The following is a 144,179-nucleotide window of genomic DNA, read 5'->3' as shown; positions in this document are numbered from 1 at the left end:
GAATAGGAGTGTGGTTCAGCTGCTGCATCAATGTGCACATTGGGATTTTTTTTAAAGATATATTGTTATCTATGAAAATAAGTAAAATAATACCCTTAACATGGAATTAAATGTTGTGTTGCTGTATTTGTTTGTGTTGCAGACTGGGCTGGCAGTACATCCTTACATAGTTAATGCACATCATTGATTAAGTCAAATCAATAGATTGGATTGTGGAAAGATTTTTCTTTTCAGTTGATATCGAACAATTTTTTTATACAGTCTGGACTGCTTACATTGGCCAGACAGTGACTCTCACTCACTCAATCAAAGCACCAACACATATACATGGATGTTTTGAACACTGGCAACAATTCACTCTCAAAGCATAAAGGTTGTCACAAATAATCAGCCTATTTCCAAAGTGGTGTCTTTTGAACCAAGCCCTAATCCTTTCCTAAACCTAACCAAGATGTGTTGGTTCTTAAATCGGACCAAACAGTATGAAAGCCTTTACATAATGAGGAGATTGAGTTTCCTAAAAATGTTAACCAGAACCAGTTAACTAGAAGAAAAGGGAACAGAAAAGGAAATGATTTATGTAATTGTTTCAACCATGTCTACCTCAGGTCTTATGATTCTAACTTCTGTGACTTTCCCACACACACCGTCCAATTCCTTTACTCTTTTAGTTGTTTATAAGTAAGGCTGAGTTTCCGTTAGTGTGGACCCCGCCAAGGCTCTGTGATATTGCAACAGTCCCTAAATAATTGGTTTCTGTCTGATGGAATGGGAGCGCCTATTTTGCTGCATCATTTTGATGTCATTTAAGTACCTGGGCTGCTTATTAAAATGTTTTGCCCTTTGCTGCCAAAAACTGGACAGACAAATAACAACATTGCACTGACACAGGCAACAGGAAGCTGTTAGCTTCTATTTCCCTGAAACAGAGTAAAAAAAAATCCCAAAAGCATAACAGTCAAAAGTGTGGCTGCATTTCTCTGTGAAAAATGTTAATGTTGAAATGCGGAGCACTTTTTTGAGACCACTGATAACGATGACAGCTGCCTTTCCACAGAAATTACAAGTCATGTCATCTGAACTTTCAAGCATATAACTGCAAGTGTAGCAGCTATCGAACAAGAGAGATGGTTTTCTCTTGTGCAGGACAGGAGAGTTGTTACGTTTTACAGAATTTACAAAAAAACTGCTGAAAATTAAAAGTGTAGTTTATACACAACTGGTCTTCATACTGTTAAGAGTGATTTATAGTCAAATTGACCTATTATGGTTGTGTCACATTGATCATTTCAGTCAAATTGTTTTCATTTATTGACATTTATATTTACCTTTTAGTTGAAAACCGAAACTTGTTTGGACTTGATATTTTGTGCAAGCATTTGAACCTCAGACTTTCCTCATCAATAATAAGAGGCTTCCATAAGGTTGTCATTTTAAATGTCTGTTACTCTCTTCACAGGCACTGCCACCATTTTGATAGTACTGTATAGAGGCTGTATTTGGAAAAACAAAAGCAATACTTGACCTTATTTCCAGATAAACACTGCAGAGTGATGTCAAAGCATTCATAACTGGCTACTAATTTGCTCACAAGGCACCTACACCACAGGACTCTTTGTTTATCCCTTTGAGATGTGCATGGGGTCCTAACAAAACACTTGAGACCCTAGGACAGGTTTTTATAACATATGGAACTAAAAATGTAAACAGAGAGAGTCAAATGAATGACAAATGAAAAATACAGAAAAACAGAAAAACAGAACACTTGAAATCGCCATTACTGTGTTTGGAGCATTTTAAAAAAATATATTTTCTTAGTTATAAATATGCTTCATGTATTTTTATAACATTTGATATAACATTTGATATATTTAGTATCTATAGAGTTTAGCAACACTAATATAGTGTATTGCAGGGAGTAGAACATGCACGCAATAAATTGTCATAGATTTTGGAAGATGTGGTTCCTGATTGCATTGCGTCTGACAGCCTTGAAATAATTCACGGTTCGGTCCACACAGACTTCTGTTCCCCTGCCTGTGTGGAGAGTTTTGTAGACGCTCTTTTTTTAACAATGACATCTTTTTAAATTTCTCAAAGGTTAAGCATTTAGTGCTTTGCAGAGACAGCGATTTACACAGAACACGTGCACACTGTCCATTCAGTAAGTCTGTGCTCACCTGAGAAAAAGGGGCGTTATCAATGATATGTCAACATGGAGCTGAATACAGAAAAGAACCACGAAAGATACTGTTTGTCAAAGAAAAGGTCAGTCAGTAAATATTTAGTTTCTAGTTTGATAAACCTCAAACTGAAATCCACGCATTAAAGTCACACACTGTCGATCTCCAGCACTGAAAACTGGAAAGAGTTTTGCACTGTGTGCTTAGTCAGATAATATTTTTTGCAAGAGAAGCATAAAGGTAACCAGAGATAAACTGAATAAACGCCCAAAGTCAAGCAATGTGGCGTTTGTTAAAATAGTGATATGATTCACAGAATTGATCTTTGTTCGGAAAGCAGCACTGTAGCCAGGTGCCGGTTTGTGTTAACTAAAACTCCTACGCCGTGTATAATGGAACTTAAAGAAGCGCAGGAAAATGAGTTTATTGCAAAGCAAAACATAATTTAACAGAAATAGAAAAAATGAATATGGTGCTACTGTCAACAATCCCATTTTCTGGTAAGTCAAACATTTTACAAAAGAATCAGTGTACATACCAAAGAACACGAGTGGTGCTTTTTTTTTTTTTACTTATTGCAACTATTAGGTGAACCCCCCCCACACACAAAAATATAAGACAAATATACCCTTTTTCCCTTAGTGTTACAAAAACATTACTATGGCACACTGAATGAGAAAATTAAACTGTACCGGGGGAGAGGATTATTTTGCAGGGAGGACCCAGAACATAAATCAGTCTATCAGCTGTATTACAGTTGACATTGTGTATACTGGAGGAAATGGGATACACTGTCTTGGGCTCCCCACAAAGAGTGTGCAGCTACACAATGTGTGTAGCTCTCTCCTAGCGGGTCATCTTTAGTTTATAAATGTATTCATTTGTTGATTTTTGGGTCATTGTTTTAGAGCACACACTTATGACAAAAAAACACCTGTAGTGCACATAAACAGTTGTCTGTGATGTTGGACTTTGATGTGTGCGTATTCTACCTACACTGCAGAGTTGGATCTGGTTTGCAGGTTACAAGTTATCAGATGCTCACAGAGACAAAACACACGTGCACACGCACCACTCACATTCACATAGATACATCATGCACGCCGCTTTGTGTCTGTAAACCTGACATGACAGTTCTATCTCTGTGAGCAGATTTATTTACTTACTTTGTTATCTTTCATGTTCCTTCTCAATGTTTGCGTGTGCATTTGTTTTCGCCCCAGGTATCATTATTCTATCTCACTCCAAGCTGAAGGCTGACAAATTTAATTCATGTTTATTTTTTTTTCTATGGTGATAAACGTTCAAAGTTTTCCTTTCTTTTTATGAGTTCTGGTTGGGACAAGAAAAACTGGCATTGTTTGCAATAACTTTTTAATAACAATTTATATCCATTCCTTGCGCTCCTGTGGATGAATGGCCCTTAAGTCTTTACACTTTTAACCACTTCTTTGTCCAGTTTCACTCTAATATATAACATATGAGCGAGAGGGCTGAGTAATCGGCTGACTGTAAAGACCTGTATATCATCCTGACACTGTGTTTTTTTCACGACTCAAACACCGATATCCTTCCTTTTTGTGCTGATATGAAACAATAAATTAGGACAGAACCACATGTAAAGGATAACTTGCATTTCCTTCCTTCCATGTAGATTTTGCATATTTATCAAATAAATAAATAAACCTAAGATGGTGTTCATTTTGTTGAAACTGTTGTTGTGGAAGGGTTCACTGTTGTTTTCATTAAGGCAGTCAGATATCCCGAAGCCACCACAATGAGTTTGAATATTTACTTAAAGAGTTCCCACATCAACGTAAAAGACGATGCTAGACGCTACTAAAGCAAATAAATTATCTAACAACTCACTGGCAGGGGGATTCGCTGGCTAAGTTACACAGTCTTGTTATGTGTCAGGGACCCGACCTCGAGTCCTCCACATCACGAGTAAATCTTTGATATTGAATTCTCTTTTTGGTTCTGTTAATGAAGTTTATTCATTTTGGAATGGTTTAGCACAAGCACCTTCAATAGCTGTGTGAAAACTCTCAAACTTCCAGTTGCTTTTCTAACAGACACTGAAAGGCCTCTTTAAAAAAAGAAAAAAAGTTAAGGCCTGTTGAGCAGAAGATATTAACATGTTTTTTTATTAAAGAAATCCATGGTCTTGGCAGCGATGCAGTAACCGGCGGTTTGCTGTACCTGGCACCCTCCGACTGTTCCAGGCTGGGATAAAACCCCAAACTTTCACAGCTCCTGGCTTGCTTGCTCTTGAGCTCTTAGCCATCAGAAGTGCTGACCCACAGGTATCATGCAATCACACACAACTTCACATGTATACTTAAAAATGACTTTACTAACTACTTACTTCAAACATCTAACTAAACTAACCTTTCTCGTAAAACTGAAACCCTAACCCGTGATTATTAAGAGGGCCAAATGCTGCGGTGAGGACAGCTGAGTACAGAAAAATAAGCACAGACACACACACACACACATGCGCACTTCCTTTGTCCATTCTTTCTCTCACCAACTCTCTCCTCTCCGCGAAGGTGTACTTTCAATACTTTGCAATGTTTAAGTCTGCTTCCCAAAAGTCTACCAATTGCTACGATTAGAATATTCTCAAGAGGGCACTTGGATGAAAGAACTAAGAAGTTCTCCTCTGTTGCTGATACATGAGTTAATTTCATGACTTTTCACATAAAAAAGACATATATGTTCTTTTCATTAATCTATTTGATTGCACTGCCCCATTTCTGACTTACCTTTAATAGCTTTTATTCCACTTCTGAAGAATCTTTCATCTGCCTTAATTCTAGCTTCTGTGCAAAGGATTTGTCATTGCTTGCCATTATTTCACCGTACCCATTCATGAAAACCTTTATGACATATGTTAATCATCTCTCTGCATTACATATTTCAGTAAAATGTCATTGGGAAATGATCTATTGTTTTTATTTATTTATATTCTTATTTTGACAATACTATATCATTATTGTTAGAAAAATGTTTTCTGCATGGCTTGTGCTGTTTCTACGGGCTGGCACAAACACCACACTCACGCATGTATTTAAAGTCCTACGTACAGTAGATGTACATTTGAATACACTGTAAGTGAGTGTGTGTCAGTGAATGAGACAGTCCAGAGGTGCAATGGTAGAATGCAGTACTCAGGGCAGATTAAATGAGGGTTTTGTTCAGGTTGCTCCAGATGTTGAGTCTGTGTGTTTTATTTTTACATTCTTGGCCTGCGGCCCATATGTATTTTGGATTGGGCAGGGAGTATATAATATCAGTGGAAAATGCTGCGGTCTGGTACCTTTTAAATAACATTTCCTTCTTTTTCTGCTGCTGTCCTGTTTTTCTTTCCATGTTGTCTTTTATTCGGGAATGAGCTTTGAGAGGTGATGTTTAGAAAAGCGATGAAATGAGACTGGCTGCAGGGTTCAAGGAATCACTGGAGATCTCTCCACACACACACACACACACACACACACACAACACATAGAAAGTACACCCACAAGTTGCTGCTGCGGCCAGATTTGAGGAGTGGGTAAAGAGGAAGAGGTTCAGGTCTTAAATGAAGAAGGTCAGAAGGGCAGACTTGCGTCTCAAGGTGGTTCTCTTAAGGGTGTGAGGAGTGGGTGGAGTGGGAGATGTAGTTGTACTAATATTTAGCTTTGTCCCTTTGGTGTGTGGAAAGAATTAAACCAAAGGTGTTCGGGGACCCACAGTTTGGACTTCCTTTCCTCTATTTTTTGATTTATTTTAGAACAAATCAGAGCTGAAGCTGTCTAAAATCTGCACTAGGGCAGTTAATGGACTTGTAAAGCTAAGGTAGGCTCTGGGGAAATATAACCATGGAGCACAAAAAGTTGTCTCCCTCAGTCTGTATATGGGTGTCTCCTTCTGTCCTGTGTTGGGCCCATTAATGTTTGAAAACCTTCACTTCATAGTCAAGGAGTGAATTAGGTCTCTCACATCTACCCTCATAATGAACTCTAATCCTATATGTGAGCATAGTACAATATGTATATTATGAGCTTTTATGTTAAACTAGAGATGGCTCAAAAAAATCAATGCAGGTACGAGCCCAATTCCAAAAATGTTTGCATGCTGAGTAAAACGTGAATGAACACAGAATGCAATCATTTGCAAATCTCCTAAATTATTAGCTATTTGATTCAAAACAGCACTATTCCACAAAAATATGAACTTTTGAATCTTGAATTTGATGCCAGCAACATGTCCCCCAAAAAAGTTGTGAAATTGGCAAGAAAAGGCTGGAAAAGTAAATGGAACTAAAAAGAACTGGGAAACATGTTGCAACTAATTAGGCTTATTGACAACAGGCTAGTAACATGATGTGACATTAAAAAGCACAGAAGTATTAATCAGAAGTGAAGATGCAAAGAGGTTCAGCAGTCTATGAATACACAATTGTCTTCAAATTGTGGAGCAATTTCAGAATAATGATCCTAAGTGTATTATTGTGAAGAATGATTATTCCATCCTCTACAGTACATCATAAAATTTCAAGATTCCGAGAATCTTGGGATGATATAATATTCTGAGACATTGCTGTGCACAAGGGGTAACAATTTGTTACCCGTGATCTTTGGCGTTTAAGGTAGCATGAAAAATAAGCATAATTCTGTCAGGAAAAATCACAGTTTGCCGTGCCTCTATCATGCAGATAAAAAGCCACACATTAACAGGGTACAGAGATGCTTCTCTGGACCGAGGATAATTTAAAATGGGACTCAGGCAAAGTGGAGAACTGCTTCAAATGTGAAATTTTATTTGGAAAAGAATTTGCAATAAAGAAACCCCCCGATATAGATACTCTATGACTCTCTTGTACATCTGGCTTGTTATCAGCTGTCAGTTTAAAGCCTGCATGTGCCATGGTATGGAGGTGCATTGGTGCTGATGGAACTGGCAACTCCCACATCTGAAAAGGCACCACCAATGCTGAAAGGTATATATAGGTTTTAGAGCAACATTTGTTCCTATAAAGTGGACATCATTTTCAGGGAGGGCCTTGTATATTTCAGCAGGACAATACTATATGGCATTTTCTATATATTACAACCATAGTAGTGATAGAAGAGTCCGGGTACTGGACTGACTTGCCAGTGAAGGAGACCCAGGACTGTTGTAGCCTGGCTGACGCGTCCACAATCTCGATGAGATGGGGGTCTGGGACCTAGGTGTGCATTTTCTCGTATTTGAGGCGTGGTTTACGAATGCCTAGAGCCGTTTATTGGGCGCTACGAATGTCTATCAAATGGCGTCTGGTTCTTCCCATGCTGCTTTGCGCGCGATTCATAGCCAATTGTATCACTTATACCAGATGACGACAGAAATTCGACGAGGAAGAAGAAGAAAAAAAAGTAAAATAAAAGTAAACTTGCGCTCTAAGCTACTTAAAATGATGGTTCGGAGTAGATTCACCCTAGGGTCATTTGAACCGTGACATCCAGCCAAGTTTTTCCGATATTGGCTGAACATCAGCCGAGTTACTGAGTTATTCCACAGCCCTCATACAATAGAAACTCTCTGGTTATTCCGAATAGCTTAGTACAAGCGCTAACGGACCCTGGCAGTATCTCAAAAATTACCACACTAAAATCACATGCCATAACACCAAACTTCTACAGTAGTACAAATATGGTCTGTACTCACAAAACGATGCATTTGGAAGTTTGTACATAGTCCAGGAGTTTATTATTATCAATACAAGCCTAATAGCTTCTCTGCTGCTAAAGCTGCGTCGACGTCACTTCCTTGATCTGGGAGCTTCAATGTAAGATGAGGGTTGATCTACTACTGTAGACAACAAAGCAAGGCTGCTGAATTTCTCCATTGATAAAATAAATTCACAACTCTACAACATAAAAATTCATAAAAAAACATGTAGAATATAGCATATACTTTGTTGTCTACAGTAGTAGATCAACCCTCATCTTACATTGAAGCTCCCAGATCAAGGAAGTGACGTCGACGCAGCTTTAGCAGCAGAGAAGCTATTAGGCTTGTATTGATAATAATAAACTCCTGGACTATGTACAAACTTCCAAATGCATCGTTTTGTGAGTACAGACCATATTTGTACTACTGTAGAAGTTTGGTGTCATGGCATGTGATTTTAGTGTGGTAATTTTGGAGATACTGCCAGGGTCCCTTAGCGTTTGTACGAAGCTATTCGGGATAACTCAGTAACTCAGCTGATGTTCAGCCAATATCGGAAAAACTTCGGGTGGGCTACTTGGCTGGATGTCACGGTTCAAATGACCCTTGGGTGAATCTACTCCGAAACACTTTCTAAGGCTGCATCGAACGGTAACTTTGTGTCTGCTGCCGTGTTGGATTAACACTCTACAAGCTTCGGTGTAGCGCATAGACGTCGTCATCATTTTGCTGCCCCCCCCCCCCCCCGAATAGAGTTTGCTTGACTAATGGATTGTATATATGATTACTTTGAAGCAAACATAAATATATACATTATACTCCATAATGATGCTGACATTATTCTGTTTGACTTAAATCATGCACTAATTGAAGGTTAATTTGACTCTGTATATAACAAGGTCAATGGGAAACGATTTAGATTGCCAAAGACTGTGCTGCTGCAAATATGCAGCTTACTAGAGCCACAACTCCAGAGAGAAACACGCCGATCAAACCCCATTCTACAACACGTCCAGGTCCTCACCACCCTTGGCCTCTGGAACCTTTCAGAGGGAGATTGGAGACAGATCGGGGGTGTCCCAGTCCCCTGTGCGCTCACTTTGGTCATCAAAACTATCATCAGTTTATCACCCATGGTACATCAAATTCCCACACACCGCTGTCTAACAAGTACAAATTAAGAGCGACTTTCATGCCTTGGCTGGACTGCCAAACATAATTGGAGCAAAAGACTGCACACATATACGCATCAAAGCACCCGTGCCGTTGTGGAGCGCACTGAGCTGAAGGCCAGGTGGGTGTGTCTCGATACAGCGGTTTATTTTCATATCAAACCATTTCTTTTTTATTTTCGGTGACAGGTGACACGGTATTAACAGCACTTGTAATTGCTTCCCATTTCTTCCCTTTAGCAGGTCCAGTAATTCCACTGCTGACACTGCTAAAAATGACTCAACACTCAACACTTCCTGGCACATGGAGCGAGGAAGCACAGCTCCTAATATGGTATCATTTTGGGCGTGGAGTATGCAAATCTACTATCCTCGTGCACGTGCACTTAAATACGCACGGGTGGCATTCATCATTTACACACTTTTTCCGAAGTTACGAGCATTTATTGAATCTGACGTTGGGTGTTCGTACAAGACCTTCTTACGAAAAAAGTAAGAGAAATTTAGAATAAAAATACGAAATTTTTTTGCATGAGGCCTAATGTTCCTCTCTCATAGGTCCAGCAACTGGTCTCCTCAGTTCCCAGATGTTTATGGACTGTTGTCAAGATAAGAGAGGATGATACTCCCAAAGTATGTCCCTGGCATCAAATTCAAGATGAGATAATGTATTTTTTTTTTTAATAGTAAAATGTCTTATTTTTAACATCTGGTATGTTTTCTGTGTTCTGTCATGAATGAAAAATCTATACATGAGATTAGCAAATCGTGTGTTTTGATTCACATTTTACAGAACACAGCACATCAACATTTATCTATCGTTGATAAACTAGATGAATGCAGACTGAACATCGAAGACTAAACATTGCCTTTACTTTAACCAGTTAAAAGACTTTTACAACATCAGTATGTGAGAAAACATGAAACTGTCAGATTTTTTTAGAATTTGGCCTCATTTAAAAAAATAATGAATAATGCAAAGTGTTAAGGAATTTTTACAATGTTGTATTGGACTCATGTCATGTTAGCTGTGGCTCAAGAAGGAAGAGCAGTTATTCACTGGTCAGGAGGTCAGTGGTTCACTCCTCGTCTCAAATGTGTTGATGTGTTCTCGGGCAAGATACTGAACCCCACATCTCCTCCAATGTCAGATGTAAATCTATCTGGATAAACGAGTGAGCAACATAAATCGGTGTTATCATATTTTAGATATGGAAATGTGCGGTTAGTTTGATGCCAACAAGAGAATTCTAGGACATCATAATGGGAGTCACTGTATTCATTCATGGAAAATAAGAAAACTGCTCCCTACTGTAATCATTTAGACAGGTACTAGAAAATCTTTGACTCCTGCCAAGCAGGATGCCCCCTTTCAACATGATTTCATGGCAGTGCGTATAAATAGCACACCTCTACAGGCACAACTTAGGTATCATTCATGCACATTTTATGCTTTTGACATGTAATGTAAGGGCAGAGTGTTATCCACTCACAGTACATTACAAGACTTAACACACAAAACTAAAAAGAAGCATACTAATACCAGAAGACATGACCTGCCATGTAGTAACTTTGCCGTTTTATGAGATCAGACTATCCAATAACAATAACAACATAGGAGTGTGGCGTTCGGCACAATTTCAGACTGTTCTACTGCATGTATTCCTCAGTAGAACACAATAGGTGCAGACAAATAACACCATTTCACCTCATCATCGACATGCCTCTGCAGCACAGCTCATTCACTCCGTGCTCTGTGACGGTCGGCTAACTTCACACGGAGTTTGGGATTGCTAGTTTTGTGTAACATGGCAGGATATTCATCAGATTTTGACGACGTGGACGGCAACTTTTAGTACGAAGGACGTCCTTACCGGACCCCACTAGACACGTGTGTAGAAAGCTTCCTATAAGCCCCCCGATAGCCCCGGATAACAACAACACGGCAGCTATGAGCTAACAGTGCAATAGTATGCGTTCATTCATTAATTCATCTTAAAGTATTGGTGAAATAAAGACAGATAATGCCTTATTTAGAGGATGTATTGTCTATGCCGTGTTCTCTCCCGTTATATGGATATACGCGGATCTCGAGTAATTTGAATATCGTCCGAAAAACGCCGACTTTCACCAAACTGTTATCGGTGAGTAGATGAATGTATTTTATGCCAGAAATAAGGTCCAGGTTTAAAAAAACGAAATTCCCCTTTAAGTTCAGATGAAAAAAAGGCTTTAATTTGCTCGTCTGAGTTTAAACAATATGTTGTATTGTCCAATATACACTGAAAAATCTTTGTAATCAAAACTATCCATTAACTAAGCCTGTCAAAAAAACATAATGAAGTTAAAAAAGAAAGTATTTTTCTCTTGACTATAGTGGATCGGAAGTTATATAGTGGCATGGAGTATAAATACTGAACTTAAGTACAATACTTCAGTGTAGGACCCAGGTTATTTAATTGTATTTAATGAAAAGTCTAAAGATGGGAGAGGTGTGCCAGCCTGACAGTGTTCTTCTTATCTTGGTATACTCTCTCCCACTGTGGAGCACTCTCTTCCACTTGTTTTGTGAAACAACAATGTGCAGCCACCAGCCCCTTAAAGAAATCAGAAGAAGAGCAACGCTTAGCTTTCATGGTGTGGAAAGAAATAAATAAGTTTCTGCTGAATGAGACAGAAGAGAGGTGTTTCTGCACTCATTGCCTGCTCGAGACAGAGACTTTGGGAGGGTGCTGGGGCAAAGGTCATCCAAGAGGTTTCGGTGATGGGGGGTGGAAGAGTGTGTGTGGAGGGGGGCAAGGGTCACTGAGGGATAAGGGAGTGAGTGAGAGAGACAGCATCTGGATCCAGAGCTGTTCCCAGCCAAGTCACATTTGTTTAGTCTAAAAGATGAGTGCAGGGGAGCAGAGGGGGCAGAAGAAAATGTAAGTCCAAGAGAATTTAAGCAATTCAATAACACAGAGAGAGGAAAGGGAGGGCAGGTATGAATACTGTATGTGTGATTGTGTGTGTGTACCTGCATAACATGTCCTAAAAGTATGCCATGCTTGTGTGAGTTTGGAGAGTTATTTATTTTAGCAGTTAGGCAAATTTGAAATTCTTTGTTTATAACGCCTTAATCCAAAACCCTAATTTGGCCTCTAAATGTTTTAGATAATGTGGCTAATTTGGTTAAACTGACTGCTGCTCTCACAATCACTGTGTACTTACATCGGCAGGAGAAAAAAAATATTCAAATGCTTTATGTTTTGTGTGTCTAATGCTCTCACCTCTCTCCTCTCCTTTTGCACTATAGTTTCAGGCCTTAGGGTAGGTCAGCCCCTCTTGACCTCTACGTTTCACAGCCAGGCGCTATAGCGCCACACACATGCACCCAAACATTTCACACAGAAAGACACTCACATGCTCACACATGCAATGTCCCACCCCATAAACACCCCACTGCCCTAACACTAACAACCTTGCTGCAGGCAGACTCGCAGGTACCTCTCTACAGCAAGTAAGGGGAGGAAAGAGCTGTTGCAACAACACTATGTCCATAAACGCCTCTTTTAAGGAAGGGGGTAAAAAAAAGCCCCAAAGAGAAACGGAGACCAAAACTGGGCCCATCCAGTCAGATGACAGTGTTATCACCTATCAGGGTGTCCCTAAGCCTTTATGTTGTAGTGTACAGATAGAGCTTTGTTTAGCAGGAATTTGCTTGTGTGCTCCATCAGCATTCCCCTGACCCTCACTTGCTGACCTTTGGCCTCTAGATGCACACACAAACACAGTCACACAAAGTCATATGTGGGGATTTCTAGGTTATACAGTACACAACATTAGGCACAGTCAGAAAGGACATTGTGCAATAGAATTTAGCTCAATGCCAGCTTTTATTCTCTTAAGAGCTGGAGTGCAGGGTATGTGCATCCTTGCTGTGAGTGTGTGTGTGTTTGCTTTTCTCTACACTACAAAAAAAGCTTGTATTTATGTTTAAGAAAATTTGTGTAAATTGAGTTTATGTGAAGGTTCACATTGTTAGTGACAACAATTTATAGGTAATTGGTGCTGTAGACCTATTGAACGGATTAAAGTGAGTTTTTTTGTGTTTTTTTTTTTTTTTCTATGTCAATTTATATGGCTCCGTGACCTATGATCCAGTGTCTTGTCTGTGACCTCATCAAAAAGAGACGAGAAAACAAGCATCCCTCTTGAGGACAGGAGCCATTCATCACTCCATCTTTGTCCCTCTTTAGAGCCTTCAGTCCGTCATGAGGAGAAATCAATGTCTTAAAAGGATAGAGAGAAAGACACACAACGATACAGACATGAAGAGCACAGTCTCCAACACATGCACCCATTCTGCGGTGGAAGAATATCACACGCAGCTCCACTTTATGAGTTTGCTGTGAGGCTGTAGCCATTGTTTGTGCTAAAAGTACTTGACCTTGTGATGAAAGAAATGAAACAATTTCACTGCACCGCATTTAGAACTTTAAAGATGGACTGGTGTCATTGTCTGTGCTGCCAGAGAAGCTTCTTTGAAGTTCTTCTTCAAGTGATACAAGTATTCAATTCAATTCAAATTCAAAAATACTTTATTTATCCCAGAGGGAAATTAAATGTTGATGTAACTCAATTAAATCAAGGAGTTATTATAGATGCTGATGGCTGTGGGCAGGAAAGATTTCCTGTAGTGGTCCGTTTTGCATCCAAACTGAAGAAGCCTTTGACTGAAGAGACTCTGTTTTCCGATAACAGTCTCATGGAGAGGATGTTCAGGGTTGTCCATAATTCTCTTGATTTTATGCAAAATCCTTCTTTGCATTATTGTCTCCAGAGGTTCCACAGTCGTCCCCAGAACAGAACCAGCCTTCTTTATCAGGTTGTTGAGTCTTTTTAGGTCCCTGGTTCTGATGCTGCTGCCCCAACAGATGACGCAAGAGGAAATGACGCTCTCAACAACAGACTTGTAGAATATCTGCAACATCTTGCTGCAAACCTTGAAGGACCTTAGCTTCCTCAAGAAGTACAGTCTGCTCTGTCCTTTCTTGTAGATGGCTTCACTGTTGTGTCTCCAGTCCAGTCTGTTGTCCAGATGAACACCAAGGTATTTATATTCCTCAACCACCTCCACTTCTTCTCCCATGATGGAAACAAGGTTTGATCTGACCCTGTTTCTCCTGAAATCTACAATCATCTCCTTTGTTTTGTTAACATTCAAGATGAGATGATTGTTCCCACACCATGCCACAAAGCGGTCCACCAGCTCTCTGTACTCAGCTTCTTGTCCATCTCTCATACACCCGACAACTGCAGAGTCATCTGAATATTTCTGTAGATGACAGGAGTCTGACTTGTACTGGAAGTCTGAAGTGTACAGAGTGAAAAGGAATGGTGAGAGTACAGTCCCCTGTGGTGCTCCTGTGCTGCTGATCACCTGGTTAGACACACAATTCTTCAGTCTGACAAACTGTGGTCTGTTTGTCAGGTAGTCATTAATCCAGGTGATTGTTGAGGCCTCCACCTGAGTCTTCTGGAGTTTCAGACGAAGCAGATCAGGCTGAATTGTGTTAAATGCACTGGAGAAATCAAAGAACATGATCCTCACAGTGCTGCCTGCTTTGTCCAGATGACAGTGGGTTTGTTGAAGCAGGTGTATGATAGCGTCTTCAACTCCAACTCCATGGCGATAAGCAAACTGCAGGGGGTCCTGATATGTGCTGGTTTGCTTACACAGGTGGGTCAACAGGAGTCTCTCCAGGACCTTCATGATGTGGGATGTCAGGGCAACAGGTCTGTAGTCATTGATGACTGAAGGGTGAGTTTTCTTTGGTACCGGAACGAGACAGGATGTCTTCCACAACAGTGGTACCTTCTCTTGGGTCAAGCTAAGGTTGAAAAGGTGTTGCAGAATCCCACAGATCCCTCAGATAAGTATACACATTATGCAAAATTTGTGCAGTTGTATTAATTTGATGGTATCAGCAGGGTTTCTCGTGGCATTTTAGTCAAATTATTAAGAACAAATTTTTTGTTACAATGATTAAGGTTACAGGAGGTAACAGGAGTTACTGTTTTAGGAGTTGCCCAATAACCTGCTTTTTTACTCCTAAGTAATGAAAATGTGCAAATTTTATTAACTGGTAATATATTTTTATTTTTGGAATTGTACATGGTTTTCTATTTTCTATTTTATTTTACTAAAATCAAATGGTAGAAAAAAACTCTCGGGCCATTTAATCCACTGTGGAATGCCACAGCCTAAAGTAGCGTTGTAGAATTATTAAGAGTATAGACACGAGCCTTCTTTAACTAGGATGAATACTTTCAAACAAAAGCCGATTTAACCTGGTATAAGTATAAGTATTGTTCAAGGGCTCTTCGTGTCTTCTTCTGAAACTACTGATACGTGCAGTTTTTTTTGTTTTATATGGATATCTTCCAGAGATTTTTTCAGAACAAGCTATTGAAAATGAATGGCTGATAATCCTGATAACAATGCATTTGATTAAAAAAAAAATCCTACATAAATCCTAGAACTTTCCTAACCCCTGTGTTGTCACCCGTCCCATGTCAGCTTTGCATTCACACAGTTCATGTCAAAACCCCTCACAGCAAAGGAACCCCAGGTGTCACCTCCTTTACTTTCCACTTGATGCCTCCACTGTCTCACCAGGGTAAGACAGGTCATTTTTTATTTTGAATCATAAAGGACAGCTCTTTTGTGTGTGTCATCATGGCAACATGTTTGGACATACCTATTATAAAGGAACTAAAAAAGATGGTTTTGAGTACTTAGGCCAGTGTTAATGTCTGTCCCTGGATGATTTATTGTCAAATACAAAACATTGATTTGACAATGAAATGAAGGTAAAATGGGATTTTAGAAAAAGTCTACTTGTGTTGCCACTGATATGATCCCACCACCTGATTGTGCTGTCTTCTGTTCAGATGTATTACAATGAATAGAGATGAATACAGTTGTCTACTGAAATGAAAAAAAACAAGCACTTTATTGATCACAAAGGGAAAATATAAAAGTGATAAAGTAATATGAATAAAATAAAGGATAGAATATATAAGAGGAATAATTTCATTTCAGTTTGGTTGTCATAAAATAAAGAAAACACTCACAAAAAAACATTTTTGACCTTAATTCATTGTCAGAAGTGACCGCATTTTATATCTAAGACATAAAAGGTCAAATCAAATCAAATCAAATCAAATTTATTTATATAGCACATTTCATGTACAAACAATTCAAAGTGTTTTACATAAAATAAAAGCATTGCAGCAGGGAGTGTAAGAAGCATTAAAAATACATAAAAGAATATAAAGAGAAACAAATAAAATCATTTAAATCAATTTAAAAACAAGCAACAGTCTAGATAAGTTAAAAGATATTTCATGCATAGACACATGAGAAAAGAAATGTTTTTAACCTGGATTTAAAAATGTCTACATTTGGTGAAAGTTTAATCTCCACTGGCAGTTTGTTCCGCTTGTTTGCAGCATAACAGCTAAATGCTGCTTCTCCATGTTTAGTCTGGACTCTGGACTGGACCAGCTGGCCTGAGTCCTTGGATCTCAGAGCTCTGCTGGGTTTATATTCTCTGAACATATCACAGATGAATTTTGGGCCTAAGCCGTTCTGGGATTTGTAAACCATCAGCAGGCTTTTAAAATCTATTCTGTGACTGACTGGAAGCCAGTGTAAAGATTTTAAAACTGGTGTGATGTGTTCAGATCTCTTAGTCCGGGTTAAAACTCCAGCAGCAGCGTTCTGGATGAGCTGCAGATGTTTAATGCTCTTTTTGGGAAGTCCAGTTAAAAGAGCGTTACAGTAATCGAGTCTACTGGAGATGAATGCGTGGATGAGTTTCTCCTGGTCTTTTTGGGAGAGGAAACCTTTAATTCTGTTGATGTTTCTGAGGTGGTAAAAAGCTGCCTTGGTGACAGCTTTGATGTGGCTGCTGAAAGTCAGATCTGAGTCTATCAACACTCCGAGGTTACGAACCTGGTCAGTGATTGTAAGGTCTCGAGTCTCAAGATATTTACCAATGCTGACCCTCTTCTCTTTGCTACCAAACAGAATGATCTCAGTTTTGTCTTGATTTAATTGTAGAAAATTATCTCTCATCCAGGTGTTTACTTCCTCTAGACACTGACACAGTACGTCTGTTGGGCTGCAGTCGTTCGGGTGACAGAGACACATAAAGTTGTGTATCGTCTGCATAACTGTGATAATTGATGTTAAAATTCTGCAATATCTGACCCAAAGGGCGCATATACAACTTAAACAGAAGAGTTTACTCTGACATCAGAATGTTCTGAAAAAACGTACTGAACATTATTCAACACTATAAGGTGAAGGTGTGTGGATTTGAAGTACAACTTAAGTGATAAGCCAGTACTTTTGTATTTGTTTTGTTATTAATCATTTTGTTAAATGTTGAATTGACAGTTACCACTATTGTTAAATAGTAGTTTTGAGATTTTTTTAAGTTAGAAGCATAACAGCAAGAACAGTATTTGGTGGCTACAATGGTGATGAATGGTCATAGAATAAACCAGACAGTTCAAGAACAATCTTACAATTTTCATTTTTGACCAAACAAACGTGAGTCTTCGTGGCACTTATGCTTCCATGTCTTCATAATATAGTGCAACAGCATTGTTTTTTTCCTTCGTAAATGATTTGTGCATCCGACCTGCACACTACACCTGACTATTAAACTTATCTGAAATTGACCTGGACCAAACTCCAAAGGTAAACATGCTCTAAAAGAATTTTATAGGTTCGTAGGTATATTTGTATGTTCGTATGTGTGTCTTGTCTTGCGTAGTAAACCTGCGTGTGTGCGTGAGCCTGTCTTTGTACGTGTGTGACTGTGAGTGTGTGTGGCACTCTGTAATGGATCAGTATGAATGCCTCGTTAGCAAGTGCCACTAAAACCCTGTAGGCCCTTCAGAAAATGAGTGCCATTTTAGAGAGCAGCTTTTGCTGTAGCATTCTAACTACCACTTACACAATACATTCAGCTCAAACACATAGACGCACACGTGCACATTAGCCCACGCACATAAACTCAACAAGCACTTGTGTGTGTGGGCAGCTGGCTGAATTGATGAAGCAGGATTCTGCATCCTCTGGGGAGCAGAAACACATCACTCTATTTAACATCAGAAAGGCTACATTCACTCTTTTCATCTGTGAGGTGAACTGAGGAATGCCCTCAAGGTGTGGACAGAAGAATAAAGATGGTAACAGGGGTCTGGTTTAGGGTTTCCGTAGCCAGCAGACTCACTCCTTTGGTGATGTGTTTCTTGCTCTGCCCAACTCTCAGAGACTTACATGAGGCAGCGAACAGTCAGGGGCCCTTTAATATTCCCAGGTTCTCCTCTGTGTCTGTAATGTACTTGTTTTGGTCTCCCTTGTTTCTCTGCTCAACCCTCCCCATCCTAGCCCCAATTTTCTCCCGAAAGAAGTTGCACTGGAGGGAGCATTGGCTGGCACACTCTTGTGCACAGATACAAACTTTTTTCTTCATTTTTCACAACAAAACCAGGCAAAACATAAAACGAAGCCACGCACTAGAGTCACATTGGTGAGGAGGAAGAAAAGGAGGAGGAGAAGAAGAGACGGGAAGGAAGCTATTTTCTCTGGTTTTTGAGGTTGTACTGCATGTACTTCTGACAGGTGGGAGGAGAGATGAAGTGTGCATTGTGTTCGCTTGCTAATTAGCATCGTTAGCGGGGCCCCGTCTGCTGTGAATGGCAGAGATAGTATTAGTGAGGTTTATGCACAGTGAGTGGTAGAGATAGGAAGAATAGAGTGTGGTACAGGAAAAAGCTGTATATGCTAACGCTACATTAGGTCTGATAAACTTGCAGGTCTTTAATGGACCCAGCAGGGGAGGGTGGGAGTGAGGAGAAGGGGGAGCAAGGAAGTGTAAAAAAAGTGTACTCCAGTCTGCTTCAGGCCTTCTTTTAAATACTCTGAATACAACCTCCATGGAGTTCATAAAACCACAGCGACACACGCATAAGATAATGAGCCTTTGTGCGAGTGTGCGTGTGCGTCTTTTACAGAGGTTTGGGTGTCGTGATTTTGAGATCAGACTTCTCTTCTTTCACTTTGACTGTCAGGTAACACACATGATTTAGGTTACAAGCCACTGGCTATATGAAGAGTCCTGTTAATTTGGGATACGTAAAACATACACACTTACGCACACACACGCACACACACACACACACACATACACAGGGTCTTTTTCAAATAAAAGGCATGCATGCGCACAGTAGTAACAGGTGATTATGAGTATCCATTCATTGGTGTATTTTCCTCACTGACTCAAATTTTTTTTTGGATTATTATGAAAATTTTGAGGAAACATTGACATTGTAATATTTGTGTTTGACCAGCCCACTTTGAGTTCAGACACATTGCTATCAATTACATTCAATAAAAGCAATCGTCTTAACCTTCACCAAGGGGGTTTTACAATATTTATGTAAAAAAACAGTTGCGACGCGTTGCTCTGGCTATTTCTTTTTAGGTCCAATACTTTTCCAGCCTTTCGCTGCCCCCCCCCCATCCAAACTGTTTTTGATGTGTTATTGCCATCAGATTCAAGATGAGCTAACATTTTATAACAAAATAAAATTACATTTGAATATTAGTTCATGAGACGTGGAAATCATCGCAATCTGTTCTTGTTTACGTTTAAAACAACATCCTAAACTTTTTGGAATTGGGGTTGTATTTCAATTCAAAGTAAACTTATGTAGATATGTTACTGAAAAAAAATCTGCATTCTTTTAAAAGCTGATCTGTTTACACTGGGTTTCATGTCTGCCCAGTTGGATAAGCGAGAGCGCTGTAAAAGTGCTGTTTGATTAAGAAATCAAGAGGACTCCTTCAAGAAAATGCTTTATAAAAATGGCGCTTGTGTGAGTGTGCAGTTTACAGTGGCTTTTTGGCTCTGATGAACACTTCTCTCATTATCCCTAACTTCAGTGCAGTACAAATCCCTTCAGATAATAACATCTCGGAGGCCTCTATCATCCTCATGCAGTACAGCAGAGGAGCATTTCATTACACTGTCACCCATCATAATCCTTCGACCAGCCTGGCCCTCACGGAGCATCAAACAGATGACTCTGGAACAGACAAAAAGAGAAGAATAAGGCAGCCCGAGACGAAGACGTGGGGGGGTTACAGTGTGTTTGTAAATAATCGCTCTGTCAGGGTGGTAAATAGCAGTTTATTTAACCAGCGTCACATCACAGGAACGTTTTCAGCCTCTGCTGCCCCGTCTCTTCCTCTTCCTCCCTTCATCCGTTTCTCCTTCCCTCTTCTAGCCTGCTTTCCTCTTCGGCTCCGCAGTTATAGCAGAGCATTAATAATAATAACAATGATAAACAGAGAGGGGAGATAACCACAGCAGTGTGTGTAAAAGAGGCCCTCACGCTCAGCCAGCTTACAGTGCTTAGCCCCCATTAAAGATGGGATGTGTAGGGTCGGGCGGGTGGGGGGTGGGCAGCAGGAAAATAAGAAGCTGTTATTTTGCATGATATTAACCACATGAAAGCATGCGGCTGCCGAGGACAGTAAAAGTCGCTGAAGAAGACAGGGAGGGTGCAAGAGAGGGAGGCTCGGTGGAGGAATAATGTAAATAGTGACTGGCTGAGTTATTGGGCATAGCACTATCAGACTGTTTGCGCATGCATGTGTGTGTGTGTGTTATCATACCCGGTGTTGTCAGACGGCCCATTGTTTGGGGAGCGATAAAAGGCAATTTCCCAGAGTCCCTTGTAAGAACCACACGCTCGGCTTAATTTGAGGGCCATTTTCCGTGACAGTGTTGACAGTTTATACATCTCTCTCCCTCTTTCTCCCTCCTTTTTCTATGTCTCTCTTTTTTCTGCATTCCCTCACTTCCCCTGCTCATCCTGTGTGTGTGTGTGTGTGTGTGTGTGTGTGTGTGTGTGTGTGCGTGTGTGTGCATGCCCACTTTGTAGTAAAGAGGCTTGTATTCATGTCTGTGTTTATTAGTATCTCACCCCAATGTTTGGCATGTTCCCTTTTGAGGAAGCAACAATACCTGATCCTCTAATACCTGCCACTACACACATACACACACGTCTGATGGGAATGTTTTTTCCCTCTGCCCCGTCTTAATCTTGAGCCTGACACAGAGCATTGTGAGCTGTGCTGCGCTGCCATCAGAGGAGAGCATGTCCTCTCATCATCCTGAGAGAGGGCCTATTAGAGGAGCTGAGGAGGATGGGAAGCAGAGAGGAAAGAGGGAGAAAAGAGAGGAGAGCACAGGTTCAGGGCAGGATAATTGACACGGAGGCTCCTATTGCCTGCGGAGGAGGTTTTTCTGTACTGTGCCTTTCGTGAGAGAGCAAACAAGACACTGTGAGCAAACACAGACACACACGCATACACACCAGAAAACACATGTACAGTACATACATGCAAACTCAGGTTGTAAGAAGGTTTTTCTCATGTGTTTGCATGCGTCGCTGTGATCGGCAGTGATCACTTGACGTTTGAGCTTCAACCCTTTGAAATCAAGCCGATGCAAATTAGTTCTATGACAACAATTTTACACATATTTGCTTGGTTGTTTTTAAAATGATTTTGCCATAGTATTTGTCAATGCTGATTTTAAATTGTAGCTTTAAAACAACCTAGTCATTTGAAATACAAACACATAACATAAGATTGAAAGAAGACAAATGAAACAAAGCAAGAAATTAAAGTTGAAAACGGAGCCTAAAAACAACACCATCATTTATCCCACCAATATGTATACTTCACTCTTAGCCGGTGACAGCAATAAATGTTCCAACTGAACTGACACATTGCATCTCATGGTAGGACGTTGTCACCTATGAGTGTGGCAAGGAAGTCTGCATTGTGGTTGGAGTGGTTGGTGTTGGTTACGTCCTGCATCAGTCAGGTGTTCTCTCAAATTGGAAAAGTTATTGTTTGATTTTTATTTCAGGCTGTTTGCTTTCTAGTCTCTTTAGTTAGGATTAGACAACAAAACTGCTCGCTTTGCGTTAGAATACAAAATTTCATACACTATACGATGTGTGGATATTTTACTCAAAACATGGAACTTCAGCATATACTTTAAAAGACTAAATTCATGCTACACAGGACATGAATTGGCTATTAGTGACATCACAATTATAATGACACCGAAAGTTTTTTTTTTCTCTTGGAAATGAAAAATAATATCAATTTTTGGGCACTGAAACAATCTAATTGGTCATTCTTCTTGAGAGACACATCTCTGCACTAACTATATCATTGCCTTGCAATGACAATAAGTCACTTGACGTTATTTCCTTACTTCATAGATATAACATTCACTGGGCTACACCTAAACTATTTCTGTGTGGCATCCTGACTTGGACAAAGGCAGAGTGAGACTATAAAGGAGCTGTTGCATTTCTTCTTCTAAGCAGCTCAGACAGAGATAAGGCTGTGCGGCTATCTGCTTACCTTAATCTATAACCTATAAAATAAGATGAAAAGACTTGTCCATTCTATTCCTTAACTCTGTTATCACTTTTCAAAGCTCAACTCTCCATCTTTTAAATCCAAAGGCTGGTTTATTGTATTGCATGGAAAAGTATTGTCATTGTATGTATTCTGTATTATTTTTTATTATATTTCATTGTCTGCAGAGATTTCTCCACACAGGCAGTCTGGTGTACAAAGCCAATGAAGAATGGCACTATCTGTCCTTTTTTTGCATGATAAGTCTGTCTTTAGTTAAAAGTGGATTAAAAAAGAAAATGTATATGCCAAAATCTTTTCACTCTCACAGCAGAATAAAAGCCAAATACCATAAAGTCTTTAAAAATAACGATCAAAGAGTTTTCTTATTATCAAAAGCTGGCAAGTTTTAATATAACAAACTTTTGCAGAACGACCGTGTGGATTCACCGTGTTGTTTTGACAGACTGTCCTGTGTACAGACTCTTCTCCTCTCCAGTGCTACTCTGTAACAAATGGATCTTCGTAGCAGAGGAGAGTATTGTTATTTCAGACTTAATAATGTTACAGGACTCTATCAAGACAACGATGCTCTATCAAACTCCTGCTATCTCCAGAGATAATTTAATCACCAAATGCCAAACTGCCACGCCACATTTAGGTGTAATTTTCATCCATGCAAAGGTAATTTGTTTCAGTATTATGAATTAATTAAAGCTTAACGAAGATGGAGAAGGCTATAGAATGTCTAATCAACAGGCCCTTGAAGACTGATTGATGTGCTCCCTTCCACACCGGCCAACCGTTCTTTGTAGTGTTTACTGTCGTAGCTTCAGTTCCCCTTTTTCTGTTGTTATTCCAGTTTTTTTCTCTCTTACTGTCTCTGTTTCTGCTATCATAGGACTTTCCTCTATCTCTGTGAGTATGACGATAGATATCCCCAAAGCTGAGGAAATGTGTCAAGCAGTCAATAATATGGCTCTGCTCTAATTTGGAGGACTATCATCCTAGCAAGAATAACAGTATTAGTCAGCTAAGGAAATGCCACAAAGGTAGTTTATGTTCAAATCGCAACACCCATTTGTGTCTGTGGTAATTAAGCATCAGCTGTGTTTCCATCCAATTTTTTGGTCAACCCGAAGTTAACTTTTTAAATTGTGCTAAATAGAAAATCAAAGTCAGGGACATTTCACTGAATAAATGAGGGTGCACAGTGGTACAGAAACCAAGGTAAAAGGAAGAAGACATGTTAAAAATGAGTTATGTATGCCATATATAAGAGAGAACATTTTTTGGGTATGTTGTAATTATCATGTCATGTCAGTCATTTTTGTTCATGTTTAGTCTGTACAAGTTCAAACAAATGGTTGCTTATTTGACTCGTTGTATAACTAAAATGTTTGTCGTGTCAGAACTTATTTGCAAAACTTGTTTCCCTTCCCCTTACACACAGCAAATGTGTACCTCAAACAAAAAAAAAAAAGCAGAAGAGAAAGTTTCTTCATTAAAACTCTTCAAATGCCTAAGAAGAAAAGAAAGAAGCATGCTATAATGACAGGAGTAAGGGGAATTCTTGGTGTCTTTCAGTCTGGTTTCACAGCAAAAACTTCAAATGACCCTGACCCTTTACATGGCAAAGCAAGATAAAGGCTCATAATGTGTACACACATTTACCTCCAAAAGCCAAAAACCTCAGGTAAATGTTCAAAAATTGTCCGGTCACCTTATTTGAATGACCACAAAAATCAATAACTACTGTCATTTGTCTTCTTTCTTGTGGGACTGTGGTCGTTTTTTTACATCTAAAAAAGCAGCTGAAACCATCCAAACTGTAGTTGAGAAGGAGAGTAATAAAAGCCTTAAAAACATCACATATTAAGTTATATGTACGATTAATTAGTCTGCTAAAATTCAGTTTTGCCAGAACTCCATGAAGTTTCAAGTCAGTGCAAAGGGAGACCATTGGCATCGCTTTAAAATGTGTCAGGCAAACAAAGGGATACAGAGTATTTTTACATCATTAGCCAATGTGCAACGTAACTTTATGAAGCTGTGTATTTAAACTCAACCACAATCTTATACTATTCAGGCCAAGTACTTTTAGTTCTGAAACCTAACCAGGTAGGTGTGATGTAAAAAGCATACAAAACAGTTAACATGTGTTTTACATCACATAAAAAGATATTTAAAAAAATTAATTTTAAGACTTTTAAAATCCATGTAAACATGTTGGTCACATCAAAACTGTATGAAATAAAGCTTCTCAAAACTGGACGAACACAACCAGATAATGCAGCTAGATGAATCACACCTGCATTTATTTGCACAAGCAGGCTGAAATGGGCCTAAGTTAGTTGGGTTTTTTCGCATCTTTTTGTATAAACAGTAAAGCAGAAGTCTATATTAATGCAGCTGAATTCCCAATGAAGCATATTTCTCTTTTTTCTGTCAGACGGCTAAACGTGTCAGAAATTATGATTGGAAATGACCCTTTTAAGACTATGTGTCAACTTAGAGTTGGTTTAAGTTGCTTTCCTCTAATAAAGCTTTTATAACCATTGCATAATCTGACAGAATCACTATTCAAGTAACTTAAAGAAAATCTCAATGCAGCGATTTCAGCTGTATTCACATGTACGATGGTCTACCGCAGAGAATATAAGCAGCAGAGAATCTTGAACGCTTTCTCACAAAGTCAACTGCGGTGCAGCATCAGATCACTTCTTTTAATAGGTCCATTCCGCTCCTGTGCATGTAGACTGTTGGAAGGACAGTGGCCAAATTGAATTACCTAGTTGAGCCTAACCACTGTAGCTTGATTCAACTTTGTGTGCAACTGTGCTGAGTGAGTAAATAGGAAGTATGAACAAACAACACGGCTGTCCGAAGGGGATGCTGAATTTGGGTCTCACGCCTTGAAGTCCTAGGATTTTCATCCATCTTCCCTCCAGCCATATCATAAGGATCTTGGCTCTTGCTCGAAACTTGAGAGTCCAAAAATGGTCTTTGCTGCATTTGTTCTCAGCTTCTGATGTTGGTGTGTCGAGGCACTGACAAAAAAGAAATGGTTTGTCCTGGAGATTTCACAGGTTTTGACAAAATGGCAGTATTTTATGGCCTGGCAATATGTTACAGTTCCAGTACAAGACATGAAAAACTCTAGTTTCCTAGAACAGGGGACTTTACCACTATCCCCAACAACCTCTGTTGTAGACTGTTGCTGGTCTTTATACTCCCTTAACTTAGCAATGGATTTAATTTCTCCACCTTAGCTAAGCTGTTCATTTCCAGCTTTCCAGTGGTGCTGTTTTTGTGGTGGCTCCACATAATATCAACACATCACACATCACCGTGTAATGGTGTTCAAGAGTGTACTTACAGTTACTTCTCTAATACCAAGTTGTGACTTACCGCATTGCCGGCAGTAAGTCGGACATGTTTCCTGTGTGGGTTGGACTCCGTCAGGGCTGCCCTTTGTCACCGATTCTGTTCATAATTTTTATGGACAGAAATTCTAGGCACAGCCAGGGCGTTGAGGGGGTCCGTTTTGGCGACCTCAGAATCGGGTCTCTGCTTTTTGCGGACGATGCTGTTCTGTTGGCGTCGTCGGGCCGTGACCTTCAGCTCTCCCTGGAGCGGTTCGCAGCCGAGTGTGAAGCGGCTGGGATGAGAATCAGCACCTCCAAATCTGAGACCATGGTCTTCGGCCGGAAAAGGGTGGAATGCCCTCTCCAGGTCGGGAATTAGATCCTTCCCCAAGTGGAGGAGTTCAAGTAACTCGGGGTCTTGTTCACGAGTGAGAGACGAATGGAGCAGGAGATTGACAGACGGATCGGTGCGGCGTCTGCAGTGATGCGGGCTCTGCACCGGCCCGTCGTGGTGAAGAAGGAGCTGAGCCAGAAGGCGAAGCTCTCGATTTACCGGTCAATCTATGTTCCTATCCTCATCTATGGTCACGAGCTGTGGGTAGTGACCGAAAGAACGAGATCGCGAATACAAGCGGCCGAAATGAGTTTCCTCCGCAGGGTGTCTGGGCTCTCACTTAGAGATAGGGTGAGAAGCTCGGTCATCCGGGAGGGGCTCAGAGTAGAACCGCTGCTCCTCCGCATCGAGAGGAGTCAGATGAGGTGGCTCGGGCATCTGGTTAGGATGCCTCCTGGACGCCTCCCTGGTGAGGTGTTCCGGGCCCGTCCCACTGGGAGGAGGCCCCGGGGAAGACCCAGGACACGTTGGAGAGACCATGTTTCTCGGCTGGCCTGGGAACGCCTCGGGGTCCCCCCAGAAGAGCTGGAGGAAGTGGCCGGGGACAGGGACATCTGGGTTTCTCTGCTCAAGCTGCCCCGCGACCCGATCCCCGGATAAGCGGAAGATAATGGATGGATGGATGGACTTGTTACAAAAAGGTTCACATTAGGACTTGGTTAGGATGAATGAATGATTAAACAAAACAATCTAAACACTCCAGACCACTTGGTTTTCTATTTAGCAGTCAGTGACTCTGATCTCTTTCCATCAATCTTTCCAACATCTCAGAATTGTAGTGATGAGAACAACATTAACCCATCCACATTTTCCAACTTTAAAAATGCTTGCCATGTATATCTTAAATCATATAATCATTTTCCTAAACCTAACCAAGTTGGATTTGTATCTTAAACAAAGGAAAAATAAGGGTCAGAAAATGCTTTTACATGTTTTTTCAGAGGGCAGGGATAAAGTAAGAATTACCTTCTTTGATTTAAAGGAACTGCGTTGTCAGTTTTTCAAACGTCTTTTTCTGTCTATGCATCCATCTTGCTTTGTGCCTACTCACTACTAAAAGGGATCTCTACTGTGTACTGCAACTTGCCTCATTATTTTCAAACTTCCCTACAGCTTTTCTTGTTCGTATGCTATATGATATTTGTTGACATTTAAATGGCCCTTTGATGCATTCCTTATTCCTATATATGCCAGTGTGAAATGCATTCAGGCGGGTCCATGTGTCACTCAATCATTCTTGCAGCTGCTTGTCCCAGGGGCCCGGGACTTTGTTTTTTAGATCCACGTACAAGCCGCAGGGTACCTGAAAGCGTCCTTTTCACCCGTAAACACTCACTCACAGCACTGTACAGCAGAGCAAAGAAATACGCTACACCATAAATCAAGGTCAGAGCACGCCAAAGTCATTGGCAGACAAGCCCTTCTCACGCACAAACCACACGTCAGATGTTATCTGTCTTTCAGATCTGCAGGCATGTACACTGTGTATCATTTCTCTGAAATATACACACAAACTCACACGCAGACATTCACATGAAAATGCTGACGCCCAGACATATACAGTAAATACAACAAATACCTTCTCATCTACCAATAGCAACATACCTGACACCCAGTGCTTGATAATATAAATATATGCCCTGCATGCTTGAGATAGTCTGCATCAGTGGTGGAGGAAGTACTGAAGTGTAGTACTTAAGTAAAAGTATAAATACCCAGCAAAATATATACTTAAGTAAAAGTAGAAGCACTGCATCAAAAATCCTACTTAAGTAAAAGTCATAAGTACTGACTTTTAAATTTACTTTAAGTATTAAAAGTAAAAGTACTCGCGCTATTGGTTGTCTTTCAATGTCTAGGCCATTTTGATGAAGAATGCAGGTATAGCTACTGGTAATTAGAGATGCACCGGATCCTGATTTTTAAGGTCCTGCCGGATACCGGATCCACTGCTTAAGATCCTGCCGGAACCGGAACCGGATACCGGATCCTACTCGGATCATCAGCTATTACATTATAATGCAGTGAAAACCACTTTACAGTTCATTTTCTTTCCTTAACAGATGAAATACGCAATAACTTCTAACATTTTCTGATTTATTTGAATATAGTCACTTGGAACACACCGCTGAAATTTTCAGCTTAACGTCATTTGTGTACAGGCTTATTGTTCTGTTCAATCCAAAGAACAAATAAAGAGAGCAAAAAATGACATAATTACTAAAGAGAATGAGGCCTGTCATAAACAGCAAGCTATAAAGTGCTCTTTGAAAAGTAAAAGAATCCAACAAAACATAGGCCTACTGCATTTACAAACTAAAATATAGCAAATTTAGCACACGTATTACTCTTGGATACAAAATTTTAAAAGGCCCGGTAAATGTAATGAAAAAAAAATGTAGGCTAATAGTAGCCTATTAACTGCAGACTGATTTTTTGTCTCAGAAAAAAAAAACACTGGGAATCTTGATAATCATCATGAATGCCTACAGTCATGGAACATAGGCTATTTCACTTCTATTTCAAGCACTTAACTGTGGGCTTAATTGGAACATTAAACAAAGTGTGGCACAAAAAACTCGAACCTACTCTCCTGTAGGTTATATTATGAACAACTTCTATAGCTAGCTTTCACAGAAAATGAGCGTTTCCTTTCAGAAAAACAAGACGCTCTGCATTAATCGGCGACAGCCGGTTGCGAGTGTGAGAACGGATGTCTCCAGCGGTGCTGAAAAGTCGTTCACTGGGTACAGAGGTTGGTGGTGGGCAGAGATAAACTTTGGCCGTTTTTGACAGCAGTGGAAAGCGCTGCTGATTGCCTTTCCACCACTGAAGCGGGTCTTCGGTTAGAGGAATTAGTGGCTCGCTGAAAAAAAATGCTGACCTCTGTTTCGACGCTCGAAGTGTGGCTGGCTCACACAAACATTTAACGGCGTAATCACTTTATGCTTACGTGCTGTAGGATCCGGTCCGGTTGGGGCACCGGGTCCGGCAGTAACCGAACTTCGTTAAAAACGCCACTATCCGGCCGGAACCGGACCCTGGATCCGGTGCATCTCTACTGGTAATACTTAAGCCTCTACAGAAGTCACTGTTAGTAAAAACTATAAGCAACATTGAAGCTGACAGAGCCACCTGATTGGTTTAAACATATTTTTGTGTAGGCAACGTTATGGCGAAACTGCCTTTATTAAATGTAACGAGTAACAACACATATTGTAGAAATGTAGTGTAGATAATAGCTGCAAAATGTAATGGAGTAAAAGTCAAAAGTATGCATTATTATTTTTACTTAAAGGCGGGGTAGGGGATCTTTTTCTGGAACATTTTTTTACATATTGCTTGAAATACTCTTCACACCCCCATTGCAACCAATTAATTAAAAGTTTTGACACAAATATGAAAAGTTTTAGTGGCCTCTAGAACGTACAATCTAGGAAAAACAGTATCCAATCATTGTGAACGGACCGTTCACAATGATTGGATACTGATGCCGTCTATCAAACTGCAATCTGCTCCTCCCTCCCCCTCCTTCTCCCTGTGCGCGTACCCTGCTCCGTGAACGTCCAGAAGCTTGGCAGGAAGCTAAACTAGAGCCAGCTTGGCTAGCACCTAGCATTATTAAACGTATAGTTAGCATAAACTAAATACTAAATACGGCAACGATCGATGCTTGCTGTCAGAACAGCGCTCGTGCACCTTCGTGCTCGTGCGCGTTCATGTACTCTAGAAGCGTGCCTTCGGGGGAAAATTGAAGAAAAGGGTTGGGACTTGTTACCTGTGTATTTTCAAAATGCAGCTTCGCTGGAATCAAAATCCAGGATCTCCTACCCTACCTTTAAGTAAAGTACAAATACGGAAAAATTTACTTAAGTACAGTAACGAAGTAAAAATACTCCGTTACATTCCACCACTGGTCTGCATGTTGTGTGGTTGAGACAAAGGGTTCCAAGTCTCACAGCGCCATCGTCATACGTCATGCATTTCACTCATTTTCCATTCCTTGAAAGTTGCAATTATTCAGAAAAAAATGTTGAAAAATACTCAGTTCTTATGGAAAATGATTTCGACACATCTTTTGACATGTTGAGGTCGCTGCCAATCTAGACTGAGCATATATCATTTTGATTTCTTATATTATATAAGCAGTAAAATGGCCCTTTTTAAGTTCAATTTGGTTCAATCCATCCATCAATCCGTTATCTTTGACTTATCCAAGGTTAGGTTGTGGAGGCAACAGGTCCAGAAGGAAAACCCAGATATCCCTCTTCCCAGCAACATTCTCCATGGGCAGTTAAATTTCAGTTCAATTCATTTAAATTCAATTCAATGATTCTTTATTTTCAGTTAGATGACAAAATATAATACAATTTAATGTATCTGGAATGTTGGAGTGTTTAGGTATTCCTGCAGACATGTCTCAGCGAAACCACAAATACTGTCCGATATACCTGCTGCATCCTTGTTAGCCCGTGAGCTAACGTTTCCCATAACAATCAAGGGCAGATATGGTTTAAACGTTCTTCTCCTTTGGCTCCTATTTGTTCTTACCTGAACATCCCCTTTTCAACTCATCTGGATTTGGGGTCTTATTCCATGCATCATTTGGCTTTAGAAAGCTCAATCAGCTGCTCCCAAATTAATCAACTTTCCCATAGGTGTGGTTACACCTCCTAACAGATGTTATTTTCTTTTTTAAATGCCAGAAATACCAGCAGAAATCGTTCCAGCAGCACAGCATCCTTACTGGTGTAGAATAATCTCTCAAAAATAACTGTTTTCACATAAATCAGCTCATTAGAAAATCTTAAGATGGAAAGAGGGACACAATATGTCCAAAGCTGCTGCAACATGCTGCTACTGACTAGTAAAGAAAATGATTAACATACACCTGGTCTCATTGTTGTCTGGAGGAAGTGAATTATGATGGTAAAGGGCATGAAGGTTTCGTGCAAGACAACATGTACCGGGGACAACTTTAACATAAAAGTAGGTTGAGTATCAGTGGTGTGATCTGACTCATAAAGAAAATAATATGAAAAGGAGTGGTAAAGTTTGTAAAAGTGTGGAAATCCTGTTAATAGATGTAGATAGTTTTAGACACAATGAAGAGAGAGGCAAGAGGGCGGTAACAAAAAGCAAGAGTTGTTAAAAAAAAAAAAAGCAGCTGGGGTCAGAGTAAAACTGGTTGAGCTCATTTCAATCAACCAAATAAAACAAACATTGTTCAGTGACAGGCACCAGGGTGTGTACAGGGCTGTTTGTGTGGGTGTTTATTTAGACTCCATGCAGCACCATGGGAAATGCAACAGGGAGTGTCACAAGACAAACAAAACACATAATCCAGGAACTCAGAGAGGCCTTTATTTAAAGGGGTCAGTTCACCCAACTTATAAAGACATTCTTTCCTGATTGTATAAAGCCATACAGACTGTTCTTGTATGAGTATTTTAGATGATATCCCCTAGATATCAGCTGGCTAGCAGGACACTTTCACAAACAATGACATTTTTAGTTTTGTTCTTAACCACAGCCATTTACGATGGCCCTCAGGAGCAAAATCCAACCACATTTTACCAAATCTAACAACAAAAGAGAAGTAAAAGATTATTGTTTTACTGATTTTCAACAAGTTTTTTTATTTTTTTATTTCTAAAGATCACCCGTTCACCAGTTTCATTGGGGTTGGATGTGCTTGTGTCTTAGAGCACACTTTAACTGTAGTTCAAATGATCTCCACAGTTAATCATTGTAGAGTCAGGAAGCAGATGACCAATTAAAAATCTTTTGGCAAACACCCAATCAGAGTTAGGCTCTGAGGGTATTCCACTCAACGGTCTGCCGCTGCTTTTTCACAGCCCTTTCCTTATTCTGTTCTCTCAGTCAAGCTGAGCGACTGGGGTCCTTTCACTACACTTGAACACGCATACCCATGAACACGTTCAAAAAACACACGCACACGCGCACACATGAATGCAGTACACCTTATTACTCTTTATTAATCTGCAGGGCGTTAATTGAAACCCCCACTCTGAGTCGGAGCTTTACCTGCATTCCCTCTCTCATTATCAGTGAAGGTGCCTTTGGGGGGGAAGCAAAGAGGGGGATGGAGGTGGAAAGAAAGGACACCTTAGTCTCTTGTGACAGGCCAGTTGTACATCCACAGGCCTGGCCGAATAAAACTTAGCAGCCTTTTGATGTCTGTTTCCCCGTTCAGTCTACAAAGAAATCATGCCTTGACCATATCTGTGGATCTATACATCTGTAAATCCACTGTATGTGCTGTCGTGGCCTCCCGCTTGCATTAGTCTTTTATCCACTTCTACATGTTAGATCAGGTGGATGAAAATCCCCTGAACTGAGCAGTTATTTAGAAATCATCATCCTCTTTGTCAAATACTTGTCACTATTATTACACTGCTCATATTGCAGTAGAGATATCACAGACAAAACCTCTGAACGCCAAAAATAACATTTCAAATCTGTTGTTGACACATTAATTATCACAAACATTCCAAACTGCAAGCGGCTGCAATTTGTTAAAGGTGACGTCTTTTTTTTCCCTTCCCTCTTACAGAACTGTCAAAACACCAGTTGTCAACCAAGGTCCTCTGACTACTGGCACAACCATTGTCTCTGAAAATTTCCCTGGTTATGCCATGAGAATGTGCGATAACTCAAAAGAATCTATGATGACTAACAAGAGCTTTTACAAAGAGCGCTCTTTACAGATGCAAGCCAAATTGTATGGTATTACATGAACGGTTTGTTTGGGAAATGTTTTGGGACATGAGTTATATGAAAATAAGGAGCTTAAATGTTTAATGACTTACTAACTAGAAAGAAAGCAGCTGATCAGCAGACTTTGGGTTTCTGCAAGGTTTTCATGTCCAATGAAACATTTCATGATGGATATGCATCTGCTCATCAAAGGTATTTATGCAAGGATTTTCTTAGATCTTATCATTAGCTATGGTCCATCCAAATACTTAAAAAAAAGGTAACAGTTCAGTTTACACAGGTAAGGATGTACATAGAAGCACATATATGTCATATACTATGCTGTAGAGAGCAAAGTGTGCATGAATAAATTGTATGCCTGCATGCGTGTGTTTCCATGTGTGTACGCCAGGAGAGAAGAGGATCCGATTAGTACTAGTCTGAAAGTAATTACCTTAATTAAAGCAGTAATGTGTGGAGACAGAAGGAAGGAGAGGAGGGGGAGGCAGGGGAGAACCTGCCATCTTTTATGGGGCAGTTTAGGGACTGTGAGATTTAAGGAGCACATTCAACCAAGAGAGGGAGGAAGGGACGGAGAGACAGTTGAAAGAAAAGTCAGGCTGAGAGAGGATGAAAGTGGGGTTTTGTTATTTTTGTTATGGGAGAATAGAATGAAGTGAAGACAGACAAGTGCATAAAGGAGAGAGGGAAAAAAAAGATAATCACTTCTTATAGAGACCTGGCTGATAAGATTTTTCCCTACATGCCTTTATTGTCCTGCACGGCCATTTGATAGAGCACAGTTTTCAGAGTATATATTTGAATATACTGCATCTCAGGGAAAATTTGTGGAGGTAAAACTACCTAAACCATCTCCTCTACTTAGTGCTAAAAGAAAGTACGTATTATGGCTTGAACTTTTCAAAATGTGATACCTTCACCATTAGGCATAACAAGCATTTCTTTGTGGGGAAAATAAAAATAAAAGTAAAAAAACAGCCAACAGACAAACAAACACTGATTGTGATTATTTTTGGTTTAAGTAAAAGAAACATTTTCCTTTGCTTTTTTTGCCCTCAGTTTTGACATTAAAGGGGCATGACTTTTCTTTTTCCTGTTGGCAGAACTTTATGTTTGCCTTATCTCTAACTATTCTCTCACAATGGAGACGTAAACATACACAGACTTACACCAAGCATCGAATAAACAAAAACGCTTTGATTCCACCCTTTTTAAACTCCTGTTAAAAAGCACCTATGTTCACTCCTAGCTGGCCTGATACATTACTAGATCCTGCTAAGACAAACACATATCCTGTGCAACCTGTTTGTACTCGACCACACACATAAACACAAACATGCACACACTGTACAGAACAGCTCCGATGACACTGTCTGCTCGGATTTTGTTCAACTTGTTTCACAAGCACGTCTTTGTGGCTCTGTGTGAGAACCAGGCAAATCCTGCAAGCCTTTCGACAGGTAGACAGGTTGCCGTGGAGACTATAAACACATACAATTCTCAACTTCTATGATGTAAAAAAAAAAAAAGAATTTAGATCCCACAGGTGACGTCCAGCGTTGGGCATTGGGTAGGGTGGTGGTGGGGGGCACTGTGCCACCACCCAGGTCATTTCTTGATGATTTTTTTTTGACTGATCGAAATCTTTTCTCATTTTTGTGTCATTGTTCTGCATGTTCCGCCACGATGCATGTCTACTCCTCAAGGTCCCGCTCTGTGCAAAGTCTGGGTTTGGCATTGGCCCTGCACGTGCATGCAATCGTGAGTATGTGTTTGTGTGTGATGTACTGTCTTAATTGTGCATACTAACTGTTCTGCAAAACCAGACAAAGGGACGGAGAGCTACCTGCACATTTGCATGAGTTGGAGGTCTCATGGTAATGGCCAGCTAATGGAAATCAAATGACAACACACTGAGCCGCGTGTCCTTCACTTCATACGACACAGCTTACAGGTATGTGTCTGTGAGCGTACGCGTGTGCGCACATGTCAGCATTTGAATCACAAATGAAATAGCATCTTTTTTTGATAAAGTGATAATGAAAATAATAACATCCCTGACAAAATATTCATATTCAAGGTAATGATGAATGCCATATTTCTCTGAGAGATACATCAGAGGCTTCTTGTTTAAAAGAAAACAGTGTCCGGCGTCTCCCACACCCTCAAATTATCTGCTGCTTTCATTTTTCACTGATAGCACAGATGAGAGCTGAGGAAAATGGACACACAATTATGCTCACTTGTCGTATATTAATACTGCTTCTTGACATCTTCCATGGACACTGAGCTGTCATCTCTTTGTCTGCTTTAATTGAAAATTAATGGTTAGTACGTTGCCAAGGCAACAGCGGCAGTGGTGGTGGGTAGCTAGCCACACTCAGACAGACACCAGTGGCATTGTTTGTCCTGTCTGACCTTGAAAGTCAGAAGAAAAAAAAAGAGAGAAGAAAGGCAGCTGAGGACAAAAAACACATTAAAAAGAGAATAGAGAGGTAAGGGTTGAATGTTGCCCATTGGAGCGAGGGAGAAAAATAAAATAAAGTTATTGTGGCTATGTTTTGGCCAGGTAGAGAAAGAGAAAACTGTAGTGGGGCGATTGAAGATATGATGTCAAAATGCCAAATGGGGAGAATTATGTTTGAGTAAGAAAGCAGAAAAAGGCCTGATGATTCAACTGTGGAGCGACAGGATTACCTTTGTGCTGATGGAGTCAGAGGGCACTTTGTGGCCCTGTAATCATCTGGACACAGGTGTGGGAGTGAGCGAGAGTGAAAGAGAGAAATTGTATGTGTGTGTAGCTTTGCACATAGACATGTTGGTCCTAATGTTTACAAATCCATCAGCGTGGCCACAGTGCCAAATGGACACTGACTTCAAGGCCACACATCTGTAGATTGACAGATAAGCTTATGGACATCACACAATTTACTTTAGTGGCAAGTTCTCCTGCCCAAGATGAGGAGAGATGCAAGAGGTTACAGCAGGCATGATGAAAACCCATTTATATAAAAATACAAAAAAATCATTTACAACTTTCACTGATTTACTCTCAAAAGATTTCAGCGGGTACTGTGCAAACACTGGAGAAAATAGATGGTACAACTGAATGTAATTTGTAAATCACAGTGCAAAGTATTTTAAATTTCAAAAGATTGCAAATTGAGTGCTGTCTTAGTCAGAACCATATTCATAAGTTAACATATAAACTGTTTCTACTCTTCTTCCCAAAGTAGACATTCAATGCAACTGAAATGAATCCATCAACCAGTGACACACAAGTTACAAACCCTGTGATCACATGAAAACGGTAATAAAATCACTTTTCATCACACACAGATTACATTAAACACCAGAACTCTCTACGTTTTGGACTTTTCTCTATCTGTATGTCTGCATGATGGAAAAGAACTTCATCTGATTTGCAAAGACTGAAAAGGATACAGGAAGATGAGCAACTAGTTGAAAATTAGCGAAAGCAGAGCTTCAGCTGTAGAATGAGCCGTGGCAAATAGCATCATGGACAGTTGGTTACAGTTGGAACTCACACATGATGAAGGACACTGCGTAACGTCAGCCTGTCGACACAATCTCTGGGTTCAAAACCGCACAATTTAACTTTGTTAAAGGACACAAATGTTGATCGAGGTCAAATGGGGTCATGGGCATGTTTGAGATAAACCTGGCCAGGACCACCGCAGTGCTGACAGTGTGCTGACAGTGCAGCACAGAAGTGGGAGTGATGATATGATGCTGCACGAGACTAACAGGTGTTGAGAGGATGAGATTCATGATAGATGAAGGCCTGTGAATTAGGTGTGCTGTGATATATATACGATATGTTGGTCGTACTGATGATTACTGTGTAATTAAAAGAGTGAAATATCAATATCGGGTAGATAACGTTTTTTTCAAACAACTTTTAATGTTCCCTCTTTCTAATTTAAGCATAATTCACCCGGTGAACTAGTCTGATAACGATATAATTTTTTCAAGTTTTCTATAGATATGATTATTACTGTTGTGAATACTTTTGGCCACAATAGCTGTATATTTAGTATCTGATATTGTGAACCCCCTAAGATAAGTATACTTCGCAGAAAATGTGACTTCCTACTTCCTGCTTCCAAAGGCTTGGCAAAAAATGTTCCAGGATGACCGTGATCACACGGAGAAAAGGTTACTAAAAGTGAAAATGATGACGCGAAAATGCACATTGTCTCACCTGAAGCAGATATAATGCCTTTTGGATTAAAAGGTAGATTGTGCATACATTACCATCTTCCCTGTAGTTTGGAAGCTCAAAGAGTGTCAACAATGATAGTTTAAATGTATCCAACAATCAAACTTATTCTTCAGGGTTTGATGTGCAAACAGTTTTGTGAGCATATTTGTGTGTTGTCCATCACTGTGGCCAAGATTGAAAAACTCTCTAAGGGCTGGGAGGTCATGGCACATTTATTGATTGGAACTTTCTTATGCAGACATTTTGTAAAGGTTGAATGCCTTTCTATTCCCATTGTGTGCTTTGTTACAAATGTGACAATACACTGCTTTTGACAGATCACATAACTTTTTTTTCCTTTGAGCAACCTTCTCTAGATTTTTTTTTTTTTTGGGCCACGTTCACACAATGTTCCTTCTTTTCTGCCACAAGTCAATAGTGCAAAGAGACAGTCTGTAACAGACACAAATTAGCAACAGTTTACAGTATGATATACAGCATCCAAATGTTGAAGAAGCCCAGATTGCTATGCCCTGTCATTCTGAAACAAAGGCAGTCGCAGACACTTTATATTCCCTAATGATGTCCTGACAGGCCTGTGGATGTTTACATTTTTTTTGTTTAGGTCCTATTCTGACTTGTAGGTTGCTCCATCTCCTTTTGCGAGGGCTGCTGTCCCTCATTGTTAATGATGCTGAAGATCAATATGTGCCAGGAATCTGATGCAAAAGTCAAAGGTCAGCATTAATCTAAAGATAGGCAAAAACCCAACTAAATTTTGTGTACTGCTCATCAAAAGTTTGATAACGATGATATCTGTCAAAATTCAGTCTTTTCCAGTGACTTACTTTCTCCTTTCTCCCATGTCACTGAGAACTGGGAACAGAGTATGTGTGACCGTCCCTGCAGATCAATTTTGAGAAGTTAAGAACGTCTTACTCCTGCCGGGCTATTAACCGTTATCACTGCCACGATGAGACAGGTGGGCATTAACATCTGAAACAAAACAAAAAAACACCCCTTTATTGTCCTTCTTGGTCAGTTAACCAAAAATCATATCGTAGTCATCAGCGAAAACAACAACAAAAAAATTTTTGTTCAAGACAACCATAATAAAAACACAAATGCTTTTAAACACCACAATCACGACTATTCTACAGTGGAAGCCTCTAAGTAAAGAGCTGAGTAAATCAGAATAAATGTTTAAACAGCAGATTGCTTGAGATTATGACGCACTGACATGACATCAGTGACAGGCCTAGTTGCTCAACAGTCCGTGCACGCATAATTTAAACGTGCGCGCAAACATATGTAATCATGTTTACTCCCCCCCCCCAGAACACAAATGTGAGTTTGCTTTGGTCACCTGATAACAATAGCAATTATAAAATAAATTGCAATACATAGTAATTACCCTCAAACCAGCATTAACGTGAGAGAATGCGCTATACAGTATGTGGAGGTGTTTATCTCAAAGGAGACTTTTGTCATTCTCTCATTGGGGTAAGACCGTAGACTGCTGTCATAGTACACATAGGACATGGGTGAAATCCAAAAGTAACTTACCCTTTCCGTTTGCTGTATCTATGCCAACGCAGGAGCGATGAATTATTTTCGTAATGTAAGGTTCTCTCGATTATTCCATTAATTATTCAAAGGAGAACTTTAAAAAAAAAAAAATTAAATTTTTAAATTGAACAGTTTTTTTTTTTTTTTAGAAATTACAACAAATGTAATTGTTAAACTGTGTACATCTGCCAAAAGAACATATAAGTGAAATTATATATTAGAGCCTCGTATTTTTTGTACAGTGCATATTGTTGTTTACTTTTATAATATTGATGATGATGACCTACTTTAAGACCAAGTATTTGCATTCTACTGTATCTATTGACAAGTGTGTCTGCAGTTAACAAGTTTTGTTAGTCTCCTGCTATCTTTCCTCTTATATACTGTTTTTCACTGCAACATAATTCATAGTAAAGCCTCTCATTTACGTTTTTTTTCTGATTCTCTTATCAGATAACACAAGTCTGAAAAAAACAACAACTGAAAAACCACCTTTTAAGATTAACTCGTGTTACAAATGTGATGTAATCTGATAAAATCCCATTCGAACATCCACAGAAATATTTCGCTCACACGAACAGCTAAAAGGCTTAAACTGTCCTACTGGGCAGAGAAAAGTGAGGAAATGATAATACGTTTGTGTTTAGTTTTGAAATCACAGAATTTAGCCACAGTTTATCCAACACAGTAAATGCTAGCTGTGTTGTTTTTTTGTTGTTGTTTTTTTAAGATTTGTGGACAAACTTGCAAAATTGTCAATAAGTAGGAGAAACTATCTGGAGCTCATATTGTTGCAGGCAAATACGAAGGGAAAGGTGAAGGTGGGGGACAAACGGGGGAAATGCACGTCATCATTGAACATGTGGCTGTACTCAGGTTGCGCTCGTGGTGAAAAAGCAGCGAGCTCAATGACTGCAGACTGTCTTGAAAATCGAGACAGCTGGAATCCAGGGCCAGCTACGTTGAATTGTAATCAAAGCTTTTATATTTAGTGTTAGGTTTGTGTGTAAAAATCCTTACTTTACAAAATTTTGAAAATCTAGAAAGACTTGCTTCTCCCATTTATGTTCATGTTACTGCGATGTCGTTGCCTGCATTTTATGGAGAAAACATATTTGGTCTGGATTTGTAGTGGTATTTGTAGAGAAAGTGACTTTAAGTTTAAAGTTTGATAGAAATATGTTTAAATTAAGTTACTTATTTATGTTTTGATGGCTTAATCACACTGCTAACCCGCCTTTGTAATCTAGATCCACGGGTTTAGAAGTCAAATGTTTTTACAAAGTAATTAATTGAGGGGGTAATTTGAAACAAAAAGCACATTCAAAACCAAAAAGGAAGAGGCAAAATGTGTGCTCTTAAAATATTTTAACTGTCTCACAATCATGCTTACAGTTTCCATTGCAAAAGTTTGAATGAAATAAAAACTGTGTGATAAACTCTGTCCCTATACAGCCAGAATGTCGATGAGGGTCTTCGAGAAATTTCTCTTTGAAGCATGACAAGGCATTCAAACTTTACTCTGTTTTTCTTTCAGGGTTTGCGTGTTGAATCCTCTCAGCACAGAATCCAGATTTCTGGCCAGATATTTTTGTCCATGGTCCACTAATTCTTTGGCTGGTCTCAAGAATCCCTGTTTAGACCGAAAAACCTTTAACCTATGATGATATTCACTTTTTATAGTCAAAGCTCTACAAAGAGCTGTGACAAAGGCGCATACCCTCTATTCACACACGAACATTGCTTTACAGGAAAACAAGTCAGGTTACGTTAGTGACAGTATCGTCAGATCTTTTTTCTCATTTTAAAAAATAACGATATAAATGCTGAGTCATGTTGACGGCCAACACTAATACGATAGAATCGACTCTCTAGTGACATAGGATTTTACCAAAATTGCTAACTGTCCACTTTGATTTTTTTTTTTTAACCTGAAACTGTAATTTAAACTTAATAAAGTGTCACTTTCTCATCATATTGGAATTGGATGTTGTGTGGAAGTTATACTGTGACGTTATACATGAAATGGGCTTTGCTTACCCATATCGCTAAGAGTTGATGCTCTACACCAAGATGGTGGTGTACCTCAAACATCATGCTGTCCTCTGTAGTCTATGTTAAATGCATACTGTCATTAGATGTTGCCTTTAACATTGAATTTTACACAACCAACTTTCCAGCCCACATTTGACCAGATAATGTCAACTAATGGTAGTTCGCCGGTTCGTTTTTGTTGTTTTTAATTCTTGATTAATTATCCTATTGCTTCATGCTACTGTTACTTTTAACAAAGTGGAAGATTTCTTGTACCATGTTTTTACAAACAATGGCCCTTCATCTTGTTCAAATGGATAAATGGACTGTACTGTTTTTTATTCATGAATCACTTTTCTAGTTACGCACTCACAGTGCTTTACAATACAAGCCATCCTTAGCTCGAAAATCATTGATTCTTTACATGATTATGAACACACTGGGGGCAGCTGTAGGATTTCTGTATCTAGTCAGAAGACCCTTAAATATGTGGACTGTAGAGGCTGAGGATGGAACCACTGACCTTCCGATTAATAGACGAGCCACTCTATTGAGCCAGTTACCTACTGTGTCTCCTCCTACAGAGACACTTACTTACACACATACCACGAAAATAACTCGAGCACTTATGTGAACAATCACACTGACACAAATGTGGCTATAACCTGCAACAGAATAAGCTATTGTGATCAGTGCTACAGTCAATCTTATCACCACAATACAAAAGTTATTGATCTTCCTGATTTGTAATTAAAAAAAAAATGTAATCAAATTAGAATAAAGTCAAATAAGTAAAAACAGCTTGGATAAATCACTGAAACGATGTCATCAATCCTGCAATCTGCACTGACACAACAATTGTGAGCAAATCGTGCTCTGTTGCCAGAGTGACGCTCAATCAGAGGACCCAAACAATGTTTTGTGAAAAGGAGCACATGCTACAGCAAGTACTTGTACAATGTTCTTGCTGCAACAGAAAATTAAATGCATCGTCTTGTTTAATGCGCACACTAATAAACAAGCAGGCTGAGGTTTATAGTTCTTAAGATTCATTTCAACATTTTTCAGATATTAACTATCAAATATGTCAAAAGTTCATAGTTTAGTTTAAAAGGTCCTGTATTTGATAGGTTAGACGAACAGAGATGGGATTTACTCACTTAGAACGGAGGAGAGCGTCTGGTCAAAAGGTTGTATTGCAGTCGAACTGTACGGAGGACACAGTCAAACTGAAGTTGAGGGATTCAGGAGAGCAGAAAGGAGGAAGTGATGTGAGTGACTGCGAGGGGAAAAAAAGTTACATGTTGATGATATGGGAGGCTGAGGTAAGGAAATTGGGGATGCAGAGGGAGGGGGACTCGATAGAGGGGAAAAAACCAAGGATGGATCTCTTTCCCATATTGCATGTGGAGCAGAATCTATCATCTTGGGGAGCCAGATGTGCGTCATTCACATCAAACTTTCCAAATTAAAGGGCCACCTCACCCCTCCACTCTAATCCTGTCTCCATCTTTCTCTCTCCTACCATTAAGCCTCTTTTTGCTTTAACACACATGCAAGCAGACACTGCCACATATATACATGCATGCTGTGCTCAATAACTTCTTCCTCGGTTTCTCTTTTCCAAGGAAAGTTGCTGAGAGGGCTCATTTATGATGTTTTGCAAAAGCAGCATAGCCTTAGGATGCAAAACAGAGCTCAGTGCTGCCAGACGAGGCATTGTGGGTTATCTTATCTGATGTTAAGAGGGGTGGTGAATGTTATTTGCATGCTGCATTGATGTTCAAATAGCAGTTTGAATGCTTCCTCAGCAGGGAAAGACTGTGATTGTATGGTTGGCAAGCAAACAAGTGTTTTAGATGATATCAGCGTTGGCCTATTTAACTATCCAGGGTAAAACATGAGTCTATATACCATAAAAACTTCACTCAGCTTATACTTTACACAGATCTTTCTTCAACTCCTTACCACAGAGCGAAGTATGTGCATGTCCGTGTGTTCATTTTCTTTGACCTCGCATCTGTTGCACTTTACGGCAGTGATACGTTAAGTACCTCCTATTACAGTCATAAAAAAAGGTCTGTAAGTTGCATGATGCAGTTTAAAGCTGCAAAGGTAATTCCACTCTCTTAAGCCTGATACACCAGACACACACATGGCCCTGTTAACTGCCATAGGCCACGTCCGCCTGCAATGTGCTCACACAATGACAAGAGTGAAAGATGAGGATGGGAGACAAGTACTTGTGGACAAGAGGGGAACAGAAACAAGAAGAAAGATGAAAGGAAAGGTGGAAGAAAGACACTAATAAGGAGATGAACGTGTCTGAATTGTAAATGAGAAGAAGACACTTTGACAGCAGAGCAACCGGACAGACATATGATGGAACTTTCATCCATTCTGTGTCATTGCCCTGCTAGAAAGAGAGCGAGAGATACGCTTTTTTTCATTTTCGGACCAATTTCCCTGAGAAAGGTCGGCATGTGATAAGTGAAAAAGCAGAGAAACCCTTTTAGCCCAGAGTCTCTCAGAGTCTTTCTCTTTCACACTCACACAATCACAGCGATGAGACCAACTTTTTCTTTCTTTCAGGGACTACTCTTTAGCCGCACAGCCAGATGAGCCTTGATACCTGCGATTTCACACTTAATCCTAGTTGGAATTCAAATAGCAGGGAAATCATTGTCTTTCTCTCACTACAATTTTCACTCCGTCTCCGTCGCTCGGTCTCGTTTCCTCTCTTTTACTATGGTGCTGGGCACAGAAAAAGCCTGACCTCTGCGTTTTCTCCCGTCCTTAAGATTGGTTTTAAATACTCAGCAGATTAAAGCACAGGCATGAAAGCTCACATTAGCCATATATTTAAAAAATCCCCCTGTCCGATAATCCATGTATTTGTCAGAATCAAACACAGGGGAATAGAAAAGGGACCAATGACATGAGTAGCCTGAGCCAGATGTATTGTGAAGAGGAATTAGAAGGAGGGAGTGGAGAGACATTTAGGAGAATGTGGCCCAAGACAAAAAGTCCTTCAAGATGATTATTGAAATTCGCTCAAGGCTGGTTGACATGAACATTTGACAGGACAAAACACACTGTAGCAATTTGACGACCTTTGATGGCCTTCACGCTCTGGCTCTGTTTTTTTACAATGCATACTCACACGCGCACATTTATGCAGTCACCTGTAATGATGGAAAACTGCATTCAATGTGCATTTTTTGCATGCTACATGCAGGGATTCCCATTACCAGCCCGAGACTGGCTATTCTTACAGGAGTTTTCAAAGATGGATAAAGGGCATTATTATTTTTGATGCTGCCCTGGGAATTTTACCTTTCCAGTGCAGTGTTAAAAGCATTATTACTCCATAGTAAGCAAAATATGAATGGATAAGATTTAACATTTTGTTTATATTCAAAATCTGTCCTTTTGTTTAATAATCTCAGAATCTCTATAATTTATCACTATTTTTTAATTACAGTTTTACTCTACACTTTATGCTTCATTAAAACGCTTCCTTACAAATGGTTGTAAACCAATCTTAAAATGTTAATTTGGCTTTTGTTACGACATACATTACACTTACAAACAAGCAGAAAGAAGAGCTGAATAGATGAATACAAGTTCATTTGTGGCTTCTTAATTCTGGTTTATCTTCCAGCCAATTTTACAGGGACTAGCTTGCAAAAAAAAAAGTAAGAAAAATCTTTTTTTTCTTTTTATAAAAAAGTCATTTTCATAAACACTTGTATACTGGTGTTTATAGGAGAGGAGTTTGATAGAAGCAGACAAATAGTCTTGGATGCTGTTGTGTGTATGTCAAAAGAAATCATTGAGGCTTTCATCACAAAAACTCCTACACACAAACAGATAATGTACATGTCAATAACCAGCTGTACCAGATTTCACGGCAAGACTTATATAAAAACATGTTGCATTCATAGAGTGAAACCTTCAAGGTTGTGGAAACTACAGGACAATTAAATATTTATTTTTTTTACTTGATTCTGCTCAAATGAGCGAACTTGTGTACTGAAGGGAGCTTTTGATAACTGAAAAGAGAAAAAAAAAAAGCAAAGAAAAGACTTTGATGTCCTCCTGAATGGGTGTAAGGGGAGGTGGCTTGTTTGAAATAAATGAATGGAAATCTATATTTTCCCAATGTCAACAACACGCTTTTGTTCAATGTTTTTTTTTATGTACGTGTGTGTGTTTCGGTGTCAAAGGACAAGGAGTTCTACAGGCAGGAGCGACGTTTTTGTGCGGTGATGTGGATGCTTCAGTGTCCTGTGGTACTTATTATTCTTTAATGTTTTCAGCATTTATTTCATCAGATTTTGACATTTTCAAATTAGAGTTACCTTTGACTATGCGTCACTTTTCCTTTCTTAATGATAAACTTTACTTTTTCAATGCACAAACACTTTCAGGCTTTGGCCAGAAAAATCTAATTTTGATTGTCATTTTTCAGCTTTGCCTTCACACATTTTTGAAAATGTTTTTCAATATTTTTCTGTAAAACAACCACTTTTCCTGCAGCCGATCAATCTATCTGGTCTTATTCTATCTGGGTTGATATGTCAGCTTAACACTGACAGCCACACTAATGTGACAGGGCTCTCTTGGTTGCGTCTCTTTTTTGTTGCATTAAAAATCTCCAGTACAGCAGAGGCTCGCCGCATATAACATAATCAGAAACAAAAAAGCAGAAAGCCAATTCTTTCCTGTCCCTCCTCTGCATCTCTCCCTCTCATTTGGTAAACCAGTCGCTGACAGCACACAATGCAGAGGTAAAATCATAGAGGCTTTTCCACATCTTTCTCTATGTGAGTATGTGTGTGTGCGTGTGATGCTTTGAGACAAAGACCCCTGCTGTAGGGAGTCCTGTGGGAAAGGCGTGCGGCCGGAAGATGTGAGCGCGCTGGCGAGTGATAATGTCAGCTGGAGAGATACGGCGTGTCATTTTACACAACCACACATCAAAAAAGACAGTGGGGGGAGAGAGGGGAGAAGACAGCGTGTCATTTGTTTGCTTTGATACAAGATCGCACAAGTGAGGGAAGGGAAGGCTCTGCGAATGCACATGTGTGTTTGTGTGTGTCTGTATGTCCTGCACATGAAGGCACAGGATTTGGGGGATATTTCTTGAATGTCTTGTTTAAAACTATATTTAAATTTGCGCACATGAATGCTGGCACAGTTATGTCCAGTCTTATTAGGGAGCTCCTCAACCTGAATGTAGCGACATGGAGGCCTGTCTCACAAAGCTTGAATGTTTATTGCTTTTTTTTATTTTTTATTAAGTGTTACAGTTAGTTATGTATATGTGGAATCTGAAAAACGAAACACTCATTTTTTTTCTTTTTTTTCCCCAAAAACACTATTTGTCCTATGACGGCATCATGTTTTGTACCACTCAAACGTTTGTTGTGACTTCTCATGAAGCTCGCAGGATTTTGTGTCACAACTGAAATCAGTTTCACTGATGGACGAGGTGTAGTTGTTGATCCTGATGAGCTGTGGTCACCCACGGCTCGTAGACAGGTTTGATCCGCATCGCCAGAAGCTTTTCTTTTTCTTTTCTTTTTTAACCGTCGATGCGGAAATACAAAAAAAGGAATAAATGACACTCATTCCGTGGACTGTGCCTTCTGTTTACACCAAGATGAAGCAGACAGCTGGATTGTTCCTCTGTGATTATTTCAATTTGTGGTCCTTTTATAGTTTTGTACCTCAGAATGTTTAGGAGTAGGTAAATGGGTTGTAAAGTCGTTGGCAAACAAAATTAGGATTGTTTTCTGACATGCACAAGTTATGCAGGTCTCTGTGGGTATATCTTAAGGCAATACATTCAGTCTGAAATATGGTTGTTTTGATATCGTTGCCAGAAAAAAAAAATGGCTCAAGTTTTACTTTGAAGCTGTCACAGAGCGATTGTTAACTGCGCATATGACGTCTGAAACCGAAACACGTTAGAAAATCTAAGCTGTGATTTAGGAAGCAAAATCAGGTAGTGATGGAGTAAAGTATTCCGTTACAAGTAGAAGTACAGTGCAGAAACAGTGTTGATGGTATGTTACATGTAACATGGTATGTTACTCCATTATTTCTATTCATAGTTCAAGTGAGTGTATTTTTGCTCTTCTATTTATTTTCATAGCTGTTGAGGCGGAATAGCTTGCATATAAACTGAGGGGCAGGAGTAGAGAGTCCAGAATGCCCCACCTAAATTCCACAGAGTTCAAGTGTAAAAGTACCATGATGTAGGAACGCTCTTGGAAGGTAGAATTATCTACATTTTTATTAAGTATCAGTGATAAAGCTTGAGTAAACATGCTTATTTTCCAACACTACGTGCCATTTCAAAAAGCGGTTGAGTAGATTGAATAAGACTTTTAATTTTGGATAATGAATGCTTGGTCAATACATCCCACTTTCTTTCAAGCGTTTATCCCTGCTCTTTGTGTCACACAAACCCAGTGTTGCTTTGTCAGAATTAAAATATAAAGTGACAGTCACACCGACCCAACCATTTTGACTTTTGGCTGGTATTGTACTGTATGAAAAAGGCACTTGTGGGAATACCTGTAAAATCACCTGTTTCTACTGCACACCGACACAGAAGCGATAAAATAAGTACATATGGAGAGAACAAAAATAAAATGAAATATTGACATTACTTTTCTGCTAAAACATTAAAAAGATCCAGCTGCAAAGTTTTGTTGTGCTTTGGCTCTTTCAGTTGTGGAAGGTAGTCGAGGAGGCGTTAGGTATCTCAGAAGTGAACTCTAAAAACTCTGAAAAACTACTCTAAAATTGTGATGAATAATAAACTCTGGTGCTTAAAACTCAAAGTGGCAACACTGAAAATTGACTTTGCATAAGAAAGTTAAGAGAAATTACAGTGAAAATCCTGCTTTATCTTTGAGTCAACAGCCACTTGGACGGCTAATCCTTCATCCCTGAACGTGCTTCTTCTTTTTCTTAAGTAAAGATTCTGTATCGTTTTATGCTGATAATTTGGCTTCAAAGAGAAGGATGTTTTTTTGCTCTTTAAGGATAAAAAGTTTTCCTCGCTTATGACTTCTGCTCTTTTCTTTTTTTTTTGTTTGTTTTGGAGTTTTAGTTCGTCCGTTATTAGAGTCGCACACCAACCTGCTGAAGATGCGACTGCTGGGGTCACGAGTGCTTTAAAATTAAGTGAGTCCTTGATGCTTAGAGTGAGATCTTCTCTCTGACTGTAGCTGCATGCGGGGAAGAAGTGTGAGAGAGTCTCTGTTAAAACACCTTGTTAACACGTACACCACTGCTATGGCGGGTACTCCCTAATTATTACCTTTCAACAAAAAGCCAAAACGAGGATAGAGCACTGATAAACACCTCGGTGTGTGTTTGTGTGAGTGAGTGGTTGTTATGCAGAGCAGCCGTTACAGTAAACACATTTATGAAGCTGACAGAAAAGCGCTTGGTGATTGCCTGTGATCCTCACAGTAATCAGTGTATACATAGACTTACACAGATGTCTGCAACAGGGCTACGCGAACACAAACGTGCTTTGTGCACAGGTAATGTTCCACAGGAGATGCGGGGAGGCTCTGTGTGGATGCCCCGAGACAGTTTTAATTGTAATGCTCCAAGCCTTGAGATGCTGTAGCAGGGGCATTTTAGAGCCACTCTCCGCTGCGCCTTTGCATAACCACAGTGGTATGTTTGTGTGTGTGTGTGTATAGCTGCCTTCCCACTTTGTCTTTATTTGTAAACATGCACACTCGTGTGTGTGTGTGTGTGTGTGTGTGTACCAGAGTGGGTGATGTGCACATCTGAGGATATTTGTGAATGTTTGGATAATTTGTACTGTGCACTACATTCTCTGCAGTGAGTCTGTTTGTTTGTATATGTGTGTGTGTGCTTTGGGTTTGACTCTCAAGGCATTGTGGGGATTTTTTTCTGTGGGAGCTGTTTGTAAACATCAACAGCCATAAGTTTTATTTTATTGCAGCTTTATTTTACGACATTATTCCCAGATGGCTGCTAAAGGCTTGCAGTTTTTTCTTCTTTTTTTTGTTCAGTCGTCTGCCACACATCCTGCTCTCCTTCAGCTCACGCTCACCGCGACGCGTATGCTTTTCCTTACATATGCAAACAAACAACTGACTCAGGTCTGGATCAAGCGGTATCCACTAACAGTACACACACACACACACACACACACACACACACACACACACACACACACAGGCCAGGATCGCCACCTCTTTTTCTCAGTCCAAAATCCTGTGTTGAACGGATCAGAATGAGTTATTCAAGTCGGTGGCAGGAGGGTTTTTTTTTCTCGTTTATACCAGCTCGGTGACACTGTGGGTGAGCACTCCCATATTTCTCTTTAATTAAGCCAGGAAAAACCTTGTAGTACAGCCAGCCCAGCTCATGTAGCCACTTATGTTTTAATTTAATTACCTGTCCTCTTTGATAATTATTCCCCCTGATTAAGAGGGAGGGAAAGGTTCCTAAATGAGATGGGAGATAGGTTAGAGGGCCACACTGCGTTTTCCTCCTTTCACCATAAATGAACAAGAACAAGGGTGTTGGATATATATATATATATATATATGTATATGCCTTGGCCAGCTCTTTTTTATCCAGTTTTTGAAATTGGCCCGCTTTGGTCTAGACTGGCTCAGACAGTGCAGCAACCAAAAATCCCTCTGTAATCCTGTGATTTTAGGCAACCAGAAGCCAAAAAAAAAAGACAAACAACAGCAACAAGCCAATCATGACTCTTCCAGCAGGCGGAGGTGATTGATACTGTTAGTCAAAATGTCAACCGTTACACAACAACAAGCACAAGAGTGATTCAGCCTCTTTGCTGTGTTGTATTTCCCACACACTTTCAGGTGCAGGTTGTTTGTTGTCGCGCATATTTATTCACCAAATACAGTTATGAACTTTCTGTTAATCTCAACCGTCTGATGTTTTGCAGCTCAAACTTGAAAGTGCACCTCCCTGATAACAGCCAATTGGAAAAACACTGCTCATCACCATCCAGTTGCTCACATTAGGACCCATCGATTCTCCGCAGTGTTGCTGGAGACACACAACAAAGTCTTCCTGGTGACATATGTCAGACTCAGAGGGAAAGTAAAGGTATAAGAGCTGGTAGGCATACAAACATACACCCAAACATTTGCCCACACTCAGAAGCGCATATTTTAAGTGGTATTGATCGTACTAATGAATGTGTTGTGATTTACTGCAACCATGGCTCATTGTTGGGTGGTGGTGTGATGGACTGCCATCATTTTCTAAAAGGTAAAAGCTTAGATAGAGCAAAGGCAGGAGGGGCAGAATCCCATTTAATGGCCAACGCAAAAGTGATTCAAGGATCTTCTTTTGAGTTATGGCATTTTTTTTTTTTTTTTTGCAGCGACGGGTATGATGTAATTTCCAAATTTCATCAGTAATCTCAACACTGATTATGCTGTCAATTAGTAAATGAATGTGGTGGCAAGAAAAAAAAAAGGCGGTAATAACTTAGCAAAGGAGTTGTCAAGCTTCCAAAATACATAAAGGACCCAGTGAGGTGGGCAGATAGTAAAATTTATCTAATCACAATATAACTGTCTATTTGCAAGGCAGGCATATCACAAGAGTGAAGCCACTTTAACAGATTTCACACTTTTTTCTTCATTTGTAGGATGGAGCAATTTCTTACTTTGACATAAAAACATAAATCAGCGAAAAAGACAAAAAAATCTTTTAGTCTTAAAAATGAAAGTTATTGTCTGATAAAGTCTGTCAAGAGGGGGGATTATATTACTTTCTGTTAATCTGGGACTGTACTTTTTTATTCTTTGTGTCCTCACAAAATGCAAAAGCGTCAAAAAAAAAAAAAAAGCAGCGTATTTACCAGTATAGAGTTGTGGTTGTGTGATCATTCTTTGTTTCTGGCGGTTTCTGAGCTCAAACTTTGTGCAGACTAACATCTGTTCCTCTCTGCCTCCACAATAGCACAACTCAGCAAGGATGCAAAGCGAGGTCAAGAGATCAGTGCCTTCCCCTCATCCACACACACCCACACACACACACACACACACACACACACACACACAACCACACATACACTGGGAGAGCGACAGAGATACCTCTCACTGGCTGCTGTTTTATTGTGCGCCAGAACTTTGCTTGGATAGGCCAGCGATAAAAGCGCGCACCTGCTTTAGAGGCATTACGGTAGCGCAGCAAACTGTGCCCCCGCACCACACACACACACCACAGTCGTACACACACACACAGCTCTAGTGATTCAATCCTGATTTTCCAGCGAACGAGCAAGCAACAGACGGGATGCCAAAAAGTGAAGACCGGTGGAGAGGTTATACTCGCTGAATGAGCCTCCCGAAGAGATAGCCGGGGAAGCAGAAACAACTAAACAAGACGGCGACCGCGTTGTTTCTCCGCGGCAACTTGCGCACAGTGCCAGAGTTTTAGCGGCAGTATTGTTCTGACTTCACTCCAGAGGGGCCACTCCGAGGAGAGAGGACGCACACAAAAGGGAAAAGGAAAGGACTAACGAGCACGTTTTGTCGCTGAAAGTAATGGTCCTGCGGTCCTAGTTCCTAGATTTCTCTGTCTCTCCCTCTCTTTCCTCTCTGTTCTTTTTTCATTTTTTTTTCGTCCCGTCGGTTTGTGTCCCCTTTGTCGCCGTGAGAGAGTGGACGCGCCGGGGTCTGAGGAGCAGAAGCGGGCTGTCCACATGGTCCAACCACTGGCGTGAAAGTTGACTTCTTCAAAAACCAAGAGAACAGGTTGATGCATTATCTACACTTTCTTTTCCCCTCTCCTCTTTCTCACTTTTCTCCCACTCCGCGCTTCCATTGAACCTCTCTGACACACACATTTCACCAGAAGATTAAAACGACCGAACTTGAACTTTTTTTTTTTTTTTTTTTTTTTTTTCAAGAACGCACATTGTTTGTGAAACTCTTGCAAGTCAGTCCGATACTATCACAGGTTATCAGAGTAGGTATTACGCAGCGGCCACGCTCAAGTTTCCCCCCCGTTAAGACTTCCATCCGCGAGTGTTTCGTTTTAACTTTGGCTCGTTCTGAGGTGAAACTTTTCACGTTGATCAAATCCGCTTCGAGGCGTTTGTTTGAGAATATTTCAATTTCCTCAAAAAGAGAGAGCTGGTGTTTCGCCTCAGCCTCATCGCCACTTTTAAACAAAGCAAATTCCACTTTTTCCTGGAACTCACTGTCATTTGAACGGCATATTGTGTGTTTTTTTTTTAAAGGAAAAAACACTCAAACTTTATCAAAGCTTGTTTTTATAAACTGCAACGTTAAGTGTCATTTCCCGAAGGCTTTGCTTCTTAGAAAAACAAAAAGTTATATGCACACACCGCACACACACACACACACACACACACACACACACACACACACACATATGTATATATATATATATATATATATATATATATATATATATATATATATATATATATATAGATAGATATAGCCTATATATATACATATGTGTGTGTGCATATATAAAATTTCATCCAGGTTAAGAGCAACTAAGATGTTGGCAAACGATTTGAATTGAGGTAACTTTCACCTTCATGTTTATGTGTCAAAGGATATGATAATAGATGCCGACATACAGGTTATGTGGTAATCATTTTCCACAGCCATCCACACAAAGGCGTCTGAGAATTGTTTGAACGTTTTTGTCATCGCTTCATACCTGCCTGGCACAGCCGCTAAACGCTGTCTTTTATTTTTTGGGCATTTTGTATCTAATAATTAAACAATAACGTTAAAATCTCTAAAAAAAAAAAAAAAAAGGCATGACGCTCCTCGCTGGATATAAGAGAGCCCTTGTCTCAAGAAGGGAAGGGGGGAAAAAAAGGGCTTTCTTGAGTTGACATGGTCAATAGGTCTGGAGGACAATACTTTCTTTTCAAACGATTTTGACTTTTGAAACTGGAACCGCTCTGTGAGAGCTCACTCTGGTTTGATGTTTCTCTGGTATTTCGCATGGACTTTACCGGAGTAAATAAAGGCAGTCATTTTTTTTTTTTTTTTGGCTGATTGTTTTAAACGCTGAACGGGCAGGAAAGTTTTAAAACTTGAGTTTTGAGGCGGATTTTAAACGGATCAAATCCACAGAGTTGTGGACGGTGTTGATGGGGGCATTGCAAACGCCGATGCGTCTTAGTCCTTTTTTAATAATCCGTAAATGAGAGAGAGATAAAAAAAAAATGATAATGGTAGTAAACACGCCAGGCTTTCTTGGGGATGAAAAGCCCAATCCATTGTGATATATTTTGGAGTTGTGTTAGATCATATTTTAAATGTAGAAACTGAAGGGGGGTCGGATTCGTGCAGAACTTCTGACTGCCTCCGTGTTTTTTCCCTTCTTTTTGCACTCATAAACCGAGTGAATGCAGGCCTGCACCTCAGAGCAAAATATTTCTACACCGGTACTCCTGACGGGATAGGACATATTTTCAAAAACTAAATGCTGATGAGATGAACAGGTAAATTCCTTTTTTTGTTTGTTTGTTTTATATAAATGAAGGCCGCACGTACTGTCACACACAGAGCTACTTTTTTTTTTTTTTACGAGGGAAAAAGAAAAAAGAAATAAGTGTCGGTTTTGTGTGAGTGTTTTATTTTCTCCTTCCCCTAAAATAAAACTTCCGCCATCAAATATCAGATACCAGTCCAAAGATTCCCGCAGGTCAGAGGGACTTATTCCCCCTTCATGATTGAAAGCTGCAGGCCCAAAAGGAGGGAGAAATGAAATGACAATTAATTGCTGTTAGTTGTCTGTCATTCAGAGAACAGCATCCAGGCCGTGTGGGTGCACACCCTGACACGGGCATTATTGCTCCCGTGATTGATGGGCGCGGGGGCATTTGGCATAATTAATTTTATTTACTGTGTCCTCTCTCTGCTGTTGTGTCGTCGCCCCCCCACCACCACACACACACACACACACCCCACCACCACCGCCCCACTACCCCACCTCCCTCCTCCCTCCCTGTCCTCTGTGGCGGCATTTCCGCGACGTGATGACACACTTTTAATTGCACTTTAATAGAAGATCCAGCAGGAATGAAAAAGCTCTTAATCACGTTTTATGACCTTGTCAGAGTTCTGGTGTCAAACAGGAAGGCAGGTATTTTGTGGTGGCGCGTGGCCCCCGCAGGTAAGCTGAATGCCAAAAAAACTAAAAAGAAAAAGAGGAAGAAGAAAAAAAAAAGACCCAATTAAGAAAGTTTATTTCGCTCCATTGCATTTCACAGCGAGTCGTGAGCTTCATAAAAAAAAAACCGTACATCGCAGTTTTAAGCGTACAGATGATTTCAGACCTCGATGGTTTGTTTTATTCAGATCATTTCTTTTTTAAAAGTTTGTTCATTTGTTGATTTTGCCTGAGACTGAGAAGCAGAATGTAATTTATTAACCTATCAGACCACTTTTTCAACTGTTCATTGTGAAAACAATTAGAGTTTATGCTGGCTGTAACACTCAGATAAATATCTTTTATACACTCCACTATCATGCTAAATGAAATGAATTGTTTCCTCAGATCTATCAATTGCAAATCTGTCAAGCAGTTGCTCGTAAACCTGATTCAAATTTTCAGAATGCTGATTTCCATTGCTGCTTGTTCTCTCATCTGCTTCAATTCTCTTTAAAGGCACAGCAGATGAGTTTGAAAATTATTTTTATGTGGACACACAGGCTCTGAAAGCCTTCTATACAATTTGTAGATTCATATTTACAGTTGCCTGACTGATAATCACTTCCACACCTCGAACAGAAGCTCCCACTAATGCCGTGAGATCCTGCTGAAGAACAGAGATTATTACCTTTTTTCAAACTCAGCAGCATCTATCAACAGTAAAAAAAAAAAAAAAATATCACCGTGAAGTTGTCATTGTGTTGTGCTTTGCTCACTGACGGGCTATCGTGTCGGCGACACTGCTTTTTCTGAAAGTATAAAAAGAGACAATGAAACAAAAAGAGTATTTGAGAGGCAGCAGTTATTTGGGGGAGAAAAGGAGAGTATGTGTGCAGGAAGCCAGAGGTGTCAGAGAAAGACTGACTCTCTCTGCTTTCTGTCGGCTATTGTGTGCCTGAGTCTGTGTTTGCCTCAGCATTGCCACCTTTTTTCTTCTGACTTGCTGCAACACTTTTCCGTCTTGGCTTTTTTTTTCTCCCCCCTCTCCTCTCAAACAGCTGTGTCTTTTTCATGTCCTGTTTTGTTTCATTGTTTGTAGGAGTCACTCATGTTCTGCAGATTTTTATCACTTTCATCCTCTTTTCCCCACCAGACAATTGTTTCTGTTATGCTTCCTGGCACATTACTTAAATGATGATTTTTTTTGACTTGGTCCTGTGTGCTGATGTGTGTGTGTGTGTGTGTGTGTGTGTGTGTGCGTGGCGCGGTGTGACTGGGGCCATGGATGAGTCTGTCTCGAGACGGGCAATAATGGCTGTGAATCTCGTGCGCTTTAAAACCCCTTCAGCGGGATTAAAAGCCACCAGCATGATTGTATTAGTCCATAAACTCACTCAGAGGGTCCTTACCTCCAGCATGAGCGCACGTGAATGTACGTGTGGAAGAGTGTATATATCTGAGTGCAGGAGAGCGTGTGTGTACGAAAGTGCTTTTTTCTCAATCCACCTGTCCTGCTTGAGTGAAAATGGACTCATTTGGAAGTTTTAAAATGTCCTGTGCGTCGGTAGCATTGATGGCTCCCCTGTCCGTCCCTACATCTCTGTCGCTCTCTTCATTAAAAACCTAATGCTATCCCAAACCCACAAGTCTGAGTGGGCTTTTGGCCCACCAAAGTGATGTTGAAGAGCACCCGTATACAACACTGCTATACATGTAGGGTCTGACCCCTTGATGGATACTCACAGATTTACTTCGATTGCATCACTTTATGCATTACATGCTTAAAAGCTTGAAATGGTTAAATTTTCAATAATCCTTTCGAAGGGCTTTGAGAAAGGCAATAAATTTTCCTGCGCAGGTATTTCAAGTGTTGGTCTTGAAGCTGACATAATTGTAGGGCTGCAAACATTTGAGCTGAACGTGCGTAGGTCTTTTACTCTTTTGGAGAAAAAAAAAACAACAGACATTAACACACATAGAGACTTTTTCAATTTGTGTGTTAATCAAAGAAACTTTGATAGATCATTGATTTTTATGGAGCAGATTCGTTCTTTTAAATTTTTTTTTCCTGTGGTGTTAGATGATATTAAAATGCATTAAATAGTAATTAGGGCTTGTAACTGCGTTAAGAAAATGTTAATGAAATCTAATTGAAAAATTAATGAGTGTTATTGTATATGGACAGCCAACAAGAGAAGAACGCTCTGGTTGTGTACTGCGGTGATTGACTACACAGTGAAACTGCCGCCACATTGCTTTAGACTGAGGCCTGATTATACATGTGGTTCTAATTGAACCTGTTATTTAGAAGAAGCTGAGGGCTGAACACTTGTGTGAACGCGTGTGTGTCTGTCTGCATGCACTCATAATAAATCCCACACATTTTTCGAAGATTAGACGTGTTTTCTTTTCTTTTCTTTTCTCCTTTTTTTTGCGACGGGTCACAGGACGATGTCATACAGTAATATTGCCGGACAGCGGGGGAGGAGAAAAGCGGGAAGATGCTTTTAGCGATCTTTGGGAAGTTGACCACCTGTGAGAAGGAGAAGATGTTGTCTTTTCTTGCCTTTTCTTTAGCCATCTTGTGGCTTTTGAGAGAGCTGTCATTGCTCTTGTGGTGACAGCAACCTCAGCTTAATTCTCTAAAATTTACACACTCTTCCCCCTCTCTGATTGATAGGGTAATCATTTCATCTGACACAGTGGTTTAGCCTGTGGTCATTAACAATGTCTCTATATTTGAGATGAGACTTTTTTTCTTTTTTTTTTTTTAATTGTGTATAGGATGGGTGGGACGCAGGCTGGCTCAGAGATATTTCACCAGCTTTGTCAGAGGATTGGCCCATTAACAGCTGATAGATGTGGGAAGAAGTGACCCAACAGCTCAGAGCGGAAGAGATGGTTTCCTATGGGCGAAGGAGGGGTAGCAGCAGGGACAGATAGAAAGTATGAGGAAAAGGCTGCACGATGCGAGGGAAACGACTGAGTGTGGGTTACAGGCATGGGTTATTATAACTGAGGAAGCATTAGATCAGCCGCTCCAGAGTGCGCTTGGCACCTGAGGCTGCAGCAGAGAGTCTGAGCTGAAGAAAAGGGACTGTGGCTGTGGAGGACTGAGAACAGACCATGAAGTGAGGTAGTCAGAGCTCGGTTTGGTCTCAGAGACAGAGAGAAATAGAAGTGGCAGAGGATCTGGAGGTCAGCCACAGCTCAGGTATAGCGCTCAAGATTGTCAAAGCAGAAGAACACACGAGCATGGCTGTGCGTAGAAACTGAGAGGACGCCTGTTGTGTCGAAGCAGAGCATCTTCATGAAAAAGCTCTCACTGGTCGTTGTGTCCCCTGCTAACTCTGCATTTCTTCTGACAGCTGTATTTGTGTTATGGATTTTCCTTCACTCTATCCCGTCTCCCTTTCCTTTTCCCCTGCCTCCTTCTCTCAGTAGTAGGCTCCCCTCCTCTCTGTCGCCTCCACCCAGTGACCTTTTGTAAGCACTTCATCAGAGAGCCGTTGGTGTTTTCTAAAGCCCTGCGACAAACTGACAGGGCAGCCGTCAATCGAGCGGGTAACCGAGGGAGCGGAGCAGTGGAAAGCTTCCCTCTGAACAACAATGTGACTAAACTTTCTGCAGCACTGCTTTAATGTGTATTGAAAGGATGGCGGAGAAGGGCTGGTGACAGCTGCGAGGCGCAAGGCTCCGAATGTCATAGATACACACACAGTCTCTCATATTTTGCACATTTCATAAACCATCTGACTGCAGAGAAGAATTACACAGCTCTTGAGTGCTCGTTTGTCCGTAGTGCTGTGGCGGTAAAAATCTTCTGAGCGGAAGAGTGAGTGCTTTGATGAAATGCTGAGATTCACACAAGAGGAGGAGCGCATAGGAATTCGCATGGAGGTCCATGAACTGGTCCACAACCTTCAAATATAAACTTATGAGTTAAGTGCTCGCCAGGTTGCACTTTTCATTCCTCCACTTGACAATAGAGTTATCAATTAGAGTTCATCTGATATATTTTTGCATTTTCTGGTTTTTGATTTACATCAGAATATTTGAACTCATTCAACCTTCGAGGACTGTAGATTAACATATGATGATAGGAAATTAGCCATGCTGTATTTCCCCTCAGCCCTGTTCCTTACAATCCTGTACCAGGGAGGTAATAACCATTTAAATGCATCTCATTACGGTCTCTAATCCGTAAAGTATCGAGATGTTGGCTAACACAGGCGAAAGCGAGGCTGGAGCACTGGCGTGCTCTGCTCTTTTATGGTATTAGTATTTGTGGTATTAGTTCCAGGGGACATGGGATGCCTACTTAAGCTATTAGCATGTGAGGCGCTGCGGGATGATCCATCCCCTGACAGGACGAGCTGTTAGCCAGTGTTAAACCAAATCACAATAGACTGCCTGGGTTGACGGATTGACAGAGCACCAGCACTCCACTTGCTGGGGCTGCCCTTTCCTTCCTCCCCAACTCCATAACATCATAAAGATTTATTCACGTTAGGAGGGAACAGAGCTGGGGAATTTGCTTTGTCAAAAGTTCTGGAGGAAATACTCAGAGATATTCTTTTTGAGTAGATGTGATGAATAGGATCTGGCCAACAGCAACAGACTAAATGCTCAATGTCCCAGCTTCCTCTATCAGTTTTCTTCGCTTTGCCTTGAAGGAGAAAAGGAGCGCGCTGGCTTTATCCAGTTGGGTTCAGACTCTATGGCTTTTATACTCGGCTTTCGGAGAGGGGACATGATGGGAGGATAGACACCGCCTCTGATGCTGCTATTACTATTGAGATAATGCTCAAAGATGCAAAGGATGTGAAATATGGTCTAGATATGCTCACTTATATTGTGAGTGTTTGTGCGCACCCAAGTGCAATTAACTGTCAATCAGGTGGTGACCCTCCACCTCTCTCCTCCGAGGACAGAATTCCTCAAGTTTTAGGTTATGTTGTTCAGAAGGGTTGGAGGGAAAGAAAAGCAAACAGGTCATCCCTGCCCCAGCTTTCACACATTGCACTGATGAGCAGAAAACTGGCTGTCTTTTTGGATATAGGCTGATTAATCTACTTTGGAAATTTTGGAAATTAAAAATGAAAGTTTTGCGGACAGGCCGAGGGAGCTTTCTGGCTTAGCAGCTCGAGCTGGTTTCGTCAGCAGCCGTTTTTTCCGTGCTTGGCTGCTCGCTGAGCATAGAAACTCTGTTAGTGCGTATGCGCATACACATGCACGCCTGTGTGTGGTGGGCATTGTTGACCGAGAGACATCTGCCACTAGATTATTCCCAGCTGTTATCTGAATAATTGTGTAATCCCCCCCTCCTCCTCTCTCACACATACACACTCCCTCCCAATTTTAGCCCCTCCTTCCTTCCCCCTCTTTTCCCTCTCATCCTTTGCTCCCTTCTTGCCCGCACATCGCTTCTTCCTTCATCAGACGAGACGGAGAGTGATGAGTTTCTTCTCTGGATGGCACGCCAGGCTTTTCCGAGAGTGTTTATGAGTGTGTGAGTTTGCGTGTGTGTGAGTGTGTATCTCTGCGGTCACCGGTCGTTGTCTGACATTTGTAGAAGGATTTGAGCACCCCCTAACACACTCCCCTCCTCGCTTCTTCCCCCCGTGGCTCTCGGGGAAATAAAAGTAGCCTAATCCTTCCAGATCAAGACTGCTGTCCACCACAGCTTTACCAGCCTGTGAATTAGAGCCAGCCCTCATGTTCCTGAGGAGAAAGAAGGGAGAGCACGTAGGTGGGTGTGTTTGCATTGTGGGCCGTTGGCCTGTGAAGCAGCGGTAAATGTTTGCCGGTAGAGTCTTGGGCAGGCGGCGAGAGGAAAATAAAGCAGAGAGCAATGAGAAACAGGTGTTTGAACTGTTGTTTGTTGGAAAAAAATAGTTTTTTGAATTTTTAAAAAAAGAGTTTCATTTTGATCTTGAATCAATCAATGAGTTAGGTCAAGCTCTATTTATAGAGTACTTAAAGTAAAGTATTAAAGTATTTTTGTCCTCAAAGAATGGATACAAATAAAATTTTCCTGGGTTAAAAGTTAAATAAACCATAATTTAAACAAAGTAGCGTCACGGTCTATATATAATATCTATAAAGGCACAACTCATTGTTTAAATGCAGATTTTTCACCTTTTGCAGACGGTTTTGGTGGACTTTCAATCAGACATATTAAAAGAGCACATTTGATTGCACCTTTTAACTTGGATTGTAATAAACAGTCTGCCGCTTTTGCTCTGCTTTTGTAAATTTTAACGTCACTCTGTGAAACGTGAGGATAAATGCTTGTTTCACTCGTGTGGCTGGCAGCACACATAGACACAGCGTGCGCGCCTGCATTTGCCAGAGCAGCCTTCATTTCTGATCCGTGGTTGGCCAGAAAGCGTTCTTTTCCTTATTGGAGTTCCGACAGTCACTCAGTGTGAAGGACTCAACACTTGCTGTCTCTCCTTTCTCCTTTTTTCCTCTTATTGTGTTATTATTGTGTCTTATTGTGCACTTGCTCCTGTCCGTCTACTGCCCCCCTCCCTCCTCCGCTGCTCGTCATGCCTCCTGTATAATTATCACAGCTCTGTGTTCCCTCTGCACTTTTCATTGCATCCGAGATGTCATCACAGTTTACCTCCAACATTTTGTTCCTCTGCTCAGGCCATATTTCAATTGGAATCATTTATTTTGAATTAGTGAATAGACAAGTGCAAGAGTAAGTGTGTGTCTTGGTAATCAAAAAGGCATTTTTTTTTAAATCATTGTTGAAAAATTCAAAAGGAAACATTCCAACTATTCTTAAAAAATGTTAATTCTGTTAGTTCTGTAAGCTATTTTGCTAGTTTTGAATGAAGGAAAATTGTATTTATGTGAGGCAGGTAGCGCTTAAGATTTTGATTTGTAAACTTATTTAACTATGTTTTTATTCAGTTATATATGGTCACTCATATATGGTGAAGTAGAAATTAAATAGCTGTGATTTGTTGGCACACCTGCTTGTTCCTGTATGAATACATTCTTTTGCACAAATGTTAAATACGATTCTCTGCAAAAAGAAACCACAAAGGGAAAAAATATGTATTTTGCAGATGATGGCTGTGAGGCACCGCAATATCTCAAGTAAATAGAGAAAAAGATTGTAAATTTATTTCGAAAGTAAGGCCAATAATTACCAGCTTGTTAGGTTGCCACGGGGTTGTTAGATTATCTGATGCCAGAATGCCCATTTGCCCACTGAAGGTCAGCGCTGCCGTATGCAACCTGTTGCCCTAATCGGCAACTTCTGCTGCAGCAGGTTTCTATTGTCTAAAGGTCAGTCAGGAACCGTGCATTAGCCTCGGAAAGTAGTTAGCATAAACGAGGGAGGGGACTGGGGGAGGAACCAAGGACTAAAGTACAAAAACGAGGACAGGAGGGAGGAGGGTGAGTGGCAATGACATGCTTTGTGATGTCAGGCAGGCGTGCGGCTTCTGGGGGCTTTGTGCAAAGTTTGCCTGCTGAAACTTCGCTGAAGACTGGGTTTGGTTTTGAGCAGCTCCCCTGGGGGTTTGCTCAGGGAGTGGGTGGAGGGGGAAGAGGAGGTGGGAAGGGAAGTGAGATTGCAAAGAAGTGGAGGAGAGGGGAGTGGAGCACAGAAAGCAGGCATGCCATCACATTTGTCCGTTGTAATGGGGCACAGGCCCTTCATCGCTGATCTAAAAAACACAACTCCTGGCTCTAGTCCACTCCTTATCCCTCCTCCTTTCCTCTGTGTCATTTTTTTTTCTTCTCCCCTCGCTTTCACTCTGTTCTCCTTCTTGTCGCTCTGCCTCTTTGTCTGTCTTGACTTTAGCTTTCCACGGATCTGCGCTGTGGCTTGAGCGCTGCCTATTAAAATGTAGTCTCACATTAGTAGAAAACAGGCTGGGCCTATTTGCTGGTAATGAGGAGAGGGGGGCCATGCTGTATAGTAACTTGTTTGACCTCCGATGGTGGGGTCAAGTTCATCCTCAGGGGTTGTAATTCTCTCTTCTGAGCCGACATGACTGCGCCCTGAAGGGAGGATGTAGTGAGGCGGGGGGGTCGGACTGAGACGGCCCTCTTCATCCCAAATTTGAAATTTTCATCCCCTTCTCTGCTCTCTCCTTCCTCTCCCTTGTCCCCTCTCTTCCCACAGGGTTAATTGAAGGGGAAATTGATAGTTCTGTGCGGTAATTGTGGCTTTGAGAATTCTCTGTCTCCCACAGAGAGAGATGAGGGCAGCTGTAGCAATGACAGAATAGTGTATTATAAGAGAAAAATGAAGAGAAAAATATGGCAAGAGAAGCAGATGAAAGAAAAAATAGAAAAGCCCCCACACCTCTACCCTAGCACCCCCTGGGTGGGGGTTTGATTGGTTGATGAGGGAGCGGGGTTGATTGGCTGATTGGCTGATGAACTGAGAATTCTGTGCAACTTTACTAGCCAGGCTCTAATAATCATTCAATTCATTATCCAATCAGAGAGACTCACCACACAACTCTGTATCCTCACTGATTCTCCTTTTGACCCCCCTGCTTCTCCAGTCCTCCCATACCTCCCTGAGGAGTCCTGGATGGACAGATGAATGGTGCGCGCTGTATCTGTTCGGTTCTGCTCCGCTGCTTGCTGAAGTAGAGAGAGACAAAGTTATATTCCACTGATGCCAGTGCTGAGTGGACTCCATTCCTTTCTATTTCTCTCCCTCAAGAGGGAGTTTTCTTTCCCAAGGGCAGAGTTTCGTAATTAGTCTTCTTCCAGAAATAGAAACTAGTTTTCTGATGTGAGGTCAACCTCTGATGTGTAATGTTTAAGGCTGCAAATTTGAATTGATACGGAATGAAGTGAAATCTGTTGTTCCTATCAGGAAGATAAATTTTTAACACCTTTTTTCTTATAGAGTTTTCATGTTAAAATAAAAAACTAACAGCTTCAAAATTGAATCACACATGGTTAGACAGGCGTTTGTTCCTGTAGTAACAGCAGGTCTTGTTTTAGCTCCTGGCTTTAGTTGTTTAGTCTCAGCTCAGGCCACCCCAAGGCTATCACCCAGGCAACGTTGTGTGTATATGTGTGTGTGTGTGTGTGTTGTCTTTAAATGATTCAATTTTCAACTTTGTGTACACAAATTTTTCTGTTAATTTCTCTCTTTGACTTTAACTTCGCCATTGATTCAGTTTTTCTCTCTCCTGTTTTCCCACCGAGCGTACCTAACCCCCCTCCAGCACCCAGCACCCACAGCACACCCACTCCTCCCCTCTGCCTCTCCCCGAAGCTCTCCTTTTCTCTTCAGCTCTTCCCCTCCCCTCTCCTTTCGCTTTCTCTGTCCGTTAATGAGAATGTGTTAACGAGAAAGAAAGATCTATTGGGTATAGCACAATTTATCAGAAAGGCAGAGGTTTGGAAGAAAAAAAAAAAAGAAAAAAAGACGGCGGGCCCTTCAAAGAAGTCCTATTCTTGTGGTTGTGAATGTTTGATGAGACAGTGAAAAGTTCCCCCTCTAACGTCATGGTGTCTGAACAGAGGAGAACAGAACCGTTCTAATCATGCCGCACAGAAAAAATGACTTCCAACCCGATTTAATTAACTGATAAGAAACGGCTTCAAATTAATTTTTCAAGGATGTTAGATTTTGATTAAGAAACTCCTAAAAGAAATAGACGAATAATCAATTTTTTAATCAACTTACCCAAATGGTAACTGGTTAATATGATAATTCCAGCAATTAGGGCAAATATTGTCAAGCAGCAGTTTCTATGCATCCTGTTAAAGGAATTATAATATCTTTACATCTAATTCTCGTGGTGATTTAATTTTTTTGTATGGCTACCTCTCAATTTTAGCACTCGTTTTTTTTCATCTACTATTATAGGGATAATGAAATGAGAGTTGGAAAGTGTGATAATATGAAACTTTTATAAGGACCCACCTGAATAGGCCTTTTTTTCCGTGAACTCTGGGTAGATATTTAGGGAAGGGAGAGTTGTTCAGAATGACATTATTTCTGTCAGTTTTACATGCAAAGCTGAGATGAAATCTTTAGATATGTGGTTCTTTTATTTTGTCAGCATGTAGCTAATATTTCCTAGATTCTCAGTGTGTATCCTCTTATTCATAAGCAGGTAGGGCAGGCCATGAATATGCTCACCGTTTGTAATCCAAAAAGTTTTAAATCATCGATTCAAGTCTGAGAGAGAAAAACTGATTCTTCTTTGAATGAAGGAAAGATTGCACTGTTCACCTGCAAGTGGCTTTAAAATGTATGTTATTGTCCGTGTGTGTGTGTGTGTGTGTGTGTGTGTGTGTGTTTTCCCTAATTGGACAGGTATTGTAGCTGAGGTGAAGAGGGGTCAGTTGAGGAGAAGTAGGGCTGGTACAGAAACAGAGCAGGCAGGAGGTCTGGGGCTTTAGGAGAACATCAGAGACATGGTTCTTTGCTTCAAAGAAGGCTTACAGCCTGGACAAACTAACTGTGCTCACATGTTACCACAACACACACACACTCCACATCCAGTGGCTCTTTTGCTTGTCATGAGATGAATATCCATCCCTTCTCACCCTCCTCTCTCGGTCTCTGCTGTATCCCTTGCTCCCTGCGTGCTGAACATCAGTGGAGTCGTGCGTTCAGAGAGAAATATTGACAAAGCATTTGGAGAGATGGAATGGTTCCTTTTAATTATATGCTGCTCTTATGATGCGTGGTTTTTCTGTCTGGCTGCTTGCGCGCACGCATGCACACACTCACAAACACGCACACAGGCATGAGCAAGCTGATCAACTGAATAGGTATTCCTGGCACAAGCCCCTGTATTGAGCGCACATATTCAATTAGCAAAACTCATTAGCAAAACTTGGCATTTGTTGTTGTTTTTTTCCCCCTCCTTGCTCCGAATTAATGGTTTTGATATGCTAATTAGCGGGTAATTTAATTTCAAAAGGCCTCAATTAACAGCAGCGTTGTGGACAGGAGGAAGTTAAGCAGCATAATCTAATTTGCATTAGTAACGAGCAGGGAGTAATTAGTCTCTAATTAGCCACTTCAGACAGCACTTGTGTTTACTTTCCTAATGAAGTGGAGGGGCTCGCTTTTTCATACAGGGAAGCCTGCGTGGGTACATGCAACTGTGTTTATGAGAGGGCATGTGTGTGTTTGTGTGTTTGTGTGTGTGTGTGTGTGTGTGTGTGTGTGTGTGTGTGTGTGTTTTCTGCATCACTGGTAAGGGGTGTGGGGGTGGGAGTGGCTGGCACCAGCTCCAAAGTGGCATATGGCTTACAGTTTGGCTCCAGTTACACACATTCACACCAACACAAACACACGCACACTAACACTTCCAGACTCATGAACACACATAGAGGTCAGCCCCTGCTGTCTCATGTGATTGGAGACATACACACAGTAGTTTACAATCCATTGAAACATGTCTGTGAGCTCGCTTACACACGCCACAAGGGATTGATTGTGTGTGTTTGAGGGGTTTTATCTCGATAGTGTTTCCTCGGGTGTCATTTTTTTGTGGCGCAATAGCTTGCAATGTTTCATTTTATTCCTCTTTTATTTTTCCAGGCATTTGGTGTCAGTATATATGTTTTTTACATTGTGGAGAGCATAAACTATTGCGATGACGTTACAGTTCATGGTTGCTGGCCGGTTTAACGAATGGTTTATTTCAGGGATATGGCTGTCTGTGATGACAACGTAGCAAAACAAATTTTAAAAAAGGATTGGCAGGATAACTCGATACATGGATAAACAGCACCTCACACCACTGTTTTATTTTCTATTTTTCCCCTCATTGCAATCTTTTGAATAAGCATATCCTGGGCAGCATTCAAGGAAAAAAGCGGACAAACAAGTGCTACCTTTTCTGGAATGGGTGTCCTAAGAGTTTAAACTTTTCCATTCATGGCTGTTTCAAAAACAAGTTGAAAACAACAGGCTTCCTTCTGGCCTTCTTTTTTTTTTTTTTTTTTTTCTTGGGTAGAGAGACAGGGTGGAAGAGTTTAAAGGGGAGCAGCATAGTGGGCTTTAAGAGGAGGGGGGGGGACCAGCAGCTGCCCTATTAGCCCAAATCTGTTGTTCAGAGGAGGTGGGAGGAGGGTGGAGCAAAACTGAATTTCCACAAAGAAGTGCACACACTTTTTTTTTTAACTTTGTGTGCGCAGAAGGCTATGTTCTCAGATTATGCTGCAAATTAAAGTATGTTTAACCCCAAACACCTCTTTCGGTAAGGATCTAATCTTATTTCTACCCATAATCCAGTGCTTATAGGACAGAGGAGACCATGGGGACCCCATTAACTGACAGCTGCTCTGATGGAAGGTGTTTTTCCTTTGCCCCAGTCTTCCCTGAGTTTTTAATAAGAGAGGTCACCAAGCTGGATGACTTCCTGCCTAAAAGAGTGGGGTCAAAGCACAAGCTGGCAGAGGTAGTCAACACTCAGTGGACATGACTAGGAGTGCACACACAATGAACGGACATCAACCCATTGTGGAGAACTTGTATGATTTACATGCGCAGAGAGCAGAAGCTGGAAAGTATTCAATAAATATAATGAATGAAGGCACTGCGGTGATTATGAGCCTATTTCCAAAGCTGACCTCTACCCAAACGCACAAACTCACAGATTTATAGGCACAAACATCCACAGATTGGCACATATACACACAAACACTCACAAATACACATCCATAAATAGGCAACTGATTTACAAATGAGCTGACCTGTGTGTTGGCCTTGCTCTCAGATAGGCTCACACCCCCGCCAGGATGCATAAATCACGATGGACATGCATATGCATGAGCATCTGAGGAGGTGGGATAAGTGTGTGTCTGCATGTGTGTATGTGTGTGTGAAAACCAGCCAACAGCAGTGTTTGTATCGATCATTGAGGCTTAGTTAAGTGCCTTTTATTTCACTGAGTTAAAGTCAAGGACCATGGACAGGCCTCTCTCCAGTGTGTGCGCGTTGCTTTTGAATGGAGAGAAAGAAAGAAAGAAAAAAAGAGGAGAAAGATCCCTTTAACTGTTCTTTTACCCCCTCTTTTTAGTGGCATCCAGGGATAGCACATCGCATTAATGGAACAGAGATGACGTTTCACATCTTGTCTCTCTGGAAGAAGTGGTTTTGGTATTGGACCTTTGCCTGATGTGTGTGTGCATGATGTGAGCCGCTTTAACCCCCTCTTGTTTTATGGACTTATACATGGCTCTGGATCTCAACTGCTGCTAGATTAATTTACACACCACTCACACATGCTTGCCAAATCTTCCTCTCTTTCTCCCTCTTTCCTTTTCTCTGAAGACAGAGCTGAAATTGCCTGGTGAGGTAAATAAATTACTTCCATCGATTGCTGTAGTTGTAGAGTGACTTTATCACAATTTGACTTGTCCAGATACAGATCAGCGAGTGACAGCATGTTTTTATAATGTGCCACTGTGTCTGTGTGTCTGATTTAGTTTAAACGTGTGTGTGTGTGTGTACGTACGTGTGTGTATGTCTGTGAGTGTGTGTCTGTTAGCTGGAAAAAATCTGAGTGAAATCTAAATGATTGGTATCTCTGCATATTAAAAGTTACTGCTAAGGCAGTGTATTGGCCACAAGCTGTGTCATAATGTGTATGTAATTGTAACAGGCCACTGTGTGCATATTGAAAAGCAGATACATTAATCTAGAATTATTAGAACAGAACATTACATCCCACCCTGTGGCCATGCGAGTCGTTGCACTGGTCACTGATAGTCCAGAAGAGCTGCAGATAGATGACATCTTAACACAACTTGTGCTGATACATAACCCTGATAAGTTTTATCTGCAAAATTGTTACAGTATGTGTGTAAAAACCTTTGGGCTTTCCAGATTTCACTTCATAGAGAAAGGTTAAAAGTTCACTAAACAGTGCAGAGGTTCTCTGCGTGTGCATTTGTGCATGTAAATGTGTGTAGCAGTGTGGGGCACATGCTGTTTTAATAGTCAACGTTGCTGTAAAGGGCAAGAAGCCACCGTTAAAAAGACAGGATTTGGAAAAAGAGTGAGAAAAGGCCTCATCTGTTTGTATTAAGCAGTGGAAGAACTGACCATTGAAGAAGCAAATGGGCGGCAAACTGCTAAAAGATATGTGCTACTCTGGCTATGACCCTCGTTATAGCTTTTCCTCCCGACTTTCTCTTTGTCTCTTCAGCCTGCATTTCTCGAGGAGCGCTATTTCACATATTTTGTCTCACAAATTAGATTTTTTTTTTCTCATCGACCTAAATTGATAGAATTTGTTTTTGTCTGAAATTGTTTTTTTGTCTTATTAATACCGACACTTTAGACAAACACGTTGAGAAAAAAAAAAAAGGGCACACTATCAAGATGATACAAAAACAGTGAGCTCCCTAGTTGACAGACTCTTTTTTTTATTTACTCTTGAACGAAAGTGCTCGTGGCTTTTTGTGATCAGTCTGTCCGTCATCTACACTATCAGGTTATTTTCTGAGTCAGATGCTCCTGGTTTAAGAATTAATTAGGCAGTGCAGTGGCATCAGGGTTGGGATTTTGAGTTTGTCAGGCAGCTATTTTAATAGCTAATTACTGAGGGGGAGAGTGTTAATTGGAATTCTCTTAGATAATGTGAACTCCTCTTTGCCTTTTCTCCTCCTCCTCCACTAGAGTTTTATAGAAATTCACATCACTTAATAGACTCTCCTGTTCAGTCTCTTTGGTACATTGTTTCAAATATATTTATTCACATTTATGCCATGCTCATTACAGTCCTGTGCATTTATATAGTGTACCCTGTAAAAACTGTGTTCATTTTACACAGAAGCAGAGAAAGAATTGGAGTGTATATTGTCAAGAAAAAAAAAGGATCTGATTAAGATCCTCATGAATGCACAGTTAATTTTAGCTGCATTTGAGATAATGTAAAAACATAACCTTAATGATAGAAACCTTTTTAAAGGAAGTTATTAATGAGTTCGCTTTTTGCTTAACTTTTGCTGCACATCTAATGAACGAAACTGGCTTAACCTGCATTCTGACTTTCTCCATAGCCCGGGGAGGTCGGGGAAAATGCTAATTCTGGTAAGCTGGAGGATGAAAACACAAAAAAAAGGGATTTTGAATTAAAAAATGTTTGAGATGAAACAATAGTTGCATTTGGATGTTGTTATAATTGGAGCGAATCGCTGACTAGATAAACAGACTTCTCATGGTGGCGCAGGAGTGCACACTTGGGGGTCTTTTCCTCTCTGTGCTCTGTTTAAAAATTAAACTCTTAACCAGCATTAAACAGTGAAGCAAAAAAATTAATATACAGCAAGAAAAGGCTAATCAGAGATCTGTGGTTGTATTGTAATTCCTCTGTTGTGCTTAACTGTGACAAAAACATTATTTAACATCTTTACCTCGGCCCCAGCCACTCAGAACGGCTTGGCACACACACAGAAGACCATACAGTATTTTAATATCATTGCTTGTATATTCTAATCCCGATGCCTCTTGAAGTATAATTCTTTCCTCTATTTTGAAATCATGGATGTGAAATTGCATTAAAGCAGGAGTCTGTGGGCTTAAAAGCAGGAATGTTAAATGGACATATGAATGCAAGGGTGAATCCTAACCTATTAAGTACTTTCCTTATTATTTCTGAAAGTGGAGCGTGGTAATTAGTTTGGTAGAAATACTATAGCGGGGTGGAGGTATGGGTCTCAGTAGTTGAGCCAAATTAATTTCTTCTGTCACCTTGAAAATACGTTCTTCTTAATAGGTTTAATTTATTTCATGGTGATTATCTTTTCTTTTCTTTTCTTTTTTTTTAACACTTCACTGTGATGTGCATATTTTCACTGCAAAATCCACTTCAACCCTCTGCACATTTATGGTATATTCATACCTAAATATGATATAGCTACACAATGTCATTTCTGCTTGGCTGCAGAGTTTGTGTGATCTAAGCGATGGCACTGTGCGTTTTCCCAGGGGTCCCTGCTGCTGCTGCCCAGTTGTCATGTGATCCGTGTGTCTGGCTAAGAGCTCTGTTTTTCTCAGGAATCACTTCAAGTCTTTTTAGTCCTGAAAGTTAACAATCATTCTTGATGTTAAATCCATCAGAAACCTCCATGTGCCACGAGGTCACTTTAATAATCTCCCCTGTGTGATTGTGTGTGTGTGTGTGAGTTTAGGTTATGGTGGGCCATGGGAAAGTGGCATACCTATGAGGATTACAATGATCCCATGGACACTTTCCGTGGGACACATTTGGGTTTCTTGTGAATTCAAGCAGATTGCCATTTTATAACGTCTCACACACCCAAGGCCTCTTTCTATCCGCAACAGTATAAGTCACTATGAGATGAGCATGTGTCGAGTGTATTGTATGTGTACTTTGCCCCACCCCAGTGTGTTTAGTTCACTTCTGATCTCGCAGGAATCACTCTAGTTGCCCTTTCTGGTTTCAACTTACGCTGGTAAATTACACACAATCACTGAAATTACATACTATGGGCTCTCCCCTTTTTGAGTGAGTAACTGTGTGTCTTGATTGTTGACGTCATCTCACAGAACTGTTCTCGATGTCAGGTTTGATTAGACTGAATGAAGTCCAACTGTTTTTGTGTTTTCGTCATTTAGGGGAAGCAAAATGGAAATGCAGCTGTTTAGTGTTTGTGTGTGTGTGTCTGTGTGTGTGTTGAAGGAAATTGCTTTGCGGTGTGTGGCGGCGAGTGCGTAAGACTGGTTGTGAGCTGGTGAGCACGAGAGACACGCTGCACAGAGAAGCTGATGCACAGGTCTCGGTTTTCATTTGAGCGGTTGCAGTAAGGAAAGCTTGAAGGGACAAAACTCAGATGGTGAAGCTACAGTCTGCCAGTTAGTACGCCAGATGTCAGTTATTGTTGGACCAGCATTATGGCAATAACTGCAACTGGCCCACACTTATGAGCATGTGTGTGTCTAAGTGAACTAACTCCACTGTGATAGATTTTAAACAATCTTCTTTTCTGGACTTGCTCCTTTTTTATTACTCTTCTGGCACCTGCAGTGTTTTTCAGAATTCCGTCTCTCTTTTGCAGTTTTTCAGCATTTTGGAAATGTAAACACTTCTAAAATACATCCAGATGTTACCAGCTGTGCTCCGCCACCACAAACACTGGGCAGGCAATGTGTGCGCGTGTGCAACTCAAAGACTTCTTTTTCAACTCTTCATTCTCAGACAGTCAAAACGATTGCCTGATTTTGACGTGGTTCGCTGCTGCTTTGCCCCGACTGTAAACAGGTTTCCAAATACAGTGTGTGTTTCCCAAAGACGATAACTTTAGTTGTTACGAGCGGACGCATGGCTTTATGAAATGCAGAAGTCAGAAGTGATGCAGTGTGACACAGAGAGTGATTTCATGTTGCTATTGATCTTCTGTACATCCTAATATGTGTCTCTCAGGCTCCTTCTTTTCTGCGCTGACGCTTACACAAACACACACACACACATGCATCAACACTTAAATTCACATAAAGCAAATGTAGCATTTTTTAAACAAGCCCTTTAAAGCAAAGCTTCTCATGGATTTGTCATTATAAGAGATTTGACTTCACGCAAGAGACTTTGAGAAGAATCTGATTGTGAGCTGAAAGGTGTTAATGTGTGTTTACAAAATGCCCTTTAGAATATCCACACACACACACACACATAATATTACCTGTTTGGCATGGCCCTAATTAGCAAATGCCCTCATATCTTCTATAATGATATCCTCTTTTGGTATTATTCACGTGTTTGCTTACACAAATGCTCCCATACACAACAGGTGAACACACTTAAATGTCAACCTCGTGCTTTTTCAGATGTTTCATCATACTGTACATTTGCGTGTGCGCGTGTGTGCGTGTATGTATGAGCAAGTGCGTATTTATTTATGCACCATGGTCCTGCTGAAACCTTGCTCCTTGGGGAGTAATTACAGGAGAGGTTTTCTGGCCGTTTTCTCTCATTAGTGTGAATATGGCGGGGAGTCGTGGAACCTCAGTTTGCATGAGCAGCACACACACAGAACACACATGAGGAGGCTGTGTGTTAGGCAGAGGTCCACACATGTGCATGCAGCTGAGGCTAAAGGCACATCTTTAGACTGAAGGTACACGATGCACTTCTTTCGCCACGAGTCTATTTCAGCCATTGCTTCATTTAACACACTCGCGCTGTGTGTTTGGACGTGTTTGTGTGTGTTTCTCCTGTTCTGCAGCATCTGGTCTGAGCCTCGCTCAGCTCTTCAAATCAAACTCCAGGTTGTTTGTTTGGGTTTGCCCTTTCAAACACAGCATTAGGCCTGTCCTCTACTCTGAGGACTATTCCTGGCTTTGGCCTTAGTATAGCTCAGGCTTGCTGCCTGGCTCACTGGAGGTCCCTGCAGGCAAACCTCAGTCCTACTAGAATCCAGGAAGATCCGAACCACAGCGAACCGCCCAGCCACCACAGTGAAACTCTAGCAGCTTCAACCGGGCTCGCCCCACAGCAAGCCTTAAATGTCAGCTGAAGGGCTTCAGTGTGCGTTTCCTACAGTGTGCATTTTCTGTTTGATAGTTAACCTGTCTTGACGAACCTGGTCCACCTATTCAGCAAACAAACAGGAACAGACAAGAAACAGGCACAGGCCTTTGTGACTAACACTTAGGCAGTGGAAAGGTTATGAAAAGTGAGGGAAAGAAACAGTGAGAATCATCAGAGGGAGAGAGAAAACAACAAAGGTGGTGAGGACAAAAGCAGGATTGTATCATTGAAATGACTTGTGAGTTGAAAGCCTTAAAAGTCCTCCCGAGAGCCAGGTCATAAAGCCCATAGATGGGTTTGGCAGCCGAGGCCAGAGCCAGACAGGCCTGGCAGTCGAGTCTAGAGAGCTTCCAGTAACAGGAGATGTAAAAATCAATTTGCCGTGAAAAAGGTAAACAATCGGAAATGACAAATATGCAGGTTCTTTCCATCGCTCTTTTTTCATCTCTTTCTATTTTCAGTGTTATTACAGAAGACAAATGCCGGAGAATGACTCGTCAAGAGTCATGTGATGAGGGATCCCAGCAATGGTCAGTGGGAGGGTGAGAGAAAGAGGGATTTTTTTCACTCGTTTTTTCATTCCCTGGAACAGTCAGGCTGACTTTTGCAGTTATTAGTTGAAATGCACAGACTCTGTATTAGCAGGGATGTCGTGAGCACTCGCAAAAGCACATATGAGCACCGGTCAGCACTCCTGATTAAAGAGAAGGAGGTCGATAGAACCATGTGGATGGAGAAACGATTGAGGGATGAAGAGACGACAGAAAGAGAGAAAAGGGGGAGTGAATCCTTGGGGGCCTGTTTGGTGGTTAGGGGCCCTTGGAGGCCCCAGTGGAAACCTCCATTAGCTGAACGATCTGAGCCTGGGGGAGCTGGTGCTGTGGCGGGCCTTCGAGGCAGGGGCCGGTCTGTTTAGCAGCAGTTTGTCTGCATTGCTCATGACATTGATCCAGTGTTGAGCTGCAGCCGTAGGAAAGCTCTTTGCTGTTGAATAGGCTGAGCAGTGCAGTATTGATAAGGCAGAGTGGACCAGTGGAGAGCCCCGCACCCCGATGGTCATTTAGTTAAGACAGACAGATCTTGTTCAATACATACACCCCACAGCTGCCCTGTGGCACGTTAAATTGGTCCATGTGTCTATGTGAGTTAGTATCTTTTAGCATTTAATCCTCTTTGCTTTCACCACTCCTTCTTCTCAGATGAACAGATCAGCTGTGACTGGCTGGGAAAGAAAGGAACAGGGAAAAAAGAACAAGTGAGAAAACAAATGCGTTTCCCAGGCCACAATTAGCCCGCTTTTATTGCCCGGAGATATGCCCCACTTTATTCTCTGCTTACTAAAAATGCTTCACATCATTGGGAGTGAAGCACGGAGGAAGAACTGCCCGTCAGTCTGCTCTTTAAAATCTGTGATTTTTAGATTAGGATGCACCAGGAGGACGCTGTTAAACGGCTTGTGTATGCACATAAGACTTTTGTTCTTATCTCAATGCATCCATGTGGGTCTCCATTTTAGAACATGTATGTTTAGTGGTTGTTGTGTTTGTACAACATCGGTCGGCGCTCGCAAACAAAACAGCTTGAATCCCTTGCGCAGAAGCCATCAATTCTTAATGAGATAATGACATGCTAGCATACTCGCAGCAGCAACCCTGTTTACAGATCAAGACAAACCACAAACAAGACACAGGCGTGCTGAATGCTCAAGCTTGCTTTCTTCTACATTTTCTTTTCCCCTCCTCTCTAGCCATGACTTTGTGCGCCAGTCAAAACCTTGCAAGGATAACAGGTGGAGAACATCTTGATGTGCGTTAAAGTGTGTGTGTGCCGATATTGTGTCTATCTCAAAGACATGGCCACACACAATAACGTGACAGGCGCTGTAAATGTGGTTACAGACCAGATTCCCTAATAAGAGAAGAATGTTGTCTGTGGTATTCAGAGTTTTCCACTGGAATCACACATTCATCCAGTCTGTTTCCTGCCCCGAGGTCTTCCTCTCTGCACAAGGAGATGAGGAGAGGGAACCCTCTGTCTCCCTGTCCTGCTCCTAACTCCTCCAATAGTCTATCTCTCCTCCCTAGCCACATCCTTTTTCTTATCCGTTTCATCACTTATTCTCCCTCTTCCATCAATCAGTGTTACTTAATGTGGGCTTTTTGAGCTCTGTCTTCTCTTCCTCTCTGTTAAATTGAGCTGGTCTGCTTATGGAGTGACACAAGCACATGACTCACGAGTGAGTCAGACCAATTCAGGAACTACTGCAGCGGAAACGGTGGTGGATTAGGAGGAAAGGTGTCTTTCTCAGACTGGTACAGGAAAACACATGCTTATGCAAACGTACAGCTGAGTAAGAATGAAAAAAAATAAAACATGCGTGGTGGTTAACTGAATCTTCAATTTAATGAAATTCTTAGTCTGGCTGTAGTGTAACTTTAAACAAACCAAGACAGAAGTTGAAAAATTCACATTCAAATACTTTAACCTTGAAATCTCCCCTTGCCAAGGCACCAGCTCCCTCTTTTTTTTCATCTGTTAAATGTTTGAGTGTTTGATAGTTTGAGGTCTATAGCAGAACCCGCCCGGGAATTAATGTCATTCATATGCCCTGCGGAAATTACTTTTGAAATGCATATAATCTAAAACATGCAAATGAGGCTGACTTTGTGCACCCTGTTTAATATGAATTATCATTTTGTGAATACCTATTATTACTGCGTACATTTCTCCAATTATATTGTTCTTTTTTTGTCACTTTTTGCATGGGGACACACATGAGCACATCAGGAGCACCGAGAACGAACACATGCACACTCATGGTCACATGCACACACTCACAGAGAAATGTCTTTGTGATGGGTGTGTTTTAATGAGGAGTAATAAGGATGGTAATGACCCAGTCCACTTCTCTCTCCATCTATTTTGTCTGCCTCTCTTGCCCACTGCCTGACACACAGCTGTTAGTTTAAATAAAGCCAATGAGAACAGTTCAATTAAAGAAAAAAATGAATGAATACATCACATATGCAGCATTTTTTTTGCAGATTTTGCAAATTTACCACTGAAAAAGTACTTTAACAACAAATACAAATAGCAAGGCAGGATATACAAGTGTTGCTCATCTAATTTTCATTAAGTGACTGAAATATTGATGCATTTTAAAAGTGAACAGTGCATGTTTAGTTTGTCTCTTCCTTTTCTGTTCTGGTAAAAGAGCAGTTATTAATGTCCTTGTCCAAGAGGCAGACATTTTTTTTCTTTGCTCTCTTCTTCTAAATCGAATTGAAGGCATCCCTTTTTCAAACGCATTACTCTATTAATTTATTTATACTGCGCCATAAATTATTCTATTAATATTAGCATGTTCCAAATTAGTATGAACTCTCTCAATGTTCCTTCTACTTCTATTAATTAGCCTGCTTGTCACTATAACAAAGATTTTTCTTTCTCTGATAAATTATAAAGGAGACATTTTTTAATACAATGAGAACTGCCTGAGAAATTATTAATATTTCAGTTGTGGCCTGTAAGACAAAAGTGAGGGGGGGAAAAAGAGCAAAAAGAACAGAAAACTAACAATAACACGGAATATATTTTAGGCTATCGTTGGTATTCGACAGTGTTGATTTTTATTTTGCTTTTCCAAGAGAAGACAAGAGAAAGAAAGAAACACTAATGTTCCCATGTGTGTGCTCACCCACACAGAATGCTCAGGGATATCATCTTGTTTTAGCACTTTTGGACTTGTTAGGATGTGAGTTAATTACCTCTGTAACAGCTTGGACCAAGTTCAAAAGTACTAAAATTCAATTAATTTGAGAACTGGACATGCTATCATTCTCTCTGCATGTCTCCTTTAAAGTCTGTCCTGTTTTTACTGTGGACTTATTCAATTATATTTGATTAAACTCGCTCTGATCCAATCTATTAATTAACTAGGAAATGCAAAGTGCCCGACTTGAAAGCCGATGTACTAAATTATATCATGTCCACTTTGATATTTATTTATATTTTTTTTTACAGTACTTTCTAAAAACCCATTGTAATCCTATGTTATTATAGGTTGCTGTTGCCCATTTTCAGGTAATATTAAATCTGTTCGTTTTATCTGCCTTGTGACCCAAATTTTGATCATACGTGAAATTATTTCTCTCCTAAAGGCACTTATACGTCTACATGGAATACGCCTCCTTTTGCTGTTCCTTCCACAATTTTGCCTTTCAATAAAATATAATTTGCCCCATGTAATTAAATTTAGGAACTTGGTAATGTATTCAGTGACGGCAGAGGAAATCAGTGTCAGGAGTGGATCACTTTCTTGTTAAAATATTAACTGAAGGAAATTCCATTTTTCTCACGCACCTGCACATACATTCACACACATTTCTTCTATCAGATGTTAAAAAAAAGACCCCAGCCCGTAATTGTGTTTGAGCGTGAGCATTTATGAATTCCAGCACTGAGGATCAAATAGGTCACTTTCCCCACGCACTGTTTGCATGTCACATCTGTCGCTCAAATACAAAAATTAAATCTCAATGCGCTTAAGTCTGGATTTTATTCATCTCTTTTTCGTTCATGTCATGTGTCTATTTCCCCACTGACGCCTTTTCCTACAGAATATTTTCTTTTTCTTCTTCTTTTTTTTCCTTTTCTCCCCCTCTCTGCCCTGCTTCCCCCCTTCACGGTGAAGGTCATTCTAATAAAGAGCTCTCATAGGACAGAGCTGCTAATTGCTCGGCGGCACTCTTGCTGGTTTCAGATCCAAATAAAGGCACATTGCCTTTTTCAAAGGCTCCTCTCCTTCTTGCCCTGCATTCCTCCTCACCTCTGTTCCATCATGTTGAGTATATTCTGAGGCGAATCTGTGTGGGTTGCCGTAGCTTGACCTCAGCCTCTGCTACCTCTCAGGACAGAGGAGAAAGATGAAAGTGGACCTGCATGATCACATTATGAATTTTCAGCTCGCAAACTACAACACATACATGCACACGCGTGAGCTTTACTTCTTTAGGAATGTACAACCAGTGATTTCGAGCTCAGATAAATGAGGTGTGCATGAGGTCTGCTCCTTCTACAAATATTTGCGTGTATCTTTGTGTCTGTCTCCATTATTTTGAACAGGCAGCAGTCTGCAATCTGGTAAATCACTTACTGCACTCTAAAAGAAGGGTCGAGGTGAAGGCAGGAGTGTATGTTTGCCCCGGTCATACACACATACGGAGCGATCTCATCGGTGCGGAATGTGCTGTGTGTTTACCTATGGCTCCAGAACCCACCTGACCGAGGGAGGCTAATCTTTATGGGCTCTGTAAACAGGGACTTTGTCTTCAGAGAACTGCAGGCAGCCAAGCAGACTCACAATTCACACATGAATATACACATAGATACACACGCCGAAGAGGTGGGGTGGGGTTGGGGGATCATTTATGTTAAGTTACTGTACAACAGTACAGACAAAAAAGACTAAAGCACTTGCAAAGGCTGTATGCACTGGCCAACATGATATCAAGTCAAATTAAATGTCAGATGGTGGATTTTCTTGTCATGATCACCTCTTTTCTTCTGTCCACTCTGAAGAAATAACATTGGCGTCTTAGCCAGCTGTACAACACACTTGAGGTCATACCTGTAGGCCAGTGCTGCTCACTTCTCCTTCTAGGTAGATGATGCTCTTTGAAGCCAGCCGGTTGTGCATATTGGCTCACATCTGACTGAGTATCTGTCTATGGGATAATGGAATTCACCTGTTCGCACTGGAGCTGGGCCAGGCCAGCCACAGACATCCAGTATTAGCCCTTTGCTGTTAGCCAACCTGTTAGCGCTGGCTGGCAGCCAAAGTAGCCTGGAGCAGGGCTGTTAGCTGCTAGCTTTAGCTCTATGTTGAAGTCTGGCTGGCTGATTTGGTCTGGTATCCTGCTGCAAATATGACTAACTTGTAGAAACAGCCTAACTCGGGCAGGGAAAAATATGGAAAAAGATTATTTGCAACAGGTTTTTGTGTGTGTGTGTGTGTGTGGGTGTGAGTGTGTGCGTGTGTGTGTGCACATGCTTCTGTGAGTATGTTTTGTGTTGTTTTTTTTTTTTAGCTTACCTGGCCTCATTCTTTTTAATTGAAGTTAATACACGTCAGCTCAGAAATGCCACGCAGATATACTTACAATCCCGGTTCCTTTTTTTCCCCCCTTTGTCATCTTTTTAGAGTCACTAGTAGAGACCATTGCTGAAGATATCTGGTCTGGAATATACCGACATACCCACTGGGCCTATATGTAGCTGTTAATCTTTATCTTGTATTTACTTGCAAGTTGTTGAGTTTACATTTAGGACATTTTGCAAATGCATTCACCCGTTATAAACATTTGCCTTTATCTAACAGAAAAACATGAGGACAAAATGTATGTGAATATGCTTTCAGAAAATCCAATAAGTGTGTGATAGTCATTCATTTAATTGCATTTAGAATGTTTTGAACAACTCTTCTCAACATGTTTTGGCAAGTCCAAAATGTCTCATTAGTCAAATAGTTGATTATCTGCTTGCATAGAAAGGTAAAAAAGAAGGTGCAAGCAGGAGGATATGCTATTTAAGAGCTGCAAGGATGTTGTCAAAACTCCAGAGCTATGATTATACGATTATACGCTTTGTGTTTCAAATAGTTACTGCTGCATTTACACAAATATTGATAATTCAGCACATATATTTTTATTACTTATTGTTTTTTTTTCTTTGCACAAAAAACGAAACAAAGTTTCTTACTGTACATAACGTTGATTTTGAGTTATTTTTGTTCTTTCTGCTTATGTTTTCACATGTGAACTAAAGACAGGATTAATGGAGGTATAACCGCCTAGATCTATTTAGGTTTATTCTGGGGTTTGGGGTTGAATCACATTCCCTCAGGGCCAGTGTCGAAGTTTATTTAGCACAGGAATCTTTGCCAGATTGCAGAGCGAGAGTGTGAGAATATGGGTTTATTGAATTATGATCTGTCTTCATATGTCAATGTTCACGTCCCTGTCAAAGCATAGATCAGCTAAGACTTTTTGTGATGCTTTTCAGAGACAGATCCTCAAGCTGAAAAGTAAATGAGAATTTTTTTGGACACAATGACAGCAACCTATTTCTTTTTTCTTTTTAAGATCCGTGATTGCCAGTTATAATGAAATAAAGCTCCTTTGGGTGTAATAGACAAAGATTTTATGAATCCGCAGAGCCACTTATTGTCAACAGAGGCTCCACAAAATTCTTCTTCCTGGTTACAAAACAGGTTAGAGCCTCTGCTTCTCTGATACTCTGTCTCCAGAAGAGTGTTTCTCTTGCTCGCAAATACTGATTGAACTATCAGAAATCATAGGAATAACCTATGTGGATTCTATTTCAGAGCGATGACTTTAATGTTTTCCAGGGTTGAACCTGCCACTATAACCAGAGGGAGAAAGAAAGCAAACAGGGTTCAGGAGAGATAATTCAATAGTCAGATGAAAGTAGATGGATGATGGAGTGTAGATACTGGTACAGACATTTTTCCCCTGCGCCCTCTCCCTCCCACCCTTATTCCCTCAGTTCTTTGCCTAATAAGCAGCGTTCCTGTGAGCTGATGCAAGGCGGAGGAAACAGAACAGGCGTTCTGGGACCGCTGGAAATATTCCCACATGAGGCATAACATGATAAAGACTTATTATCTCACTAAGCTGCTGTAAACACAGATACACACATAAACACTGTACACAATTCACTGACTGTCGCACACAAACACGCAGAAAGTGAAACTGGCCTGGCTTAACGTTTCTGACGGGCAGTGACCAGGAGGAATCTGACAGAGCCAATCCCTCAGACAAAGCCTGAGAGTCAGCCAGCATGAGCCAGCTCACTGGGCATTTGGCTCGGCTTGTTTGAACTCCACACACCCAGAGCAGAGGGAAGGGGAGAGTTGAGTTCTGATTATTATTAGGGCAACATTTTCGGGAACATCTGAACAAGTAACGTGTCTAAACAGGACTCATCCTAACTCCTCTCCGCTCATCAATCACACCAGAGACACACATAAACACATGCAGCCATCGTTTGCAGTGAGCTAATCCATTAAAGTACAAAGGTAGGTGTCAGCCTCTTAGACAAACACACACACACACATATACATACACCAGAGTCATCAGAAACATGTTGAGTCCCATTTCCCTTCTTCTCTTCTCCATCCCAATTAAAAGGCAAAGGAGGCCTTTTATTTCCCTCTCTTCCAAACACATTCTTTATCTCTCTGATCTGAGCTCCTCCCTCAGTCCCCTCGGGGTAGTGGGAATGTCTCTCCCCACACACTCTCAGGTCAGGGGTTCAGCTAGAGAGGGTTTGAGCATGTAGGGAGACTGAGAGTGCGAGAAAGAGACACACAGAAAGAGTGAGCAGCGGGTTGAGGCAGGCCTCTGCACGGGCAGCTCCTCTTCACTGCCAGAAACGCTTAAACTTATTGCTCTATGTGTGTGCGTGTATGTGTGTGTATCATAACCCTAATCAGAGACTTCAGAGTAGATTTATGCCCCTGCCTTTTTCTCGACCTCCATTACACCAGCTTATATACACCCATTACAGGATATGACAGAGTACACACCCTTTAGATGAGCATACCACCACACCGCCTGTGTGTGAAAGGAGGGCATGCGCTCTCGTCTATACACACTTCCCACTTTCCCATTAGGTTCTTGTACACCTGCAAGCTCCGTCTCTCGGACTGTCTTTATCTCCCTTCCCCTCATTGCTAATAAGGTCAATGAGAAAGAGTAAGAAGCAGATGGGTGTGGAGTACATTACAGCACAGCACTGCACAGTATAGCGTGGGCTAGATAGCAGGCTGGTGATTCATGCTTAGTGAAATGTGTGATGATGTGAGGAGTTTCTACTGCAGTGCAAAGTCAGTGGACTGTGCTGCAGGATCTGTTGATCACTCAGCACTATGCCTTGCTTCATAATATTACCTCAGGGAGTAGTTTGAGCTATCTGGGGTCTGGACTTTAGAGGAAGCGGATGGGTGGCGGGAGAATGAAGGAGGAAGAGAAGAGGAGTGAGGTTGGAGATTAAGTGACTAGCTTTAAATGTCACAATAACACTCTACTTCTCACTCCTAACTTCACAGGCAGATGGGTGCCAGGAGAGAAACAGGGGAAAGTCAGTGGGGAGAAAAAAGATATTGCTGTAAGATTTGTGGTTTTCAAGTGGTCCAGCTTGTCAGGGAGAAGACTTGCACTGGTCAAATCCGTCAGTTAAAGGTTTAGCAAATCAAACAGCCATTCATCTGTGAAACAGGAGATGCTAAAAACATCTATAACATTTATTTTTGATTAAAAGCTTTTGTCTTTCACTTTGTAAAAAAAAAAACATTTACAAAGATAGTCATACCAAAATCTGCCCAGTATCACTGCTTTGCAAACTTTATCTGTGGCCGTTTGAATGCAGTGCATGTAAAATCTCTTTTTTTTTTTTTTTTTTGTGGAAGCAGCGGTGAAGTCACTTCATTTCAGTGGGTGTGAGCTGTCACCTTGATAACCACATCGATGGAAGTGAGGCTTCTCGTTTCTTAGGTGCAGACATGTAATTTTAACATGTTACTTGCCTCAACTAGATGCTGTAGCGTTACAAATTTAAGCTCTCTTCACATATTTCATTTAAACCAGGCTATTCAGATGCTTTTCCCACTGCAGAATATTTTATATCTGAAAAACTTGGAAAATATAACCAAAACTAAAGTGGCAGGGCAACACTTCAGTGAAAAAAACACATTTTAGTGATTTGAGTGAACAGGCCCTTCAAACAAGCACACCCACCAGCCCATACGCCTGCACATGTTTGCATCACACACACGAACATGCTCAGGTCCCTGTCCGTGTGCAGGCATCTGGCAGCATTCCATTAACAAAGCCACCAGCGTTCTCTCACACACTCACCTGCTGTCAGCGTCTCGCAGATGGGGAAACACACACACACACACACACAGGTTCATCTGCTCTTGCCTCAGAGGAAAAGAAAAGTTAGATTCTCTCATGAAATAGCTTTTATTGTTTCCCCAGAAGGCAAGGCTTGTACACTTCTAAAAAACACACACACACAGACAGCGGGCAGAATGCCTCGATGGCGTTTTGTGTACCCATTCCGGGATGCCGAAATAAAAGCAGCAGAACTTTCCCCCTTCAAAAGTACGCACTTGTGTGTGTTAATTTCTAAAACAGGATGAGGCAGAAAGACGAGATTGAGCTCGTTATTAGGAGTTCACAGCCTGCGTGCTTGTATGAAGGTTTGTTTTGTTTTGTATTAGCTGCCTTGTGTGTGAGCTCTGCACGAGTATGTGTGTGTCTCTGGCTCCTCTCTCCCACGCTCAAATGCCTAACGATGGCAAATGCTCTTGTGTGTTTGCGAGGCACTGTTTCTCAAAAACAACAACACATCCAGGAACGGCTCGTTTTGTCGGGTTTTGTGGAAGGAACGCGCTCTAATTAGAGAGGCCCTCTGAAGGTGCATCAAACAGATCCGTCTCAAAGACCAACCTGCTCCTGGCTCACACACAGCGCACACATGCCACCTCTGATTATTGGAGAAATATGTGTGTTATTTAACTATATAGCAGAGTATTAACAGCCTTGTCAGTTTAGATTTGCTGCTTATCTGATCCTAATCCATGTGTGCGCTCCTATGCACACATTCACATGCATACAAAAAATGTGTCTGCTATAGGTGTTGCTATATGGCCTTTTGGGCACGTTTGTGTATGCGTGGTTCATGACCAAAAGCTCTTTTTATGATGTAGATATGCACACACACACACACACATGCAAAAACACACATTTCTACCCTATATCTCTTCCTGTATTTACTTTAGTTTCTTACTTTGTTTGTTTAGAAAGATGGGAGCAGGCATTCTGCTCTAACCTGACCTGCCCTGGTCACTTTTGCTCAGTCTTTCTGTGTTCCTCTCCCCCCACCCTGCCTTGCTTTCAGGTGCCAGTGATGATGGTGGAATCGGCTTCTGAGACCATTCGAACAACACCGTCCAACCAGAACGGAGTCAGCAGCCTCAGCAGCCAATCAGATGGAGGGGGAGGTCGAGAGGGTGGGTCCAACGGAGACGCCAATGGAGAAATCAGTCCGGTCGACTTACTGCACCTGCAACAGCAACAGGTGTGTTTGCGCGTGTGTTACTTACTGAATGTGCATGTTTTGAGGCCCGCGTGCTTTTGTGTGCATGTCATGCATGAATTTCACATTGTCCCTCTAGGTACACTCGTTTTGCAGCACCTCCCACTTGTCCAACTCCCAAGCATATGTACATTAAGTTTTGTAGAACAGCAAGTACACACACGAGCCATTATATAACGTAGAGATATGACAACACTTTGTTGGCCAGAGTCTGGTAAATGTCAGTTTTGCTTGTGCGCGCAGTGAAAAGCTCTGACAGGTTGGCTTGTCAGTGCTTTAATTATCCACTTTCTAATGTACCATCTAGTTCCACTGGGACACAGTTCACCAAAAGAATCCATACACATGAGGTTTGCACTGATATAAAGTTGTGTTTGTCTGGGTTTGACACATCAGCTTGTAGTGTTGGCTATTATACAATTTATCTCCCACTCCAAATCTTGCTCACACACACACACACTCACAGTGGCCACTGCGTCACAAGGAATTTCCAAACTTTTCCCGGAACATCTTGGATCAAGTTCATCATTGTATTTCCCATTCCCCTCAAAATGCTCATAACTCTCTGCTGATTACTCTCTGAAGAACCTGGGCCTGCACACGGACCGCACACGCACACACAGCGCTTCAAAATAGGTCTTCATGTTAGTCATTTTTCCATAACCAAACAAAAATCTCTACCGAGCAGTCAATGCTGGCTGCCGGTTCATGTTTTTAAGTAACTTGTGTGGCACATGCTGACAGATGACACACATTTACGGATTTTTTTCTTGTTCTCGTACTTATTTCTCAAACAAGAAAAACAAATGTTTAAACTGAGGCGAAAGACGTTTATGTGTGTCAGTCCATCACAGAGGGTCAGTCTGAGTTCTGGCTTCTACGACACCACCTGAGTTTGGAGTTGAGGAATCCCGGACGGGAGAAAAACAGGGTTTCCTCCCTGCTGCTAAAATTATTCCCTTAATTATAATGACGGAGCCTTAGGTGTATGAAGAACACTTAAAGCCCTTTACTCTCCCCCCTCCTTTCCCTGACTGCATCCTCACCCTGCTTCCTCAGCAACCTTCAGCCGAGGACACACACACACACACACACACACACACACACACACACACACACGTACAAATGTGCACATATTAACACCAAACTTGTAGCTCATACAAAGCAGGTCTTTATTCTCTCGGACGTGTCTATGCTCTCTATGTTTTTGCACCTGTGTGTGTGTGTGCACCCTGGTATTTCCTCTCTTGAACGGGTTACCAACCACAAACATAGCTCCCTCTCTCTTTCCATCTTTTTCTCTTCCTTTCCCTCACTGTACTTCTTTTTTACTTCTATCCGCTATGGACCTTGAAAGACAAGCACAACCTTTCCTCTAGATCCCACTGCTTAGTTCACAAAAAAAAAGAGTTACAGCCCCACATGTGTGTCTCTAAAGCCATGTTAATTTAACTTTTTTTATAATGAGCCTTTTTTCTTAAAGCTCAGACTGATGACATCAGTTTTGTTATCATTTTTCTCCAAGAATTTTTCAGAAAACATGTATGAATTTTTGAGTTTGGGCTGCACTATTACACGCACATCTTAAGTGTTTGGTCGTATGTGTGTACTTATATAAGTATTGGAATCATGTGGACCATGCTAGTAAAGTCTTCATCATTCTCCCTGTGTAAGATAAAAGCACTTCTTGCGGTCATTCTGACGGAACACCCTGCTGACTAATTTTTTTCCTATTCCTCTCTTTCCTCTCTCTTCTTTCTCAAATTTCTTTCCATTTATATCATAAAAACCCCATCTGTCTAAATTTACATTTACAGCATTGAAAAGTATAAGAACACAGTAAATGTAGCACATTCTTTTTTTCTCAATTTGTACAACACGTCAGCTTTTGTACAGAACAGTTTTTTCTGATGAAAAGAGTCAGTAAATACAAAATGCCCACTGAGTTCTGCCTATTAAGCATCACTGACAGATGTCTATAAGAAGAAAGCTGAGCTCAGAGGTCCCAGTTTTTTTTTTGTTGTTGTTGTTTTTTTGCCACCTCAACAAATCAAAACTTTGGGATTTTGCCATTGTTATTCAATTCCTTATTTTCAAATACTACATGAGGAAATAATAAATGATAAATGAAAACAGCGAATCGTGTCTGGAGTCACAATATTTAATACTATTGTGATTAAATCTCCCCAGTCTCAGTTCCACCCAGGTGGCCACAAAGCATAGCAGATGGCTTCTCCCATCAACTTACTTAATCTTGCATATCCCGCAAGAATCCAGCTGCCTTGCCAGTTCAACGACATAAAAACCCAGGAAAGGATGATTCCACAGACTAAACAACCCAGTTTTAGCCATTACATTTCACTCCTTGGTAAATGTTGGACGTCTCCATGAAGTGGAGTTCAAGCACTTCTTCCTCCACAGAACTTTCTTGCAGTTGAGTGGACTTGACGGAGATAGCTAAGTTCTCCCAGCTTGTGGCTCAAGATGTGGCTCACGTTGAAGTATTTGAGATTTGACATATCAGCATTCAAACATGTTTTTTTTTCCTTTTTCTTTTAAATTTTATGAAAAACTTGTGAAAAAATGCTCAGCTCAAAATCCCACACTTTAAACTTTTGGAGGAAATTTTTTGAATACCTTGAAAATTCTTAAATTAACATCTGTAAATAATTTCTTCTGCCTGTAAGAGCCTTTTTGTTTTCCGTAACTCGGCCACACTTCAAGCTTAAGCAGCTTTGCTGTGGTAGAGCTGGGTGGCCATAGAGGCTTTATTTTTAGCCTGAGTCACCACCTGACTGTCTCAGATGTATCTCCTGCTCTTCTTGCTCCTTCCTCCTCCACGCCTGAGTCTCTCACCCGAAGGTGTAGTGCAGACCAGTGTTTGTGCTTAAACACCATGCCGGAGCGCACTGGAGCAGAAAAGACACACAGACACTCTTGCACGCACTGACACACAGAACTCCTGACAGTGCGGTGTTGTCAGAACACAAAGCTATCTTTTCCTTGGGGCCCTTGGGAACCTGAGAGAAATCACAGCTATTGTCAGCCATCAAACCCCGTGAACTGGCTTCTCTCTGTCTTCTGCTTATCCTTTTATTTATATATATATATATATATATATATATAGATAGATAGATAGATAGATAGATAGATAGATAGATAGATAGATAGATAGATAGATAGATAGATAGATAGATAGATAGATAGATAGATAGGAAGGAAGTTTCAGATAATCAGTGGCTAAACTAGGAGGAACTGTGTGAATGGAGGGATGAGACAACTGATCGGATGAAATGAAGGTAAAAGGACAGCCAAAGAAGCAGCATGATGGGTTGGGGTGGGGGAATTGGGGGGCATTTGGGCTGGAAAGAAGAAACATAGGGATGAGGGAGGGGTGTAAAGCTGAGACGTGTCAGAAAAGGGCGCCTGGGCCTCCCTGTGGAATGTGGCCTGTCTGCCTCCCCAGAAAGAACAGAGCAAGAAAAGAGGGAAGACCAAGTGAGTATAGAAAGTGAAGGGGGGGCAAAGAGCGGTTTTGCCCTATCATCCAGGGGGTGAGAGATTGGGGGAGTAAAAACATGGGGAAGAGGTGCGGAGTGTGGAGGAAGAAGAAGTGGAAAAGTGAGAGTGCAGGGGAGAGCGTATGGCACTTTGTTGAGGTGCCGGGTGTGGACGTGAAATGATGCATAGCAGAGGAGAAATGTAAGCAGGATAAATCCTAACAAACCTCAAAGTGTGTGTATGTGTGTGGCTGGGTGGAGGGTGCTCTGACGAGAACCAGGTGTCTTCAATTCTCTGTGTGTCTTTAAGTCTCTCCTACCTTTTTTTTTTCTTTGCAGATGTGAGTCCACACTGTAAGCACTGCCCCCCCCCCCTTCTCAGTTCTCACCCACTGCTGTCTCCTCCTTTTTCTTCACCATCAATTAATCGCCTCTTGTGATCCAGCAGCTACAGTAGTAACTGCTGATGACGAGGGCAAGAGGGGAAAGTAGGAAGGAAAAGGAAAGAGATGGTGGCGGAAAGGTGCCATTTCCTCTTGGGAGTGCCACTCATCGGTCAGCTAAACCAGCCTGAGAGGCTTTTTTCCCCTTCCTCTCTGTCTTTTTCGCTCTCCCTCGTACTCTTTCACGCAAATAGAAAGTGAGAGGGGGACTGAAGCAGTGGTCTCCCTTCCCTCGGGACTTAAAAGGAACATTGGTTTTGAAAAAGGCAGTTTTAGAAATTGGCTTGGAGTTTCGATCCCCACTCCTATTTGTCATGTTCTAGGTTTTTTTTTTTCTTTCTTTTTGTCAGTTCTTCCCACTTTGTTCTCTCATGTCCGCACACATACGAGCAATCTTTGTTTCTCTCCCTGTCTCATGCGCGCACACACTGGCAGTTACACACATGCACAAAGCTGATGTGAGTTAATGAAGGGTGTAATTAAGAAGCCGCAGTGATGACTGGAGATCAGGGGAAACCGATACAGATCTCAGATATACACAAACACTGATGAAAGATAGCTGTTTTGTGTGTATGCACGTGTGCAAGAGTGTGCATTTGTCCGGAGTGTTTTGCAGACAGATGTATGAGTGTGTTGTGAGTGTGTTTGTGTGTGTACGTGTATTAACAGACGGTGAGAGATGCTGGAGGATTCAGATAACGTATAGCTTCCTGTTAGATTGGCTAGACTCAGTAATTGGGGCCTGTATGGATGGAGGTGGGGAGCTTTGGAGGGCTATGTGATTCTCCAGCTTTGCTAAATTATGGGAGGTGAATGTTGGTCACTGGGACAGCTACGTCTTGTTTGACCTTAAGGTCTCTACTGAGTTCACTTTCAGGTCAGGAGTGTAGAGAAGATAAAGGTGAATGGGGTGTGTATAGAGGGGAAGGAATTGAAAAGAGGCAAGATTTTCCCAATCTTTTAAGATTCCGGTTATTAAATTGGACTTGTGCATTGTGCAGCTGTGTGACAGGTCGTATTCCATGTCTACCTTTGTTTACATTTCTATGCCCGAGGGAAATCCGTGTGTGAGTGTTTTGCAAGTGTCCAGCCATCCGTCCATCCGTCCATCCATCCATTCGTTCGTCGTGTGTGCCTACCAGTAAATCAGTCTCGGGCCTCTCTCTGAGTGCTGTCACCTCCTAAAAGCTTTCCCTTGGTCTGGGCCAGGCCTTCCTCTTTAGGTGTAAGGTCAGCACAGTGCACAGGTCGCAAGAGGTCATGCTGAGACAGAGGAGGGGGGGAAGTGGGGTTGCCTAGCATCACAGAGGACCCACTGCTGTTGCCGTAGCGATACAAAGAGACCTATAGAACATCAACTTCCTCTAGGAGTGTAAAATCACCAGCAGCTCCCATTTATCTGTCTTCTCTGACTTTTGCTTTCTTTTCTCCGGCCGATGTGGATCTGTCAATATATGGATCAGCTTTTACTATTCATGAAAGACACTAACATGTTACTCCAATATGAGAATGTATATCTTTATAATGTGTATGTGTATAAGTTCTCTGGGGATAAATGTATGAAGTATTCTTTCATGTCATTTGCTCTTTCTTTATCTTATACACCTTGGAACTTTGTGAATGAGAAACACCTTTATATTATGCAACAAACACACCAGCACAAAAAAGCTCATTGGTGTTTAATGACTTTCTCATGACTCCATCTTTCTCATTCAGTCACTTTTTTTTTTTTTGCACATTGAGACCTAATTCTGAGATGCTGAGATGTTTTATTTATGAGCACCCATAAAACTTTTTTACTGCCTTTTCCTGCCAGACCATTGAATGGTGGAGAATCCGCTGAATGAAAGTTGGATCGCAGATTTTTGTTCGCACCGATGTCCTTTCAGTTCCTTTTTTTTGTGTGTGTTTCTCCACTCTATAATCATAATACACTTTTGTGCCAAATGAATAGCCAACCATAGTCTGACACATTACGTAAGTCATTGCTGATTTGAAAAGCTCATTTTAACATTTTAACACTGTAAAAACTACCTAACAATGAGGTTCACTATCAAAAGTACACCTCAGAAGCATACTGTGGAGCTACAGCTCTCGTGGTGAAAGAGCAGACAGACCGAACACATGGTCCACCAGGCCTGATCAGCCAGCACGGACACGGTCACGGTTGGTTGGCCAAATCAGTCCACAGGCTCAGAGACAAGTAGACAGATACTGGCAAAAGAAGAAATTATTGTGTGTGTATGTGCATCTCTGTGTTTGTCCTGTCTCTGTTGTGGAGACTGAGTTACACACACATACCTGGGCACCTGAAGGGGAAAGGTTGGGTTTGGTTTGGTTGCTATGGGAGGGTTTATAGGAGTGCACTTACACTTTGTAGGCCTGCCTGTGTTTTCAGGTAAATAACACACACACATACACACACACACTTATGCATGATCCAAGGCAGATACTCCTCGTGAAGAATTGTCTGTATTCAGGGAGTGAAAAAAGGCAATTATTGACTTTTACTTCTCAGAAGGTTTGTTATCGCCACGGTGATTGAAGCCATTTTTCAAGGCCACAGGTCACCGAGCAAAGCTGAGTGACCTCATTGCTATAACCAGTCAATTACAGAAGACTGTAAGTGTGTGTGCACTGGTGCTGATTCATACTGCTCTACTGATTTCTCTGTCGAAATGCAGCGGCCACAATTGGTTTTAATTGACATGTTCTTAGATGACATGTTTTAGAGTTCATTAGAGAGAAACTGATACTCATACACTGATACAAGAAACCACAAATTTGCAACCTATCCGTCCACACAGGTCATGCATACTCCTCCCATCCCAAAACAAGTGTCCTCTCTTTTCCTTAAGCCCCCTACTCCTTCATTCCTCCACTCCAAACTTACAGAAAGAGATGGACACAGTGAGGGGAACAAGAGAAAGCAAAGAATAAAGACAAAATGTGCAACGCTTGCAAGGCTGCTAGGCAAGCAGTTACCCTGGAAACAGTTGAGAGCCTTGGATACACACAATGAACACGCACATATACACACCACACATACAAAAGCTGCAGAGGCCTAAAGTGTTGCTAATTAGCTAGTCTGTGCTGGCTCTTTGTGTGAGCCATTTTAAAGAAGAGATTAGAGTCAACAGGGAGGAGGAGAGGAATGTAGCTCTTCTCTTTCTCTTGTTTGCCTTCTTCTTGAGCTCAGGAAGAGAGCATGGCGGCCTTTTTTCACCTGACAGACAGAGTGCATTGGTTGCCTTGTTAGCTAAGATTTCCATAACAAGAAAAATCGTATAAGTATAGTGAAACTCATTTTAAGGGTAAATAAAGTACTTTTTGAGTTATGGAGACTTAAGTAAATCATAAAAAAAAAATATTTTTTACTTTTTCTCTTTTAGTTTGACCTCCGCACCCATATCATCCACATATAATATGTAGTTAACTAATTAGATGTTTTCCTCTCCCTTGTTAACCAGCTTTCTAAAATCTCCAGATTTCCATATGGAAATCTGGAGATTCTGCTTTCTATATTTTCTATAGGAGAAGATCTATTTCATTCAGTCTTAACTGTAACTCATGATTTTCATGGCCTTAAGAAATATATAAAGTATTGGAAGGGAAAATGATGAGGTAAAGTTTAACCAGGCACTTACTGCATATTATTTTACCCTATGGCTACTTTTTTTAGTTTTTGACCTTCCTCAGGAGTTGTTTCTTTCATACAGATCAGTTGCTGACTAAAACCTGTCTAAATAATCCTGTTGTCGAACACACACTGTCCCAAAGCTTAAACTTTTTTGAAATGAAAAATGTTATTTAAACTCTAGGGCAGACCGCCAGTTGAACAAAAAATTTAACTTTTTAATATCTGGATGGATTGACCATTTTACTAAATCATACGGTCTACAGCGCACTTACTCATTTCCCCTTTTTTTAGAGCACACTCCTGCTTCTCATTGGGGAAGTTAAAGGTTTTGAGTTTTTTTTTATTTCTTTTGTAAATTTAACTTGTATAGAAACCAGCCTTTGTTGTGCCTGCCCACTTCCGGTGTTTGTGTGTGTGTGTGTGTGTGGTAAGAGTGGGTGTGAGGGTGTGTCTATCTCCTCCCCATAGCCACAACCAGGTGTAAAAACCCTCTGAACCAAGAAACATGAAAGACTTTTATTTCCATCGAAGCAGGCAGGCAGACTAATACTTTTACAGACCAATCACTTGAGTGTGTTTTTCTGTTTAACCAATAGGTGTCTGAGTGTGTACATTTGTCTGCATGGGTGTATGTGTTTGCGTATGCATGCGCACTCAGCAGACAGTCTCTATTTGTGTATGTATGTGTTTTCCTTCTGCCTCTGAGCCCAGTCTTGGCAGTGTCTTGCATGTGTTATTAGTTTGCCTTTTTTTTTCTCTCTCTCTTTTTTTTCTTTTTTTTGGGGTTATTAATAATAAGAGTTAAACAGTTTCCATATGTGAGGCCTGGTTGCCAGGCTAGTGCTATCCTCATCACAGACTGGCCTCGCACAGTCTCCCCTCTCACAAGTTCCTTGCTGTTAAGCAGCAGAAATAGCTTAAACTCTGGAGGTCACCTAACTAAGACTTACACCTAAGTGGACTCGTCTTCTCAAACTACTTAACTGTCCTACCTTGTACAAAATGAAGGTTAAATATTACAAGCCACATTTAATCTGTGTGTGTGTGTGTGTGTGTGTGTCTTTTCCTCTATGGGTTGGGTCTGTCTGGAGTGAGACCTTCCTCTCCTGCCAAACGAGCTGTGTTGAAAACCGCAGGGAAACTGCATATGTGTATATAACGTATGACGTGTATGTGTGTGTGTGTGTGTGTGTGTGTGTGTGTGTGTGTGTGTGTGTGTGTGTGTGTGTGTGTGTGTGTGTGTGTGTCAGGAAACTGCTGTAGAGCTATTTGCCATCAATTAGCCGCCTGGACTGAGATGAGGCCTGCAGTACGGAGGGAGCTGTTTTTATATTCCCACCAAGGGAGTTCCTCTCTCCTTTTGTCCCTGCTCACCTCATCATTATCTTTAATTGTCTACTTCTTGATGCCCTCTCACTTCACTTGACAGAGGGGGGGGGGGCTACAAACATCTCCTTAGGAAGCTGTAGATTTTTTTTCCACGTGCGAATTTAAGATGTATGTGGATGATGATGAATTGTGTCATGATATAATGCAGTCCTGGGTATTCAGTCAGCTCCTTTTTATGGCCATGCGTATACCCCCGTGCATCAATAGAAACATTAGATGAGTGTCGGGACGAAGTTGAAGGAGAGAGGTTTTCAAGCTTCGCAAAACAGTTTTGAACTGAAGAGAACCATCTGGAAAACGGCAGGGTCCCTGGAGTTTAGAACAGGTCCCTTTTGTGAAATATAGTATATGAAAAAAAAAAAAAACTAAAATCAGCCAGGGTTTTCAAACATTACAGCATATTTTGAAGTTCTTTTGGAGTTTGTGAGTTTTTTATTGCGTTGGCTCTTGAATGCGGTCTTTCCTCTCTTTAATGGTCAGTCTGGGCCCAGAGAAGCTTGCTTCAGCCGTTTTAAAACCTCAGCTCTCAAACGGTGCCTTTATATTGCGGAAACATTACATTAAATAGCTGAAAGGGATTGCCGCTGGCTGGTGGTTTCCAAGGTGTCCCAGATTGTTCCCGCTCGGCATCATCCTAAACAGATATAAGCATTCAGTGCCTCTTAAGCACAGTTGTTTTGGTGGACAACTGGTTTGAAGTCCACGTTTCTGTTGGTGAAAACAAATCACAGGAAAGCTCATGAAAGGAGGGCGGAAAGACCTGATTAATACCAGAAAAAGAGAAGCGGTACGGAAGAGTCAAAAGAAAGGGGTTAAGTTCTGGTGGAGCATAGTTTATTTGTAACCCACCGTGAAATTGACAGGCTTAAGAAAGGATTTGGTTCGAGCTGCCCCTTCCCTCTACTTATGTGTTTACCCCTTAGAAACTCCTGATCTCTCTGAAATATAAACACCACTCCCTCTTTCCTTTTTTTCATTGCATCAATATAAACAAATCAGGTCATGGCTGGGTTAATAGCTAGTACTGCAAAAATATTGTTAGTTCTTTGTTTTCTCCAGTTACGTTAAGACCACAATCACTTAGTCTTCCTGTCGCTGCTGCTATCTGCTCAGCAGTCTTTCCCCTTTCTGTTACTGCAGAGCGACTTACACTGCTGTCCTAATAAAAAAAAAACTCAAATTTCTCAGTTAATGCAATGTCTGGTGGAAATTATGAACAAAAGTGAAATCAGCTGCTTTAATGGTTGGAATGAAAACTTTCACTCGACTCTCTTGATGACAACAACAGCACCATGAAAACTACAAGACTATAAATCTTTCCAGCAATTTACAGCTTCTGTTCGAATGCGTATGAGGAGGTTTCGGCAAATGTATTACAACTATCCCTTTTTATTTTGGATGTGCAAATGCAGTGTAAACAGCTGTGGCTTTAGATAGAAGTTTTGCCATTGTCGTAGAGGTCTTTGTCCCGCACTCAGTGGAAGGCAAGGATCACCTCATAAGGCCAACAGCTGCATTCACAAAACTTCTATTAGTTAGGCTGGGTTGTCTATTTTAAGACTCTCAAACCCATATCTGCCGTCAGAGTTTTACTGTGGTGAATGGGGGGTATGGGCAACAGATTTCAGGAGATTAGAAGGGAGGGGTCAGGGCACAAGAAAAACAGAGTACTTAGAGAAAAAAATGCCACATAAACTTTTTGTGAGTTATGCATTATATGGAGAGGCGGAAAGAAGGCAGAGACAGATTGGGTGATGTCAATGAAGAGAAATACAGGAGGAGTGATCTGGGAAAGCAATCTGTATTTTTTGTGGGGACTGATAGTGATGCATTTGATGCGTGAGATTCAGATGTGGCTGTAACCAGGCCATTACACGCACATGCCCTAAAGTCATATGGCAATCCCACTAACTGTCACCTGCTTAGTGATCTCACTTTGTGTACAGTGTGTGTGGGCATGAATACCTCTAAAGGCAAGTGAGCTGGTGCTACTGTAAATAGTGTATTATGTATTATCATCCTTTCAGCCAATGAACTGGCTTTGTAGATTGTGTTCCATCTCTGTCTTCTCTCATCTTCTCTGTGATCACGACTTCCTCTGAGTATTCAGAGAAAGAAAAGAAGTGGAAGATAAGGGAGATTAGGAGCCGGGAAAACCTGTAGAGCAGTGAAGAGCAAGGCAGAAGGAGAGAGTAAATAAAAGTACCTGAGGATTTTATGGAGTTTGAAAGTGTTTTGTTTGGTGCCAAAGTGAGGAGAGGTAGTGCACATGGATACAAGGGATCACCAGCACGACCCAAGAGGATGGCAGCATTGCCACAGCTTTAGCTTGGCTTTCAGCTTCAATGACAGCACTTCAGGAAGGAGATATAGAAAGAGGGATATGTGGGGGGAAAAAAAAGAAGATCCACAGCTTCTTTCTGAACCCAGTCTTTCCCACTGATCCAAAATCATAGAGCATGCAGACCTGTAGAGAAGCAGCTGGGTGTGACGAGCTCCTTCCTGCATCTTCACCCTGAGTCTCTTTGGCAGTCTCTCTATCTGTCGCTCTCTCCTGGGGAAGAGAGTAGAGAGAGGAAAGGAGGAGAGGTGCATAACAAGCCTCCTCTCCCTGGCTTTTGAGCCCGTGATGCAGGCAGAGGATATTTGTTTGGTGTTGAAGAGATCTGTGCTCTCAGACGCTGTTAAAACATCTAGTAAATCTTACTTTCGCTCCTTGGTGGACGGATGATACAATGAGCTCCTCGCTCATCCTTACTTGTGCTCTTTTTTTCTTCTCGTCGGCCCAAGAGCGAAGAAATCTGATACCACCTGCCTCCCCCTTGCCCTAACTCTCTCCCCTCCTCTTGCTCCTTCTCCTTCTCCCCCAAGGACAGCCCACTGTCTGCCCTGAGGGCTGTTTATCTATGGGGGGAGATGAGGAGGAGAGGGCAGAAGGGGGGACGGGTTTGTTTCGTTTCGGCCGTCAACAATGAACCTCAGTCACTGCTGACGGATTACTCCAACATATGGTACCCACCTGTCTCTTTTTCTCTCCCTCTGTCTCCCCCCTCCTCCCTTTTCTTTGCTATGCCTCTCTGTTTAGATTTCTTCGCTTATTCCTGCGTTCTCTCTCCCTGTGTCACCCAAACACACTGGGCGGATTAGAGGCCAGATTCATCACACACACAGACCTGTTTGCTTTAGCAACCTGAGCCAGGCACACGCACACCCAAATCGAACTAAAGAGGCCCGCTCGTTACCTTGCGGTTCTTATTTGAGATTAAACTCTTAATCACACATCTCGGTCCTGTTATGTGGAGCAGAGTCTTTATTCACAGATGAATGCTTATAGACACACACACAATAACAGCTGAGCCACAAGATCATTATACACGTTTCGTGAAATTAAATTTCCACCATATTCATTCAGTGGATTTCCTAACTGGCCCTCCAACCTTCTCTGCTCTCAGTGAAACACAGTTGTCAGCCATTTTTCGGAAACCCGTTAAGAAGAGAAAGTAGCCGTTGCTGTGTGTGTGTGTGTGTGTGTGTGTGTGCGTGTGTGTGTGTGTGTGTGTGTGTGCGTGCATTATGTGTGCAGGTTTGACCCTGCTGAATTAAAAAATGCACTGTTATTAAAGGCTGTGTCAGAGGCGATGATTTACAGAGGGGAGCGATGACAAGTCAGAAGAACTCACACACTGAACTGACACACACACTTGCTCGCTCACACTGTGCTCTCAGGCCTCTAAGCTGAGCGGTGACCTCCTCACCCCTCCTTCCCCTTCCTCCTCCTCCCTCCCTCCCCCCCTCACTCTAATAAAACCTGTCTGACACCACTGATATGTGCATATGTGTGTGCGTGTTTGTGTATGCGTGTGTGCTCCACGGCAGCACAAAGACTCTGTTGTTGGGCCTCCCTCTTAGGCCTCCCTCATATTTTCTTTAAAGGTGCAGCGCGCCCCCAAGAATGCCACAGGGGGAAAGGGGAGTTAGGGGGGAATCTTGGAAGAGCTGGTGTGAGTGTGTGGTTTGGTGGGTCGGTGGGTGGGTTGGTTGAGGGGTTGGGTGCAGGAGTTGGGGTCCCATAGAGAAAAAGGCAAGGAGTGATTATGAAGAGTAGAAATGAAAGAGAAGGGTCAAAGAAGAGAAGTGCTTCTTGACAAAGTAGACATGAGAGGGTTGGCTCTGGTTCATTTTGGCATTTGTGTACGTGGGTGTCTGTCCATCCAGTATGTGTGTGTGTGTACCAAACCTTGGGTTCTTTCTCACATGTTGTTTAAAATTTGAGATGCAAGATTTTTTTTTAGTTTTTCTTTTTTTAAATCAATTCATGAAATAACAGATAATAAAATGTCCCCATCTGCAACAAATGCATAATACAGAACAACCACGGAAATCAGCCTCTGTATTCGGAGCAATAGAAGGTAAAATTTCTCTTCTGACTTGCACACAAGGTAATATGGTTCTAGTTACATAAAACACTGAGTTACTAACTTACGTGACAGTGCAAAATAAATATTCTCTGCACTAGCTTTTCCAATTGTCAAGACAAAAAAAAATGATGCCTCGTTTATTCCTGATGCATCGACTATTGTGCGAGCCAATTGGTACAAAAGTGCCATTACTGTTTATACTGGGAATTGAGGAAAGTTTTTGCCTGTTCAGGCAGTATTTGAAGGTTTTTTTTTTTTTTTTTTCTTACATTTTAAATAATTATACTTTTTTGGGTTTAGGTTGCATCGATGCCTGCAGAGACAGACCTGTTCATACAATCTTCTCTTGTGCTTTTCCTGTTTTTCAAATGCGCCACTCGTACCACATGGAATAGGTTGCAAAAATTAGGAAGAGCACACCCGGCGAAACTGATACCAAAGCGCCCTGTACACAAGATATCAATTTTGATATTAGGTCAAGAACAGTATCTGTAAGCAAAGCTTAAGGTTAAAGTGTTAAAAACGTCAGTTCCTCAAATGGTCTCTTGGGCTGGCCTCAAAAATGAGTCATATTAAAATTCCTGACTTACATTACATCTATAGACTTTCAACATAACTATGTAAGAAAAAAACAAGTTTAAAGCCTCGTACACACACACATATATATAAAATTCCTAACAATAGTATTTGGGGATGTGGGAGTCAGTCAGATCCATGCATTACAAGTCGTGTCTGGCACCACAAGCCTTAGATGATGAAATTCCAGACTTCAAAACAGTAATCCACAAACAAATAGATAGCGTCACTGTGGCTACATCCATCTTATATAAACAGTCTATGGTTTTTTTCCAAAGTAAAATAAACTGTTTAAACTTGTAGTGCTACTTTGTCTTAATATGTGAGGAAACAAAATGTGAAAGAGAGCATCTGTTTTTGTGATTACCCGTCGTTTAATAAGACAAATGCAAGGTTTTACATCAGTCCTGGAAAAATCTCACAGCGAGAATCTAATGATGTTGTGTTATAGTTTTGTAATTTCAAGAGTACTGTCCTTAAGGCAGACCAAGTTAAACTCTTAAGGGACACTTGTCTCAGCCAATTGTAAATATGTTTTTGTTTTTACAGCTCAAAAAGAGCACTTAAACATGGAATCTTTACAGCAGTAAATTTAAGCAAATTGCCTGTTAGCTGTGGCACACTTTCATAAGCCAGTTTTCAAATCCACAATACGCTCTTTTAAAAGGTCTGTTCCAAAGTAAAGGAAAGTATAGCGAGGAACATTGTTTTTTGTTTTTTTTTACTATTTCCTATTTCTTCTTCTCTTTCAAATACACCCGCACGTCCATGGATAGAAGCATAGGAGAGGAGACAGGCATCACCTCTGCTTGGTTGTAGCGTTTATGAAAGCCATAAATGGCTCTTTAATATAGTGGTAATCAGGGTGGTAATTTGGGTGGAATTGTCCCTTATTGTTGCCAGACATGCCTCCTCAACTCCTGCCAACATACACTCATGCTCACACACATAGACAAACACATACACACTCACTCACTCTTTGGGCAGACAGGGTGTTCAAGCAGTAATTCACACCACATGCCAACAAACTGGGCGGTTGTGTTTGTCTATGTGTGTATGTGTGTGTGTACGTCTGTGCTTGCTTTAAGGCTGAGGTCAAACCAGTAAAGGGAGGGGGTTCCCAAGATTTTTGTCAAAGTGTTAAAATTCACGTGTGTGCCTGCATGTCTGCGTGTGCGTGTGTGTAGGCACGTCCGCTTGGGTGTGTGTGTGTGTGTTTTAATTGCGGTCTCAGCAAAAGTAGCAAGTGTGCTGGATACAGATGGTTTTCATCACTCCAAGTGCACACAGAACTTCTCTCTGTTTCTGTCTCAATCTAATCTCTCCTCTTTGTGTTTGTAATTAAACATTACTTAATGTAGCCGAGCTTCTAATTTGACAATCCGTTGAATAAGCGGCAGCTTTTGTTTCACGCTGTTACACTTTTCTGCAGTTGTGAAATGATGGAGTCGTGCAGATTTCTACTGCTGTGTGGTTGAGTAAGAGCCTCCACGGTAAAGAACATCCCTCACTCTGGCCGTTAATTTGCCCCCCCCACACACCCACACCCACACACACACACACGCACACACACACACTCGCACACACACACCCATCCACACACGCACACACACACAGGGACTTTCATAAATCAATATTTACTGAGGAACCTTTCCCTTTTGAGTCAGAGGAAGCAAATGTGCATCCTGCTGTCTCCCCTCTCTAACCCTCTGCCATGAGGCTGTGCTAGTATGTGTGTGTATGTGTGTGTGTGTTTATATGTGACTGTGTGCTTACTGTAAGTGCAAGGCAGCTCTTGTGTTGTGAGATGGGTGTTTTCTTATTTTGTTTTTGGGGGAGTTCAAACATTCCAACAAAAATTCCTGTTCCTCAGGGACGGATTTTTCCTGATGATAGAGCGCCAAGCAATACAGCAAAGAAAAGACGGAACATTCGATGACACGAAAGCATTTCATAAAGTAGAGGGCGAGAGGGAAGGTAGCGGGAAAGATTTGCTTAGAAAGCATGGAAGGTATGGCTTAGCTTGCAGTATTGGAGGGATGAATCGGCAACACTCAAGGGCAGAGTGAAAGAATGGAAACAGAGCTAGTGAGCGATGGTGTCACTGGCTTACATGGAAAGCACTGGAGGGCAGACAAGGGAGAAACGGGAAAAGGAGGAGGAATGAGAAGGTGGAAGGTGGTTAGTTACAGCTCTTCAGGGCACATCAGGGCATACAGTTCCTTACATCATTGTGACACACACAAACACAGTCCAACGGGCACACATGAAGATACGCTGACATACTTCTGCCTCAGAGGATGCGGAAAACCCACTTTGGATCATTCTCTGCAAAGAGAGAAGGAAGAAGAGGAGGCGGAAAGGGGTGTGGAGGGGAGAGTGATACAGATGAGAAGGAAACAAAGAACTGAAAGGAGAGTTTGGAATCAAAGTGGGTTTTGAATTAGATTAATTCAGACACACTCTCAAGCATGATTGACAGACTGGGCAGAGCGAGGCGAATTGAGAGTGACCAGTGTCTGTTTTGTCTTTTTGAATTGAACATTTTTATTGCTGCATGCATGTACTTTTTTTCTGAAAGTGAGGTGCAACTTTGAAAGTGCATTACTTTCATGGGCCAAAAATGATCAGTTTCACCAAACGACTGCTTGTGTGTAATCATTGTCTGATCATCCTTCTTTCTTCCTTCCGTAGGCACTCCAGGCAGCCAGACAGTTCCTCCTCCAGCAGGCCTCTGGTCTCAACTCCCCTGGCAGCAACGAGGTCAAACAGAGCCCTGTCCAGGTCAGAGCACACACACATAGATGCACAACCCTAGTGTTTCCTTATCAGAACGTGTTTATTGTTAAACCACTGACCGCCAAGAGTGTGTTCGTCTTTTAACCAACCTGCCACGTCAACTGCACCGTGTGATATAGGCACATGTTTTTCTTTTTCCCTCCCTCACTCACTGTCTGCATGCAGCTCTTCCTCTCTCCCTGTGAGTGCATGTGTGTCTGCATGCGTGATTGTTAGTGTGTGAGTGAATGAGGCCTTTGTAGTTTCTGGGTTGCGAGCTGTTTTCAGAGTTGAATTCCACAGTAAGCAGAGAATGGGGTTAGCTGGAGTGCAGGATCCCTTCTGAAAGACACTTGAGGAGGCTACACATGTACACACACACACACGCACACACAAAGGCACATGCATACACAGGCAGAACACATGCATCATTACTATATGTGTATGTTGATACATATCACACAAGACATTATACTCTGCAGTTCTTTCCAATCATATAATAGGCTGACCAGTTGCAAAATAGGGATTTTCTTTTTTTCGCATCAATTTAGTGGGGCCACGGGTCTATTAGAGCAGCTAGCGGCCTGCTTATTGCATTACTCCTCTAATTAGCATGTCAAATGGTAAACAGAAACCTGAATCATTACAATGAGGGGCAGGCGAACAGAGATTGAGGAGAGTGAGGAGAGGAGAATACAGATGTTAGACAGAAGAGGATAAAGGAGGATTTTATTTACAGTGTCTGAAGCCAGTAATGTGCTTATGGGGAGTAGCTTCAGATTTATGTAGGAAGGTAATAGTATTATATACAACTGTTTACAGTGTTTACTGTAAGTGATACGTGCAACATTTACAAGTAAAGTTACGCTAGGATCTGTAGAATATTTTCAAAATTTGTTATCAAATGTTCTGTGATGGTTTTCCACAAAACAGAACTTTAACATATTTGGCAGCGGCAGCATGAAGCTGTTGTAATAAAAAGGAAAGCTTCGTATTAGTTATGAAATATTGCGTGCTCCATGACAGGACAGAAAAAGAATATCACATAAAACTTAGATCTCATGTGCACACAGTCAAAAATGAACGACTTTGACTTGAACTATCAGTAACACAGTTTAATTGCCAAGTGACCTCTGCGAAGTGTGGAAATGCCAGAAAACAAAAGCTTGCTTATTACTCCAGATGTCAAAAATGCAATACGATTGAAAAGTAGGATTTTACAGATTGCACTTTAATCAGAACCTGAATTGGAATCAGCTTTGCTTTGTGACTGAAGGGTAAGAGAATAAGATAAAAGCATTGTTTCCTTGTATGTGTCTTTATCTGCATTTTAAAACTCTTTCATTTATTAAAATGACATGAAACAATAAGTCAACCCAAAACGATGCTCATGTGAAATGAATTCCTAGCACTGCTTTGGCGAACAGTTTACATCGGGGACAAGCTCATCTTCAAAAGAGGAGGGGTGGGTCTGTGAACAAGCATTTACACATGAACAAGGCAAAATGCAGGTCACACATGCATTCATCTGACCTGCTTCGTTGCCACATCTCTTATATGGAGCAAGTGTAACCTTCCCCCTCTTTCTCCTTTCTCGAACACACGTACAAATCCAGCTCTCCCCCTCCTCTACTCTCTCCATCTCTGTCTTGTTTGTCCTGTTTGTTGAGGCCTGACCTGGCTAGCCTCTCCATAGTCTCCAGGGCACCCGTGCTACATCTCTGTTGTCTGAACTGTCAGCTCACATGGCCCCAACGCATACTTCCAACACAAACACACAGACACAGTTAGATTTACATTTGCCTGTGTGTTTGTGCTCGGATCCTCGCAATCCCAAACACAGGCTCAAGCACCAAAGCACAAAGCGGATGTCGGTTGTTGTACCTGCGTGAAGCGGTAGCACTTTAATTGTTTATCAGACTTTATAATGTCAACCTACCCACTAAGGTGGTTATGGGGCATCTCCTAATTTCCAGCTATATACTCACTTTTAAATCACTGCAACTTTTGCGACAAGGAGAGGGTGAGCGAACGGTGGCGTGGGCAAAGCTAGAAATGCAATGTGGTCATTTCCTAAGGTGACAATAAAGGCTGAGTTATACTTCTTTTAACTGCCCTTGCGCTTGCGTCTTGCGCTTGTGTTAATGGCTCGAGACGTTTATGCTTCATTTAGCTTTGCCAGCGCTTGCGTGTGCTGTGTGGCGATTCACCGCCAGGACAGTAGGTGGAGTAGCGGTTTTTTTCAATGACAAGCCTACTACAATGAAAGGAAATTCACCGCCAGGACCTCTTCGGCAAGTCTCTCTTCGAGTGGATTCATGCTTCTTCTTCTTCTTCTTCGCTTTCTACCTTGGCGTTTGAAAACAGCGGTCTTTTATTAGGGGATGAAACCGGAAGATCAACACGCCGCCGGATGTGATGTAGATAGTGGGTTGTGCTCGCGTCCAGAGTGGCTACTCTATAGCTCTGCTCGCGTCTTGTGTCTTGCGTGAAGTTTAGAAAATTGAGGTGACACACGCAAGCACACAAGGGGGGGCTTGCAACCGCGCAAGGGCTTGCGTTCCGTCTTGCGTTGCGTCTTGCGTTACCAACTATAAACCAGGCTTAAGGCACAGCATAGTGGCTCACATCAGGCACAAAATGGCCGTCCTCAGGTTGGCTCCTGCTGTGCTGCTCTCACACATGCAAATGAGCCTCAGCCAATAATGAGATCTTTAGGAGCTCGATAATTAGATATTACCCTTCTCTCTGAGGGAGAACAGCAGAGGCAGACAGGGTGAGCTGGAAGACTTCTTTTCGTGTCTTGACTTCTCTGGAGAAACCTCAGCCTACCACTGACAACAGCCCCCACCTCCCTCAAACACCATTCCCCCTCATATTTCTTTTCTTTATTTATAATAGAGGGGAGGATCTAAGTGTAGAGCAAAAGAAACTCGGAGATTGTATCTGGTTTTTGATTGGTTGCTCAGAGATGGTTTCTGTATTTGTCTGGCTGTGTAAGATGGTATCAATCTACTGTGTGTGTGTGTGTGTGTGTGTGTGTGTGTGTGTGTGCTTGTCACGCTGTCGTATGTCAAGTTCAGGAGAAACTCGACAGTAGCACAAGTGTCCAGATGAGAGTTTGCAAGGGGAAAAAAATTGCGGTGTGCAACAAAACTGCAGTCACAGAGGCTAAAAGAAAATAATTAGAAGTACTTGTTCAGTGGTTATTAGTTTAGTAATAAACAGAAGTGGAAACAGAGCAGAGAAATTATACCTAAAAATGTTGGTAGAAAATTATATGTCTTCAAATGATAGCTTCGAATCTGAAAGATGCATTACCAAAATTCTTTGTGGTGTTGCTGTTCTCTTATTTTTAACTCATTTCCAATGTTATATCTGTTAAATTCAATCTTCCTTGAAACAGGTACGGACTGAACATGCAAACTCACTATGTCCGTATCCTCAAAAGATAACTTGCCCTCTCTGGAATTTGGATAATTTCACACTTTAGATGTGTGTTTGTCGTAGGTGTTGGACATAATTGGCCCCAGTTACCTTAATTGCTTGTGGCATGAGTGCAACTGAGAGAGTTGGTGGGCACACAGCTGGCAGACAGAGTGGCAATTGGCGGATTACCCAGCATGATACGTAGCATGCCTCTATGACCTGCCGCACGTTCTCTACCATGCACACACTTGGCACACACTCACACACTGTGTGGGCACGAGCAGACACATATGCACCCATTGGCAAACACACGCCTGGCACACTTAACACACTGGCACTTGGCATGCACACATACAGATTAAGGCATGTGCTTGGCAGAGGCCCATATGTATGTAATTGAATAGTGCAGTGTCCTGTTTTCATGTATTATTGAGGAGCTCGTTTAATTAGGAAAAAAATGAAAAGACTCATTAGAGATATGTTGATTAGCTTGGCTCCCAGCTCTCTGGAGAGGGCTGACACCAGAGCAGTGGGATGGAGAAAGAGAAGGAGCCACGCAGGGTCGGTGAGAGGAGGAAACTGAGTCATGTCACTGTTTTAAGAGTGACGTCCTAATCCACCGTAGGATTTTTGTAAATTGCTAGATGTTTTCTTCCTTGCACAAGAAAACCAAATACAGAAATGTATGCATGGTTCAAAGTATTTTAAGTAATCAGCAAAAGTATGTGTGAAAGATGAGCGTTTAGGCCTCTAGAGTCTGCGGAACTGAGGCCTCTCTCATTCTCTTTTATTTTCTTTGAACATGTTTTCCCCAAAGCACTCCTTTTGTCCACTCTCTGAAAGTGCTTAGTTGGCATTTTCTCTTATTGGATTTGGAGGGAATTGTGGCTGTACGTGTAGGTTAGTGTGTACGTGTGCGTGTGTGTGTGTGTGTTGGGGGGTGGTATGGGATCCTGACAGTTTGTGAAGGGTGTATGAGTGCAGGCTGAGCAGCCAGTGAATTGGGTTCGGCTCTGGACTGAGGGGTGGACAGACAGACGAAGAGGATGGAGAGGAAAGGTTTGGGTCTGGCCACTCAAGTGTGAAACTCTTATTTTGTGATTTGAAACATGAGTGAAATCAGTAATGAAATATGGTCGATAACGGCCTCTCACACTTCCCAAAGAAGTGCCCTGACCGTGTGTGTGTCTGTGTGTTTCTTGAAATGTGTTGTCATTTTTATTCTGAAGCACTGGGGCGTTAGATGGAGGGAGGCAGTGGAGGAGAAGGTGGAGGAGGAAGGGGGAGGGGGATTATCCACTTGAACTTGCTGGCCTTTCTCTGTCCTCTCTTAGGTTTTTTTTCTTCTTTTTTTCATTTGTCTGGCCCCTGTCAACGAGTGCCATGTTTTATAATCTTCCAAATATGTAGTGTTTGTGAGTGGGAGTGTTCTAGGATGGAGAGCATTGGACAAGTCACTGCTCCGACCCCTCCGACTGTTTCCACTCCCTGTTTCTGTTTATGCTGTTTACTCTAAATAAACCTGTTAAAGGATACATTCTTACATCAAAAGATTGACAGATACATATGTGAATAAGAGAAACCTACCGGATTACTTTGTATATGCTTGCCACATGTGAGTTCCTTTGCAATTACATAAACTGCAGTGGCTACTCACCTTTTCGTCAGGATTGGTCCAGCTTCTCCGAGTATACTATCACCTGCACAAGTTGATATTTAGAATTACAGTTCAGATCATTTAATATACTGTAGATTAATATGGTTAGAATCAGTAAAGTGCATAATTTTATAATCACCTGAAAACCATCTCTAAATTCAGGTAAAAGTTGCAAAAAAAAGGAAATGAGCTGCCGTGGGCTCTGTGGATGGATGGCACGCAGGAAAATACACTATGAAATACTGTTTCCTTGTCTTGATCACCAGGCCAGTCACAGATTTAAAAAAAAAAATTAAAAAAGCATCCAGCTTTTTATATTTCCACTTTTGTCTTATCATATTTGGGATTTAGAGACCAAAAGAGTCGTTGGTGCTGATTTTGCAGGTCTGCCAATTTGGCTGCAAAATAAATTAAGCTCAATAAATGCTCTCGAGTCTCTCGAGTGACTGCGCGGAAACCTTTAAAAAAAAATGGCGTCTGTTGAATTCACCCAACAAATACTATGAGAGCATTGCTGAAGATGAACAAAATAACTACATCTGAAAAACTTAAATCTTGATTTAATATGTTTAGTTACATCCATAGAAACAAGTTTTTGCATAAATAGAAAGTATTTTATAATGTATAATGAACGCAACCAAATGCCTTGGCGTTCTAAGACAAAGAAAGGAACGAATGTTACTTACTTCATTTTTTTCAGCTAAAACGAATAGAACTGCTTTCATCTTGTCATATGTAGAATTATGATAGATAAACCATGAAATAGGATAAAAGCAATGATTGAATAGAAAACACCAACTCCCTCTGGCACACCTTTTCAGCAGCTGCTTATACAGAGACGAGCACAGACAGAAACATTACTCAGCAAGAAAGTTCCCATATCACCCCACCAGGCTTCGCTCATCAGTTTCCCCCGAAGTAATGTGGCCCCTGGCCCTGCTTCAGATTAGCTGGAGGAGGGGTACTCACCACACACAAAGGAACCTTTTTACCTCCAGTGGAGGCCTGGCCCTCAGCCCCAAACAACGCTCTCAGACCAGTGGACACTCCTTTCATTTCTCTTTCATTCTTTTCTCTTCTGCGCCCCCCTCCTGCCACGCTCCACCCCAAACCCCACCCCACGCTCCCCTCTCATTTCTTGGTATGATGAGTGCAGACCCTGTTTACCTGGAGCTGGAGGAACTGAGAGATTGAAAGAGCGATGATAGCAGGTGAATAAACAAATCCTGAACCAATAAGAATCATTTACACATCAAGTAGCTGCACAGTGGTGACACAGACCAACACAGTTGCCATGTGATGTGCCAAAAGGTGCACAGATTTAGTTTTTTTGTGTGTGTGTGGTTTTTTTTGGCCACATGTCAAACTTTTACCACTGTCCAATCATACAAGGCGAACGAGCTGATATATTTGATACAATTTGCTAAAGATGCCCCTAAAACTAAATACGAGGACAGAGGCCAGTCCTTCCGCACCTCTAGGTGTGTGTGTGTGAAACAGGGAGGTAGACAGGGAGTCAGTCAGTTCCAGGGTGAGGTGGTAATGCTCAGTGACAAGGATAAACAGCGCTGGGGTTTGCTCCTACCAAGAGTGGGGGTGAGGAGGAGGAGGACTGTGTCAGCCTCTCTCTTCCTCCTGCTCTCTCCTTGTCATTTTTTCAATTATCCCTCTCTCCTGTGTGTCCCCATAGACCCAGAGGCAGAGCCTGCATCATTTAGACTGAGAGCCTGTTTAGATTCTGATTATAGCCTCCTTTCTTCTCACCACTCTCTGCCATCACACACACACACACACACACACACACACACACACACACACACACACACATACATGTACACCTACAGGCTGCGCACTTTAGAGCCAGCATGAGGTGAATAACTGCAGAAGTAAATTTATCTACTTTCAAAGCTCATGGGGGTTGTTGAGGGGTACACTGACTGTTGCTTTTTTGATTAATTGTCACATGGCCTGTATGATTCTCTGAATCTAAGTGTCATACTCCTCAAATGTGTGTTTCAAGGGTGTGGGGCCGCCTTGTTTTGTTTCAAATATGCTCATTTTTGCACACAAAAATGAGTGAAAATATATGTGATGGTTAATGGTGACGTGCTTTGTATTTTCTGATGTCTATCAGAAGGAAAATGAAGTGTGAAATTCTAAGTCCACTGTGTTGGAGAAGATGCAGATATTTAAACGATTGTCCTGCAGCTGCACCGGGCCTGTTCATCCTGACTCCCAGCTGGTTTAATATCAGATGGCAATTCTTCTTTCCATCCCGAGATTCCATCTGAAATGGAAAGTGCTTGAAAGGCTTTCCTCCTTGTTAGAATGAAAAGTCATCAAGGGAGGAGAGGAGAGAAGGATTGAGCCTCATTTAAATGCAAGTTACATTCCCCTATTTCTCTCTCTTCTGTCCTCCGGGACCGAATGCCTTTCTCCTCCTTCTCCTTCCCATGTCTCGGGCGCTCCCTGGCTCCCTCTCTTCCTTTGTTAATCAGTTAAACTCCCTCTTCAAACAACCCCTCTAATTACTCCTCCGCTCTCTGTAAACGACAGGGCTGTCTCCTGCTTCTTCTTTCTTCCCTCCATCCATCCCTCCCTCCCTCCCTCCCTCCCTCCCTCCATCCATGGCAGGAGTTGACCCCTGTCAGCCACTGACCCCTCAAAAGTGTATGTCTGCCAGCGCTTGCGTGTATTCTGAGTCTACTTGTGACTGATTCTTGCATGTTGATGATATGAGCAGCATCCTATGTTTTTTTTTATTCCTGCTATTATTAGTGTCTGGGCTTAATACTGGATTTGAGCGTGTATGTGCATATGTGTCTATGCTCACACATCTATTGCGTCAGGCTCTAAGCCACACATTCTCTTTCCGACAGCCTGCTCAGTTGGGTCCCTGTCTATTTCTGTATAACGCCCCACACACTTCAATTTATTTTCTAACCATTATTTCCCATTTATTACCTCCTTTCTCTCTGTGTCCCTGCCTTTCTTTCAGCATGTGTATGGTATTCCGCCTATCTTTTGCCTGCTTGCACCTACACTCACACGTCCCCAGCCTCACCTCTCTCCCACTAATCTATCACACATCTCTCTCTTTTAAATTAACGTGCAACATGAAAAAAAAAAAAAGGACGACAGCAGGAAAAAAAAATTAAATGCTTTTAATAAATGGCTGACTTCAAAATCGCCCGGCTTTTCAGACTCTCCCTATTCACAGTCCAATGAAAGGAGAGAAATCATTCACCAGGAGAGACAAAGCCGAATGAAAATATAATTCTGCATTGTGAGGCGCTTTTGTCCTGGCCCGTCAAATCGCTAATGGCGACGCTTTTGTTTTGTGGCGGGGCTCTGAGGCTGGCGGTGTCGTATGGCGGTGGCAACGCATGCCCCATAATCACCACGCTTTGTGATATTAGATTATAGGGGCAATTAATGGCGTCAAACCTTAACTACTCAACATTCAGCCTGCCGCACACACTCACACACACGCAGATGCACGTCCACATTCAGAAGAGCATATCTGCAATTGTGCACACGCGCACACATATGGCTCTGACATCAGAAACGTCAGCCGACACACAGAAAGGTGCTATAACTCCAGTAATTATTACGCCTGTGACTTGAAAACGTCGATGGCGGTGTGTATAAAATAGAATGTATGAGTTGTCAGGGAGGAAGAATGGGATGCACAAGAGCAATTAATTACAGCTTTTCATTTGGAAAGCTTAGACTGACAAGGCTCGGCGGCGGGGGCAAGCTGGCATGACGCCAAGCGGCACCCATCACCACCCCCATCTTACTCACTATTCCACCTCCCTCTCATCTCTCTTGCCTGTTCCTTTACCAACTGCCACAACATCAACCCGCCCCTCACTCATTCCACTCTGACTCTGTCTTTTTCTACATCTGCTCCTCTCGCTTTCTAAACTCAAACACACTCTTACGCTACAGCAAATTCACCTGTGAGTCGTACCACACTCAAATCTTCTTCTGCATGACGCCCGTCCTCACGGTGTCCATCTCCCTCCTACAAATTCTCCATGGAGAACGAGGGGAGACAGAGGACAGGTGGGAAAGAGGGTGCTAGTATTTCTACCCAATCTTATTCACAAAGTCTAATCAGATCTATACAGATTTTTCATATACAATTGAGAGTGCCCCCCCCCCCCAAAAAAAGCCACTGCCATCTCCTCAGATGGTCACATAGACTGCTTCTCCACACGGGTGCATTTTTTGGTGAAAGATCTATCATCATGTTAACACACGATGATTGTGTGTATTATAGAAGCCCTGTAGTTTATTGATGTGCAGGCAGTGAAGGAAGAAGCATAAAAAACACCAGCTCTCAAAATCAATCTCAGCCCCCTCCCCAAATATCTTTATGTCCTGTCTTTTTATCCCTCCCTAATAAATGTATTTTTTAACTGCTGTTGCTCCAGCAGTTAAAAAAAAAAATACAAAAGTGCCTTGTCAGCAGGATAAGTGGTGTGGTTTTTCATATGTTGTGTCTGCATTTGCACTCTCAGTTTCAAATTTGTGTGATAAGTTTGTCCTCGGTGTTGCAGTGTTTGTTATCAGATAAATATCTCTGCACATGTCTGTGTACAATACACCAACATTAGGAGTGCTTGCACAACACATCTGCAAAAATCACAACTCAGTCTTCTCTCTCACTCTGCCTGCAGCTTTATCTCATGAGATATTCATCTCATCAGATATCCACTTTGTTGTTCTCTTAGTTGGGCCTGACTGTGGGGAGAGAGAATCGGAGCCCATCGTAATCATGTGTTTATAAAAGCAGATAAGATTTTATATTTTACCAGGAGATTACATATCTGTCCTTTTATCTCTGACTGCTGCCACAGTTTTTAACAGTGCCTGCTTTGTGCAGGAAAGTGTCAACAATGTGACTGTGTTTTATTGCATCTCCATTTATCTTTATCTGATGTTGCCAGCTTTTTTTTTTGCCAGCTTAACAGTGACTGACAGCAGAGAATAGGAGACAATCCACCTCTCTAACTTACCTGTCACTGCCAGCAAACTGCAGCAACTCTATGTAGATTGTTTGTTTTGAGTTAAGCATTCAATTGCAGGCACAGTCATGCTTGCTGTGCTGACTGGGTGTTTTCACACAAAGCTTTCCCCCACAGACTGACTGAGCTGTCCTAGTTTTTGCAGGCTAATATCCAAATATGTCAGGAGTTTAAAATGTGCTCATGTCCTTGCTCTGTCTTTAGGTACCTGTGTCCATGGCTATGATGAGTCCACAGATGATCACTCCTCAGCAGATGCAACAGATCCTGTCCCCCCCTCAGCTCCAGGCCCTGCTGCAACAACAGCAAGCTCTTATGCTACAGCAGGTAAAACACACACTTTGTGTTTGAACCAGGTCCAAAGCTGACATGATTGAGGATGTGACTGTTTTAGTAGGTGATGACACACACTGGGCGTGATTGTATCTCATTCATTGCTCAAGGATCTTTGAGGTTTTGCCTACATGTCCACATTTCCACTTTTGCACACTTTGCAATTTTGGCTGCCTTCTCTTTAGCATTGTTGTTTGGAGGGTGTGCATGCATATGCCTGCAGGTGTGCATATGCACACCTACACACGCAAAGATGCTTTTTTGCCCCAGCCAGTGAATCATGGTGAATCAGGAGGATGTGTTGATACCTAGCCCTTGATAGAAGGGTTGTCATGTCGACATAAACCAATAAACACTCTTAATCTGTAATAGATTTGTCAAATACTTAGCTACGCCAACCCGTCACCTCCTACATACACAAGCAAAGCACACGTGCTGTCTTGTAAAGGCTGTGAATATGCCAGTTAACAGTGTAGGGGTAGAGAAGTAATTGCATAGTAGGGGCTGTCTAGAAAACACGTAGTACATACACACTCAGGCAAAGAAGAGCGTACTGTAGATTTAATAAGAAGTGGTAGCTTAAGGCAAGTATAAATTGCAGTGGGGAGATCTGACAACATGTATCATAATGGAAATGTGAAATGTGCTGGCTTTCTGGAAACAGACATGCAGATGGCTAAGAACCTCTTCACCAGCTCTTTTTTTTTCTGTAACAAGGAAAAAGGAGATGGTGGGAAGGGGGTTGATAATGCACTCTCACTCACTGCACCGCTAATAAAAACCACTGAGTTTAACATTGCTCTCCCACTTAATTAACCACGGTATGGACTACACACTTAGTGTATATCTGCAAATCAGGCACTTTTACACACAGGCACACACACACACACACAGACACACACACACACACACACACACACACACAGAACAATCAACCAACATATCACTCATTGGAGCATTAAATTTCATATCCCTATGGCAAAAGTGCATTGTGTAAGAGTGTGTAAGTAAGTTTTACAGCCCAGTGCTACAAAGCAGTCATGTGTTTGTATGGGCACTCTTTTGTGGATCTGCATATGTGTTTGCGTGTTAACCTTTAGGTTTTCTCTAACCTTTACTTATGCTACGGCTGCTCAGTCTTTCTATCTTGGTGTGTTCACTAAAGTCAAGGTCATGGTAATAGGCTAGAGAGGTGAGTGCCTCACTTACACATACTCTTAATGCATGGAGCCACTGAATCAAATCATTAAAAAGACCTTAATTATCACTTAATTATTCCCTCAACTCACCACTCTCCAGCCAAGTGTGTGTGTGTGTGTACTTGTGAGTTCTAGTGCGTTTGTGTGCTTGCATATGCATTTGTCTGTGTGATTAGGAGGCGATCAGGCCTAGTGACGCAGAAAAGAGAGATTAACTCCGCCTAAGGAGCGATAAAAGAGAGGAAAGACCGATGGAAAAAAACAGAATGAGCAGCAAGAAGGAATGAGTCCTGCATTTAAACTGAATTAAGGACAAGAAGGAACATCATGGGGAAAAAGCTGTAAATTATGCAAAAAATGAAACTATGGCTGGGATGAGATTACTGGATAATGTGAAACAGCTTTGCTCAAAGGGAGCATTACATTGCACAGAGTGTGTGGCAAGGATGGGCAGCGGCATGGAGTCTGCTCGCTGTGGGGTCAGACGGATGAGAGACCGAAGCAACTGCAGCGCTGTGAAGTCATTCTCTCCTGAAAAGCCTCTTTGAACATTTGATGCACCATGAAACAAAGACAAACTGCAGATGGACACATGTACAAGCTGTTCTCAAGAGGACACCCCCCCCTGCCTTCTTCTCACATACACACACACACACTCAGACTAACACACACTGTGGTCACTGAGAGTTTTCCTCTCTGCCTTACACTCCTCTTAGCTAGATTATAATCTTAATGGAGCTTCCTGAGTAAATTAGTGATTAGTAACTCAAACAAACAGTCAAGCTGTAGCCAGTCAGAGGACACTGTTTATTTGTATGTGCATGTATGAGTATATTTCAATGCGTGTTCCCATTAGACATACAATTTTAAATCCTGTAATCTGGTCATGTCAAGAAAACATAAAGGTGTCAGTAGAAAAAAACTTCATTCATTCTGTCACGCTCTAACTATAGCAGAGGACTTATAAATAACCATACATAACCTGGGGCTACTTCTCTTATCTTCTCATGTTATGAAACCAGCCTTGTTAAGATTTACTGTCTCAAACCTTTGGCAGTAAAGAGTGGGAACACTCGCACCCAGCAGGTGTTTCATGACAGCGACCAAACTGCATACAGTAAAAGCTGCCTAAAAGTATCTCACTGTGGAATATTCACATGTGCCTTTTTTTGCCCCAAGGTTTAAAACAGCCATGTTCAGTCTTGCAAACTTTGTGTGTTTATTCATCATAATGCATTCAGATTTATAATTTCTGGTCATGTTATCTAACCCCTTAACAATGTGCTCGCCTGCAGGTGCATTTCTGGTCCGTTGCCTGTGCCTGCATTGTGCCACAATCAGTTCCTCCTTTACAGAGGTTGAACTCTGTGAATAATCCAGGGGGGCTTAGCTTTGACATACACAATCACCTTGCCACACAGCTAGACACGGCACACCGGCTGCATAATGTACCACAGCAGCCTATCAGGTCCGTGTTTGTTTGTTGCGTGTGGTTTGTCAATAAACCACACACCGCCACAACAATAAACTGTGGCGTTAACTGAGAGCAGAGGAACTGCATTAGTTGAGACTCCTCTTCAAGTTAGAATATGTTGTCTGATGACAGCAAGTCATTTCAGTGTTGGAAATCTGTGGTGTTGTTGAGGCCAAGCAAAGTGTGTTGTGAGTCACTCGCCTCACATTTCTCCACCCTTCTCTTCATTCTTCTTCCCCCTTTTGGTGTCTGTCTCCAGTTACAGGAGTATTATAAGAAGCAGCAGGAACAGTTACATCTCCAGCTTCTGACTCAGCAACAGCAACAGCAACAGCAGCAACAGCAACAGCAACAGCAGCAGCAACAGCAGCAACAGCAGCAACAGCAACAGCAGGCCGGGAAGCAAGCAGCAAAAGAGGTGAACTTGATCGAGTACATTCTCGCTCAGCTAAATCACACTCTGAAGTCCATAAGTACCCTTAAATGCAGTGGAAGTAGTTGTGTCATGAGAGAAAGCTGAAGAAAAAAAAATCCTGTTGAAGATGTATATAATTTAGGACACATACAGTACGTTTTCTGCTCTCACCATCCAATTCTCCAGTTTGTTGAATAAAAGAAAAGAAAGAATAAAAGAATAAAACCATGCCTCAGAACAATGATCAACATTTTAGACTTTTCAGCAGCTTGCCATGTCGACGAAGTGAGGGAGTGCTGTGCCAAGCATATGCTACTCTGCCGATACATTTGTATGCTTTCTCCACAAGACTGAGGGGGGAAATCTTTGTAGGAGGGTCTGCGACTCCTTTAATTGTTTAATTAATACCCAATTAGCTTCCCTTACTTTCACTTCCTCTCACTCACACACATAAACACGACTGTACATGAATCCACACACTGTGCACTGTGCAAGGTTTAAGCACCTCTGTGGTACAATAGGATATCATAAGATCAACCAGGATCACATTGTGGCTAAGCAAGGAGGCTCGGATTCAATCAGACATGATTACTGTCATAACTTGTGTGTGCAAGAAGTTGTGGGTGCACGTCTGTTTCTGTATGCGTGTAATGTGTAAATGCTCATTTGCCAAAAACATCTAAGTTCTATGAGAAACACCTCAAGAGAAAGATTTTTGTTTTGATGAATGCATGGGGAGACACATTTTAGATTTGTCCTCCTCTTCATCATTTTCTCCCAGTGGGCAGAGCCCCACCCCAACCCCCCCACGCCCCAGCCCTCGCTGACAGCGGGCAACCAACTGGACCGTGACCAAAGCATACCAGTTGTGGTTGACTTGCATGTTGAGATGGTGTCTGAATCGCTTTCCCTTTCTCCCTGCGCGCCGTCGCTGTCCCAGTTTTCAGGTTGCTTGTCCTGTAACAACTAGACAAGTGCAAACACTGGTCATATAGCTACACTTACATGTAGACAGAGAGGGAGAGGCTTGATGTGTGATGGATCACTGCACCAACACACACACACACACACCTGGGGGAATATGCCTCCCAACAGGGCTGCGCACAGCTGATGAGACTGAGGTGCTCTGCAGCAGTCAGTGGTTTTCAGTTGCTGTGAGGCGTCAATCACAGGCGAAACACCGTTGTAGTCATTTCTGACATTTCTCCTGGTCAAGTACTGTAGGTGATGTGAGATACTGAGAAAAATGTTTTGCATTGAAAGGTTTGTGTGTTTGAAAGCCTTCAACTAACTGCACTGCCATAGTTCATGCTGTATCCTCTCCGAGCCCAGGCCGTGTTGGTAGTTCCATTCAGCAAAAAGAAAAAAATGAAAGAAAAAAAACGAGTAGATGGACAAAACTGCGGAGAGAGGGAGAATAAAAATAAAATCTCTGTGCATCAGTGGCTGTGGCTTTTTGCCCTTTTCCTTCTCTGCCACGATTTCTTTTCACTTTCATGTCTGCGCGGAAGTGATGCAAAGAAAAACTAAGTATGTGTGTGTTGAGGCAGTGTTTTGTGTGTTGCCGGAGCATTTGGGACTGGTCAGAAGTCAGCTTAATGAAGTGACTCTGACCATCACAAGAGATGCTTGCCTGTGTGTGCGGGTGTGTGTGTCTTTGGGTGTCCATCTACAGCACGTGTGTGCATCCTCAGTGTGTGCGTGTGTGTATTTGTGTGCGACTGTGTGACTGGCAGGCTCAGACAGTGTGTGATGTGCTCATAAATCACATTGACAGCCTGTTACTGCGCTAGCTTTGGCCACTCAGCCACAGCTAATGTAAACAGAACACAGGCACACATACACACACATAATGTGTGTGTTTTAAAGAACCATAGCCATATCTCAGGAGGGTAGGAGAGACAGAGGAGGGGGGGTGAAATGGACAGGCAAGTTTTGAAAAAGGCGTGGGGCGGCAAGGGGCCCAGAGAGAGAGAAAGAGAGGGATAAAACACTTCAGTTAGGACACTCTGATCTTGATAAACCATTTATTGCAACTAATGAGAATTTGGCAATTCACTTCAAAGAGCTGAACTATTTCAGCGTGACAGAGATTTTGTCCGTGACCACAACACATGTCAAATCAGCTTATGATGGGAATTTTCCTTGTTATTTTGTGGTTATGATACACTTCCCCATCATCTCAAACAGCAACCTATATAAACTGTCCAGTTTCAGCAGTCGTGTGGGAAAAGTTATGGGATTGGTGATGAGATAACCTGTGACTGCGGTACTACTTAGAGTCCTCTGCGTTTGTCAGTGTAGATGAAAATTTTGAGCACTATAAAGATTTCTCTTTCACTTTTGTCAAGTTATCCCCTTTTCCACAGAGTCCTTGTGTATTTACATTATTAGGGGTATGTTTCACTGAAGATGCATACTGAGATTTGCAAGATGAGGTCATTTCCTCACCTACTAACGGACATGTCTAAATACTTAAGAACAACAGACGGGACACCATCTTCATACAAGCAGTGTTTGCATATTGCCTCCATTGAAGCAGCCAAAGATTTCCTACAAATCACATTATACAAATGACCTGAAACACTACATTATTCAGGTAAAGAATAGCTGTGCTGGTAGTTGCCACCCCCCTGACAACACACACTCACACACACAAACACGCTGCCACCACACTTCTCCTCCCCAGGCACCAAGTCTGAAAGGAAATGACCTATTTGCCCTTCCTGTGAGTTCTCCGTGTTCAAAGTCTTCAAGTCGGCCACTCTCTTTCACACACTCGTCCACATTTCCACACACAATGAGATGGCGTATTTATTTATTTTTCCTCTCCACCAGCTATCAGTGAGAGATAAAGTGCATCTCTCACAGGGGCTGGTTGTGCAGGGTCAGGATGGGGAGAGGGGTTCAAATAGCACAGCACAGTCCAGGTCTGCTCCAGACTGGTTCAGCAGGAAAGGGGACATTTATCACCGTAACACACACACACAGACATTATCTCCAGATGCTTTGGAGTCCTCTCCACTCTCCCTTTAACCTCCCTAATCCCTTCGCCCCTGCTCTACATCCTCACAGTCCTCAAAGCTTGACATCAGATTGCTTTTCCTTTCAGTACGCGTGTAATTTCATCCATTTATTTATTCTGCAAGTTTATTGACTTTGTACTTGAAAAAGTTTAAACTAAGTGATGTAATTAGATAAACAGAACAAATGGTTTTTCAGTAAAAGGAAGGGCTTTCTTCTCAGTTTTAAATAAATCACGAATTTGTGGCAAATTTCTTTGTTTTAAATCAAAATTTTTGCTGAGGAAGGTTATATGTTTAGAGACGTTCTTTCACATTTGAATGAAAGAAAAAAATGTTGTTGTGAATTGAAATGAGATAAAAAAAAAAGAGAGCAGTTAGTTGTCTGCACAGGATGTAGATAATGTGTAGTATGACCTAACTTATCTAACCTCCTAATTTACTTACCCTCTACCCCTCTCTCTCTGTGTCCTCTGGTGTGAAGCAGTTAGGCAGCAAGCAGCTGGCCTTCCAGCAGCAGCTGATCCAGATGCAGCAGCTTCAGCAGCAGCACATACTCAACCTCCAGAGACAAGGCCTGGTTCCGCTGCAGCCCACCGCCGCCATGCAGTCTCTGCAGCAAGGTACTTGCACACACACATGAATTCATAAACACGGCCTTAAACATGTGACACACTGTGACACAGACGTACACATGCACGACCACATAGGCCTGTACCAGTGCTGCCTGTGTAGCCTGTTAAGTTAATCAGCCTATAAAAGATAAAAGGAAACTAGATTGGTGGGTTTGTGGAAAGTATTCATTTGGATAATAGGTAAAATATGCCACTAAGCCTCCTGCTTAGAGATGTGTGCGTGTGTGTGTTTGTACTTGAGATTAGCCAGACACAAGAACATCATCGTTTTGCTATGGCTGTGCCCACTGGATTTTTTTTTGTCTTTTGCTATGTTTAACTTCTCCCCCAGTTCCTTAAATTTGTCAGCAGAGTTTTAGAATGATAAATGTTGACTGTTGCTGGCCCGCCCTTAGTGACCGAGTATATGTGTTTGTTTGTGTATGCCAACTGTTGTCTATGCTCTTGCACAGCAGTGTTGTAACACACATCCATGCACACTATCTCACTCAAAGAGAATGCCTTAGGGGCTCCAAAGTGCCCGTAACATTGCTAAAGCGCTGACTGAGTTGACCAAACAGACCCGTTTCCTTCCCTCTGTCTCTGATCTCTGATCTCTCCCTTTTTTCCCCTTCATGCAGACTCACACAGTCATACACACAGTCACAGGTAAAATAAATAAATAAACTCAAGTCAATTTAATTAAAGTTTGGAATAGTTCACTTCAAATATGTTAAATACAACACACTGATATACCAGTTCACAGAGAGAGTGAAAAAAATGGCTGGATAAGGGGATACATTCGTGCTTGGAGAGTGTAATTTTTCAGACAGTTGCAAACATTTTGCTTCGGCGTCTCCTTCTCTTTCGCTCTCTCCCTCTGTATCAGACTGGAATTTCCCTGCAGTGTGAAAGAGCTGGTCCATTGTGACGGCTCAGCCAGGCGTGAGCCAGAGCATTCCTCTGACCAGCCATGCCACACAAACACACAAACACTCATGCATAAACACTCGCCCCTACGCACACACAAATCCACACACTATTGCCCCACCTCAGGGCTGTTGTGTTCGGTGTGTAGGTGGTGGGGGGTGATATGAGGGGTCCTGCTTTGGTTTTTGTTTATCTCTGTGACTGTGGTCAGATGGAGGCCCTCTGTAGGCCTCTTGTAACTCCTTTCTCATAAAACGTAATAAGTTCATTGACAAAAAACCGAAAGAAAATAAAGCTGATCTTCATAAAATGTATTTTTTTTAAAGCTTAACTTGTACTTTTTTTTTTGGGATGATTTGTCTTCATCCAATCAAAACCTGCCTTTTATAGCAGAAGCACTCTCATCTTCTCAGATCCAGCGTAGCTGGAGGAGAATCGTATGAGCAGTTTTTTACAGTCATGATTTATTTTTTTATTACAAACCTGCTCCTCTCACATGCTTTGTTTGTCTTGCACTCATCAGTTAACTACTTCCATCTGGTACCTCTAAAACGGCATATTTATTTTACACTGAATGAACTTGTGTGGTTTGAGCTACTTTACATAACAGTCTTTAACTACTTTACACCTTCACTTTCGGATCGTGTGCACAGATTGGTTGGGTTTCTTGGATAACGCATACACACACTCACAGAAATCTATGCGCACACCACCCCATTCTTCCAGGGTGAGAACTTTTGTTTTGGCTGGACTGCAGAAGAATGCAGACAAAGCAGACATAATATTTGGATTGCTGCTAGGTCTCTGAATGTGTATATGCAGATGTGTGTGCATAGGTTGTTGCATTTTAAACCTCACTCTCTCACTCGCTGTGAAACTGGACCAGAAATAACAAAGCTGTGAGTAGAGGGAGCCCAAAATGTGTACCCACACTTTTCACACAAATAGTGTTACTGATAAGGTGCTTAGAAGCAAGTCATCAGCCATTACTACATTTCTTGGAGTTACAGGAGCAGTGGCGGTGATGGACAGTAGAAAGTACCCTCAAAAAATAAAGATGGGAAATTGATTAACATTGGCTATCTGCAAGATAACATACAAATCGTCCTCATAGATATTTCAGTTTGTCTTGTTTTCCATTCTTAGTAATTCTTCTTCATAGCAGTTGCAGTAGCATGAATGTTTATGCGGCTAAGAAATAATTAGTAACAGCTACAACATCTGTTGCATCAGTTTATTTCTAGTTTTATCTGCGTGTATCTGATTTATAGTGAACAATATTTCCTCTTAACTTTATTTGAATTAGCTTAAATTTAAACCGCCACATTTACATAGAGCATGGGAAAAGTTACAGAAGATCGGCTTCGAAGGTAACTGTGTGTCTTCCTCTGCAGCGATGTGTCCATCAGACCTCCAACAGTTGTGGAAGGAGGTGTCGGGGGTGCAGAGCAGCGAGGAGGCCCTCAAACAGGCCGAGGGCCTGGACTTGAGCACCAACAGCTCCAATTCTACCTCAGCCTTCCCCAAAGCTGCCAGTGCTCACATTCCTCTGCACAGCCTGCCCAACGGACAGAGCCACACCCCAAAGAGAGACAGGTACAGTGAGTTTTGCAAAGTAAACAAAAAAAAGTCCACAATCTAACAATAACCACATTTTGATTGCGTGTCTGTTTTCTGTGTGACTTTTACTCTCTCTCTCATTAAAACAATCTTGATCTTGTCTTTTGGGGGATTTTTTTTTAATTATAAGCTTTTAACTGTTTTTAACAATGTGTGGTTACATACCCACATATACAGACACACACACGTGCACACAAGGACAGTTGAAAAACATGCACTTGCGGCGTACCACACATCACCAGGGTGTAAATGTCTCTCAACTCATTTGATAGGAGGTGCGTTGGGCTCAGAATGCTCTGCCAATATGCTCTCAACCACAAGTTGACATGTGAGGGTGGTGTGGAGGAGGTGTGAGGGGTGGATGGTGGATTCAAGGGGAGAAGTAGAAAGAGATGGCGGTGTTGTCAAGACGTGAATTCCACAATATCGCCTGGGCATGATCAAGGATGCATGTACCTGGTGTATTTGTGCTACACATACTGTGTGGCTGTGTTGTCCCATGGCTGTGTTGGCTGCTCATGGGCTTCTCTCCATCTTTAAGAGCCAGACTGTTTGAGTGGATATCCTCCTTCACCAAGGCAGACTGCGGAGATGACCATGTCCCCCTTTACTCCAAAGGCAGCCAACTTCCCAGCAGCCAGTGAGTAGCATATACATGCACACACGAACATACGAGTTGACAAGACAAAGATAGTAAAACTCACTAGAGGGTGGTGTCCTGTAGCACTGATTCACTGCTTTCACCAGGAGTATTGTTGAGCCAGACTTCTGACCTCATTTTGGAGGGGGTCAGAATAGTTGAACAAGTGTTAATTAAAAAAGGTTCTACGAGCTGAACGCAGATGTCACACACTGACATAAAACAACTGCAGTGTGCTGGTGGTATTCTAACAGAGTTGGCTTTGAGGATCACAAAGACGGTAGCATTGCTGTGTTAGCCTGCAAAGCTAATTCATGGCTGATGTGGAGGAGAATGTGGTTGCCAGCAGTTTGTCATGTCTGCCGTCTGAGCTGCTTCTGAGTTGACTCAACCACAGCCAGCACACACACATACACACATGCATACACACCAGCCTGCACATGTGATCAGGAAGAGGTGAAAAGTGAGACAGAGACATGTTTCCATCTGCAAGACAAATGGTTTTTATTAGACAACCTTCTGATGTTGATTTGAGAGAATCCCCATCCCAGTCTGCTCACGCTTACACAGTCACGCACACACACACACATACAAATACACACAAACATAGTCATGTAAATATATGTGGAGACAGCAGTCGCGGGCAAAGGTCCAGGTCTGAACCACATCTGCTACTGGACTTGCCATACACACATGCACTGATACAGTTATTGTACACTGCATCCAAACCAAACCTGGCCTCTCTCATCGCCACACTCACAGAGAAATACACTCACAAAAACTCATAAATACGAACAGATACACACACAAAAACACACATGCGGGCTGACCACAAAAGAACAACCAGCACATGACGGCAACCACCACCAATCAGTCATGGCTGGTTGGGCCTGTGCCGGCTCTGTGTCAACTCCTGAAACAGTAGAACACACACCAACACTAGGACACATACACTTGCAAAACACACAGAAAGACAGGTCATGGACTTCAGAATGTGACTTTGAGGTTGTTGGACCAATTCCCCTGTTTGCCTGGCTTCTGTAACTGACCCCACTCTGCTCTATCCTCCGTTCCCTGCACTTGGCTTCAAGACCTGTACAAACTAATCACAGCTAACCACACTCAGATGGCTGCGCTGATGCTACTGCTGTTACTTTTAGTTCTTTGCATGTGTGCGTTTAAAAGTATGGCATTTCAATGCTTCGTGTCTTATTCTAGAATTGTACCTGACTTTATTTGTATGTACAGTAAATAACATCTGTTGTACAAACTCACTGCTGTCTCTTTTTGTGTGCGCGCGTGTCTCCACAGTCACGAGGAGCATGCCGGCTCCCATCCGCTCTATGGCCATGGAGAGTGTAAGTGGCCTGGCTGTGAAGCACTGTGTGAGGACATGGGACAGTTCATCAAGTGAGTCAACTACCCACCCAGTAATAACATACATTATGTACATGGTTTAGATATAGGTGAGCCTTTTTTAAGGCTTTTATGCCAATGGATTTAAGAGCTTCCAAAATATATATTCAATACTTCAGTAAGTGATCTGGAATTAAACGCTTCTGGTCGCTGTCACAGTGCCCTGATCTGAAGAGTGCAGACGCTGCCTATTCAAGTCAGAGATTGCTCAATGTAGCAGAGTGACAATAATCAGAAGTTTTCAGTTCAAGACATAGCTACTCAGCCACCCAACTTTGAATGGTGATTTTACCTGCCTAGATCAATACTCATCCACTGGAAGTCATAGGGACACTATTTCTAGACACACCCCTTTGAAATAAAGAGTGTAATAGTCTTTTTAGACATTTTTTATTACAATACTTTTTCTTCTTGTTTTCATTTTGAGGTTTCTTATAAACCAATAACCTCAGATTTATCACCAGATGGTAACAAACACAATGCCCGTTTCTACTGAGGCTCAACAACACTAAACTGTATCAACGTAATGAAAAGGCAACTAAACACATTCTCTGCGTTAGATTATCCGTCTATTCAAAGGAGAAAGCAAAGCAAACTGAAGCTTTTGTCAGTAACATACACATCAGTTCCAGTCATCACTGGGGTTCTGAATTTCCTGATTTCCTAATCCATCTATTGCATTGTGTTGCATCACATTTGCTTGGAGGCACATTCATGTGTGTTCACTTGTCGTATGTGTTAATTTTTTGTTTTCAAAAGACTCATTGGCACCTCATTTAAATTTTTATTATTTTGGACTTGTTTGTTCAGTTTTTGCACTGCTTCTTTCTGTCTCAGGCAACTTAGTTCTTATTTTCTTATTCTCACTCTGCTTCCCTTCCCATGCTGCCCCTTCACTGTTTGGAGTCATAGCGTGATGCTGAAGTAGTGTCTCGTCTACCTCCTTCTCTGTCTCACTCTGTGCAGTGGACTTCCCCGTGACACTGAGGCTTCTAACGAAGGCTTCACAAGCCCCTAATGAAGCCCTAAACAAACTCACTCTCATTATCAATGTGGAGCTCCTAGCTATTTGAACAGGGGACATATTAATAAGGCAGGGTGATGAAATCTGTTTTCACACGCACACACGTGCACACATAATCACAAAAGTGTGCGTAGTGATTGTGATGGCATTGGACAGTCAGATCAAAGCTCGCAGGCAGGCTGGGAAAGTTTGGAGAGGAAAGCTGTTGTTTGGTGTCTCGTTTCATGTAGCCCCAGGGCAGATGGAAGGAGAGCAAGCACTAGAGTGAAAGAGCATGTGTGTGTGTAAGAAAAGAGAGAGATGATAAAAAAAAGATAGAGGCAGCAACAGATAATGCCGTCAGTCCAACTGCGCGCTCCCTCCCAGTGAGTCTTAGTCATCGCCCCAGGAGGGGGAAAGGGTAGAGCAGAAGAACAGAGGAGGGAGACACTCCACTATTTCAGGTCTTTCTTTTCTTCTCTTTCTCCGGCCCACCTCGCCTCCCTCCTCCTCCTCCTCCTCCTCCCTGTCCTCTGGTATAATACTCTGGCTGTGGTCGCTGAAGCTGGGTGTAATGTGGGTTAAAGCCTTGTCTGCCAGCACTCAGAGGAGTAAACAGAGCCTCATTGTCGGGACACACTGAAAAAAGAAAAATCCCTGCTACTGTTTACGGCCCAGCTATAGAGAGAGGGGAGGGTGCTGGGGGCAGATTTGGTTGGAATAAGTGTGAATCATAGGCATTTAGGGAGTTGCGGGGGAAGAAGAGTGGGACGGGGAGAGTGGACAGAAGTGCAAGTGACGAAGAGGGAAACAGGACTCAACGGAGAGTAAGTTATAGAAAGACAGAGAGGGTGAGATCATGTTTTTGTTATTATTATCATGCACTTGTGTTGAGCCATCTATCTGCCTAGATTAGCCATGCCATGACATCATTGTTTTTGTTTCATTTCCCGTCTTCGCCTCATGTTGCCTAACTTCTTACTTTCTCAAACACACACACACATTTCCGAGTATTACATACATTAACACAAGTCCGAAAAGTAACTTATAAGTTAACACACAGCTACACTCGCGCTGCAATATAGATGAGCACACACACTCATACACACGGTTCAGGCAGCAGCAACCTGTGAATAACCTTGGCGATGACAGAGGGGAGACAGGGAGGGGCGCGCTAAGAGAGATCAGAAGGTCCCAGGTCCTCCCATAACCGAGGAAACAAACAGCGCCACCATTCCCACATACACACATGTCCGTGCACTTGCACTTGCACATGCACACACACACATGTGACACACCAGTGTTAATAAGTGGAGTGAAGTTTAGCTGAGAGAGAGTCTTAAGATAAGGCTTTGTGTGATAACACATGAGCTCATATCCAGGTGGTTGTCTTGGATCATGGCTCACTGAGCACCAGTGAAGTATACACTTACAAAACACAGCTGCTCCGTCCTTCACGAGACAAAATGAACCTCCAAGATTAGGATTTATTTCCGTGGCACTGAAACAACTCATAATTTAGTCTAAATAAAAGTGAAAGAGCTGAGACGTGTCACTTTTTCATTCACCAGAATTGATGTATTGATCCTCTTGACTTAAAAAATCTTCAGCAAATTGTATCAAGCAAGCTCTTTGATTTTGGTACTTTTTATTCTATTAGTATCAAATAACTTATTTTCCTCAAATCACTGAATGCGGGTCCTTTTCCTGTCTCCTTTAGGCACTTGAACAATGAGCACGCCCTGGATGACCGCAGCACTGCTCAGTGTAGAGTCCAGATGCAGGTGGTTCAGCAGCTGGAAATACAGGTGGGTCATGCACAAAATTCATTTTCATTTGCTCACAAACAAATTTGTGAAGACTGTTTCAGCCCGTCAGTGGCAGTAACTTGTCTGAGGTGGGGCAGAGTTTATGGAGAGCAGTGGAGCTTGTAATTTAAAAGGAGCAGTCAGCAGGGAAGCTGCCATTGGCGCTCCAATTATAAAGCGTCTCTGGTCACCAGCAAGAAAGAGTGAGGCTGAGAGGGGAGGAGAAAGAGAAAAGAGAAAGACGCAATTTAGAGAGGACCAGACTGCAAGAAGTCTCTTGTTCTCAAAGTGGTTCACACACAAAGTGGTCTTGAAACATTAGCAACATGATAAGAATAAGACATGAAATAGCAATCTAAATCTGTTCCAAATAAAAAGTTCCAAACAAAGTGAAGAGATTGTCTCATTTTTCTGAATACAGCATTCATTCGCTGCTTTTATGTGCGTGTGTGTGTGTGTGTGCGCGCGCGTGTGTGTGTATGAGTGTGGGTTGTCCAGCATTAGGGCTAGCGTTTGTGTTTGGCGGTGGTGGTAAACATCGTTTAGCTGAGTCCCTGAAGCCACCACCAGGGAACACAAAGTGACAGAGAGGCAGCTGGTGTCACGTCACATCAGGAAAGCCGTCTCTCTCTCCTTGACTTGTCACTTCATCCCTCAGCAGTCCACAGGAAGCCCACCGCTTTGCCCTCGCTCACACAACACCACACCAGCACAGCACACACAGACAGATGCAGGACAGGCACTGGGTTTAAATTTACCATATCTGCACACTGACACAAATTGCTGTAGTGTGGGAGTACATTTATGGTGCTGTCTGTCTCAGTGTGGATTTGTTATTTCTGGGAGCCACACATGTGTACGATTGTGCCCGTGCGCAAACACACGCATAGAATTCAATGATTCCAAAGGCTGTGGCGGCACCCTTTAAACAGCACTTAAACTAAATCAAACGGGGACAAGTGTGTCTTCAGGCTAGCGGAAGTGTGGGAGAGAGCTGCGGGTGCCGAGGTGGCTTACTTTCGTGCTCATCTCTGTGCCTGAGGTGTAATTGTATTTGTAATGCTATGTCAATACCACATTAGATCATTCTAAGGTTTATGAAATGAGACAGCATTTGTTTGAATAGAAATCTACCCTTGTGTGTGTTCCGCAGCTGGCAAAAGAGAGTGAACGGCTTCAGGCCATGATGACCCACCTGCACATGCGCCCCTCAGAGCCAAAGCCTTTTAACCAACCTGTGAGTACACACTGACACCCCAAAGTCCAGATTACATGAAAATGTACATTGTACCAAACCTTTGCCCCCAACTCCTTTTCACCCACTAGCTCCTTTTAATTGAACAGTTTCTTTTCTTCTATCCCTGTTTGGATTTCCCATCCATCTTTTTCTCTCTAGCTTGCTGTCTATGCCCCCTATTGACCAATGAGGGTTAATGTGTTATTTCCAAATCAGAAAGGCCTGCTTCCTGGTTCCCTTTTTCTTTTCCACTCTCCATTTTTTTGTCTTTCTCTCCCATTTCCTCTACTTTTTCTCTGTCTTGAAATACACACTACATTACATTTTATTTCACAGAGAACATTGCTTTTATAACGTTCTAACGCCTCCGACAAAGTCACAAATTGGAGCTTTTCACACATTCAAGTTGAGTTTGATATTTATAAGCAGTTCTCTCAGCTTGTCTTGAGACAGGACAACCAAAAGAGTCTTTCACATTTTCTATTTTTCATTTTTTCAGACTGCTGACAAATAAAATAGACAGTTGATGTGGCTTGAGTGTGTCTCTGTGTGTGTATGTTATTAGGAATCTAATGAATATTTCATTATTCAGATTGACGAGGAGTCTTATTAAAATATGAAGATGTTGAAATTAATTGTCAATTAGAGGTAGAGTGTCTTAATTTGAGGATATAAACGGGTGCAGCGGAGTGGCAATGTGTGTGCGTGTGTTTCCATGTGTGCTTGTGTGTCTAGATGATGTGTTGATCGCAGTGGGATCAGCTGCCATTATCATCTAATGGGAAATCAGGAAGAGGCGTGTTCTGTCACCACTGGAGACGAGCCTCAGGGTCAGGAATTGGAGAAGGAGGGGCAGAGGAGGAGTATCAGGAATGGAAACAAAGCTTGGCCTCAATTAACAGTATTCGACTGTTGCCGTGGTGATGGGACAGGGTTGCAGTTTTAATGAAGTACCTGTTAAACAGCCCCGCCCCCTCCAGTCAGCTTAAATGGTGAAGAGAAGGGTCAGAGTAAAGAGGAGGAGATTCACACATTTTACATACATATAGACAACACGTGTACACACACGTATACACACACATGTACACACACACGCAAACAGACACACACATTGGTTTTAATTAGTCCTAAACTAGCAGTCCTACAACGGCTCTCCCAGAGCAACTGGGAGCACTGGTTCTGTGTGTAAGTGCGTGTGTGTGTGTGTGGTTGTGTGTGCTCGCCAGGCTCTGCCTAATTGGGCCGAATTGGTCCGTGAAGACTTCGCCACCGCAGAGTGCATGTGTGTGTTCCCCTCTTGCAAACATGCTGTCGTGTGGTTTTGTTTTTGTAAGCTCAGGGTTAATTGCAGCCAGCGCTGTGTGTATAAATATACGTGCATATTCAGACTGTGTGAGTGTGTGTGGTTTGGTGCAAATGACAGGGCCGTGTACTCCCAACAGCCGCTGAAGGCCTCACTTTCTATCTGAGTTAACATTAGTGGTGCTTCATGTGTAAAGCACCCTATGCTACAGAGGTAAATACTTTCATGTTAATGGTTGGTACAACGTTCAGTTCAGGAGAGCAGTAAGTCGGCTGTTCAGTGTGTTTGGATCATTTCTTTGCAAATGGCAAGGCAGGGGAACTTTTTTGACAATTCACTTCTGTGGTGAAACCTCAGAATAATTTTCTAGGTTCTCAACAAACTAATTGTTCAGAGTTACTTCTGGGGAGAAATATTTGCCACGTTATTGGACACGAATGAATATGTATTTTATCTTAGGCTGAACTTAACTGAATTTAGATTATCCATCTCTGTAAGGAGCACCAGTGCTCAACACATGGTAAACTGTTAAGATAAATGTGAGGACACCAGCACTTTTACCCACCTTTTCACGATGTCTGGCATCATCATCTAACTTGTCTGTGTGAAAGTGAGTTACATTGAGTGTTTTGAGAGAAAAAAATTATGTTTTTTTCGTGCGTTCTGGATATAAATTGTGAAATCTTCCCCCTGTCAGACATACATTTGAAATTTTGTATTTGTGTGTGTGGGTTTCTCTTTCTAGCTGAACCTGGCTTCCAGTGGCTCCCTTTTAAAGCGGGACAGTGATGCCTACCCAGAGGGTCTTCCCCACCCCCCCACCTCAGCTGCCACCCCAATCACCCCTCTGCGCCAGGGCCCCTCCGTCATCAGCTCTTCCAGCCTGCACTCACACTCCCACTCTCACACGCACGCTGTCGGGCCCATACGCAGGCGCAACTCTGACAAGTACTGCACCCCTATCGCCTCAGGTAGAGTCTCACATACAGCCCATCTTCATGTTACTATGATTCACAAGTTACACTTCTCAGTTTATACTAGTGACGATAATTGTAATATTTGATTTCGATTTCTCTTACAGTACAAATTGCCGTTTTCATGTGTGATTTTACAAAAATCTCAACAATATTGAGTCATTGCATAATATTCATTGCCATCTATATGTTCTGCATTAAGATTACTGATTTTTAAACGTATAGCTGAGAATGTCACACACATTCACATCACTGTTGCAAAACTCTGTAAAGGCTCTCAAGCCTTTGTCTGAATCATCGCCTTTTCTTCATCAGAGCTCGCACAGAACTGTGAGTTCTACAAGAACGCTGATGTCAGGCCTCCCTTTACCTACGCCTCTCTTATACGTCATGTAAGTCTCGCCAGTGATCCTTCTCACTTTTTCTCCCATCTGTGTCCTCCGCTAATATATATATACTGTTCCTCTCATTCTCAGGCCATTCTGGAGTCCCCAGACAGACAGTTGACTCTCAATGAGATCTACAACTGGTTTACACGAAAGTTTGCCTATTTCAGGAGAAATACAGCCACATGGAAGGTAAAGAATATTCATATTCACTCTTCATCCTAATAAGGTTCACTTTAACCTTGATTTAAATTGTTTATCTTCACTGCATTGGTGAAAAGCACACGTGTGGTAACTTTCTCAAGTTGAGATTTTGAAACAAAATATTATTCAGTGACTAATGGAGTATTAAGTGATTTTAAAAAATTCAGTCAGACCAAAGAAATATATATCTATAGCATAATATATATCTCTATAGATATATAGAGATATATATTATGGAAATGTTTAGACTATGAGAGAAATTAGCAGAGCCATTCTTAGAAAGTGAAAGTGAAAATAAAATATGGTTTTCAATTCTGTCTACTTTAAAGCTGATTGCTATAAAGTAAGTGTGGTCTCTGCGGTGTGATGAAGGCCCTTCCTCTCAGATCCCAGCTGAGACTTGTTGAGCCTCAATTAAAGAAACAGCATTTGCAGGCAGGTTTAACTGTGTTGTTTGGAACATATGCCCAAATGACTCATTTTAAACCTGACTTTGCTCTGATCTGCCTGTTGTTGGTTATTTCTGTCCTTTATGTGAGGCACTCTTTTTATCATTCTCTCGCTTTTTCTCATGCTTTCCTTTACTCTCCGAGTATGTATCTCACTCTCAGACCCAAGCAATTCTCTCACCTCCATCACAGCACATGGAGTGTCAGGCCCACTAAAGCCACATCTAGCAGCCACACAGCCTCATTACAGAGAGGCACATGCAGAGCCAACATGCACTGCCCGTGACCACACACTGATCTGTCTCTTTTTCCCTCCTCATTCCTATCTCTGCACACACTCAGGCTGATCCCACCATTGCAGCTGCTGGCCCATTTTTACAGAAATGTCACACTAATGTGGGTTTTGGAAGGAGGGTTAGAAGTGAGGAAATGAGGAAAGAGGCGCGAAAGGGGTGACAACAGCCTCCTTCTAATGGCCAAGGAGGGTGGGATCCAATTCCATTCAATTCAGTTTTATTTATATAGATTACAAATGATAACAAATGTAATCTCAAGGCACTTCAAAGATACAATCCTATTCAAGCCAATTAGAATCCAATTCATTGTAATACAATCATAATCCAATCAAATCAAATTCATTAAATTCCAAATTAGTCCAATTCATACGTACAAAGCCTATTAAAAAAAAAAAGTAGCCGAGCTAAGGAAACCAACAGATTGCACCAAAACTTCTCTTTGATCCAATTCCCCGTCCTGAGCGTGCACAAGGCGACGATGGAAAGAACAAAACTCCCTTTTAACTGGAAGAAACATCTGGCAGAACCAGAATCAGCAACGTGGCCATCTGCCTTGGCCAGCTGCAGATTGAGAGGACAGGAAAGAGGGGACAACAAACACCATGACAACAGTCCAGGGATTCCTGCTGAGAAATAGAAACACAATTTAATGACAACAATAATATCAGATGGACTTGGAGAAAAAAGAGAACAGAGTGAGGAAAGGTATCATGGGAGGTCCCCCAGCAGTCTAGGCCTATAGCAGCATAACTATGGGATGTTTCAGGGTCACCTGAGCCACTCCTAACTATAAGCTTTGTCAGAAAGGGTAGTTTTAAGCCTAATCTTAACAGTAGATAGGGTGTCTGCCTCCCGGACGTATACTGGCAGCTGGTTCCAGAGGAGAGGGGCTTGATAACTGAAGGCTCTGCCTCACATTCTACTTTGAGAAACTTTAGGAACCACAAGTAAACCGGCAGTTTGAGAGCGAAGTGCTCTGTTGGGAAAATATTGCACTATGAGATCTTTAACATGTGATGGAGCTTGGTCAATAAGAGTTTTATGTGTAAGGAGAAGAATTTCTCCTTCTCCTAGAAGGGTTTGCTACGAAGGTTAGGAGACAGGGTTTCCGGAATATCTTAACTTCCTCATCTAACTTTTATGAATTTTAACTATTAATGCCAGGTGTCTGCTGTCTATGCCATTCACCTAGAAGACCTTTAAAAATAGCTCGACATGGCCTTAATTATTTATATTGCAGCTCAGTGACTCAAATAGGTCCATAGATATGTATGTCCTTTAATAAATGGTTATATTTCAAGAGGAGAGCAGCGATGTCAAGGCGTGGAAGTCATTGATCAGAGATACAGAGGGGAAAGTTATGAGGATGAGGTGAGAGCAAGAAGAAGACAAGGATGCTTCAGAAACTTGTATCTTCTCTGCCGCAACTTAAAGGAAAACATTGTGTTCAATTTGCTCCACTGTAGCACTTTTTGCTTAGTTATTTTCCAGTACAAATTATGATTCATTCTTATAAAATATCACCATTTTAACCAACTACAATGGGAAAACTCCCCTTAAACAGGAAATTATTAGTCATAAAATATGTATTCCTAAATCCTAAATCCTAAATTCTACCTCTGTTGTCATTGTCCCCCCCCCCCCCCCCCCCAGCTCAGCTGGAGGGAGTGCAGATGAGTGGCACATGTGCTGTGACCCACTGTAAATGACTGCTAATGTTTTAACTGGGAGAATTAGACTTTCATCACGGAGACGAATGCAAATAGCACTGCAATAGCACCGGTGTCTGGAGCGTGTGTGCGCGCACGTGTGTTTGTGTGTATGTGTGTTTGCACTGTCAGGGTGGCAGGCGGAGATTGGGGTCAGACTCATTTACAAAACTTAGCATCACGGCTCGGGGGGTTGAGGGGATGGGGGGGGGTTCCTCCACTGATTATGGCTTGTGTAATTATGTGTGTGTGCGTGTGGGTGCGTGTGTTTGTGTGTGTATATCTGCGTGTGTAATTATTGCAAAGAGTGATGCATGCCTGGCCTGTCCCTCCCTCTCGGCTTAGAACAGCGTGTCAGAGAGAATATGCAGGATTTAATTATAGACGAATTAAAATTGGTAATGAAATTGGGCATGAACAAACTACAAATAGCAGATGAAAAGGGAGGCCTGTCCCTGGGGGGTTGAGACGAAGATAGCGGTGTGCCTGCCTGCCTGCCTGGTTGTCTGAGTGCTTGTGAATGTGTGTGTTTTTGTGTGTGTGCTGATGATGACTGATTAGAAACATTCTGAGATAAAATAACGTTTCTTGAGAACTGCTGCTTTATATTAGCACTGTGCAGGGAGCTACAGTAAAGTCTGAAGTGATGGGTAAAAAAAGTAAACTTGTGGTAAAAAAAACAATATGCCGGTCTTATTACTTAAAAAGTTATAATGAGGGGCGGTCTGTGGTGTAGTGGGTACAGCAGATGCCCCATGTACAGAGGCTATAGTCCTCGCTGCAGCTGGCCCCGGTTCGAATCCTGCATCGGACGGCCCTTTGCTGTGTGTTATTCCCCCTCTCTCTGCCCCGGCTTCCTGTCACTCTTCACTGTCCTATATAATGAAGGCATAAAAAGCCCAAAAAAAATTTATATTGAAAAGCATCGTTTGCAGCAAACACACAATGAGTGCTCTACCGCTTTTTTTCCCAGAATGCTGTGCGCCACAACCTAAGTCTGCACAAGTGCTTTGTCCGTGTTGAGAACGTGAAGGGCGCCGTGTGGACTGTGGATGAAGTTGAATACCAAAAGAGGAGACCACCAAAGATGACCGGGTAAGTGCGCACATATGCTCACGCACAAGTTGAATTTCTTGGTGCACAGTTTAGGCTGACGAGAGTGTGAGCTTATGGATACTGGCACTATGATTGCTTAAGTGGATCGGCTATTATTACCGAGAGGCAGGCTCACGAATACGTAAAACAAAGGGGGGCTGCTGGCTTATGATGTGTTGTATGCATGTGTGTTTTTCCCTGTTTGTCGACACCATTAGTAAGCAGCTGTGTGAGATGCAAGACAGGAAAAAACCTTGTTAGCGTGTGTAAACAGATGTTCTTTCCAACCACCAGGGATAATTGCGCACACACACCTGCACACCAGATATCAGACACTTTCATATGTGCGTTTTAGCATCTGTTTACAGTCTGTGAATGTTTCTGTCTGTAAAATATTTGCGGGATTTGTCATAGTGCTTGGATTGAGGTGACATCTTATCACATGTGTGCACAATGTGCGAGACTTAGCCCCACTTCTTCTTCTCTCCCCATGTGTGTGTGTGTGTGTGTGTGTGTGCCCATGAGCAGAAGTCCCACTCTGGTTAAAAACATGATTTCCGGCTTGGGCTTTGGATCCCTAAACGCCAGCTACCAGGTAAGGCTTGCCTGCTCCTTTTCCCATGCCTTTTAGCTCCTTCCTCTCTCTCATACACACACACACCAGTCACAATCAAGGCCACTAATATCAATTCCCTCTCATAATTAGCCGATTCCCTGACGACGTTCACACCACCTCCTTCCTCCTCCCTCCCATCAACGCATACTCTCACCTCCCACCTCACTTTCTCACACATGTGCCACCACTACCACCACATGCGCACACAGGCACACACACCAGCCCCGGACACACCAAGTGCACTTTTGCGTCTGAGATGATTTATAGCGTCAAGTAGTTGTCAATTAAGGTTACTGCATAAAATTATCGCCTGTCCCAGAAAATCCACCTCTGAGCCAGTGAGAATTCCTTTTGTCTTTTATTTTTTTCCTGTATAAGAGGGGAGGTGGGGTGAGAGTCTGTCGGCTGACGTTCAACCTGTCTTATCCAACACTGGATGCAAGTGTTTAGAATAGCGACAGAAGCTGCTCTTGTTGGCTCTGTTGTTATCTCTTCTGCAGACACAGATGTTGCACTTATGTTTCCGTGTCCAAGTTGGGGTTATGGCTCATTGGACATTATCATTGCGAACGCACACACTTTTGACAGCAACTTAAATAAGGAAGAACAGTCCTTGAGGTGGAAAGTACTGTACTCTAAGTGCCCCCTAGTGGTTTGTCATGATGTTCACTTGCACTTAGGTGATACAAATGTCCTCCATATGAATGCCATATGAGAGCCATTTTAGAAAAGAGGTACAACAAAAATGACCGTTCCACTCTTGTACACACAGGCGGCTCTGGCAGAGAGCAGTCTGTCCCTGCTGAACAGCTCCCCCCTGGTGAGCCCTCCGTCTGCAGCCAGCCTCAACATGCTACATGTGGGCCATGATGATGTCAGCTCCACCGTGGAACAGGTCAACAGCAATGGCAGCTGCAGCCCCACGCTCAGCCCTCAACAGTACAGGTGTGTGTGGACACTGAGCGAGGAGACGACACCGCTTCAACATCGTGCTTGTGTGCAGGGCACATTTACATTCACTTCTCTTACAGATGTAGAGCAGCATGTCAAACCGCTCAGTAATTTACAGTAAAACATTAGAATTCGTAAATCCTGAAACTGTTATGTCATTATATGATTTATCAAAATGTCAATTCAAGAATGTATCATTTTGTTGTTTTGGTTACCACAACATTAAAAAAATGAGCAGAACTATCTAAATTGAAGGATGATGAAGGATTATACTTGATACTACTGGTGAAAAATATTCAAATGCAAATCTGTATGTACAATATGTTGGTACTGAATTATCATACATACTGTACATATATACTCTCTTGGAAACCTCATGCATTACCTCATTGGCAGCTCTCTGCTCTCTCCCCCAGCCACCAGGTGCATGTGAAGGAGGAGCCCACTGAGCTGGAAGAAGACAGTCGACCAGTATCCCTCCTGGCTGGTATCACACACAGCCTGCCATTGCCGAGTGACGAGCGCGACCTGGAGGAGGATCTTCCCACCGAGGAGCTGGAGTAGGAAAGATCCACTGCAGACCAGAGGGACGGGACTTACACGGATCAATCCCCGAGCCCTCTTGCCTGTGTGAAGAGGAAAAGATAGCAACAGTACACTCAAGAGAAAAAGAGAGAAGAGAGAAAAAAAGAGAATGTTTTTTTTGTTTGTTTGTTTGTTTGTTTCTAAGAAAATTCAAGCAACCAAGGATGACATTGAGAAACTCAAAACAGGGTTAGATGAATTTTGTTACTTTCAGACGCAAAAACAAGACTGTGGAGCACTGCTTTACCTCCATGTGTTGCTTTCACAACACTTGGCTCAGAGGTGTAACACCACTTAATGCATACACATTCACTAAAATACGTGCACACACACTCGTACACTTGTCAATCCATGACTCATTGTCCTCCCTGGAAAAAATCGCCCTCTATGTAGAGACCCCAGGAGGCGTGGACACACACTTTCCAACTTGCATACTCCTCTCTGTGGTCTCTGGCTGCCTGGCTAGCCATTCTGTCTCGGTGGAGAAGACACACTGATGTGTGTGTTTGAAAGAAGACACGCATACACAGGGTCATGTGTATATAGATCTGGAGCAGTCACCAATGGCAGGATACCTCTTCTTCTTCCCCTCTCGAGTCAGTCACTTGATTTTATATTTTCTTGATTTTGAGTCAAATTAAATTGATGGGCGTAGAGATGAGGAGGAAGCAAGAGTGTTTCAAAAAATTTCCACCAACACTTTGTGCATCTGTGTGTGAGCATGAAATGAGGCTGACCCGATCGAGGCGGTGTGGCCCCCGGTCCCTACCCAAACCTCTGCCAGCAGCAAGACACTTAGCGAGGGACGTCTTTTGAACTCTTTGCTTCTAAGTAGTAAAAAAAAAGAAGACATTTCCCTGCCGTACCTACATCCCACCTCATTCCACCCCCACACCACCCCCCAGGAAGACTGCAGGAACAGGACCGTTTGGTGCTGTCCTTCTCTGCTTCATCTGCAGTTGGAGTGATGAGCATGAAACACTTAAGAGAAAAAGAAGAAAGGAGGGGAAGCAGTGATAAACACGGGAGGAAGCGTCTACAGATACATCGTGACTAAAAAAGAAAACTGTTGATGATTATGGAATATAACAAGAAAAAAATGTGTGGTAGCTTTTGTCATTTCTTTTCTTTTTTTTTTACGTTATTATTGTTTTTTTTTTTTGAGGATCGATATTTCCAAGGTGGAGACGTGTTTTGACGTACCTTTTCTACGGATGCTGTTTTTTGTTTTTGTATTGTAAGTTGTTTGATTTACTGTGGTCGTTCACACCATTCCAAATAAGTATTGGCAAAAAAAAAAAATACTAACAACAACAACAAAATGCGCAGTATTGTCCCAACTTTAGCTGTCCCTGTCCCAAGTGTAGCAGGCAAGAAAAGTAGAAATAGCACTTAAAGTTGCCATTATCCAGACAGATTATTTAACACCTGAAACTTTTTCTTTTAATTCTCTCTCACTCTCACTGTTTTTTTTTTTTTGTTTGTTTTTGTTTTTGCTTTTTTTTTTCGGTTGTGTATTTAGTTGAGAAATATCTGTAATGCTTTAAAAAAATATATATAAATATATATTATTACTGCAGTCAGAGAATACCTCAACCCACAAAGGTTCTGCCCAGAACTGTGTCCAAATTGATAAAGAAGTAGAGGGGGAATTCTTTCTGTGGGACACCAAATGTGGCAACTCTGCTCAGCTTCGACTCAAAGCTCTATCGTTGTAATGGTTACTGTGTAGAAGCGATCTGCAATTCACTGTGTGAGTTTGTGTTTAAGAAATTTCACGTGAGATTTGTTTCTTTGTTTTCCGTGAGCATCAAAGCATTACTTTTCTCTACAGTGCCATACCAAATTTAACATTAATTTTAATCTATTATCTGCTTGTTCCCATTTTATTTTTGTTACAGGTAACCAAAGAAATATGTAGAAAACCAAAAACCCTGTACTTTATTTTGCCCTTCGTGTTCATTTACCTTTTTTTTTTTAAATATCTTAGAGAACTGGCCAAAAGACAACAAACCAGGAGTTTGAATTCTTATTATTGTACTGACATAGCTATTGTGTTTAAATTACATGACTTACAGTGCTGACCATTCCAAAGCCAAAGTGTGTAAAGCAGACTAGAATTTGGAGAGAGTTACAAAGGACTCAAATTAGGTCAAAGGCCAAAAACTAGTAGTAACTAACCAAGCACAGTTCCTCACAAAAACAAAAGATGGTAGTGAAAAAATAGCACTTAAAGATGAAACCCTGTCTGTCTCATACTCAGGCTCAACTGTGTTGCAAACACAACCCCAGGACGGGCCCCACAGCTTTCCAACACTAACATTAATCAGTCTACTATGTCGAGATGCCAATAAAAAGAGAGGCTAAACAGCAAGCATTACTAGGTACTTTTTTATTGCTGTTTTTTGTTATGAACATTTGAAGTTTGTAAAACTAGAAAAGCCCTCTGGATCTGTATGTGCTGTTCTTAAGTAGCTGAAGTATACAGTAATAGGCTTAGACAGGTCACTTCTTCAGACAGGGAGGAGTTATTCCAAATATCTATTTAGATATCAACAAAGAGGGAACAACAAAAAAAGTGATAAAAATATACCACTGTAAGAGGAATACAACCAAGGGACATCATGTAATTTGATGGTGGATCCATGTTTTTTGTGAAACTATCTCTTGCACTTCAGACGTTTTTTCTTATTTAATGAAAGAACCTTTCCGATGACTTTGTGTTCAAGCAGGACTGCTTCCTGTCACATTCGAGACTGATTGTCTTACAGAGTACAAAGTACAAAAGTGACGGACACCTTGAAACGAGATAAAAACCAAAAATAACACTACCTCCTTTTCAAAACTGTTCAACACATAGCCAGTGGGAGACTCTCCACTCTTCCTCAATTATGATAATGAATGCCGAACCTGTTGTTACACTTACTGTATAAAAAAAAAAAACATCTTTGGTTATCTGGACTCCCTTACACATCTGCTTAAGCCCAAAAACATAGAGACATGTTTCCATATAATTAAGAATGACTACCTCTCCTTAAACCACATCTAAAGCACTCAGTGCATCTCAAAAAGTGTTGTGAAAAGCTCTCTATTTATGACCAGTTTTGTATCAACTGTGTTAAACTGACCACCACATGAGCACTGAACTCTGCGGACAGCCTTTCAACTATGTGCTCTCACTGTACGTGCGCATATTCATGATCGGGCTTCGCTCTCAGAGGCTGGTCATCGATGGCTATGTGTTGTTGCAGGGAGCTGGTTGTCAGAGGTAGTGATTGGTGGAATATTTTAGCACCACAACATACTGACACGCAGGGGTATAAGAAAAGCAGGGCTATTGGTTAGCGATAACAGAGGCTCTGACCATCTTGCTGTCCAAAGACACAACACAGCAGCACGCCCGTCACCAAAACACTCACAAGAATGTCGAGAGGTCTAACACACTATGAAACTCATCACTACTACTTGTAGGATCCAAACCAAGAGGAACTGCTGCATCCAGTACATTGATGATATCTTACTTGTGCTTTAAGGTACACCTGTAAACAAAACTGTTTTATAAAGATGTAGATTGTTCACAGGTCACCATGTAACACTTCTGTTCTTTCTCCAGCTTGGCATAACATGATGTATTCTTGTATATTAATGCTTGGCTTATCTCTCCAGGGCTTACTTTCCCATTTTGTCCTTTGATTTTCTCTTCTCTTTTGGGGTTTCTTGTTTTTTTCTGCACCTGTAAAGCTATTGTAAAGCTTTCAGCTCTGATTCCTATACTGTACTGCTAATGCTGAATATATGTATTTATCATATTAAGTGCTGCAGGTATCTTGGTTTAATAGGTTTTGTTTTTTTTCTTTCTTTCTTTCGTTTTGTTTTGTTTATTTGTTTCCATTTTTCAGTTCTTCATGAAACGTCTGGGACGCTGATTTTTTAAGTGTATTATCAAAAAAATGAAAAGAATTAAAGTTAGATCAGTGGTTTAGGTAACACCTGTTTGTATATTTATCTTAGGTAGGTCTATTTTGATACTTTTTTGTCTCTGTACTGCATTTATGCATTTTTAAGGAAAGAAAAAAAAACAACAAATGGAAAACAAACTTAAAAGTCTCTTCACTACGTATTGATACCTCAGAAGGACTTTTTCCTCAAAGACAGGACCAAAACCTCTGTTAAGAAAAAGAGAAAGAGGAAAAAAATGTAAGAATATGTAGCCCCTCTCTTGCTTTAAAAGAAATGCAGAGCTCAAGAAAAGTATTGCTGTTGGTCCTTTCAGGTGCCAATATGTGTCCCTGCTCCTTGTGACCCCTCTCTGTGAACCCTGACCCCTGTCATTCCTGTGCTGAACTCCGACTCACAGAGCTGTCAATCATCTGCAGGTGCCATGTGGCTGCTGCTGAGTCACACACCTGGCAGGAGGTGACCAGCTACAAACCTCATCTCTCAGTCCCACAGAGGCAGATCAAAGACTGACACTGTTGCATTTTTGATACTCCTCCTCTTACATAGTCTCAATACCAAAATGTGGAATGGCTCTCAGAGATGCAGCTCATCTTCTGACTACCAAAGGCATTGCGAGCCAATATTGCTTAGTCCAAACTCCTTTTCTGTAACCAAACCAATGCCACAACGTTAGCCAACCAAAAACCAAGCTACTTCCAAAACTCTCCATCAACTTCACTTCTTACCTTTACTGACAGCCGTTGCCCCTCTTACATCCACATAACAGTGTTGTTGGAGCAGTCTACATCCCATTGGCTTGTGACTGACTCAAAGGATGCAGGGAGATCAAATCCTGATGTGTGATTGGTCAGTTCTGAGGTGTCATGTGAGGGGGAAGGGACGCTCAAAGTAGAGCATTGCCTGACGGTATTATGAAACAGACAGCCAGAATTTGATGGAACTACCACTTCAGCTCTCCTCTGGTTGAACCTTAGGAATGTGTGTACATTTTCAGCAGTGACTCTCTTTATTGATTCTTAGTTCAGTTTACCTGTTTACCTCTCTTTATCCTTTGGTTTTTGTTATGTTTCTTGTTATTTGAAAGTGTGACCCGAGGAAGAGGCGGGAACAGGGACTGGGTGGTGGCTTTAGACAGACAGTGGAGCCCAGCCCTCTGACCCTCCACCCCGGGGTAGCCATGTAATGCCAGTCACTGCCCTTTCCTTCATGCTGTATAAAAACACACACATTTATCTGTGTATTTGTAACCTGAATCTTCTTGTGTCTGTCCATGCAGACAATAAAAAAACTGTACAGTAGGTCTAGTTGCATGTAATCTGTACTAATTATTGACAATGGCATTATAAAATGCAATAAAATACTTATTACACTGTACTATGCCGTGTCATTGTTTCTTCTCCAGTTGCACTAAGTCTTACAGAAACATTTACGAAGTGCAAATAAGTATGCTGGAAACTAATAAAACTCCATAATTGATGATTTCTTTAACAGAAATACACTTCTTAAATCTAAAGATGTCGATGAGCATTAACATTCTACTCCACTAAAGTGAACCTATAGTTTAAAGAAAATAAAATTTCCATGTCGTTTATAATGTCCAAATATTCACAAGCCTATCAATTGTGAAAATCTACCTGATAGTTTGGGATCGGCAGGCAGCTTTAGAAGGTCAGATCTTAAACTCGTATGGGAAAAAAGGGTTTAATTCAAAAAACAAAATGTGTAACAATCTTCACAGGAACCCGAACAAATATCAGTTTAGAGGTTTCTTGATGTCACATGACATGTGATAACAGCTACTGCTTTGACTGGGTGGAAACTTCAGCAATAGTTACACAGCATCGGTTCTTTTCATCAGTTCATCGGCTCAAAAAAGGGGTGCAGGGGTGGTGGGGTTCAGCATGTGATGTGATACAGACAGTGGCCACCAGGAGGGGTAAACAAACCAGACAACACAAGCACCATCTCACAAACATAAACTCGCCAACAAACATCTCAGGACTCCACTGGCATGGTGTGACCAACAGGGTGGGCCAGAGAGTGCAGAACAAACACCAAGTGAGTTGTTTGCAGCACATGTGATGAGGGGAATGGCATGGATACAGGTGGATGAAAGCTCTTTTGGGTTTATAGAACAGATCGTGAACTGTGTGCATTTAAGAAAAAGTTTTCCGTGACTTTTCGGTAAGTTGACTCACATTCTCTGTTTTTCCCCTCTACCGCTTTACCTGTGTCTGTCTACCTTGCAGGTGTGCCACATGCCCTACAGCTCATCTTTATACCTCAGCCCTGCATCATGGTTGTGTTGCCACAGGGAGGAAAAATTGAAAGTTTTTGATTGTTTTTTGGAAAGTTGAAACTTTGTTTAATCGTGTGCTTTTAGTGAACTTTTCTGTTGGTCCACTGGGAGGAAACTCACTCTTGGCGCTTAAATCCTTGTGACATTTGGTTTTGGGAGAGCCCCCCTGCTCTAAGCCGACTGTAGACTCATAAGCACACACATAGACACACAAAAACTCCCTCACAGGCAAACACACATCATGAATACTAAGCAGAAACTTTGTTCAATATACTTGTTCTGGGTGAGCCAAGGTGCAGAGCAACAGACAAAGGGGTTATTCTTGGAGTAGCACAGTAGGGTTTGGCACAAACCTGGGACTGAACATACCTTTTAATCCTCATCTGGACAGAATAAGTTCTAGGTGTGTGCATATGAGTGTGGATTGTACAATTGCTTGTGTAAGGGTAGATTAACATTTATGCATCTGCTTGTCTGTCCATGTGCGTGATGCTAAATCAATATGCATGTTTGTGTGATTGGGCGTGTGGGTGGGTGTGGGTGGGTGTGAGGGGCTGCGAGTCCCAAAAGCATGTAGAGCACTGAGGTCCAGGCAGACCATATGAGTCATAAAATAAATTCACCAAGAGCCATACTCGCATCTCTGTTTCTTCCCTATTCACTCACTCCATCATCCCTCTCTCTTCTGTGGCTAAAACAGTGGGCCTAGCTCCAAACAGTACACTGACTCACTCAAAACAACACAACATATTGTGCATCTGATGCCACATGCATCCACATGGATCTACTTATTCATGTAAATAAAAGACAGCAATCTTCTACTTTTTCCAAGTTTTTGATGTTTTTACTCTCCGTTTGGCTTCAAATACGCACAGTCCACAGAGCATTTGCCATTTTTATGCTAATGTTACCAATGATATTACCATTGTAATTAAAAAGAAAGACTTGATACATTCTTAAATTATTTTTGACTCAAAATACAGTGTGAAGAGCAGTTATAATATCTTAAAATGCTGAGCATTCATTATAAGATCAGTTTTTAATATATTCATATTAATTAATCAAGTACAAATATAAGCCCTCTTATTGGTAGATGCACTGAGGCCCTATTAAAGCCTTATTCTGACATCAATTCAGTGGACTGAAAAGATTTAGAATTGATGCAATTAAATGATAAAACCTTACAATTTGTTCAGACTGGGTTTACATCTGCATTGCCTGATTCTCTAGACTGAAACTGTATCTGAAAAAGTAATAATGATATTTCTAAAAAAGGAGGACATTTTTTATATTCAGAATTTTTGTTTGCTTTGCATCAAATCTTCTCCATTCAAAATTCTAAATAGATATAGACACATGTATGTATTTGAACTAGGAACTGTCTGTTTGGACAAAAAGTCATCATACCTGTACAAAAAAAAAAATCAACATTCGAAATAATTCAGTTTCTCCAAATCACTTATTACATTACATTATTCAAGAAAAGTCATCAAATTTCATTTGATATATGTTTGGGGTCTCTTAGGCCCCTCTCCAGCCTCCTTGCTGCAGATTCAAAATCATCAACTGACACTTTCGTCTGCAGCAGACATCTAAAAACATGTCCCTATTTGTTTTTTCAGCTTTAAATGAAGGACTGAGATTACTGGGACTCTAAACAAACCACCTGGAGGATTTTTTTTTTTTTTAATTTTATATCTAATTGCCGGACAAACATCGGTTGAATACAAACCAGAGAATAGCAGCCAGATGTTGAAGCTGAGAAACTAAAAAGCAAATGTTTGGCATTTTTGCCTTACATTAACAATTATCAAAATCATTGGTCATATATTTGATGATAATTGATATTTTTTTTGCTTTCACAACTCTTACAACATCACTGCTTCGTGCATAAATATTGACAATTTGTCCGCTCTCATGCATAAGTACAGAGTTGGAGTAAACCTGTATGTCTTTTTTAATAACCCTGAGATTCCCCAGCTGAACGAGGGAGAGAGTGGTCATCAATTCTGTTGTCACAAGAGGGCCAGAATCCAGCATCCATCGAGCCATCCTTTTATTTTCTATACCTACTTTGTCCTACAGGGCCTTTGGCATATTCCAGCTGACATAGTTTGTGGGTAAGGCCTCCATCCAAGACAGGTAATCAGTCTGTCACTGAGCACCACAAAGACAGTCAGCCACGCATACTCACACTAACTCCCAAAATAGAAGCGCCAATCAACGTAAAACGTGTCTTTGGACTGTGGGGGAAACGGGTGCACCTAGAGGTAAACCAGATACTGCATGGGGTGAACATTTAATCTCCACACAGACAGTAAGAGGACTTTACAAGGACTATGAATTTACCACACCATTACACAGTATCAATAATGCCCAGTTTGTGCACTGTACATCTGAGTGTCATCCTGATTTTTAAATAACTAACCACCAGCTGTTTCTCCCAAGTAAGCCTGTTTTTCCTCCCTGGGAAGCCTCCCCTGAGAGACCATGGTTTTGATGAGAAAGTGGATGAAGCTCTGTAACTCCATGTGTGGCAGAGAGAGCTAGAAAGAGAGACAGAGGGCCCCAGCCACAGAACAAAAGCATCTTTGTGAATGATTGGAACCACATTTCACCCTCCCGTCTCTCTCTCACACAAACTCTTTCTCGTGCTCTCTTTCTCCACCAGTAATCCTTCAGAAGCACTGAAAGAATCAAAAGTTTAGATCAACACTCAGAGATGGACACTCATTCTCTGTAAAGCTCCAGTTTCACCCCTGTGGGAGCACACACAAACACCTCTATGTGTGTACATGTGTGCGTGTGTGTGTGTCTGTTCTCTCGCTCTCGCTCAGTCTCAACATTTCCTGCATGTGTCCTCCCACAGCATGAGATCTCTCATTTAGTCTGGTCAGAAGTCCTTTCAGAAGTGGAGCAGGGCTAAGTGGAGTCCTCCAAGAACCTGTTCTTTCTCTGCTGACTATCAAGCATCTATAACAT

At 41.7% G+C, this 144,179-nt stretch overlaps 1 protein-coding gene across 2 annotated transcripts; it reads left to right on the top strand.

Moving 5' to 3' along the window:
* The first annotated feature begins 51,140 nt into the window (after positions 1-51,140).
* foxp4 (forkhead box P4) lies at positions 51,141-140,272 on the top strand. Of its 2 annotated transcripts, none has more exons than XM_075460686.1 (18): positions 51,141-51,701; positions 83,595-83,774; positions 100,453-100,542; positions 110,863-110,985; positions 113,924-114,082; positions 117,590-117,725; positions 120,041-120,242; positions 120,808-120,906; positions 122,218-122,316; positions 125,046-125,133; positions 126,287-126,370; positions 128,419-128,644; positions 128,963-129,039; positions 129,124-129,225; positions 132,665-132,786; positions 133,315-133,381; positions 134,175-134,347; positions 134,770-140,272. In XM_075460686.1, the coding sequence occupies exons 2-18, from the start codon at positions 83,604-83,606 to the stop codon at positions 134,915-134,917; spliced, it is 2,166 nt and encodes a 721-aa protein (XP_075316801.1). In that variant the 5' UTR covers positions 51,141-51,701; positions 83,595-83,603; the 3' UTR covers positions 134,918-140,272. The 2 variants fall into 2 exon arrangements, with proteins under 2 accessions (XP_075316801.1, XP_075316800.1); XM_075460685.1 differs by having other exon boundaries at positions 117,587-117,725.
* The last annotated feature ends 3,907 nt before the right edge of the window (positions 140,273-144,179 follow it).

This window comes from Odontesthes bonariensis, chromosome 3 (genome assembly GCF_027942865.1).
Source record: "Odontesthes bonariensis isolate fOdoBon6 chromosome 3, fOdoBon6.hap1, whole genome shotgun sequence".
Taxonomy (NCBI): Eukaryota; Metazoa; Chordata; class Actinopteri; order Atheriniformes; family Atherinopsidae; genus Odontesthes; species Odontesthes bonariensis.
The sequence above is the reverse complement of the archived record's forward strand: the minus strand, read 5'-3'. Positions and strand labels throughout refer to the sequence as shown.

Excerpts from the sequence above, each read along its gene's own strand:
- foxp4 (XM_075460685.1), top strand. The coding sequence starts at position 83,604 with ATGATGGTGGAATCGGCTTCTGAGACCATTCGAACAACACCGTCCAAC. Across the intron at positions 120,907-122,217 it reads AGCCAACTTCCCAGCAGCCA|TCACGAGGAGCATGCCGGCT; the intron begins GTGAGTAGCATA and ends GTGTCTCCACAG. Across the intron at positions 129,040-129,123 it reads ACGCCTCTCTTATACGTCAT|GCCATTCTGGAGTCCCCAGA; the intron begins GTAAGTCTCGCC and ends TCTCATTCTCAG.